This window comes from Rana temporaria, chromosome 3 (genome assembly GCF_905171775.1).
Source record: "Rana temporaria chromosome 3, aRanTem1.1, whole genome shotgun sequence".
In the NCBI taxonomy this organism is placed as follows: Eukaryota; Metazoa; Chordata; class Amphibia; order Anura; family Ranidae; genus Rana; species Rana temporaria.
Window position 1 is genome coordinate 13,542,539 of NC_053491.1, and position 144,179 is coordinate 13,686,717.

The following is a 144,179-nucleotide window of genomic DNA, read 5'->3' on the forward strand; positions in this document are numbered from 1 at the left end:
GATGGTTGTGATTTATTAATTTATATTGATATTTTTATCCTCTCGGGATTGACCATTATTATCACACTTGGTGATAATTATATATCACCCTGGTGGTCCTTATTTACAACAACATCACTCAAATCTATTGATTTGTGGTGGGTGTCATTGACTAGGAGTGATACAAAATTTCTGGCTCATTCGAACATTGGGCTTGTGACCATAGCCGGTTTCCGGATTTCATTTGCTTTATCGTTAGCCAATTACCTTGTTTATTAGCAAGCGCCATTGCCCTCCCCCATATTTTTTTCAATTCACAAAATACAAAGACTTCTGTGAATGGGCAGCAAAGGGGAGGGGCAGGCATAGCTGCTCTGTGTGCCTCTCTCTTCTCTCACAGCCTTGAGTGTCTAGAGCAGCCATTCTCAAGCAAAGAACCATGGAACCCTAAAATTCCTCCAGGGGTTACTAGAGTTGCGACCTCTCATCTGATGGTTCCTGCATAGTACCAGCGTCAGTGCCACTTGGAAGAGCCAGCTGCATGATACCAATGATCCTTCTAGCCATCTGTAAGAACGGCAATCAGACTATCATTGTAAAAGGGAGCACTCTTACCACCAATGAATGGGGAGTTCTCATTGACTACCAATGAACTAGTTTTAGCAGGGGTTCCTTGAGAAATGTTATTCATCGGCTTCTTTTGCATAAAAAGGACTAGAACAGTGATGGCGAACCTTAGCACCCCAGATGTTTTGGAACTACATTTCCCATGATGCTCCACTACACCGTAGAGTGCATGAGCATCATGGGAAATGTAGTTTCCAAAACATCTGGGGTGCCAAGGTTCGCCATCACTGGTCTAGAAAGTCTGGTCTAGAGTGCAGTTCTTGGCAGAGCAAGAAAACTTTCAGATATATAGAGATAAGCCCAGGAGATTACATGCAGCTCCTTGAACTGAACTCATAGCGTGCCTTCACGTTTTAACAAATAGGCTAAACTCATGGAATTCAGCTTGAAGCAACAACTTGCCATGAAGACCTTGAATTTTAAAGAGGATGTCCGCTGAAAAAAAAAAATATATTAAAAGCCAGCAGCTACAAATACTGCAGCTGCTGACTTTTAATATTAGGACACTTACCTGTCCTGGAGTCCCGCGCCGTCCGCAGCAGAGGACGAGCGATCGCTCGTCACTCTGCTGCCCCCCCCCCCCATCCTCGGTGAGGGAACCAGGAAGTGAAGCGCTCCGGCTTCACTGCCCGGTTCCCTATTGCGCAAGTTACGCTGCGCCTGCTGATTGGCTCCCTGCTGTGTACTGGGAGCCGAGTGTTCCCAGCACACAACGGGGGGGACGGGAGGTCACGTAATGCCTGCCTGAGACTGTGTGGCCGGAAATGGGTGCAAATACTTGTCTTTAGACCCCTGGTCTAGAGCAGCCATTCTCAAGCTATGCCCCTGCCCATTCACAGAAGCCTTTGGATTATGTGGAGACATTCAGAAAATACAAAGGCTTCTGTGAATGGGCAGAGGTAGGCAGAATGGGCAGAGGCAGGTCTCAGAGCTCCTGTGTGCCTCTCTCTTAGGCCTGCGTCTAGAGCAGCCATTCTCCAGCTATGCCCATCCCTCCGCCTGCCCTTTCACAGAAGCCTTTGTATTATGTGAACACATTCACTGATCAGAACCCTCCCCCCTCCGGTGTCACATGTGACACCTTTCAGGGGGGAGGGGGGTGAAAATACCTGTCTTTAGACAGGTATCTGCACCCCCCTCAGGTGTCAAATGTGACACCGGAGGGGGGGAGGGTTCCGATCAGCGGGAGTTCCACTTTAGGGTGGAGCTCCAGCCGTGAGCTCAGATAAAGAGTCAAATGCCTAAAATTAATAATAATGCATTATATCAGCTACTAAATGAACAGCAAAGAAAAAACACAAAAAAATAAGAAGTCACTAAGCCTGTTAGAATGTAGAAGCCACCTCCTCTCAAGTCTTCCTACATATCTTCTGGCTGAAGGCCACTACGTAGAAGAAGAAGAGCATGAACAGATCCACCTGAAGTAGTATGGTTCAACAGTATAAACACTTTATTACACATCACACCTGTTTTTTTTTTTCATGTAGTTTCTAGAGATCAAAACAGCGGATCTAGCAATGAGTGACATACAAGTGACATTATCTATTACTGGTCGAGAGTGGGGAGAAAAAAAAACAAACAAAAAAAGACAAAAAGAACAAAAAAAAAGAAGAAAGATCTGTTGAGTCACAAGGTATCAGGAGAGGATGCCTCCAGCAGGCAACATGCGTTTATTTTATATATTATACAGACTTTTCTGAGTGGAGACAGGAAGAGGGGAGGGGGGAGGGGACTAGGGCAGACCTGGAATCATTGTATTTGTAGAGAAGAAAGAAGAAGGGAAGAAGGCAGAGCACAGGAAAAAGAGAAGAGAGAAAAAAGCGTGAAAGAGGATTAGATCATTTCCTTATTACAGAAAGTCAAAAATCAGAAAAAAAATTTAAGACATGTAAAAATCCAGATGGAATAGTAAAATTAAAGTTCTTACACACATACACTCAAAACAAAAAATATATTAACAAAAAACAAAAAGAAAAAAAAAAAAATAGAATTCCAAAGAGTCCAGTGCAGGACGTGGGGGAATATACAGAGCCTGGCACCTCTAGAACTGGGGCACAGGGTATTGGGCCTGACCCCCCCTCCAGAGCTGGACAGGAAATGGAAGCCTGGCACTGTGCAGGCAGCGGCCGTTATATGTTCTGACAGCACTGCATCTTTGGTTTGTTTTCAGTGGTGGGTGGGACATGTATGGGGACAACGTTGTTACTTGGGGACATGTCGTTTTCACGTCTGTCAGACATCTGCTTTTGAGACACAATGCGGTAAATTTCTGAAAAACAAAAAAAAAGAGAAATTTGGTAAAATTCAGACACAATGAGGACCTGTCACTCTTCTCTGGTAATATTCATAACAATTCCCCATCCAATAATCGCACGATAGCAGAAAGGAGAGAGACACTTATACCAGGGTTTGACAAATTTGCTTGGAATCTAGGAGCCAGCTAAAAAAGTTAGGAGCCAGAAAACGCACCCCGTCCCGACGAGCTTGCGCGCAGAAGCGAACACATGCGTGAGCAGCGCACACATGTGAGGTATCGCCGTGATTGGTAGAGCGAGAGCAATAATTCTAGCCCTAGACCTTCTCTGTAACTCAAAACATGCAACCTGTAGAATTTTTTTTAACGTCGCCTATGGAGATTTTAAAGGGTAAAAGTTTGTCGCCATTCCACGAGCGGGCGCAATTTTGAAGGGTGACATGTTGGGTATTAATTTACTCGGTGTAATATTATCTTTCATAATATTAAAAAAAATGGGGATAACTTTACTGTTGTCTTATTTTTTAATTTAAAAAAGTGTAATTTTTCCCAAAAAAGTGCGCTAAGACCGCTGCGCAAATACGGCGTGACAGAAAGTATTGCAACGATCGCCATTTTATTCTCTAGGGTGTTAGGATAAAAAATATATATAATGTTTGGGGGTTCTAATTAGAGGGAAGAAGATGGCAGTGAAAATAGTGAAAAATGACATTAGAATTGCGGTTTAACTTGTAATACCAACGGCCACCACCAGATGGCGCCCGCTCACAAAAATGTTTTTTTATTTTTTTTGCCCACCTTCCAAGCCAAGTCGCCAGGACACTATTTCTAGTCGCCATGGCGACCGGGATTTGTCGACCCCTGCTTATACAGTGATCAGCCATAATATTATGACCATTGACCGGTAACGTGAATAACAATAATCATCTTATTGCAGTAGCATCTGAAAGTGGGTGGGATAAAAGGATTTTTGTACTCACCGTAAAATCCATTTCTCTGAGTTCATAGACGGACACAGCATCCTTTGACCTTAGGGTTATGTTCCTCCTACCAGGAGATTTTAGGCAGAATTCTTACAGCACCCAAGGTGTTAAAACTTTCCTTCATGCCGCTCCTCCCAGGGGGCGTGGCTCCCCCAGGCATAACCCACACCCTGCTTCAGCAGCTTCAGTTCGTAACAAGCAGTACAAACCAAGGAGGGGTGGGTGCTGTGTCCGTCTATGAACTCAGAGAAATGGATTTTACGGTGAGTACAAAAATCCTTTTTTCTCTTTCGTTCATAGACGGACACAGCATCCTTTGACCTTAGGGACGTCCCCAAGCAGTGTCAAAAAAACGAGGGGTGGGAAAAATAACACAGCAAACAACAGGTTACACCCCAAACAAAACCGGAGTTACTCAACGGAGGAACTCCAACCTTAAACTGCCGCCTGTAACACCCTGCGGCCGAATGAGGCATCAGAAGATGCACTCACATCCACCTTATAAAACTTTGAAAAAGTGTGGACCGACGACCAGGTCGCAGCCTTACACACCTGTAACACAGAGGCTTGGTGTCGGAAAGCCCAGGAGGCTCCAATCGCCCTGGTCGAATGCGCCGTGACCCGAAAGGGAGGCGCCCGCCCCTTCAGGGCGTAGGCCTGAAGCACAACCTGTCGGATCCACCTGGAAATGGTGGCCGACGAGACTGCCAGGCCCTTACTGGGACCGGACACAGACACGAACAGCGAGTCCGACTTCCGGAACGGAGCTGTCGCCGACAAGTAAACTCGAAGGGCCCGAACCACATCCAGAGAATGTAAAACGGCTTCCTTCGGGTTCTTCGGCTGAGGACATAATGATGGAACAACAATGTCCTCGTTAATGTGAAAGGCCGAAACGACCTTCGGAAGAAAAGAAGGTCGCGGGCGCAGCACCGCCTTATCCTGATGGATGACCAAGTAGGGGGCCTTGCAAGACAAGGCCGCCAGTTCAGACACTCGTCTGATAGAGGTAATAGCTACCAGAAAGACCACCTTCTGCGACAAAGTCAGCAAGGGGATCTCCCGAATGTCCTCAAAGGGGGCACGCTGAAGCGCCGAGAGGACCAAGTTCAAGTCCCAAGAAGGTAGCGGAGGGCGCACCGGGGGGGCCACATGCCGGACCCCCTGCACAAACGTGCGAACCAAAGAGTGCGCTGCCACGGGACGCTGAAAATAAACAGCCAGAGCAGAAATCTGACTCTTGATCGTGCTCAAGGCAAGAGCCTGGTCCACTCCCCGCTGTAGGAACAGCAGGATCCGGGACACCACGTAAGTACGGGGGTGCCACTTCATCTCCTCACACATAGAGATGTATGCTTTCCATGTACGATGATACATTTTTCGAGAAGTGGACTTCCGTGCACGTATCATGGTAGAGATTACCGGGCCCGACAGGCCCCGGTCCTTCAGTACCTGGTTCTCAACAGCCACGCCGTTAAAGCCAGTGACCGTAAAGCAGGATGGAAGATCGGGCCCTGAGACAGGAGATCTTCCCTCAGAGGCAGGCGCCAGGGGGCGTCTGCCACCAGACGTACCAGGTCCGCGTACCAAGAGCGACGCGGCCAATCTGGGGCGATCAGGATCGTTTGAATCCCTTCGGCTTCCACCCTGCGCAGCAGGCGGGGTAGGAGCCTTAGAGGAGGGAAGGCGTAAATCAGGTGATATTGACCCCAGGGAGCCACTAACGCGTCTGCCCACGGGTCCCTTGACCTGGCCACAAACCGTGGTACCTTCCGATTGAGACGGGACGCCAGAAGGTCCACGTCTGGAGTGCCCCATTTTTGACACAGGATCTGAAAAACCTCCGGGTGGAGAGACCACTCCCCTTGATCCAGAGTCGTGCGACTTAGGAAGTCGGCTTGCCAATTCAGAACTCCCGGAATGTATACCGCTGACAGGGCCGGAACGGACCTTTCGGCCCACCGAAGTATGTGAGCGACCTCCGTCGCCGCGGCCGAGCTCCTTGTGCCGCCCTGATGATTGACGTACGCCACGGCCGTGGCGTTGTCGGACTGGATCCTGACAGGACGGCCCTGCAGCTCCAGGGACCACCTGACAAAGCACAGCTTGATCGCTCGGAGCTCCAGGATATTGATCGGCAGGCGGGACTCCTCCTGAGTCCAACGCCCCTGGGCTGACTGGGTGCCCCAGACGCCCCCCCAGCCGAAGAGGCTGGCATCCGTCGTGACCACTGTCCAGCGGCACGGAAGAAAAGACTTCCCGGACCGAAGAACCGGAGACGTCAGCCACCATGCCAGGGAAGACTTGGCCAGATGGCTCAACCGAATCTGGCGATCCAGAGAAGATGGGACCCTGTCCCATCGTGACAGAATCTCCTTCTGTAGTACCCTGGTGTGGAATTGGGCATACGGAACCGCCTCGAAGGAGGCCACCATCAGACCCAGAACCCGCATGCAGAAGCGAAGAGACGACCACTTCTGGGTCGACAACTGTCTCACTGCAGATTGCAGGGTCCGCAGTTTTTCCGATGGGAGGAACACTTTTGCCTCCCCCGAATCCAAAACCAGCCCCAGGTATTTCAGCCTCTGGGACGGAACCAACACTGATTTTTTGAGATTCAGAAGCCAGCCGAACTCCTGCAGAGTCCGACACGTGATGGACACGTCCTCCTCTAATTCTGAGCTTGAAGAAGCTCTCAGGAGAAGGTCGTCCAGGTATCCCACGATAGCGATCCCTCGCTGCCTTAGCAAGGCCAGGATCGGGGCGAGCACCTTGGTGAACACCCGTGGTGCCGACGCCAGCCCGAACGGGAGGGCCACGAATTGATAGTGGTCCTCCCCGATCGCAAAACGCAGATACCTTTGGTGGCTTGTGCAAACGGGGACATGCAGGTATGCGTCCATGATGTCCAAGGACGCCATGAAGTCCCCCTGGTGGAGGGCCGCTATGATAGAACGGACCGACTCCATCCTGAATCGCTGCACCTTGACAAAGGAGTTGAGGGCCTTTAGGTCCAGGACAGGGCGAACCCCTCCCTTCTTGGGAACCACGAACAGATTGGAGTAGAACCCCCGAAACCGTTCCAGCGAGGGAACCGGCACAACCACCCCTCTGTCCAGAAGATCCTGGACAGCCCCGGACAGGGCTAGCCGACGATCCGGAGGAAGCTGGAGGTTGGATGGAAAAAATCTGTTTGGGGGACAAGAAAGGAACTCTATCTTGTACCCCGAGGCGACCACCTCGCAAACCCAACGGTCGGATAGAAGAGAATTCCACCGATCCACGAAGTCGTGAAGCCGTCCCCCCACCCGAGACCCGGGCGGGGGCAGACCTTCATGCGGAAGCAGGCTTGTCCGCAGGCTTGTTTGGTTTTTTGAACCAGGGGCGCTTACGCCCGGCAGCAAGGGCTTTTTCACCTTGCGGACCTGTTCCAGCCGCGCTGGCGCACGAAAAAACCGCTTAGGGGGTAGTAAAAGTAGGACCTTGCTTGCGGCAAGGTTCCCTACCCTTCCCCGACTGAGGGAGCAAGGTGCTCTTACCTCCAGTGGCATCCTTAATAATGTCATCCAGGGATGCCCCCAAAAGCCGTCCGCCCTTAAAGGGCAAATCCACCAAGGCCTTTTTTGAGGACTGGTCAGCCGACCAGCACTTCAGCCATATAAGGCGGCGCAGAACCACTGCGTAGACAGAAGCCCTGGAAAGCAAAGGAATCTAATCCATATCCGCCTCGCAGAGAAACTTCTGACCCTGAATCAACTGTTCAGCCAGGTCCCTAGAGGACTCGGAAGCCCCCTGGACCTCCAGGTCCTGCAGCAGGAGCTTCGCCCTTTCAGTCAGCGTCTGAGCTACCAGGGCTCCGGCCAGAGCCGGCCTTACCACCGAACCCACCACCGAGAACAGGGAGCGGGCCACGGCCTCCACTCTCCTATCAGCGGGGTCCTTGAAAGCAGGAGCCCCCTCCACAGGCAACGTAGTAGCCTTACTCAGTCTGGACACAGGAGGGTCCACCGACGGAGGAGTGACCCACTTTTTTAAAAAGTCCTTCTCCAGGGGGTAACGGGTAGCAAAGCTTTTAGGAACAGTAAAAGCCTTTTGCGGTGTATCCCATTCCTTATACAACAAATTGTCCAAATAAGGAACACAAGGGAATACCTTAGCGGTACGCGGTGGTTTGCGGAATCCAAAAGGGACTGACACCGCTGGTGTCTCCGCCACATCCTCTAAATGAAGAGTCTCACGTACCGCAGTAATAAGAGCTCCAACAAATTCCTTATCAGCAGACTCCGCAGCAGAGTCATCCTCGCTGTCCATGTGGGTTAAGCCCGCATCCTCTGACATGACAGAACCAGAAGCAGCAACAGCGTTATCAGATTCTGCGTCAGAGATATCCCCAGAAACAGCCTCCGGGGGGGGGGGGGGGGGGCTTTTTACCCCCCAACCGAGCACTGGCAGCTTCAAACCTGGTGAGAAAAGACTCCAGGACAGCCGACACCGATTCAACAGATGTGGCAGGGGGAGGGGCGCTTAGGGTTAATTCCGGCATTGTGAGGAATGAGGGGCCTGATTCAGGCTCCATATTGCAGCTGCCGTGTCACCCCCACTGCCAATGGCAGGAAAAAAGTCCCCCACAGGTCACCTCCCGGCCGCTAGAGCACAGTCTGGGGCCCCCTGAGACTCACCACCCCCCTGGTACAGCGCGGTCTGTGAAGGACAAGTGTGTGCTGAGGAGAAGCTGCAGCGCTGCGTCTGTCCCCTCAGATGATTCGCGGTCTTTTTTCCCCGCCGAAACGGCCACTAGAGGCCGAACTAGTGCTGAAAACGGCGCCGGCCACAAGAAAATGGCCGCCGAATAATACAAGCGCGGCTCCGGCAAAATGGCCGCCGTTGCGCAGTTTTAAAAAGACAGTGTACCCAAAAATGACAGTACACCAAAACAGTACACAGCACACACAAAAATGCCCAGAATGTCCACCACAGTCCCCTGCAGTGACACAGAACAGCCCCAGCCATACCCGAGTGAAAAAAATATGAGCCCCAGGGAAAAAAAAACCCTGCACAGCCGTCACCCAAAGGGGAAGGAGGGAGAGGAAAGCAGGGGAAAACCCTCAGTCGACCTCCCAAGGGAAAACATTCCAGCCAGACCACTTACCTGAGTAAGGGGCCACTACTTACCTGTCCTGCGACTACCCGGCTGGAGGTATCCCAGACAGAACCAACGTCCGCGAACGGCATGGCTGTCAGCCAGACACACTGTGACAAGGCCATAGAGACCGGTCATATGTGTGCCCTAGAACCGAAGTTCCCCGGCCGCCCCTGGAGCAATGGGGCCTGTCGTGGACGTCCCAAAGCGGAGCTGAGGGCCGGCACACGCTCGAAGGCCGAACCTGGGGGGACTACAAGGGTCGAGGACCCAGCCTGTCACCCAGTCGGCTGTTGATAGAAGAATCGCAGGATTCAAAATAAAAATAAAATAAAAAAGCGAGAAAAAACTCGCAAAATGCAAAAAAATTTTGCAAGAAAAAACTCCAGAGTCCAGGACTCCAGAGAGAGCCTGACTCTCCTGACGGTTAGGCAGAAACAAACTGAAGCTGCTGAAGCAGGGTGTGGGTTATGCCTGGGGGAGCCACGCCCCCTGGGAGGAGCGGCATGAAGGAAAGTTTTAACACCTTGGGTGCTGTAAGAATTCTGCCTAAAATCTCCTGGTAGGAGGAACATAACCCTAAGGTCAAAGGATGCTGTGTCCGTCTATGAACGAAAGAGAAATATTAACCGCTTGCCGACCAGCCGCCGCCATACATGTCTGCTCTCCTGCGCAAACCACCGTAGGTGTACCCCGGTCTTTGCACAGGCGATAGCGGGTGTGCCACGGGCGCATACCCGTAAACTCTATGTCCGCCGGTGACCAGCGATCGCGGTTTACAGAGGTAAAACGGGGAACTATTAGTGTAAACAAGGCAATTCCCCGTTCTGCCAGATAACACATCAGATCTTCTGTTACCAGTGATCTCTGTCATGTCCCTTGTAGCCCATCCCCCCTACAGTTAGAACACACCCAGTGAACACACATCCCTTTCCTGCCAGTGTAACTTTTACATTGATCAGTGCATTTTTATAGTGCCGATATAAATGTCACTGGTCCCTATTTGGGGTCAGATTTGTCCACCGCAATGTGTCAGTCCTGCTAAAAAGTAAAAAAAATAAAATTCTCTAAATCTATCCCATAGTTTGCAGACACAATAACTTTTGTGCAAACAAATCAATATACACCTATAGCGATTTTTTTATTTGGGATATGCATTATAGCAGAAAGTAAACAAAAATGTTTAAAATTTACATTTTTTTTTGTTTATAGCTCAAAAAATAAAACAGCAGAGGTGATCAAATACCACCAAAAGAAATCTCTATTTGTGGAGAAAAAAGGACGCCAATTTTGTTTGGGTACATGAGCAATAGCGACCTCCCCCCCGTCACTGGCGACAGCGGGAGCAATAGCGACCCCCCCTCCCCCATCGTCACTGGCGACCGTGGGAGCAATAGCGACCCCCCCCACCGTCACTGACGACCGCGGGAGCAATAGCGACCCTCCTCACCGTCACTGGCAACCGCGGGAGCAATAGCAACCCCCCCCACCGTCACTGGCGACCGCGGGAGCAATAGCGACCCCCCCCCACCGTCACTGGCGACCGTGGGAGCAATAGCGACCCCCCCCACCAGCGACCGCGGGAACAATAGCGATCCCCCCCCCCCACCGTCACTGGCAACCGCGGAAGCAATAGCGACCCCTCCCACCGTCACCGGCGACCGCGGGAACAATAGCGACCCCCCCACTGTCACTGGCGACCGCGGGAGCAATAGCAACCCCCCCCCACCGTCACTGGCGACCGCGGGAGCAATAGCGACCCCCCCCCACCGTCACTGGCGACCGCGGGAGCAATAGCGACCCCCACCGTCACTGGCGACCGCGGGAGCAATAGCGACCTCCCCCACCGTCACTGGCGACCGCGGGAGCAATAGCGACCTCCCCCACCGTCACTGGCAACCGCGGAAGCAATAGCGACCCCCCCCACCAGCGACCGCGGGAACAATAGCGATCCCCCCCCACCGTCACTGGCAACCGCGGAAGCAATAGCGACCCCTCCCACCGTCACCGGCGACCGCGGGAACAATAGCGACCCCCTTACCGTCACTGGCGACCGCGGGAGCAATAGCGACCCCCCCCACCGTCACTGGCGACCGCGGGAGCAATAGCAACCCCCCCCACCGTCACTGGCGACCGCGGGAGCACTAGCGACCCCCCCCCACCGTCACTGGCGACCGCGGGAGCAATAGCGACCCCCACCGTCACTGGCGACCGCGGGAGCAATAGCGACCTCCCCCACCGTCACTGGCGACCGCGGGAGCAATAGCGACCTCCCCCACCGTCACTGGCGTCCGCGGGAGGCAATAGTGACCACCCCCACTGGCGTCCGTGGGAGGCAATGGCGACCGCCCCCCCCCCCCTCCCGTCACTGTCATCCGTGGGAGGCAATGGCGCCCGCCACCCCCCCCCCCTCCCGTCACTGTCATGCGTGGGAGGCAATGGCGCCCCCATGTCACTGGCAGAAATACACGCCCTTCTGAAACATTTAGAATTATTCTCTGATGGGGCTCACAGTCTCTAGGGAAAGGGGAGAATCCAAGTTCACACAAAGCCACTAACTGCCTGAACTTCATTCCTGCCAAGATCCTTCAGAAAGATGAATGGTCGTTCGCACGTCAGAGGAGCAAAAGCAAAACAAATCTGACTGTATAAACACTTGCATACAGTTTAGTTTATAGTTAAACCGTTTTATAATACTGAAAGGAAAAAAAAACTTCTAGAGGACTACTTTAAAACAGCTTGATATCTGCCAGCCCTTAAAGGACATCTATAGAGGGATCGCTGCTGGCATATATGTGAAGTCAGCACTGTGTGTTCTCTTCTCCCTATCTTCTGACCTTGAGAATATCTGTGTCCTGAAAGCAATGTCGTATTCATCACCAAAGTACACACAGGATCTAAGAACAGGAAAAGGGAAGTGTACACAACAGCAAAAGACCTTTCCAAATAAGCCGGGGACACTAGAAATGTCAGGCTTGGTCCAACGTTTTTATAATCTTTACAATAACAGCCATTCGGCACGATTAAAAACACATATATATATATTTTTTTAAACATACAAGTAGCAGCAATTTAGGCTCCATCCACATATGTGCAACTTCGGACACTGAGATGGTAAAGTCTCATTTTTCTTTCTATAAAAATAACAAATATAATATACTTACCTGCTCTGTGTAGTGGATGTGCACAGAGCAGCCCAGATCCTCCTCTTCTGGTGATCCCGCCCCCCGCTCCTGTTCAGTGCCCGCCCCAGCCATATGGGGCACCCGAGCAAGTCCCACCCCCTCCCTCTCCTGATTGGCTGCCGCCGGTCAGCTATCCAATGGCTGGGTCGGGGACAAAGCTGGACGCGTTAGGGGGGCTACTGCACACAAGTTGTGCTTTATCTTCATGCATCGAATGCATGGAGAGAGAAAAAAAAAAAAAAAAAAAAAACACATTCTCCCTTTACAACCCCTTTAACCACTTGCTTACTGGGCACATATACCCCCCTCCTGCCCAGGTGAAATTTCAGCTTCCGGCACTGCGTCGCTTTAACCGACAATTGCGCGGTCGTGCGACGTGGCTCCCAAACAAAATTGACGTGCTTTTTTCTCCACAAATAAAGCTTTCTTTTGGTGGTATTTGATCACCTCTGCGTTTTTTTTTTTTCGCTATAAACAAAAAGCGACAATTTTGAAAAAGGTTTTAATATTTTTTACTTGTTGCTATAATAAATAGCCCAATTTAAAAAAAAAAAAAAAATGTTTCTCACTCTAAGCCGATACGTATTCTTCTACGCAATAAGCGACTGGTTTGCGCAAAAGTTATAGCGCCTACAAAATAGGGGACAGAATTATTATTTATTTATTTTACTAGTAATGGCGGCGATCTGAAATTTTTATTGGAACTGCGACATTATGGCGGACACATCGGACACTTTTGACACATTTTTGGCACCACATTTATACTGCTATAAATATGCACTAATTACTGTATAAATGTGGCATTGAAGAGGTTAACACTAGGGAGTGAGGAAGTGATTAAATGTCTACCCTGCATAGTGTTTCTAACTGTGGGGGGAGGGGACTGACTGGGGGAGGTGACCGATCTGTGTCCCTATGTACAAGAGACACAGATCAATCTCCTCTCCCTGACAGGACATGGATCTGTGCGTTTACACCCACAGATCCACGTCCTTGTCTCTGTAACCGCCGATCACATGTGCCCAGAGGACATCGCGGCCGCCAGGCACTCGCATCGGCATCTCAGTCATGTGGCGGGCGCTCACGCGCCCCCCAGTGGCCCGGAGGCCGTATGAAGACGGCGTCCCAGAGATTTAGAACCACACTGCGGCCGTATATATTCGTACGGCCGTCAGGAAGTGGTTAAAGCCGCAGCAACTTTAAAAAGGTTCATGCACTACTTTGGTTCCGACTTTCATGCAACTTGAGTGCCATTGACTGCAATGTAAACCCTCAAATGATGCATGAAAGTTGCACCTGAATGTTACATGCGACAGATGTTCACCATCATTGGTCAAAGCCGAAGTTGCATCCATCCAAAGTCGCATTAAAGTTAAACGACTTTAGAGTCATACAAGTGTGACTGGAGCCTTACACACCATTCACACTTGTACGACTCGTCATGCGATTTTTTGATGTCCAAAGCCGCATGACAAGTCACACCCCATGTTTTTCAAGGATAACCATTCATATATCTACAACTTAAAGCGGTCCTCCACCCTAAAGTGGAGTCCCGCTGATCGGAACCCTCCCCCCCTCCGGTGTCACATTTGACACCTTTCAGGGGGGAGGGGGGTGCAGACACCTGTCTAAAGACAGGTATTTGCACCCACTTCCGGCCACACGATACGGGCGAAAGACGGGCATTCCGTCACATCCCGTCTGTCCCCCGTTGTGTGCTGGGAACACTCGGCTCCCAGCACACAGCGTGTGAGCCAATCGGCGGGCGCAGCGCGACTCGCGCATGCGCCGTAGGGAACCGGGCAGTGAAGCCGCAGCGCTTCACTTCCTGGTTCCCTCAGCGTGGATGGCGGGGGGAGCAGCAGAGTGACGAGCGATCGCTCGTGCTCTGCTGCGATCGGCGCTGGACTCCAGGACAGGTAAGTGTCCTAATATTAAAAGTCAGCAGCTGCAGTATTTGTAGCTGCTGACTTTTAATATTTTGTTCCCATGGCACATCCGCTTTAAAGTCACAACGACTTTAAAGTAGTTCAGTCATGGGCCATAGTCTTCCATGTTAGCCGTCAAAAGTTGCATGAAAGTCGTACCTGAATGTTTTACATGCAACAGGGGGTCGGACTTTGCAGAGGGACACATCCAAGTCTCACCTCTCCCAAGTCGCGTCAAAGTTGCACAAATTCTGAGTCATACAAGTATATGGAGCCTACTCCCCTGCTCTGTAATGGTTTTGCACAGAGCAACGTCGATTCTCCTCTTCTCGGGTCCCTCACCGGCTCTCCTGTCTCTCCCCCCCCCCCCTGTACCCCCAATGCAATTTGCTTGCTCAGGGGGCATGTGTGTGGCTCACTCCATTGGCCGGCTCTGTGTGGAGGATGGAGAGATGCAGGATCTCTAGGAGTTTTTCAGTCAGTCATTCTTAATTACCGTATTTTCCGGCGTATAAGATGACTTTTTGCATCTAAAATCATGCCCCAAAAGTCGGGGGTCGTCTTATACGCTGGGTACCTTTCTGTCAGACAGCGGCCATCCATTATTCAAAAGCCGCGCCTCCTCCTCTGACTGTTCCGTGATAGGCGGAACACTAATTTTCCCAGCAGAGCCTCTGTTCAGTGTTCCGTCTATCACGGATGCCTTCTCAGCCTCGGCCGAGAGGACGTCTGTGATAGGCGGAACACTGAACAGAGGCTCTGCTGGGAAAATGACCAGTTACACTTACCGGTAGCTGGATTTCTACGATGTCTTACAGGACGGCACGCTGAGAGTAGACTGGCCACCTGACAGGAAACACAATCAAAAAAGAGGTTAAAAGGCCCCACCCTTCCCATGTGCCTCAGTTTGTAGATAAGTAACCGCTATTAGAACACGGTCCTAGGACCTAATAAAAAAATAACTCCGAATAGCAGTAAATAACAGGGAGGGAAGTAGGCCTGCCGTCCTGTAAGACATCGTAGAAATCCAGCTACCGGTAAGTGTAACTGGTCATTTCTCCCTCGTCTTCCAGGACGGCACGCTGAGAAAAAAGCAAGCAATCTTTGGGCCTACCTTAGGGCGGGACCACCGTCTGTAGGACCTTCCTACCAAATACCAGATCTTGCGGTGACAGCAGTTCGACTCTGTAATGTCTGACGAACGTATTCTGGCTTGACCAGGTCGCCGCTTTACATATTTGTTCTATGGAAGCTCCTGCTCTTTCTGCCCAGGAGGCTGCCAGTGATCGGGTGGAATGGGCCTTGATAACAGGAACTGGTCTACCCGCTAAGGTGTAGGATAAAGAAATAGCCTGCCTGATCCATCTGGATATAGAAGCTTTTGTTGCCTGCTGACCCTTTTTCTGACCAGAAAAATTAACCAAAAGATGAGGGGAATTCTTAAACTCACTTACCCTCTCTAAATAAATCAAAAGACAACGTCTTACGTCCAAGCAATGAAAAGTAGCCTCCTTCTCATTCTTGGGATCTGCGCAAAACGAAGGGAGGACTACCTCCTGGGATCTGTGGAACTTAGTTGCCACTTTGGGCAGGTACAGAGGATCCTGACTCAGTACCACCCTGTCTTCAAAAACCCGAAGAAAGGGTTCCTTAATGGAAAAAGCATGCATGTCTCCAACTCTTTTGGCAGACGTGATAGCCAACAAAAAAGTAAATTTAAAGGAAAGTAATTTAATTGGAATACTATCTATAGGTTCGAATGGTGCCTTAGATAGCTGATTCAAGACTAGGGAGAGGTCCCAAGGGGGAACTCTAGAGACTTTTATAGGGGAAAGTCTGTCCCTGGCTGTCAGAAACCTCCTAATAAGAGGATCCCCAGAAAGGCTCCTGTCCAAAAAATAGGACAAGGCCGTAACTTGGACTCTCAAGGTCTTAGTGGCTAAGCCTAGTTCCACCCCATCCTGGAGGAAATCCAGGATGACGGGGATGTCAGGGTAGGAGATCTGTTTCGCGGAGCACCAGCGCGAAAAGACCCCCCAGATTCTTGCATAGATGAGTCTGGTGACTTTCTTGCGACTAGCCAACAGGGTTCCTATCACCTTTTCCGAACAGCCTCTCTGCTGCAGGTTCCACCTCTCAAGAGCCATGCCGTCAGGCTGAAGAATTCTGGGTTCGGATGAGAGACCGGCCCCTGCCGCAGAAGACCCGCCCGGGGAGGGAGAGGAAGCGGGGGAGCTAGAGCCCAATGTTTCAGGGTGGGGAACCAGGACCTCTTGGGCCACCAAGGAGCGATTAAAATCAGGTTGGTGTCTGAGGCGTTCAATTTTTGCAGAACCCTTGGGATGAGATTCAAGGGAGGAAAGGCGTAGGCCAACCGGAATCTCCAGGGTTGAGCCAACGCATCCACCCCCAGTGAACCCTGCTCTCGGGAGAGGGAAAAGAACCTGCTCACCTTTTTGTTCCCCTTGCACGCAAAGAGGTCTACTTCTGGGCGACCGAGCTGTTGGCAAATCCAGCTGAAGGTCTCCGGGCATAATTCCCATTCCCCCTGAAGGATGGGCTGGCGGCTCAGAAAATCGGCCTCCAGATTGAGGGTTCCTCTTATATGGACCGCTAGAAGAGAGGGCACCCTCTGTTCTACCCAACTTAGGATCCTCAGGGAGAGGGCTAGGAGAGAGTGTGACCTGGTGCCCCCCTGCCGGTTGAGAAAGGCGATCGTAGTCGCGTTGTCGGAGAGGACTAGGACCTCTCGGCCCTGAATTCTCTCCTCGAAGGCTTCCAGAGCCTCCCCAACCGCCAATAACTCCCGGTAGTTGGAAGAAGCCCGCCTTTGCTGGGGATTCCAAGAACCCTGGGCTCGAAGTTCCTCCGTATGGGCTCCCCACCCCCAGCTGCTGGCATCTGTAGTGACTTTGATCGGGTTGACCTGACTCCACAGACGACCCTTTAAAAGGTTCTGGGGCAATAGCCACCATTGTAAGGTGTCTTTTACTGGAACCGGGATACTGACCCTGGTATCCAACGTCTCTTCCGTTCCCCCCCAAGATGAGAGAAGGAAGGCCTGCAGGGGCCTTGAGTGGAGTTGTGCCCAAGGAACTGCCGGGATGCACGAAGTCATCCGTCCCAACAACCTCATGATTTCTCTGAAAGAGGAATCTACAGCCGCCACTAGGGACCTGACCGCTGTCATAAGACCCTGTGCTTTGTCTTGGGATAAGACAAGCTTCCTTTCTAGGGAGTCTATAAGAAAACCTAGGTACATCTTCCTTTGTTCTGGAAGGAGAGAAGACTTCTCCCTGTTCACGATCCAACCAAGGGATTCCAGGGTGGTTATGACAGTGGCCAGGTCCAGAAGGAGCTGATCCCGACTCAGGTTGAAGAGTAAAAGGTCGTCCAAGTAAGGGACGAGGGAGATCCCCTTTAAATGTAGAAAAGCCATCACCTCTGCCAGGACCTTCGTAAACACCCTCGGACTGGAAGCCAGTCCGAAGGGGAGGGCCGAGAACTGCCAGTGCTGAACTCCTTGGGCAGAGGTGAGGGCGAATCTGAGGAATCTCTGGTGATCCGGACAAATAGGAACGTGAAGGTAAGCATCCCTCAAGTCTATTGTCACCATGAACACGCCTTCTAACAAGAGGCCCCTGAGACTGTACACATTCTCCATACGAAATTTTTTGTATTGAAGATGCACATTTAGGGGTCTGAGATTGATGATCAATCTGAATTTCCCGAGTGGTTTGGGAACGACAAAAATATGGGAGTATACTCCCTGGCCCTCTTGATTTGGAGGGACTGGGACTATGACTCCCTGTTCGGCCAGGCTGGCAACGTTCTGGGAAAGTCCAGCGGCTTTGCGAGGATCGCTTGGTAGGTGTGCGAGGAGAAAAATGGGGGGAGGAAACTGGCGGAATTCTAGCCTGTAACCTTCCCTGATGATCTGAAGGACGTGAGGACTCCTGGTTATCTCCTCCCAAGCGGGAAGGAACCTGGAGAGCCTGCCCCCTACCCTCTCGTCACTTGGGATCCTTTTCACCAGGCTTGGGGCTGGAAAAAAGGATCCCACTCTTTGGCTTATCCTTTCCAAACCCCCAGCGCCTGCCGGGTGCCGATTTCTTCCCTGGGGGGGGGTTTTTCCACTGGTTGGGACGAAAAAACTTCCCCCTATTTGCTCTAGGTTTGGAGGGAAATTTATTTCCTTTTTCAGAGGATCTCGCTAGGGCCTGATCTAATGCGGTGCCGAACAGGAGGGAACCCTCAAACGGAATCGCACACAAGCGTTTTTTTGACGCAAGGTCGCCCCTCCAAGTTTTCAGCCAGACAGCTCTCCTAGAAGCATTAATAAGTGCTCCAGTCTTGGCTGAAGCGCGAACCGTCTCAATAGCTGCGTCTGCCAAATAGGCTACCGCACTGCCGATCACCTGGAGGGACTCTTGAGTTTCTCTAGACTTGGAAGAACTTGCTAGATGATCTAACAGCCTGGAAGTCCAAGCGGCAGTGTTCCTTGCGACGCATGCTGAAGCTAACGCAGGACCCAAAGCGGCTGCATTGGCTTCCCAGGCTCTACGGAGGGAGGTATCAGCACGCCTATCCATGGCATCCCTTAAACTCCCTGCATCCTCAAAAGAGAGATCGGATTGTCTAGAGACCTGAGCTAAAGATGCGTCAAGACGAGGAACTTTAAAAAAGGTATCCTCCACCTCATCTTTAAAGGGGCAGCGGCGTTTCCAGGTCTTAAACTTGGGAAGTTTCTTTTCTGGCTCAGCCCATTCCCTCCGGATAATATCCTTGAGGGATTGATGCACTGGGATAGTCTTAGACTGAGGCTTAATTAAACCCAAATACATCCTGTCCTGGGCTGAAACCTGCTCTGCTGGATGTTGGATCTGCTCAGAGGCGTAAATGGCTGCGAGAAGACCCTCCATATCATCTGCGGAAAATATATATTTCCCAGACCTGGCATCCTCGTCCTCTTCCTCCGCCTGGCTTTCCACCAGGCCCTCTTCTTGAAGAGTGACCTCAGAATCCTCGGAGTCAGAGGAAGGAGCCTTCCTAGTTCGCTGGCGGGAACCCAGCCGCGCAGAAGTGGATCCCTCCTGAGACGAAGGACCAGGTACAGGGGGATCAGACTCCCTACTTTTCAAGGAAGATTTAAAATCCTTGAGAGTGGCGAGCATTTCTGACTGCACAGAGAGAAAATCCTTCATGATTTGCGAGGTCTCTTTCCCAGCTAGTTTAAGGATACACTTGGAGCAAAAGGGTTTGCTATAGTCTGTCGGGAGCTTATCATTACAATTCCCACATTTCTTAATTTTTTTAAGGGGTTTAGTAGATCTACTGGCTTCCCCCTGGGCAGAAGGGTCCTCTCCTAAAACATAATGTAAAATAGAAAGGCCCATTAGCAACATACTCTCACAGCTGAGGTTCTACAACAAGAGGGGGGGGGGCCCCCACCCCCGAACACAAGGAGGACTCACCCCGGGTGGACTCCTCAGCAGCCAGGTCTGTCAGACGGTCCTCCATGATGAGGGCGCCCGGCCCTTCTCTCTCCCCGGCTGCGTGTTGCTCTGCCTCTGCTGTGCTCTGCAGCGAAAATGTGGCATCCGTCGGTGGAGGCCGCCATCTTGTAGGGGCGGAGTGACGTCACGCCGTCGGACGGCGTGCGCGTCATCAATACGCGCCCAGCAAGTGACGGCGCCGCTCGGAGCGGCGCCCAGCCCAGCCGACACCACGCTGCAGAGGGGAAGTCTCCCTGTAAGGTAGGAGGGAAGACGGGGGGGGAGAGAGGTACGGCCGCCTCAGAGCACTAGGGAAGCCTTGCTAGCTAGGAGGCTCTGGCGTCCAGGGAGGCACTCTTCTTAGTTAGCACTTTCAGCCTCCCTAGACCATAAAGAAGGGATACCCCCCCGGGAAAGTGCAAGCACCTTGACCGGACCCAAAAGCACCCAGTACCTGTGGTCTAGACTCCGGGGGGAGGACCACCAGCCCCAGGCCTTAGGTCAGCTTGAAAATAAAAAACTGTTTCGCTGTAGGGGAAACACAATCAGAAACTGAGGCACATGGGAAGGGTGGGGCCTTTTAACCTCTTTTTTGATTGTGTTTCCTGTCAGGTGGCCAGTCTACTCTCAGCGTGCCGTCCTGGAAGACGAGGGAGAAATGAGTGTTCCGCCTATCACGGAACAGCCCGAGGAGGCGGTGCGGCTTTTGAATAATGGATGGACGCCGTCTGACTGACCGACTCTGAAAACAGGAGAAGGTAGGGAGATCATCGAGGCAGGGAATGGAATGGCCCAGTGAGGCATGCATAGATGGCCCCGTGAGGCATGCATAGATGGCCCCGTGAGGCATGCATAGATGGCCCCGTGAGGCATGCATAGATGGCCCCGTGAGGCATGCATAGATGGCCCCGTGAGGCATGCATAGATGGCACCGTGAGGCATGCATAGATGGCCCCGTGAGGCATGCATAGATGGCCCCGTGAGGCATGCATAGATGGCACCGTGAGGCATGCATAGATGGCACCGTGAGGCATGTATAGATGGCCCAGTGAGGCATGTATAGATGGCCCAGTGAGGCATGTATAGATGGCCCAGTGAGGGGTCATCTTATACAGTGAGTATATCCAAAAAACAACATTTTAGCTGGAAAATTAGGGGGTCGTCTTATACACCCAGTCGTCTTATACCCTGGCAAATACGGTAGATATGTAAATTGTCCAACACCTTTATTTTCTGATTCTGACATATCAAGGGCATTGTTTAACTTTGTTCAAAGCTGCACAGTTTGTTTTTATCTACAAGCTCCTTTTACTTGTACAAGTAGTTATTTATTTTTAGTAAAGGTCAACTATGCCTTTAAAGCGGAACTATACTCACCTTGAATGCAGCAATGCACTGTCCCCGGCACTCACAACCGGCTGCTGACATCTTCGAGGGGCCGGCTTCTGGTCTCGATCACCGGCCGCAGATCATCACTCCTGCGCATGCAACGCTGCATCTGTCCCCTGGTGTCTCTACACTGAAAACCGAGCGATTGACCGCCACCCATCTCTGGGTTCTCATAGCTCCCCAAGCAGAGAGCTGCTGCCTGTCAATCACAGCTCTCTGCTCCCTCACAGGAGCGCTGAGCTGGAGGCCGGCCCAGGCTCTCAGCAGGTCGCTAAAAGGCCAAGCCGGGTGTCAGTCCAGGGATCTGGGCTGATCCCGACTTAGTGGTCAAGATGATGCGGTGCCTGGGACTGGCTCTGTGATGTATTTAGAGAGCGGCCTTCATCTCATTCTCTGCTGAAACCGGGTCACAGGAGTGCAGAATGAACTGCGATCTAAAGGAGAAGTACAGCCAAACAAGCTTTCCTGTACTTCTCCTTCAATGCAGAAAGACAAAGCATGTCTCTTCTGCATTACAAATCCTGCCTGTCCGCTGTTTTCATTCCCAGCCTAAAGTTCCACTTTAAAGGGGCTGTGAAGGTACATGTTTTTACACCTTAATGCATTCTATGCATTAAGGTGAAAAAACATCCGAGCATTAGCGCCCCTCCCCATCTCCCCCGAGCCCTTATTTACTTACCTGCCCCCTCGAAAGTCCCACGCCGCGAGCATGCTGGCTTCTTGGCCGGGCTTATGGCTCATTCATTGGTTGATTGAAAGCAGCGCAGTCATTGGCTCACGCTGCTTGTCAATCACATCGAATGACGCAGGGCCGAGTGATACAGTGAGCGGCTATAGCCACCAGCTGTATCACGGGAGCATGCCCGCAAGAACTTACCACCATGCGAGGGAGCTTGCATGAAGGTGGATAGTTCCTGCGAGGGGGAGCCGAGACAGCCGCCGAGGGACCCCAGAAGACAGGGTTAGGGGCCACTCTGTGCAAATTGAGCTGCACAGTGGAGGCAAGTATAACATGTTTGTTATTGTACAAAAAAAAAAAATTCCTTTAGTGTTCCTTTAAGCAACAAAAGTGGGAGGTGCTGGCCAAAGCCAATTACGTTTTGGTTCTCCTTTTATGAAAAAGCAGATTGGATTCTATAGGCAACAACTTAAAGTTTAATAATTTAGCTTCTCAGAGTTGAACGCTGGCCATGTATGCATTGCTTTTTCATTTATGTGATCATTTATGACCATAATAAGGCTGTTAATAAAAATGGTGCTGTGAATATGAATACAATTGTTTTAACCACTTAACGACCGCCGCCTGTAGATATACGTCCACAGAATGGCACGGCTGGGCAGATGTACCAGTACGTCTAACCGGTCGCGGGACCGCGTGATCCGCGGACCCGATGGCCGCTGGGGTCTCTTTTATAGCACAAAAAATAAAAATCGCAGAGGCAATCAAATACCATCAAAAGAAAGCTCTATTTGTTGGAAGAAAAGGACGCAAATTTTGTTTCAGGACAACATTGCATGACCGCGCAATTACCAGTTAAAGCAGCGCTGCAGTGCCAAATTGTAAAAGCACCTCTGGGCATTTAGCTGCATATTGGTCCGGGGCTTAAGTGGTTAATAAAAAAAAAAAATCACATTGTTTTGCAGATTAAAAAGAATAAAGTGAATTTTTTTACTTTCCTGGAAAGCATCGCACCCGCTTTTTTATTATTATTATTCTTTAAAACAATTGTATTCAGTATTCATATTCACTGCACCATTTTTGCAGGACTCCTGCAACCATCTAAGTGTATCCGTCTGCCCTTACCTCCAGATACTTAGTGACAGGAAGAGAGAATGAACAGTGCCATGGTAGTTTATTGAAACTACAAGTTGAAATCCCCCAAAGGTTGTCAGGACTTGTAGTTTCCCTTTCACAGAACTCTGAATTCATGGCGCAGCCAGGTGGGCGGAGTTGCGAACAGCCATATCTTTTTTTAAATAGTGGGGGGCGTGCGCAAGAGGCGGCTGCTGCTGCTGCTGGAACATGTTCCACCCTAAATACGGAAAGTGCACCAAACCCCGCAGATAACAGGTCTATGGCTCAGTGCAGGTAACCCGCAGCCCATTAACCCCTGCAGAACAGATATGCCCATATATACACTGATTTTAGTAATAATCTTACCTTAATAACAGTCTTCCATTCAGGTATCGCCGGCTGTTCCAATCAGAGTGCATTTGATATCACTCCGCCTGTGACAGGAGCCGGCGTTATACAGGAAGCATCAGCTTATGCATCTCTGCAGCTGCTTGCTACCTCTAACACCAGCTATATTAACAGTACTGATGCTCTAGGATAGAGAGTCGGCAACCCGAGATCTGAGCGTGCCAACCCGCCATCCCAGAGCAGGAGGTCGCGGGTGACAGAGGGGGCCACTCCTGCTTTAATGCATATACATACTGATTTTTTGGTTGTGGGTTTAGTTACCCTTTAAGCTTCATGCGTATGTCGCGCACAAAATCACGCACCAGCTAGCCGCGTTTGGGGTGACCATTATTGGCGGGCGAGTGAACCGCACGTTTTTTTCACAGATGAATGGAGCCTAAAAGTGGAGACTGCCGTATTGTTTGCTAGGTCCAAAACCACCACCTTTTATTACTTGTATCCTATCCTGTGGTGCCATGCCAAACAAGCACCTAGAGCATAGCTGACAAGATCGATCGTAGCAGTGCTCATGCGTTTACCTGTCAGGATCGTTTGGAAAGCAGCCTCCACATTTGTAGAGTCCAGGGCTGAAGTCTCGATGAAGGACAAACCATTCTTTTCTGTACAAGAGAAAAATTGCAAGTCAGATTAGGTGAGAACATAAAAACAAATGCTTTAATATTACAAAGAAACAGGCATTCATAGCAGCAAAGCAACGCACAGTAATCAGCATTTTTAATATAGAGGAAAAGGCTGGGGGAAAAAAAAAAAACACACAAAACACATGTAGATGCGTTTTACATGCGTTTCTATGCAAGTCTATAGAACCAAAAATGGCATCTGCTGCGGGTAAAAAAAAAGTCCTTGACTCTTTCCAAAACGCGCACCAGTTGAAAAACTGCATAGATGTGAACGTGACCCATAGTAAATAGTGTTAAAATGGACTGTAGTGCGTTTCTGCAAATCTGAAGACGCACTGCAAAATGCGTAGGTGTGAACCAGGCCTAAGTAGATTTTAGATATAAATTGCCGTTTGACAACATAGTTTTGATATATCAACTGTTTATAGAGAAGAAAACACACACACACACACACACACACACACACACACACACACACACACACACACACACACACACACACACACACACACACACACACACACACACACACACACACACACACACACACACACACACACACACACACACACACACACACACACACACACACACACACTTGAAATTTAAGAACACAAAACAAAAAACAGGAGGAAGGGAAGCGACTGAAAATAAGAGAATGTCACGAACTGCGACACAAAATTGCTGCTTTTCCCCTTTTATCCAGTACTGACTCCGCATGCAAAGTTCTGCCACTAGAGGCAGTGTGGTAGAATTCTACCGAGCATTACCTGTATGACCAACCACTGCTCACGGTGGCCTTATACAGAGAGATTCCCCCCCCCCCCAAGTACAGAGACCGCACAAGAAAAACCGTATCTGTACTGTGTGAAAAAAAAAAGTTTGTACAATTCATTCAGTTTAAACCAGGGGTAGAAGATCCGGAAATGTGAAGTGCATGTCCAATTTAACCACTTGCCTACCGGGCCCTTTCACCCTCTTCCTACCCGCTCAGCGTTGTCACACTTTGAATGACAATTGCGTGGTCACTCACGTAATGTGGTATCCATATGAAATGTTTATCTTTTTTTTTCTCCACACAAATATTTTTTTTTGGCGGCACTGTTTTTTTTTTTAAACAACAAAGTTCTTGGTTTATGAGAAAAGTTTGTAAATAATTACTTTTTCTCCTTCACCGGTGTGCGCTGTGGCGCTGATGGGTACGGATAGGCTGCACTGATGAGGCACCAATATGCAGTACCGATAGGCAGCAATGATGGGTACCCATTGGTGTCAATTGCTGGGCACCGTTTGGGCTGCACTGATGATCAGCCCCCCGATAACCTGTACATGTCTCCCCTGCACGGAAATGATGATCGCCTCTCCTCTCTTCACACACGGTCAGTGCGAGGAGAGCCAATAAAAACGGTACTTCATGTGATCGGCGGTGATTGGACACAGCCGATCACATGGGTAAAGAGCTGCACCATCGGCTCTTTACCAAGATCAAGGTGGTGCCGTGTCCCTGTGGAGGGCACACGAGAGCAGCGACACTGGGGCTACGTCATACAATGTCACCCCAGAACGTGAGGCGGTTAAAGTGGTTGTAAAGGGTGAAGGTTTTTTACCTTCGTGTATTCTATAAAAAGCATATCAGAGGGTCTCGATATTCAGATCTCCTGAGGTGCTACAACCCATCTAAACTGGCTAGGAAAAGCATCAGTTTCACACTGAGAGCGCCGGTCGTCAGCGGTAAAGCGCTGCTCATTTTAGCGGCGCTTTGCTGCTAGCAGGGCCTTTTAACCCCAAAGGGGCTAAAAATTTGACTAGCCTCAAATTATTTTTTCAGCAGCAGCTACAAATACTGTAGCCGACGACTTTTAATAAGGGCACTTACCTGTCCAGGGAGTTGCGGGGCGCTTTGTGAATGGCCAGCATGTCTTTTGGGACACACACAGGTCCCAGAAGACAACGGGGGAGCTCACCGCAGAAGAGGACATGACGTCGTGGCCCGGTACTCGGTACTTCCAAAAAGGCAAGAAATTGTTTTTTTTAAATGAGGTGTTCTTCCGTTTAAGACCACCTCTCAAAAATGGGTGGAACTCCGCTTTAAAAGTTGAAGTCCAGCATATTCCTAACCAAGCTTAAAGCAAAGAAGTTCACCCCACCGCCCCCGCAGCCAGACCATTCACAGAGCACAGTAGGGAAACCGGTTGTGAAGCTACAATGTTTTACTACCAGTTTCCCTTGGACCCCTTTCACACTGAAGCGTTTTTACAGCGTTTTAGCGTTCAAAATAGCGCTATTAAAACGCTCCTAAAACGCTCTCCATGCATCTCAATGGACCCTTTCACACAGAGTCCAGCAAGCAGCATCTTTGGAGCAGCTTTTGAGCGCTGAAAAAAAACCGCTCCAAAAACGCCCCTCTCCATTGAAATGAATTGAAAGCGCTGTAAAACGCCTTGCCCTTTTACACTGAAAAAATGCCCCAAAACTTTAGGGTTTTAGCTGTGCTTTACCAGCACATTGGGATTGCAAATGAGGCTTTGCGCGAATAACGCCCCAGTGTGAAAGGGGCCTTAGGCAAGATGGCAGCTCCAGCACTCGATAGCCGTTTGAAAAATTGTCTTGGGTGAGGACGCTACTGGATTCCTGGACAGGCAAGTGCCCTAGTTTTTTTCTGAAGGCGTCTGGAGCTCCTCTCCAACTATTCTGACAGCGATCTGAGCCGGCTTCAGTGACAAGGGACCGCTAACAGCTTCATTGCCCGGATGTGACGTCACCCACATGCTTACTACGGGGCATCCGTTGTCAGCTGTCCCTCCTCTACACTGAGGCCTGGCAGCTAATTATGTGACTGGACCGCTCTAAGAATAGGCAAGTATACACATCTTCCTTTCACAGGGCAGATAGAATGGGGTTTAGAAGAGGAGTGGGATCAAATTTAAGCTTAGTTAGGAATAGGCTGGACTTCCACTTCAACTCCAGGTTTACTTCCACTTTAAAAAAGTGATATTAAAAAGGCTCCCTTTTTTTTTTTTTTTTTTAAATAACAAACATGTCATAATTGCCTCCACTGTGCAGCTTGTTTGGAAAGAGAGTGGCCCCGATCCCCATGTTCTGGGGTCCCGCGACGGCTCTTCCTCACAAGCGCTAACCTCCTCTGGGAAGCACTCTCCCAAGGGGGTTACCCTGCGGGCACGCTCCCATGTCATACACTCAGCGTCCATAGACGCTGAGTGTAGGATTCGCCCACTCTCCGTGCCCGCATCATTGAATTTTATGGCTGCGCTATCAATCAATCCAATGAAGAGCTGAGAACCCGTGGAGAGTGCGACGCGGGATCACACCCACAGAAATTCGAGGCTCTGGCAAGTAAAACCGTGGAGGGGGGGGGGGGGGGGGGGATAGGCGTTTTCTCACCTTAATGTATAAGATGCATTAAGGTGAAAGATCAAAAAGCTTTACAGCCACTTTAAATAATTAAAACTATTTACTTTATAACCAATTGCCACACCTGCTATCAGATCATTCACATTTCCTTGCACAACAAAAACCGAGTCGGACTGAATTCTGCTCAGCCATTCACAGGGAGCCTTATATTGTCATCAATACATACGAGGCTTTCTCTGATTGGATCAAAAGGAAGAAAGTGGGCAGAAAACATCACAAGCTCTACCTCAGCCAATCAGTGAAAGTCTTGTAAAAAAAAATACAAGGCGTTCCTGTCCTGGGAACAGTTGAGCAACTCTCCGCCCAACTCAGTTCTCACAGCCATGGGCGCTGTTCATGTAGACTTTGCATGGCATATTTTGGAAGAACGTAACTTCTATTAGTGATAACCTGAATTTAAACAATTCAGTCCAGTATAAAGTGAAGGACTATAGAATTCTAAACCTTGGCAAGGACACTAGTAAACGTTGTAGGGAAATTCAGATCAATGTATATAAATGTATAATACCTGCAAATGCTCGGGCCTCATCAGTCGGCACTGCTCTCAGGTGGCGCAAGTCACTCTTGTTGCCCACCAGCATGATGACGATGTTGTTGTCCGCATGGTCCCTCAACTCTTTCAGCCACCTTTCCACATTTTCGTAGGTAAGATGCTTGGCGATATCATACACCAGCAGAGCACCTACAGCTCCTCTGTAGTACCTGGAAGGAGAAGATACGCTGAGTCAGCTTATAAAGGAGTGAATCCAACGGGCGCTTTGCTTCTGAAATAGGCAGAACTGTGCAGAATTTGTCATTAAAGCGGTTCTCCACCCTAAAGTGGAGTCCCGCTGATCGGAACCCTCCCCCCCTCCGGTGTCACATTTGACACCTTTCAGGGGGGAGGGGGGTGCAGATACCTGTCTAAAGACAGGTATTTGCACCCACTTCCGGCCACACGCTACGGGCAAAAGACAGGTTTTTCTGACTTCCCGTCTGTCGCCCGTTGTGTGCTGGGAACACTCGGCTCCCAGCACACAGCGTGTGAGCCAATCGGCGGGCGCAGCTCGCGCCGTAGGGAACCGGGTAGTGAAGCCGGAGCGCTTCACTTCCTGGTTCCCTCACTGAGGATGGCGGGGGGAGCAGCAGAGAGACGAGCGATCGCTCGTCCTCTGCTGCGATCGGTGCTGGACTCCAGGATAGGTAAGTGTCCTAATATTAAAAGTCAGCAGCTGCAGTATTTGTAGCTGCTGGCTTTTAATATTTTTTTCCCCGTGGCACATCCGCTTTAAGGCTCCATTCACACTTGTACGACTCCAAAGTTGCACCGACTTTGGAGTGCAACTTTGATGCATCTTTGAATGGGTACAGCTTGGATACAACTTTGGCTTTGACCAGCGATAATGGACAACTATTGCATCGTCAGGTACAAACTTTCATGCAACTTTTGAGGGTTAACATTAAAGTCTATGGCCCTCAAGTTGCATGAAAGTCGGACCAAAGTGGCGCATGAACTACTCTGAAGTCGCTGCAAACTTTAAAGTTGCACATATATGGTTATCATTGGAAAACATGGGGAACGACCTGTCATGTGACTTTGGTGTCCAAGGCCCCTTTCACACTTGTGCGACTTGAGACTGCAAAGTCGCATGACAAGTCGTACCCCCATGATTTCCAATGAGTACCAATCATATGTGTGCGACTTCAAGTCGCACCGACTTCAAAGTATTCCCTGCACTACTTTGTTCCGACTTTGATGCGAGTAGAGGTCCATAGACCTCAAGTTTACACAGGCATTCCCCAAAATCGCAGCAAAGTTACAGTAGTGTGAAAGGGGCCTAAGAGTGCTTTTACACTCACAGCGCCCGGACGCGCTTTACTGACGTTTTTGCAGCTCTTTTCGGCTGCTAGAGGGGCGCTTTTAACCCCCGCTAGTGGCCGAAAAACGGATAAAGCGCTGCAAAGAAGCTGCTGGCAGAAATTTGTCAGTGCAGCGTCCCAGTGTGAAGGCACTCAGGCTTTCACACAGATTGCAGCTGAGGCTTTTTTCCACAGGCGCTATTTTTTGCACTAAAGCGCCTGAAAAAAACACCCCAGTGCGAAAGGGGCCTAAGGCTGCATTCACACTTCAGTGTTTTGTATCACAGATTTGCCGCCATTTGAAAACGCAACTGTGCAAATGGCAAATCGCGGGACTCGCATTTGAGATGCCACACATTTGACACTTACAAAAGACACTTGTGCTGCAATCGCGGGAAGCATGGCGCCCAAAAAAAGTTCAGGAGACGATTTTGGACGACAAGCGACCTGCACCACCAGTCCTGCGATTTGTCATGCGCATACCAACGATTTCAAATCGCGCGCAGAATCGCAGTACAATGGTCTGAATGATTGCATACAAATTGAAAGTATTTGGGTTTAACCTTATATTATATGGTTTTGGTAAAGCTAAAAGGAGAGAAAAAAAAAATGCTTATTCTTTATTTTCTTTTACGTCAGAAGCTACAAACACTGTAGCTGCTTACTTTTAAAAAACGGACACTTACCTGTCTTAGCACCTGTGATGTCGCCCCCCCCCCCCCCCCCCCAAGGCCAATCTCTCGATTGTGGCAGGTCCCGGCACCGTCATCCTCACTAAGGGCAACAGGCAGTGTAGCCTTGCGGCTTCACTGCCCATTTCCTACTGAGCATGCGCGAGTGGCGTGGCGCTTTATGAATGGGCGGCTGTTCTCTGGTATACACAAAGTTCCCAGAAGACAGCGCGCCACATTTCCCAGAAGACAACGCGGGGAGGACAAGAATGAAAACCAGCCGCGGACTAGGAAGAGGCAAATTAGGAAGATTTGGGGCAGCACAGTGGTGCAGCAAGTAGCACTTTCGCCTAGCAGCAAAAAAGGTCGCTGGTTTGAATCCCGACCACGACACCATCTGCCTGGAGTTTGCATGTTCTCCCTGTGCCTGTGTGGGTTTCCTCCGGGTACTCCGGTTTCCTCCCACACTCCAAAGACATGCTGGTAGGCAAATTGGATCTTATACATATATATACTGGGCCAATTTGGACATCTGTGTGTATGATTGTGTGTCCCAAGCGTGTCACGATCCTAAGGGGTAAAATGACCGCACCAGCCACGCAGACTCTGGCTGGAAAAAGCGCCCAGAAGCGATTCAGTTCGCATGAGTTGCGCTATACAAGTCATTCATTCATTCGCCTAGCAACCGCCATTTCTGGCAAGTAAATAACTATGTCATTTTTTTTTTTAGGGTAGACCTCTGCTTTAGAGCCCTTTCACACTGGAAACGCCTATAGCGGAGCGTTAAAATAGCGTCAAAACACCGCTATTTTACCGCGTTTTCAATTTATTTCAATGGAGAGGGGCGTTTTTTTTCAGCGCTCAAAAGATGCTGCTTGCAGGACTTTTCTCAACGCTCCTCCAGCGCAACGCCTCAGTGTGCAAGGGTCCATTGACATGCGTTTTTTATGAGTGTTTTAATAGCGCTATTTTTACCACGAAAACCAGTGTGAAAGGGCTCTTAACGCCGCAAATAAAAAAGGAAAAAAAATTATTGGATAAATAAAATATGCACAATACCACCCCATTTTCTTCCCACCCTTTCAGCCCCCCAACATAGTGACTCACGCGGAGGTGATTGCGCGGTATCTCTCCTGTCCAGCCGTGTCCCAAATCTGAGCTTTGATTGTTTTGCCGTCCACCTGGATGCTCCTTGTAGCAAATTCCACCCCGATGGTGCTTTTGCTCTCTAGGTTAAACTCGTTACGGGTAAAGCGAGAAAGGAGGTTACTTTTTCCAACTCCAGAATCACCGATCAGCACCACTGCAAAGAGAAAAAAAAAAAAAAAACAGCCTTGCGTTTAGTAAATCGCTCTGAAACATACACATGTCCATACAGGCGGCACTGCTACTATTACAACATAAGGAAACCTTGATTATTATGTTGGAAATCATCAAGTGGCAAGGAAAAAAAAAAAAAAAAAAAGGGGGCTCAGACAGACAATCACGTGACCACTAACTGGCTGTCAGTGATCACATGATTGCGAGTGTTGCAGAAAATACATACATTCACAACAAACACATTATAACCACTATAATTATCCACTTGAGGACCAGGCCTATTCTGACATTCATCTCCTCCTACATGTAAAAATTAGATTTTCTTTGTTAGAGAATTACTTGGAACTTCCGCTTTTGGCATGTAATTGTTTTTTGGGGGGGGGTTCTTTGTTTTGAAGGCGACTTCCTGTCCCACTTCCTCCTTCTGCCTAGAGGGCCGTCTAGGCGACACCTCCTCTCCCCCTAGGCGGACCCTCCCCTCTAGGCGATCTGGGACAGGTCCCAGAAGATCGCCTATCCACTCCGAGAGCGCAGCGGACTCGCGCATGTGCACCCGGCCGTGAAGCCACAAGCCGTCAGGGCCAGGTGCCCACAGTTGCAATGGAGGTGCCGAAGGGGGGGGGGGGGGGGAGAGAGCCGGCCTCCGTGCAGCCGCATCGCTGGACTGTGGGACAAGCAAGTGGCTGTTTATTAAATGTCAGCAGCTATGCTTTTTGTAGCGGCTGACTTTTAATAAACTAAAAAACAGCCTGGAACTTCCGCTTTAAATACAGAGCGTATTTTTTTTTCCTTCTTTTCTCTTATTGGGGGGGGGGGGGGGGGGAGAGGGGCAGGTTTTAGGTTGAAGAAGACATAGTAAAGGGGAGAGAGGGATACATAAAGTATAGAAATATCCGTTCAAATTACGTTGATGGATAGAATAAGGTATATGTTATATTTGGACGTGGTGATGTTTTTTTCTTTTTTTTGGAATATGTATTCTGTTCTGTATGCCTTTCACTTTTACAAAATAAAAAAATATTAAATACGAAAAAGAAAAAAAAAATACAGAGTGTGCAGAAATGTAAAAGGGTGACATGAGGCATCTTTAATATTTAAAAAAAAAAAATGGGTATTATATGGTGTTTGTGTGGATTATTCTTTAAATCAATGACATGACTAAAATCTGGGTTCCAGGACGGAGCTCATTTTCACTTCACCGTTATTTTAAGCAATGCTACTCAAAGTTCAAGATTAAATGTCATTATGTCATTCAATGTTACACAAAAGGTTTAAAAAAAAAAAAATCCAACATATTGTTGAAAAATAGAATTGGAATGGGCTGAGCGTACAGCTGCAGTTTACTGTAATCCTTCACCTGGGTGCACCAGTCTGACAGGTCTACCTCCCTCCCCCCCCCACACACACACTACAATCTGCTCATCATTTACAGAGGTGACGGCTGACGGAAGCCACAGCCTAGTTGAATGGACAATTTATTTCAAAAGAGAATGAGTGAGAAAAAGGTTATGCAAGATCATTCAAATGTGTTTAACCCGTTACTGATCACCGGCCTATTCATCCCCAGGAATGAATTACCCCCTTCCTGACCAGGCCATTTTTTGGGATTGGCACTTCGACGCTTTAACCGACAATTTGTACCCGAACAAAATTGATGTCCTCCCCCCCCCCCCACACACACAAATAGAGATTTCTTTTGGTGGTGTTTGATCATATATTGCAGCTTACCGATCAGATGTGCTGACCGCATTATTTTTATGTGTGTTGTATGTGTGTGTTGTTTGTGTGTATGTACACACACAATTTTTTTTTTATATATATATATACACACACACACACACACACACACACACAAACATACATACATCACAACACACACACACACACACACACACACACATACAAATATCCGAAAAAAAGAATTTGATGTTACATGAGGATAGTAGAAGAGATCAATGCCATTACCCTAATCAATGCTCCCACTACAGACTGCTGAGGTCAGAGGGCCACCCAGTTGGGCACCAGGGATTCAAAGTAACGAGATAAAACCCCATTCAAAAAAAAAAAAAGTATACACTTCACTTTTCCTTTCAGCCCCTCGGGATGAATGAGAGGAATCACAAGATTCCACATGGCAGCACGGATGGAGGAATCTCCTGCTGCTGACTATTGTTTTCCTGGTCGTCAGAATACCCAAAGAGTACCTGTCTGGGATTGGAGGCAGCCGCTAGGTTAGGCTTCATGTACACGAGACGTTCAACCTCTCCTGAATGATTTATCTTGACAGCTAGAAAATGGTGTCTAAAAATGGCCGATTAGCCGCGTTTACATGCCGTGTTGGCATCTAGAAGCATTTGGATTTTAGTTTATTTTTTTAAATGACCAAAACAAAAAGACAAGGATGTGAAACAGGAAGTGGTAATAAACCCAAAACCAAAAAAGGTCATTAATTGCAGCTTACCGATCAGATGTGGTGACCGCATTATATTTATTTTTTTAAAGGCCTTCTTCTCCCCCCGTTCTCACCTGGTGATCTGGTCATTAAGACACCATTCTTGATAAAGTTTTGTACAAACTTTATTTGAAGTGTACAAAAAAAAAACTAAAAGAACGGACACTTCATTCATGGCAATGCACAGTAGAGCGCTGCGTTGCTGTATATCGCTGTGCGATAAAATGACGCATTTCTGCATTTTAGCGCAGTTTAAGGTTGTAGTTTAGGTATGACATTTACAGCAGAACCAAATGTAATACTTACCTCTGTTTGAATGTTCCGACACCTACAAAGTACCTTGGCTGGCACCCGCATCTTTTCTCAAGGCTTCTTTTGGGTGACGGTCTTTGGCCGTCTGATTGGCTGGCATGGCCTGACCCGTCACTTCCACTTGTGCGCGATTCCTGACCAGCAGCGGACTCAGCCTCTCAGTGCACCGCTGGGAGCCTGAGACAGACACTCCTACCCTCCTCCACAACCTGGTGCTCTTGCAAGTGCTGGAGGGGCAGGAGCAGAGAGCTGGTGACTGACAGTTACTGGCTCTCTGCTCACTGAAGACCGAGAACGGAGTGATCAGCGTTTTTTGATCGCTTTGTTCTCTGTGTTGTAGGTGATGGGGGACCAAAGCTGCACCCACCTGTTCCAAGTGAGAATGCAAGTTTTTTTGCAAACGACAGTGATCTGGCCACGGGCTACACCTCATATACATACAAGTTTACATGCCCCAAAAAAGAAAAAAAGCCTTTGGATAAATCAGTCATTTTTTTTTGTAAATAACAAACATGTTATACTTGCCTGCTTTGTGCAGTGATTTTGCACAGAGCAGCCCTGATCCTCCTTTTCTGGGGTCCCCCCCTACTGGTGCTCCTGGCCTCCCTCCGCAGTTTGCTATGGGGGCACCTGAACAAGCTTGCCCCTGAGCCGTTCTGTGTTTCCATACACACACGGCGCATGGCTCGGCTCCCGCTCTCTCCTCATTGGTTCACTGGTTGTGATTGACAGTAGCGGGAGCCAAGGGCTCCTGCTGCCGTCTTAGCAAATGAGGGAGACACTCAGGAGGGGTGCTGCACATCACTGGATCAGGTAAGCATTATAGAATAGGCTGTAGCCGGGGTGCAGAGCAGAGTCCTGCTGTCTGTCAATAGACACAGCAGCAGGACGCGGGAGCGGGCCTGCACGGGTGCCCCAATGGAGAGTGGCTCTCCGACAGGCCATTTGAGAAGAGGAGGACCCAGGAGCGCCGCTGAGGGACCCCAGAAGAGGCGGATCGGGACCACTCTGCAAAACCAACTGCACAGAGAAGGCAAGTATTTAAGTGGACCTTGCCAAAAAATGCATAAAACACAGGGCGACTAAACACTGTGAATGCAACTGTTAAAGTGTACCAACGTCCCGATAGTATGAAAGTGGAAATTAATCTGGACGGGGGGGGGGGGGGGGGGGGGGGGGGACACGGATGTACCATACCCTCTCTGCTCCCTACCTTATCGTTACTCGCTGGACACCAAGATACTACCGCACTCTTCAAAGGATTATCCCCTTTTCTGTGCTGGGGTGGTGACTGTACAACCCCCTCCCCCCCCCTGCTATCCAGCGTACAAGTTATCAAACATTTGGAGTCATACTAGACTCTGGGACACGTTTAGGGACACCGGAGGGGATACCTGTTGCCTACCCTACACTACCGTCTTTCAACAAACCGTGCATTAGCCCAAGTTTTTTACCTCTATATACAACAGTGTTTTAAAGTACCTACCACATGCCCAAAAGGCTGGCTAGGTAACAGCGCAGTATATACCTTACTTTATTACTAACGGTCTGATCCACATATTTTTGCGGAGACCTGTTTAACCTACCTCTATGCTCCTGATGAAGCGTCCTGTACGCGAAACATGTCGAGAGTAAAAGCAAGATTTACCAGTCCGCATATCAAACTCAGTCTCAAGGATTAAAAGTTTGTATATACCCTCTGGTGCTATATGTTCTCATGTTCATGAGTATATGGGCATAAGTATAAGCTTTTATTTATTATTCTTTATAACATGTACTGCAGGGCTCGACAAGTCCCGGTCGCCATGGCGACTAGAAATCGGGTCCTGACTTGGCTTGAGCTGGCGCCATCTGGTGCTGAGCCGTTGGTATTGCAAGTTATTACCACCAGATGTGTAAGCTGGCGCCATCTGGTGCTGAGCCGTTGGTATTGCAAGTTATTACCACCAGATGTGTGAGCTGGCGCCATCTGGTGGTGGCCGTTGGTATTACAAGTTAAGCATTACAAGTTAAACAGCAATTCTAATGTCATTTTTCACCATTTTCATTGCCATCTTCTTCCCTCTAATTAGAACCCCCAAACATTATATATATTTTTTATCCTAACACCCTATAGAATAAAATGGCGATCATTGCAATACTTTCTGTCACGCCGTATTTGCGCAGCGGTCTTACAAGCGCACTTTTTTGGGAAAAAATTACACTTTTTTTAATAAAAAAATAAGACAACAGTAAAGTTATCCCCTTTTTTTAATATTATAAAAGATAATATTACGCCAAGTAAATTCATACCCAACATGTCACGCTTCAAAATTGCGTCCGCTCGTGGAATGCCGACAAACTTTTACCCTTTAAAATCTTCATAGACGACGTTTTAAAAAATCTACAGGTTGCATGTTTTGAGTTACAGAGGAGGTCTAGGGCTAGAATTATTGCTCTCGCTCTACCAATCGCGGCGATACCTCACATGTGTGGTTTGAACACCGTTTACATATGCGGGCGCTGCTCACGTATGTGTTCGCTTCTGCACGCAAGCTCGTCGGGACGGGGTGCGTTTTCTGGCTCCTAACTTTTTTAGCTGGCTCCTAGATTCCAAGCAAATTTGTCAAACCCTGATGTACTGAGATATTATGCTGATACTGTACTGTTTTTTCACTAAGTTATGTATACAGTTTTCCTTTTATATCCTTTTTATGAATAAATATTTATAGATTTTTTACATTTATTACTTGTACCGCCAAAAGTCCATTCTATTAGTCCAGAGAAGGCAAGTAGGACTTTCTTTTTTTAAAGGAACGTTTACATATCCTTTGAGAGCCGAGACTTTTGTGCACATCTCTGGATCCCGATGGGGCTCAGACGAGTATTGGAGGGGGCTGCCACACACATTGCATAAAAGTAAAACAATCTGGAGCCTTTACAGCCATTTTCATTTAAAAAAATGACCGACTGGGTCACTTTAAAGAGGAGTTCCACCCAAAAATGGAACTTCCTCTTATCCCACTCCTCTCCCCCTTACATGCCACATTTGGCATGTAATTTTTTTGGAGGGGGAGTGGGGGCTTCAGGAGAAGGGGACTTCCTGTCCCACTTCCTCCTTCCGCCGAGGGGCTGCAAAGGCGATACTTCATATCGCCTTTAGGTAGCCCCTCCCTGAAGGCGATCGCCTGGGACACGCGACAGGTCCCAGGCGATCGCCTGTCCAATCGAACAGCGCAGCGCAGGTCCCAGGCGATCGCCTGTCCAATCGAACAGCGCAGCGCCGGAGCCGCGCATGCGCAGTGCCGCTCGCGCATGCGCAGTGGGTGCCCGGCCGTAAAGCCGAAAGCTGTCACGGCCAGGTGCCCACAGTGACCATGAAGACGCTGGCCGGGGAGAGGAGCGGACCCCCGGCCGGCGCATCGCTGGAGCAGGTAAGTGTCAGTTTATTAAAAGCCAGCAGCTAAACTTTTTGTAGCTGCTGACTTTTAATAAACTTAAAGCGGGGGTTCACCCTTAGAGGGCACTTTTTCCCCTTAGATTCCTGCTCGTTTTGTCTAGGGGAATCGGCCATTTGTTTTAAAATATGAGCATTACTTACCCGTTTACGAGATGCATCTTCTCCGCCGCTTCCGGGTATGGGCTGCGGGAATGGGCGTTCCTATTTTGATTGACAGTCTTCCGAGAGGCTTCCGACGGTCGCATCCATCGCGTCACGATTTTCCGAAAGAAGCCGAACGTCGGTGCGCAGGCGCAGTATAGAGCCGCACCCACGTTCGGCGTCTTTCGGCTACGAGTGACGCGATGGATGCGACCGTCGGAAGCCTCTCGGAAGACTGTCAATCAAGAAGGAACGCCCGCTCCCGAAGACCCATACCCGGAAGCGACGGAAGAAGATGCATCTCGAAAACGGTAAGTACGGATCATATTTTAAAACAAATAGCCGATTCCCCTAGACCAAACTAGCAGGAATCTAAGGGGGAAAAAAAAAAAAAATTTAATAAATGGGTGAACTCCCGCTTTAAAAAATGGGTGGAAAACCCCTTTAAGCCTTCCGAAAGTCCACAAATATAAGAGATAAGCAGCTCTGCATATTTTAGGCTATCAGTGTAGATTTGGCCTGGAATTTTCATTCCAACGCCCCTCCCCCCAAATCAGAGAGTAAAGAACTACAACCCATATAGGTGAGCGGGTTCAGCACACTTCCAAAGCCAACGAATATTGTTCTCTGTACAGAGGACAGATTAAAGGTCAGAGACACGCAGCTACAATTACATTATGGCCAGGGAAGAACAAAGACTGAGCAGACATCAGAAGCTCGGGCAGGCCGGGACAAGCAGGTGAAGACATTCTACTTATGTGAACAAGTGTGGCCCTCAGGACAGGGGGGACGGGGGCTTGCCTTATATTGCCCACTTTTCATAAAGAGCAATAAAATAAGTTATCCTGCCGAGAGGGAGACATTCCAGCCACAGATGGGGCGGATGTGATGTTTGGAGAGCACAGAAGAGAGATTAGTGAGGTGTGCCGTGATCACCAGACATGGGAGAAGTTCAGAGAAGTGAGCCCTCATTCCACTGACATAACAACATTCCAAGGAAATCCTGTATTGCAAAGGCTGGAGCACCTTCTTTTCTTTCTAGAACAATCGTTGTACTTGCTGAAGGTCATTCGGTCTCGCGGTCGAGGTGCCAGGAAGGGTGACGCAATGCCGCTGTGTATCGGGGAACTTGGGTGATTTCAGGGCGTGTTGTGTGAATCACTGAAGTCACAATGAGATGACACCCACACGTGAACAAAACCTGCAGGGCGGCTACTGGGAGCCTTGGGCTCGCCCTACGTTTAAAAGGAAGAAGGTTGCATGCAAATACAGTCACATTACCATCTACACGTCGGCATACCATAAAATATGTCATAGGTTATATAGCAGACATAAAAAACGCGTTTTGTCACGTCATGTTGGTGCGGCTTTGGCAGCTCATGTCCTGACAAGCATAGCAATGCTGACATGTAACCAGGAACAAAAGATGAAATGCCGGTCATCATGACAAGCTTCCATTAGAACTCATTCTATTTACTCAATGGCAGTACAAAGCTGGACACTCCCTACAAACACCGATATCTGCAAGTAGATGGAAAATAAATGGATCCTTCCCCAGATAGAAAATAAATGGATCCTTCCCCCTACCAAACCAGCAGGTCCCTTTTGAACTCTTCACAAATCTACAATTACACCTGATGGGGAATCCTTACTGGAGATTAATCTTAGTTTTGCTCTATATTCAGAGGTGCCCAAACTTTTGAAGCACAAGGGCCACTTAAGCCACTTGGTAACCGGTCGCGGGCCAAATGAAGCGCAAAGGGTGGATGGCAGAGCCGTGTCCGCTCAGCATATGCAGAGTGGATACGGACACAACACACTATACTTTTTATTTTTTAAAGGATTGGAGCAGTGGCCTCCAAACTGGGGCACGATGTGGCCCTCTCCCACCGACACCAATAGGGCATAAGTCCTGTCCTTGACACCAACAATGGGGTACTATTCCTCCCCTGATATCAAAAATGTGATACATGGGGGGGGGGGGCGGTATCTGGGGCCCCCTTGTTAAAGGGAAGATTCCAAATTCTGATAAGCTCCCCTCACTAGCAGACCCCCACAATCACATCCCAGGGTTTTTGTGAAGAGGCCCTTGACCCCATCAACAGAGACGAGGTGCTTTGGGGTGGGAAGCGCAAGCCCCCCCCCCCCCATGTTGAGGGCATGTGGCCTGGTATGGTTCAGGAGGGGGGGGGGGGTAGTTAACACTCCCCCCTTTCCTGGCCTGCCAGACAGCATGCTTGGATAAGGGTCTATGGCAGTGGTTCTCAACCTGGGGGTCAAATAATGATTTGCCAGGGGTCACCGTATTCTGGACTGTTCCTGAAGCCCGCTCCACTCTCACAGCCTTTTTGTGGCCGCCCAACAGGGCTGTCCCTGGACTCCGCGTCCGCCGACTCAGCCTCTTCGCAGCCACCCACCCATTCAGTTCATGGCATGGCTTGGGGGCAGAGACTAGAGGTCAGCTGACTGGCAAGTAATGTGAAGTGGAAGGGGCTGGAGGAGACCCTAGCTCCTGATTTCGGCATAGGTGTCACTGCTACGAGACACCACAAAGTCGAAAACACAGTGAGTAGCACTACCTGCGATTAGAGTTGCCATTAAAAGTCCCCACTACATATCAGCAAATGACCTTGATCAAGAGCACCCAAGTTGGCTGATCGGAACTCCCCCAGCATTGCCACGCAACAAATAGAGAATACATGGAAGGGAGAGGAAAAGAAGGGGAGGAAGAAAGAAAGAAAGAAAGAAAGAAAGAAAGAAAGAAAGAAAGAAAGAAAGAAAGAAAGAAAGAAAGAAAGAAAGAAAGAAAGAAAGAAAGAAAGAAAGAAAGAAAGAAAGAAAGATCCTAAAATGTACCATAAGGGTTTTAATACTGTACAAGTAAAAGCGATTCAAGCAGTGCAAAATGTCCATGGGTTAGGGATGCAAAATTACTTGTCTTAACTTGGGTGCCGACAACCCACGATACGGAAATAATTTTATTGTTAGGGGTCCCCACAACTTGGGAAATTTTATCAAGGGGTCACGGCCCTAGAAAGGTTGAGAACTACTGGTCTATGGATTTTGGAGGGGACCCCACGCCGTTTTATTCTTTTTTTGTCAATGCTAGAAAAAAATTCTATTACCACTGGCCACAGTACGGCCCCCCTAAAACCTGAAGGACAGTAAACTGGCCCTTTGTTTAGAAAGTTTGGAGACCCCTGGATTGGAGGTAGGAGTAGGACACAAGTTGGTTTACATCTGCCACTCCTCAGAGGTGAATGGAGGGTCCAATTGGGTCGAACTGACCGCGTGAAAGGGGCCCAAGGCTGTTTTCGCACACTGCGGGTACAACGCAGTATACCTTTGGCTTTCCTGCACTTTGCAATAAACTTCTACTATATTCTGCAGGTTTGGTGCACTTTCAGAAAGCTCACAAAACTTGCAGTTATTAACAGAAGTCTATGGCTCAGTTCAGGTAATCCACGGGTGCAATGCTCTGCATCTCTGGATCAGATCTTCCCATATATACACTGATTTTAGTAATGAACTGACCTTTAATAACAGTATTCTATACTAGTCCCTTCCAGAGCAAGAGATCACATCAAAGGAGCTCCGTGGGCCAAATGTGGCCCCCGGGCCACTAGTTGGGCACCCCTGCTCTATATCATGGGTGGTCAACCTATGGTCCTCCAGCTGTTGTGGAACTACAAATCCCACAAGGCATTGCAAGGCTGACTGTAACAAGTATGACTTCCAAAAAATCAGAGGCATGATCGAACACGCAACAGCTGGAGGGCCACAGGTTGAACACCCATGATCTATGCCACAGGTGTCAAACTGGTGGCCCCTCCAGCTGTTGTGGAACTACAAATCCCATGAGGTATTGCAAAGCTCACAGTTACAAGCATGACTCCCAAAGGCAGAGGGCAACAGGTTGAGCACCCATGATGTAGAGCAGATATATACAATTTGCAGACCTCCAGCTGTTGCAAAACTACAAGTCCCATCATTCCTCGGCCTCTGGGTGTCATGCTTGTGGCTGTCAGAATCTTGCTATGCCTCATGGGACTTGTAGTTCTGCAACAGCTGGAGGTCCGCTAATTGTATATCCCTGATCTAGGTGATGTGGAAATGCATGGGCACAGATGCATGTTTTTGTGTGCGTTTCACAGAATCTCACAAAAGTGAGTACACCCCTTTTGTAAATATTTTCTTCTATCTTTTCATGTGACAACACTGAAGAAATTACACTTTGTATCTACAATGTTGTGTAGTGAGTGTACAGCTTGTATAACGGTGTAAATTTGCCGTCCCCTCAAAATAACAACACACAGCCAATAATGTCCAAACCGCTGGCAACCAAATTGAGTATACCCCCAAGTGAAAATGTCCAAATTGGGCCCAATTAGCCATTTTACCTCTCCGGTGTCATGTGGCTCGTTGGTGTTACAAGTGTTGTCACATGAAAATATATAATAAGATATTTACAAAAATGTGAGGGGGTGTACTCACTTTTGTGATATACTGTACATCAGGGCGCGACAAAATCCAGGCGCCAGGTCGCAATTGCGACGAGAAAGTGTGACCTAGCGCCCGCCGATAATTGAGGCCGCAGTTAACGGCAATCGTGCGGCAGGCCGCGGCCTTGTGAAGTGCCAAGCTTCCTTTTGTGACCTACGCCATCTGGTGGTGGCCATTGGCATTACAAGTAAAACCAGTTCTAATGTGTAATTTCTCACTGTTTTCACTGCCATCTTCTTCCCTCTAATTAGAACGCCGAAACATTATATATATTTTTTATTCTAACACCCTAGAGAATAAAATGGCGATCGTTGCAATACTTTGTCACGCCGTATTTGCGCAGCGGCCTTACAAGTGCACTTTTTTGAGTGGAAAAAATACACTTTTTTAAATTAAAAAATAAAACAGTAAAGTTAGCCTTTTTATTTTTATCTATTGTGAAAGATAATGTTACGCCGAGTAAATTGATACCCAACATGTCACACTTCAAAATTGCATCCACTCGTGGAATGCCTACAAACTTTTACCCTCTAAAATCTCCATAGGCGACGTTTAAAAAAATCTACAGGTTGCATGTTTTAAGTTACAGAGAAGGTCTATGGCTAGAATTATTGCTCTCGCTCCAACGATCGCAGCGATACCTCACATGTGCGGTTTAAATACCGTTTACATATGCCGGCGCTACTCACGTATGTGTTCGCTTCTGCGTGCAAGCTCGGCAGGACGGTCGCGTTTTTCTGGCTCCTAACTTCTTTAGCTGGCTCCTAGATTCCAAGCAAATTTGTCAAACCTTGTTGTACATGCATTGCATCGGGCAGACCAGTCAGCTGAACAGACTGACCAATGAAACTAGGAAGTCCTCACACGAACTAGGTTGGATCACTGCTAAAGGACCAGGCCTTTTCTGGCGTTTTGTGTTTACACGCAAAAATCTATTTTTTGCTAGAAAATTTTTAGGCTGCGGCTTCAGCCTAGTCCGTGACGGCTGGCCTCACGGCCCTTTCCCGGGATCGCGGCTGACTGACTTCTCCCCTGCACACCCCGGAGAGGCTATCAAGACAGGAGGGACGTTTGTAAGGGTCTGCACCAGATAATAGGAGGATTCTTCACGCCGGTCCTGGGATAAAAAAATCGAAAAAAGTCGATTTTTAAAAAATATGAATCGATTTCACCTACCAACTCGATTTTTAAATCCAATTGTTTATTATACAACGTATATTGTATAATGTCTTACGGTTTGCAAGTGAATACTGTATGTAGCTGAGGCTACAGCGCTGACCGCAGCCACATGCATTAGTGAAGGAAATAGTTTTGCTTGGGCCAAGTTGGCCAAACTATTAAAAGCGATAAAATGTTTGAGGATTGATTTTCGCGCCAAAGAGAAAAATGAGTGGAACATCAAAACTTGATATAATAAGTTACATAAAAAAAATATATAATGAAAAAGCTGCTCCCCTAAAAATATAAGAGGCCAATACCTCATTAGATTTAGTGAATGTGTAGTAGGTAGGGGGCGCTAATAAGAAAATTAGTCAAAGTGATAGCAATTACAAAAATGATTTTTGTAATTGCTATCACTTTGACTAATTTTCTTATTAGCGCCCCCTACCTACTACATATTAAAAGCGATAGCAAACTTGGAGCGATGCTTTAACCACTTCATTACTGGGCACTTAAACCCCCTTCGTGCCCAGACCAATTTTCAGCTTTCAGCGCTGACGCAATTTGAATGACAATTGCACGGTCATACAACACTGTACCCAAATTATATTTTTATCATTTTTTTCCCACAAATAGAGCTTTTTTTGGTGGTATTTGATCATCTCTGTGATTTATTTTTTTTGCGCTATAAAAACATAAAAAGACAGAAAATTTTGAAAAAAAAAAAAAAAAACCCCACAATATTTACTTTGTTATAATATCCTAATTTTTATTTTTATTTTTAAATAAAAAATTCCCTCGGTTTAGGCCGATACGTATTCTTCTACATATTTTTGTAAAAAAAATAATAAGCGTATATTGATTGGTTTGCGCAAAAGTTATAGCGCCTACAAAATAGGGGATAGATATTCGATTTTTTTTTTTTTTTTTTTTAATAGTAATGGCAGCGATCTGCGATTTTTTTGTCAGGCCTGCGATATTGCGGCGGACGTATCGGACACAATTTTGGGACCACATTCATACAGCGATCAGTGCTATAAAAATGCACTAATTACTGTATAAATGTGACTGGCAGCGAAGGGGTTAACACTAGGGGGTGAGGAAGGGGTTAAATGTATTCCCTGGGTGTGTTCCAACTGTGTGGGGGAGGGGGGTGACCGATCTGTGTCCCTATGTACAAGGGACACAGCTCAGTCTCCTCTCTCCCTGACAGGACGTGGAGCTCTGTGTTTACACACACAGAGCTCCACGTCCCTGCTGTCACCGACGATCGCGGGTACCTGGAAGGCATCGCGGCCGCTAGGCACGCGCATCGGCTCCCGAGCGATGCGCCGGGCACTTTGTTTCCCCGCTGCGCGCCCCCAGTGGTGCGCACGGGGAATGACAACAGGACGTCCAAAGACGTCCACTCGGCACTTGAGAGCCACGCTGTGGACATCTTTCGTCCATAGCGCGGATCCCAAATGGTTAATAAAGATGGATGTGATCGAACAGCATAGGTGGGAGACCTCCTGAGATTGTGCAGCAGGTTTGGGCTCATTTTGGTCAGCACCATGGTACCACCCATGACTAAAAATTATCATGCATTGTGCTTTGCTAAAACACTAGCAAGGTGATTAGGGTGCTGCCATTAAGAATGAATAGAACTGAGGCGTACCTACAATAAAAACACCAGATTTGTGAGTGTATTTGCTCTTTTACGCACATTCCCACACAGTGGAATGAGGACTTGTAGGACCCTCAACTCATCACGTGTTCCAAAAAGCAAAAAAAAAAAAAACTGTGCAAAAAGGCCACACAATCTATCAAAAGGTGGTACTATCTGGGGGATTCCAAGAAAAAAAAAAAAAAAAAAAAAAAGGAATTACACGGCAACTATAATTGTTGCTTTCCTGTAGATCCTCCATAAACGCATTCCACTGACATTCTACTAATAGCTGCACTTGTTAAGGTCAGTGCGTAGGCAAGCTTTAAATAATATAATTTCCATTTCATGTATTACTATCCTTCCCTTTAAGGCAAATTCTTGCCATTTAACTACAAAAGCGGAATGTGTGAAAAAAAAAAAAAACTCCAACCAAAAGTGTTTGTAAACCTCAGACATGAAATATGAACAAAGCATATCCCTCTATAGTGTGTACTTGACCACGCTAGTCATGAGAGCACAGAGTTCCCAGTTCTCTAGCTGTGCTGGGAACTCACCCTGCTCTTCAATGATCAGACTTGTGTTGGACCAGATCTGCATACAAACCAATCAGCTTCTACGTTTTACTGTCAAAGCTTAAAGGGGCTGTAAAGGTAAAAGTTTTTGTTACCTTAATGCATCCTATGCATTAAGGTAAAAAAACATCTGACAGCAACGCCCCCCCCCACCCCCCCCGAGCCCCCGTTTTACTTACCACACCGTTCAAAAGTCCCGGGCGCATGCTTGTCATCTTATTCGGTTCCCAGCCTGGCCGTTGATTGGCTAGCAGCATAGCCATTGGCTGGCGCTGCTGTCAATCACAGCGGATGATGCGGCGCGCCGGGGGCCGAGTGATAGTCAGCAGCTATGCCAGCCGCTGTATCACAGGAGCGCGCTCGCAAAAGCTTTCCACCATGTGAGGGAGCGCGCATGAACGTGGAAAGCTTTTGCGAGGAGGAGCCGAAACAGCCGCCGAGGGACCCCAGAAGACAGGGTTCGGGGGCCACTCCGTGCAAAACGAACTGCACAGCGGAGGCAAGTATAACATGTTTGTTATTTATTTATTTTTTATTCTGCCTTTAGTGTTCCTTTAATCACTTGGCGCCCAGTCCAAATCTGACACTTCGCGCCTACATGTAAAAATCATAATTTTTTTTGATAAAAAAATTACATAGAACCCCCAAACACTATATATGTTTTTTTTTTTTAGCAGAGACCCCAGAGAATACAATGGCGGTCATTGCAACTTTTTATCTTGCACGGTATTTGCGCAGCAATTTTTCAAACGTGTTTAAAAAAAAAAAAAAAAAAAAAAAAAAAGAAGAAGAGTTTCATGCTTTAAAAAAAAAAAAAACACAGTAAGGTTAGCCCAATTTTTTTTGCATAATGTGAAAGATGTTATGCAGAGAAAATAGATACCCAACATGTCACACTTCAAAATTGCACATGCTTGTGGAATGGCGCCAAACTTCGGTACTTAAAAATCCCCATAGGTAACGCTTTAATTTTTTTTTTACTGGTTACATGTTTTGAGTTACAGATGAGGGCTAGAATTATTGCTCTCACTTTAACGTTCGCTGTGACACCTCACCCGTGTGGTTTGAACACTGTTTTAATATGTGGGCGGGACTTAAGTATGCGTTTGCTTCTACGTACAGGGACGGGCACTTTAAAAAAAACATTTTTTTATTGTTAATTTTACATTTGTTTTAAAAAAAATATTATAATGCATAGGATGCATTAAGGTGAAAAACACGAACCTTTACAACCCCTTTAATCACAGTTGGGTTTTGCATTTTTTTTTTTTTTTTTTAGAAAAAAAAAAAAAAAAAAAAACTTTAGTAAATACAGCAAGTAATTTTTCTCGCTCACTGATGACGTGACACTACTGATGGGCAGCACTGACTGGCATCACTGCTGGGCACTGTTGGGGCTGCACCGATTACCTATGCAGATCTCCCCTGTGAGGAACGGCCACTAATCGGCTCTCCTGTGTCAGTGTGAGGAGAGGAATGCCGGATAACCGGCATGTGATTGGACACAGCTGATCACATGGGTAAAGAGCCTCGTCATCGGCTCTTTACCGAGATCAGAGATGCGCCGTGTCCCAGGGACAGAGCGCACCATCGATCACCGGGGTCAGAACGAGAGTCCCTGCCCACCTGTTATTTGTCAATATGGCGGGCAGGTGGTGGTTCAAGTGATTACTATAGGGTTTGACAAATTTGCTTGGAATTTAGGAGCCAGCTAAAAAAGTTAGGAGCCAGAAAACACGTGCCGAGCTCGTGCGCAGAAGCATACGTGAGCAGAGCCCGCATATGTAAACGGTATTCAAATCACACATGTGAGGTATCGCCGCGATTGGTAGAGCGAGAGCAATAATTCTAGCCCTAGACCTCTTCTAACTCAAAAACATGCAACCTGTAGGATTTTTTTAACCACTTAAAGACCTCAGGTGTTTTTCAGATTTGGTGTTTGCAAGACTAAAACAGTTTTTTCTGCTAGAAAATTACTTAAAACCCCCAAACATTATATATTTTTTTTTCTAACACCCTAGAGAATAAAATGGCGGTCATCGCAATACTTTTTGTCACACCGTATTTGCGCAGCAGTCTTACAAGCGCACTTTTTTTTGGAAAAAAATCACTTTTTTGAATTAAAAAATAAGACAACAATAAATTTGGCCCAATTTTTTTATATATTGTGAAAGATAATGTTACGCCGAGTAAAATGATACCCAACATGTCACGCTTTAAAATTGCGCCCGCTCGTGGCATGGCGTCAAACTTTTACCCTTAAAAATCTAGATAGGCGACGTTTAAAAAAATTCTATAAGTTGCATTTTTTGAGCTACACAGAGTAGCTCTAGGGCTATAATTATTGCTCTCGCTCTAACGATCGCGGCGATACCTCACTTGTGTGATTTGAACACCGTTTTCATATGCGGGCGCTACTCGCGTATGCGTTCGCTTCTGCGCGCGAGCTCGTCAGGACGGGGCGCTTTAAAAAAAATTTTTTGTTTGTTTTCTTATTTAATTTTATTGATTTTATTATTTTTTACACTAAAATATAAAAAAAAAAAAAAAATGATCACTTTTATTCCTATTACAAGGAATGTAAACATCCCTTGTAATAGAAAAAAGCATGACAGGTCCTCTTAAATATGAGATCTGGGGTCAAAAAGACCTCAGATCTCATATTTAGGCTTAAATGCAAAAAAAAAAAAAAAAAAAAAGGAAAATTTGTCATTTAAAAAAATGACAGAAAAAAAATTGTCTCTTTAAGAGGCTGGGCGGGACTGACGTTTTGACGTCACTTCCGCCCAGCAGAGCTATGGGGACGGGTGGGGGCCATCTTGCCCTCACTCAAGTCCTCACTCTCCAGGCGGCAGCATCGGATCTCCTCCGCCGCTACCGACGGCTCCGGTAAGCGGCGGAGGGCGCGGAAAAGCGGCGGGAGGGGGGGGGCCCCTTTCCCGCCACCGATAACGGCGATCTCGCGGCGAAATCCGCCGCGGAGACCGCCGTTATCGTTTACACGGCCGCCCGCTGAAAACATGGATATCTCAGTTGTGGCAGCAGCTGCTGCCGTTACTGAGATATCCATGTTTTAAAAGAGGACGTATATATACAGTGGGGGGTCCTTAAGTGGTTAAACGTCGCCTATGGAGGGGGGGAGAAGAAAATTTGTTCATTAGCTACAGCAGCTGACGCCATACAACACTTCAGGGTGATTGGATGAAATGTCCCACCTGTGGGTCTTCCCGCTGACCCTTCTAGCACTACATGACATAGTAGTGAAGTAGGGATGGAGGAAGCAGAATGGGTAACATTCTATCCAACACAGCGGGTAATTTTGGATGCAGCAACAGCTATAGTTCACAAAGAGCAAACAGCTAAAACACCACCCACTGGATCCATAATCCAGGCCTGATGCCGCTCGCGGCCTTTTCCCAGGATCGCGGCGAGCAGGATGTTTTAGACGAGGCCGCGGATCGCCGGTCCTAAGTTTTTAGGCGAGGCCGTGGCTTAGGCCTAGTCAGCCGCGGTCCTGGGGAAAAGGCGCTCTGCTGACTAGGCTGAAGCCGCAGCCTCGCCTAAAACATCCTGCCCGCAGCGATCATAGGAAAAGGCCGCGAGCCCATGTCCACCTTCCAAGCCCCCACATGCCAGGACGCTATTTCTAGTCGCCATGGCGACCGGGATTTGTCGAGGTGTGTGTGGAGATAGAGAGAGATACACACACACACACACATACATATTCTACTTAAAGCGGGGTTCCACCCGCAATTTTTTTTAAAGTCAGTAGCTACAAACACTGTAGTTGCTGACTTTTAATGAGGACACTTACCTGTCCTAGGATGCCTGCGATGACGAAACGCGTCAAGGGGTGTGGCATTATGACAGCCCTGGGCTGGTGAGAGGCGTCTCCTCTCCTTCGCCTCATTTGTATTTACATGTCTGAATGGTGTACAGACACCTAATCCCACTTTCTGAATCACCGGCGAGGAGATCTTTCATTCACTGGCTTTGAGTGGTGCTACAAGCCATACGGATCACACCAAATGAGTTATAAAAAGTTTATGCTTCGAGTGGCTTCTGTATATAAAGTTTTCACACATTCATGATATTCATCAGCTTTTTCCAAAGAATATGACTCAGGGCTCGTTCACACACCGCCCCACATGCTAAAACATGCGCACACCGGTGTACGTTGTGTAGTAACAAATCGCACCATTTACTTTCCTCTTTTTGTGTCAGTCACTGGCTCTTTGCTCTCTCTGCCTCCTTACACTCACTGGAGCCTTGGGCAGTGGGAGGTTGGGGGGATATTCGCAGCCGGCTCAGGCTCTCAGTCTGAGGCTGGGTGCCGATCCAGGCATATGAGCGGATCCCGACCATATGGTCACGTTATTTCCCCAGCCTGGACCGGCTCTGTGATGTCAGCTGACAGCATGCTTCAGCCTGATGAAAACTGGTCACAAGAGTGCAGAATGACCTGTGATCCACAGGAGAAGAAGTACAGCCAAATGAGTTTTCCTTGTACTACTGTATATACTCGAGTATAAGCCGACCCGAATATAAGCCGAGGCGCCTAATTTTACCACAAAAAAACTGGGAAAACGTATTGACTTGAAAATAAGCCTAGGGTGTCCAAGTGCATGCCTCACTGTGTCCATGCCTAGACTGACGTTTAACATTGGAGTCTATGGAAGGGGTGCCCAGCTTTGGAAACAAAAATAAAAAAAAAATGGTGCTCCCCGGCCGTAGGTCCCCCAGACAACAGACTTTGCACACTTGAAGAGGAAGAGTGGGGCTACATGTGTGCCAAGGTCCAGGGGACCTAAGACCAGCCAGTACCGGGTCCCCAAAGTCCAGGAGATCAAAATGCCTGAGGGGGGAATTTTCAGAACAAAAACAAAAAAATAAAAAAAGTGCTGAAAAGCTCAGCTTATACTTGAGTATATACACTTGCTCTACTCCTTCAAATAGTTTTCAGTTTGTTGTTTAGTTCTGTTTTAACTTTATTGAAGTGTCAGAAAGCGACACTCCATTTAAAGCGGAGTTCCACCCAAAAGTGGAACTTCCGCTTAATCCACTCCTCGCCCCCTTACATGCCACATTTGGCATGTCATTTTTTTTGGGGGGGGGGGGGGGGGGGAGTGGGGGCTTCAGCAGGAGTGGGACTTCCTGTCCCACTTCCTCCTTCTGCCGAGGGGCTGCTAAGGCGATACTTCATATGGCCTTTTGGCAGCCCCTCCCTGTAGGCGATCTCCTGGGACATGTGACAGGTCCCAGGCGATCGCCTGTCCAATCGGATGGCACAGCGCCACTCGCGCATGCACAGTGGATGCCCGGCCGCGAAGACGAAAGCTGTCACGGCCGGGGTGCCCACACTTAGAATGAAGACTCCGGCCGGAGGGGGGGGGGGGGGGGGGGAGCGGAGCCCCGGCCGGTGCATCGCTGGAACGTGGAGCAGGTGAGTGTGTTTATTAAAAGCCAGCAGCTACACTTTTTGTAGCTGCTGACTCTTAGCCCCCATTCACATTGTAACGCCGCGTATTTTGCCGCGGTTAGGTTACTTTTTTTTTTTTTCCCCACAAAGGATTGCCATTGATGTCTATGGCCGAACGCCAATGCCGCCTGAAAAGAAAAAGGGTCCGTGACTTGTTTTTAGGCGGCAGGCGTACGGCGTTTATGAGATGTGAACCATCTCATAGACATCAATAGCAATTCTCCCCTCCAGCGGCACGAGTGTCGGGCGTTTTGTCACACGGAGCAAATCCGTATTGATCCGCCCCGCGTGTGTCCGTCTGCTCAGCGGGGATCATCCATAAATCCCCGCTGATCTCTCGGCGGACAGGGCGGTCCCCGCACACTGTGCAGAGACAGCCCTGTCTTTCCTCCGCTTTCCCCTATGGGGAATCGGATGAATACGGACCGTGTGTCCGTATTCATCCGATCCGTTCCGCCAGACGGAAGAAAAATAGGGTTTTCTTCCGTCTGAAAAAGCGGATCTTTGCGGAGGCGGATGTTTGCGGACGTTAGCGGATGCTCAATCCGCTAACTTCTGCAATCCCATAGAAAATGGACCGTTTGTCCGCCCGTGTGAAAGGGCCCTAAATAAACATTAAAAATGACTGGAACACCCCTTTAAAGCGGGAGTTCACCCAATGATGTTTTTTTTTTCTCTTTTACCCTTAGATTGAGGCTCATTTAGTCTAGGGGAATCGGCTATTTGTTTTAAAATCCGAGCATTACTTACCGTTGTAGAGAGCGATCTTCTCCGCCACTTCCGGGTATGGGTCTTCGGGACTGGGCGTTCCTTCTTGATTGACAGTCTTCCGAAAGGCTTCAGACGGTCGCATCCATCGCGTCACGAGTAGCCGAAAGAAGCCGAACGTCGGTGCGCCTCTATACTGCGCACCGACGTTCGGCTACTTTCGGAAAATCGTGACGCGATGGATGCGACCGTCGGAAGCCTTTCGGAAGCCTGTCGGAAGCCTGTCAATCAAGAAGGAACGCCCAGTCCCGCAGCCCATACCCGGAAGTGGCGGAGAAGATCGCCCTCTACAACGGTAAGTAATGCTCGGATTTTAAAACAACTAGCCGATTCCCCTAGACTAAATGAGCATACATCTAAGGGTAAAAACAGCATTTTACCGGCGAACCTCTGCTTTAAGGTCTATGCACTACAGCGTGTTGTGCGGCCCAGGGAAGGCGATGTGCGGCCCAGGGAAGGCGATGTGCGGCCCAGGGAAGGCGATGTGCGGCCCAGGGAAGGCGATGTGCGGCCCAGGGAAGGCGATGTGCGGCCCAGGGAAGGCGATGTGCGGCCCAGGGAAGGCGATGTGCGGCCCAGGGAAGGCGATGTGCGGCCCAGGGAAGGCGATGTGCGGCCCAGGGAAGGCGATGTGCGGCATGTCAAAAAGCACACATGCTGCATGTATTTGCAGTGCACACCTCCGTACAGATATGATGCACATACAAAACAGTATTATTTGTGCCCTTGCATTGGCGTTGCGCCTGCGTTGATCTATGCAAATCAACGCAGCTCAAAGGCCATGGTATAAACAAGCAGGAAATCCACTCAAATGACAGGAGACAAAAACTGTCAAAATGTCCAGTAAAGGCAAAGTTCACCCTTCACCTTCCAGATACACAAACTCTGTGGGGACAACAGGCCCAGATCCCACCTTCCACGGGAAAGGCAAGCATGTGCAAAAACAGGAACGGGAACAAAGAACGAATATTTTCAGAGTAACCAGCCCTAACTTATTTTCTTCCAGCAAAGTTTATGTTTAACTATTCCTCTGCACCAAACCAAAGTCAACAGATGACAGAGAAGTTCTATGGAGAATACCTGAACAATAGGGATCATTGTGGCATAAATAATTGCCACCTTAATAGACCTATAGAAACAAATATTAAGTGAAGGCAGAAGACTATTAATGCCGACCCAACGCCGGCTCTTTGAAGGTTTTCTCTGATAAAGAACAAAAAAAAAAAAAAAAAAAAAAATGTTCAGGCCACCTTGGTTAACCACCCCCCACCTCACATACCCCACCCGACATTCTTGACTCCTGAGAGGTCACAGTGTGTTCTAACCGCTGACCCTGAACGCGGTACGCCGTCTCCCTTCACATCTATCAGATCAACCTCCCTGGAGGTGACAGGCCACACTTGCATAGAACTTGTATAAACTGCATAGGAGCTGATTTACTAAAACTGGAGAGTGCAAAACCTGGGACAGCTCTGCACAGAAACAACCAATCAGCTTCCAGGCCAACAATTATTTCAAAAAAGCTGAATTTAGACACCGACTACCATGCACATCATCTGCACCAGATTCTGCACTACAAAACGTGTTCCATAGGAAACCATGATAAATGGAATGGAATGCGAATCTGCAAAAAGCACTAAAAAAATGCCATAGGTGTGAATCAGGCCTTAACCACTTAACCCCCCGGACCGTTTTGCTGGTTAAAGACCAGAGCACTTTTTGCGATTCGGCACTGCGCCACTTTAACTGACAATTGCGCGGTCGTGCGACGTGACTCCCAAACAAAATTGGCGTCCTTTCCCCCCCCCCCCACAAATAGAGCTTTCTTTTTGTGGTATTTGATCACCTCTGCGGTTTTTAGTTTTTGCGCTATAAACAAAAATAGAGCGACAATTTTGAAAAAAAATATGAATATTTTTTACTTTTTGCTATAATAAATATCCCCCAAAAATATATAAAAAAAACTTTCCTCAGTTTAGGCCGATACGTATTCTTCGACTTTTTTTTTTTTTTTTTTTTTACGAAAAATAACGCAATAAGCGTTAATTGATTGGTTTGCGCAAACGTTATAGCGTCTACAAAAAAGGGCATAGTTATTATGGCATTTGTATTAATTTTTTTTACTAGTAACAGCGGCGATCAGCGATTTGTTACATTGACATTATGGCGGACACATCGGACACTTGACACATTTTTGGGATCATTGGCATTTTTATAGCGATCAGTGCTATAAAAATGCATTGGATTACTATAAAAATGCCACTGGCAGGAAAGGGGTTAACACTAGGGGGCGGGGAAGGGTGTGTTCTAACTGTAGAGGGAGTGGCCTCACTAGGAGAAATGACAGATCGCTGTTCATACATTGTATGAACAGACGGTCAGGCATTTCTCCCCGACAGGACCGGAAGCTGTGTGTTTATACACACAGCTCCCGGTTCTCGCTCTGTAACAAGCAATCATGGGTGCCCGGTGGCGATCGCGCCCGCCGGGCACGGGAGTCAGGGACGAGCAGGGGGCGCGCGCACAAGCCCATAGTGGCCGCTTAGAGAGCCGACGTAGAGCTACGGGCTCTCGCGCAGGGGAGCCGACCTGCCCCCATAGAACAGCGGCGGCAAGTAGTTGAACACAGACAGTACTAGGCCTCATTCACAATGGCGCTCCCGAGTTTAGCTTTACCAAATGCAGGCGAAATCATCTAGGAAGTGTAAACGACTTGCATGCTTTACAGAACCTTTACCTGCGACATCGGCGCCTGTCATTATTGTAAAATATCTCCTAAACCATGTAGGTTTAGGAGAGATTTGTTGCACCTACAGGTAAGCCTTAATCTAGGCTTACCTGTAGGTGCAAGTTGTGTGGTTGGGTTTACAACCACTTTAAAGAAAAGGTCTAGTGCTAGAATTATTGCTCTCGCTCTTACAATACCTCACGTGTGGTTTGAACACCGTTTTCATATGCGGAAGTGACTTTTGTCTTTGCGCGTGGGCACGGCGGGACGGATCGCTTAAAATTGTTATACTGTCCTTTAAAAAAAAAAAAAATAATACATTTGGGTCACTTTTATTCCCATTACAAGGAATGTAAACGTCCTTTGTAATAGAAAAAAGCATGACAGGTCCTCTTGAGGCCGGGTTCACACTATTGCGATTTGGATGTTGAATCCCTGCATCCAATACGCAATAGCAGGGGAATGTGAATGGCTCTCTATGGAGCTGGTTCACATATCTCCGATGCGGCTCTGGTGCAAATTTGCACAGGAGGCTTGTTCGTCTTTTGGGCGGTTTTAGGTCCGAATTTAGTCAAAAATTTGGGCTGAAATGGTGAACCAGGACACACTGGACCCCTGCTGGGAGCCGCATGGACATTAGGGTGGAACGTAGCCCTAAAGGGGGTTGTAAATGTAATTTTTTCCCCCTAAATAGCTTCCTTTACCTTAGTACAGTGGTCATCAACCCGGTCCTCAGGGCCCACTAACAAGCCAGGTTTGCAAGATAACTGAAATACATCACAGGTGATATCATTTTCTGCTCAGTGATTTAGTCTGCATCTCCCCAAGGTAATACATAAAACATGTCCTGTTAGTGGGCCCTGAGGACAGGGTTGATGACCACTGCCTTAGTGCAGTCCTCCTTCACTTACCTCATCCTTCCATTTTGCTTTTAAATGTCCTTATTTCTTCTGAGAAATCCTCACTTCCTGTTCTTCTGTCTGTAACTCCACACAGTAATGCAAGGCTTTCTCCCTGGTGTGGAGTGCCGTGCTCGCCCCCTCCCTTGGACTACGGGAGAGTCAGGACGCTCTCTACGTTGCAGATAGAGAAAGGAGCTGTGTGTTCGTGAGCGTCCTGACTCTCCTGTAGTCCAAGGGAGGGGGCGAGCACGACACTCCACACCAGGGAGAAAGCCTTGCATTACTGTGTGGAGTTACAGACAGAAGAACAGGAAGTGAGGATTTCTCAGAAGAAATAATGGCATTTAAAAGCAAAATGGAAGGATGAGGTAAGTGAAGGAGGACTGCACTAAGGTAAAGGAAGATATTTAGGGAAAAAATAAATTGTACCTTTACAACTCCTTTAATATGAGATCTGGGGTCAAAAATAACTCAGATCTCATATTTAAACTAAAATACAATAAAAAACAAAAAATAATTCTTTACATTTTTTTAAACAAATTCCCTTTTACGAGCATTGGTGGAAGTGACGTCGCTTCTGTCATCCAATGTTACGGAGCCGAGTGGGGGCCCATCATTCCCTCACTCGATATTCAAGCTTCACAGGGGAGAGGACCCGATCCTCTGTGCCGCTACCGAAGGCTCTGGTAAGTGGCGGAGACGGCTGGAGGGGCACCTCTTCCTTTCGCCAATAAAAGTCATCTTGCGGCGAATCCACCACAGAGACCACTTAGATCAAAGCAGACCGCCTGCCGCTTAAGGATACCGGCGGGGGGGGGGTCGGTGTTGGGGGTTATGCTGCCATAAAAACAGTATAGTACCAACGTATAATGACGGCGGCTAGTCAAGTGATAAAATGCTGTGACAGGTTGTACAGTGCACAGGGTAATGCTAGAGTGGTTGTAAGGTTCTTTTTTAGCTTAAAGGGGTGGTTCCCCCTAAAACACATTTCTAACAATAGATTCGTAAGACCCGTTACACTGCGGGTAGGCTGGCTTTTTTTTTTTTTTTTTTTTTTTTTTTAGTACATACCGAGATCTCGGCGTTTCGTCCCTTGTCAGTGGGCGTTCCCATTTGATTGACGTTCCTCGGACGGGCGCATACGTGACGTCACGACTTTCCGAAAGAAGCCGAACGTCGCTGCGCAGGTGCCGTATAGAGCCGACTCTATACGGCGCCTGCGCAATGACGTTCGGCTTCTGTCGGAAAGTCGTGACGTCACGTATGCGCCCGTCCGAGGAACGTCAATCAAATAGGAACGCCCACCGCCAAGGGACGAGACGCCGAGATCTCGGTATGTACGAAAAAAAAAAAAAAAAAAAAGCCAGCCTACCCGCAGTGTAACGGGTCTTACGAATCTATTGTTAGAAATGTGTTTTAGGGGGAACCACCCCTTTAACCACTTATAATGCCCAGCTGTGGGACCCGATCGCCGCTGGAGTCCCGCGATCGGTCCCCGGAGCTGAAGAACGGGGAGAGGTGTGTGTAAACACAGCTTCCCCGTTCTTCACTGTGGCGCCGTCATTGATCGAGTGTTCCCTTATATAGGGAAACAATCGATGACGTCACACCTACAGCCACACCCCCCTACAGTTAGAAACACAAATGAGGTCACACATAACCCCTTCAGCGCCCCCTAGTGGTTAACTCCCAAACTAATTGTCATTTTCACAGTAAACAATGCATTTTTAATGCATTTTTTGCTGTGAAAATGACAATGGTCCCAAAAATGTGTCAAAAGTGTCCGCCATAATGTTGCAGTCATGGAAAAAAAAAAAAAAAAAAAAAAAAACGCTGATGGCCGCCATTAGTAGAAAAAAAATAAAATAATAATAAAAATGCAATAAAACTACCGTATCCCCTATTTTGTAAACGCTATAAATTTTGCGCAAACCAACCGATAAACGCTTAAGATATTTTTTTACCAAAAATAGGTAGAAGAATACGTATCGGCCTAAAACTGAGGGAAAAAAAATGTTTTTATATATTTTTGGGGGGATATTTATTATAGCAAAAATAAAAAAATATTGCATTTTTTGCAAAATTGTCGCTCTATTTTTGTTTATAGCGCAAAAAATAAAAACCGCAGAGGTGATCAAATACCACCAAAAGAAAGCTCTATTTGTGGGAAAAAAAGGATGTCAATTTTGTTTGGGAGCCACGTTGCACGACCGCGCAATTGTCTGTTAAATCAACGCAGTGCCGAATCGCAAAACCTGACCGGGTCCTTTAGCTGCCTAAAGGTCCGGGTCTTAAGTGGTAAAGCATGGACTTCCACTTTAATGCATTCTCTGCATTACGGGGGAAAAAAAAAAAAAAAAAATGGTCCATAAAGATATGAATGAGCAAGTTTGGAGGAACTTGGCTGGCCTGCACAGAGTCCTGACAGGTGATATCATTTGCTGCTCAGTCATTACAGTATTTTAGTCTTCATCTCCCCAAGGTAATACATAAAACCTGGCCTGTTAGGGGGCTCTGACAGGGTTGACGACCACTGCCATAGAACACCTTTGGGATAAATTAGAGCGGAGACTGCGAGCCAGGACTTCCCGTCCAACATCAGTGCCTGACCTCACAAAAATGCGCTTCTGGAAGAATGCTCAAACCTTCCCATAGACACACTCCTAAACCTTGTGGACGGCCTTCCCAGAAGAGGTGAAGCTGTTATAGCTGCAAAGGGCGGGGCCAACTCAATATTGAACCCTACGGACTAAGACTGGGGTGCCATTAAAGTTCATGTGCGTGTAAAGGCCCGGTGTCCCAATACTTTTGGTAATAATGTGTACATGGGGTGTGACTTATGCGACTTTACATGTCCAAAGTCACACAAATGTGAACGGAGCCTAAAACCTAGAAGCCGATTGGCTACCATGCACCACTGGATTTTGCACTCTTCAGTTTAAGTAAATCAACCCCACAGGATTCTATTCTCTATAAACGCAGACCGCGCTGAAAACGCAGGTAAACCCTCGGTGTGAATGTCACGACTGAAAAATAATTTCCTGCATTTGTATACGTTCAGACATTTCCTCTGTGTATATAAACAAGTGACGGTGAGGCCTCACATTACACATCCAGAGCTCATAGTAAGAACACAAGAGCCGATTAGATCAGAAAGAAAAGGCGACAAAAGACGCGTCACATGACTGCAAAGGAGCAATCTTCAGCAGGACGGTGACAGTGAAATGTAAATAAACCGGGAAAGGAGGGGGGGAGGGGATTGCCCATGGTGAAGTTGTATACCGGCGGAGGTGATCTGCCAGTGAACGGGTTAATGGAGGGGAATGCGGAGGGACTGTAGTGTGTCCTGGATTTCCGGGAGATAATATACTGCATTCAGCAGAGGCCTACACCAGAGCCACCCCTCCTCCTCCTCCCCGACATCGCTGCATTGTATGGAGACATCAGATGACTGGAGACACAGCGCCGGGGTCAGGAATTCTACGGGGACATGCAGGTGTATCTTCAGTCTCCTTCATACCAGGCCCAACTCTATCCACCATGTCCGTCCAAACCCCGAGCTCTACACCGCCATGTCCGTCCGTCCAAACCCCGAGCTCTACACCGCCATGTCCGTCCGTCCAAACCCCGAGCTCTACACCGCCATGTCTGTCCATCCGTCCATCCAAACCCCGAGCTCTACACCGCCATGTCCGTCCGTCCAAACCCCGAGCTCTACACCGCCATGTCCGTCCGTCCAAACCCCGAGCTCTACACCGCCATGTCCGTCCGTCCAAACCCCGAGCTCTACACCGCCATGTCTGTCCATCCGTCCATCCAAACCCCGAGCTCTACACCGCCATGTCCGTCCGTCCAAACCCCGAGCTCTACACCGCCATGTCCGTCCGTCCAAACCCCGAGCTCTACACCGCCATGTCCGTCCGTCCAAACCCCGAGCTCTACACCGCCATGTCTGTCCATCCGTCCATCCAAACCCCGAGCTCTACACCGCCATGTCCGTCCGTCCAAACCCCGAGCTCTACACCGCCATGTCCGTCCGTCCAAACCCCGAGCTCTACACCGCCATGTCTGTCCATCCGTCCATCCAAACCCCGAGCTCTACACCGCCATGTCCATCCGACATACCTGAGCGCCACACCGCCATGTCCGTCCGTCCAAACCCCGAGCGCCACACCGCCATGTCCATCCGTCATACCCCGAGCGCCACACCGCCATGTCCGTCCGTCCAAACCCCGAGCTCTACACCGCCATGTCCGTCCGTCCAAACCCCGAGCTCTACACCGCCATGTCTGTCCATCCGTCCATCCAAACCCCGAGCTCTACACCGCCATGTCCATCCGACATACCTGAGCGCCACACCGCCATGTCCGTCCGTCCAAACCCCGAGCGCCACACCGCCATGTCCATCCGTCATACCCCGAGCGCCACACCGCCATGTCTGTCCGTCCAAACCCCGAGCTCTACACCGCCATGTCCGTCCGTCATACCCCGAGCGCCACACCGCCATGTCCGTCCGTCATACCCCGAGCGCCACACCGCCATGTCCGTCCGTCCATCCATACCCCAAGCTCTACATCGCCATGTCCGTCCAAACCCCGAGCTCTACACCGCCATGTCCGTCCGTCATACCCCGAGCGCCACACCGCCATGTCCGTCCGTCCATACCGAGCGCCACACCGCCATGTCCGTCCAAACCCCGAACTCTACACCGCCATGTCCATCCGTCATACCCTGAGCGCCACACCGCCATGTCCGTCCATCCGTCCAAACCCCGAGCACCACACCGCCATGTCTGTCCGTCCATCCATACCCCGAGCTCTACACCGCCATGTCTGTCCGTCCGTCCAAACCCCGAGCTCTACACCGCCATGTCCGTCCGTCATACCCTGATCGCCACACTGCCATGTCCCACCGTCATACCCCGAGCTCTACACTGCCATGTCTGTCCGTCCGTCCAAACCCCGAGCTCTACACCGCCACGTCCGTCCAAACCCCGAGCTCTACACCGCCATGTCCATCCAAACCCCGAGCTCTACACCGCCATGTCCGTCCGTCATACCCCGAGCGCCACACCGACATGTCCGTCCAAACCCAGAGCTCTACACAGCCATGTTCATCTGTCCAAACCCCGAGCGCCACACCGACATGTCCGTCCGTCATACCCCGAACTCTACACCGCCATGTCCGTCCGTCATACCCCGAGCTCTACACCGCCATGTCCGTCCGTCATACCCCGAGCTCTACACCGCCATGTCCGTCCGTCATACCCCGAGCTCTACACAGCCATGTTCATCTGTCCAAACCCCGAGCGCCACACCGACATGTCCGTCCGTCATACCCCGAACTCTACACCGCCATGTCCGTCCGTCATACCCCGAACTCTACACCGCCATGTCCGTCCGTCATACCCCGAGCTCTACACCGCCATGTCCGTCCGTCATACCCCGAGCTCTACACCGCCATGTCCATCTGTCCATACCCCGAGCTCTACAACGCCATGTCCATCCGTCCATCCAAACCCTGCGCTCTACACCGCCATATCCGTCCGTCCAAACCCCGCACTCTACACCTCCATATATTTGTCCGTCCAAACCCCGCGCTCTACACCGCCATGTCCGGCCGTCATACCCCGAACTCTACTCCGCCAAGTCACACCGTCATACCCCAAGCTCTACACCGCCATGTCCCACCGTCATACCCCGAGCTCTACACCGCCATGTCCGTCTGTCATACCCCGAGCGCCATCTACACCGCCATATCCGTCCATAGCCTGAGCTCTACACTGCGAGGGATGAGGTGCTTGTGGGGGGGGGGGGGGGTATGGTGGTGATCGGATGTACCCTGACAACCTCCTAACCTGCTGGCCAGACACTCCAATAAAATAAAAATTCTATTAAAAAAATCGTCTTTTCTCCCCCCTTTTGTTTTTACAGAAAGTCCACCCCGCCTCCCCATGCACAACACTTGCCTTAGGTGAATGACTGCGCACACTGTGCCTCTTGGGTTATGTACGTCACATACCCCAGAAGGCATAGCCTTTCATTGAAGAATATGAGGAGGGGGCGGGCCTACTTTCGCATTAAGAGAGGCCCACTCGCTGAACCCAGAAGAGCCGGCGGGCCTATGGTGGCATCATAGAGAGACCCGCTCGCTGAACCCGGAAGAGCCGGCGGGCCTATGGTGGCAGAGACAGGCCTGCTCGCTGAACCCGGAAAAGTCAGCGGGCCTATAGTTGCATCATAGAGAAGCCCGCTCGCTGAACCCGGAAGAACCGGCAGGCATATGGTGGCATCATAGAGAGACCCGCTCGCTGAACCCGGAAGAGCCGGCGGGGGCCTCTCGATGATGTCAGAGAAAACATGGCACCGTGGGACGGAAATGATCTCAGCAGGTCAACACTGGATCCTCTGGATGGGCGAGTACCTGAAATGTGCAGATACCACCATTAGGTAAGCAGGGCAAATGAATTATTTATTTATTTTTAAATGGGGAGGTCATAGGTACAAGTAGCAATTAGGGAAGGGGGAGAGGGGTGTGTATGGGACAGAGGTATTAAGGGGGGGGTGGGGTTCTAGGGTTTGATAGAACAGAGGTATGGTTAGAGGTACAATAGGGCTGCAACTAACGATTATTTTCATAATCGATTAGTTGGCCGATTATTGTTACGATTAATCGGATAATAGAGAGAGGGATAACAGAGGTATTAAAGAGGAAGGGGGGAGGAGGGGAGAGAACAGAGGTATTAAAAAAAAGGAGGGGGGGGGGAGAGGAGAGAACAGAGGTATTAAAGAGAAGGAGGGGGGGAGAGGAGAGAACAGAGGTATTAAAGAGAAGGGGGGGGAGAGGAGAGAACACAGAGGTATTAAAGAGAAGGAGGGGGGGAAGAGAACAGCGGTATTAAAGAGAAGGAGGGGGGGAAGAGAACAGAGGTATTAAAGAGAAGGAGGGGGGGAGAACAGAGGTATTAAAGAGGAAGGGGGGAGAGAGAGAACAGAGGTATTAAAGAGGAAGGGGGGAGGAGGGGAGAGAACAGAGGTATTAAAGAGGAAGGGGGGGAGAGAACAGAGGTATTAAAGAGAAGGAGGGGAGAGAACAGAGGTATTAAAGAGAAGGAGGGGGGGAGAGGAGAGAACAGAGGTATTAAAGAGAAGGGGGGGGGGGGGAGGAGAGAACAGAGGTATTAAAGAGAAGGAGGGGGGGAGAGGAGAGAACAGAGGTATTAAAGAGAAGGAGGGGGGAGAGGAGAGAACACAGAGGTATTAAAGAGAAGGAGGGGGGAGAGGAGAGAACACAGAGGTATTAAAGAGAAGGAGGGGGGAGAGGAGAGAACAGAGGTATTAAAGAGTAGGAGGGGGGGAAGAGAACAGAGGTATTGAGGGGGGGGGGGGGGGACGAGAGAGAACAGAGGTATTAAAGAGAAGGAGGGGGGGGGGGGAGAGGAGAGAACACAGGTATTAAAGAGAAGGAGGGGGGAGAGGAGAGAACACAGGTATTAAAGAGAAGGAGGGGGGAGAGGAGAGAACACAGGTATTAAAGAGAAGGAGGGGGGAGAGGAGAGAACAGAGGTATTGAGGAGGGGGGGGGGACGAGAGAGAACAGAGGTATTAAAGAGGAAGGGGGGGAGAGAGAACAGAGGTATTAAAGAGGAAGGGGGGGGAGAGAACGAACAAAGGTATTAAAGAGGAAGGGGGGGAGAGAGAACAGAGGTATTAAAGAGGAAGGGGGGGGGAGAGAACGAACAAAGGTATTAAAGAGAATGAGGGGGGGGGACAGGTATTAAAGAGAAGGGGGGGGAAGAGAACAGAGGTATTAAAGAGAAGGAGGGGGGGAAGAGAACAGAGGTATTGAGGAGGGGGGGGGGGACGAGAGAGAACAGAGGTATTAAAGAGGAAGGGGGGGGAGAGAACAGAGGTATTAAAGAGGAAGGGGGAGAGAGATAGAGAACAGAGGTATTAAAGAGGAAGGGGGGGGAGAGAACGAACAAAGGTATTAAAGAGAATGAGGGGGGGGGACAGGTATTAAAGAGAAGGGGGGGGAAGAGAACAGAGGTATTGAGGAGGGGGGGGGGGGACGAGAGAGAACAGAGGTATTAAAGAGGAAGGGGGGGGAGAGAACAGAGGTATTAAAGAGGAAGGGGGAGAGAGATAGAGAACAGAGGTATTAAAGAGGAAGGGGGGGGAGAGATAGAGAACAGAGGTATTAAAGAGGAAGGGGGGAGAGAGAACAGAGGTATTAAAGAGGAAGGGGGGAGAGAGAACAGAGGTATTAAAGAGGAGGGGGGGAGAGAGAACAGAGGTATTAAAGAGGAAGGGGGGAGAGAGAACAGAGGTATTAAAGAGGAGGGGGGGGAGAGAGAACAGAGGTATTAAAGAGGAGGGGGGGGGGGGAGAGAAAACAGAGGTATTAAAGAGGAGGGGGGGGGGGGGAGAGAGAACAGAGGTATTAAAGAGGAGGGGGGGGGAGAGAGAGAACAGAGGTATTAAAGAGGAGGGGGGGGGGGAGAGAGAGAACAGAGGTATTAAAGAGGAGGGGGGGAGAGAGAGAACAGAGGTATTAAAGAGAATGAGGGGGGGAGAGAGAGAGAACAGAGGTATTAAAGAGGAGGGGGGGGAGAGAGAGAACAGAGGTATTAAAGAGGAGGGGGGGGAGAGAGAACAGAGGTATTAAAGAGGAGGGGGGGGAGAGAGAACAGAGGTATTAAAGAGGAAGGGGGGAGAGAGATAGAGAACAGAGGTATTAAAGAGAATGAGGGGGAGAGAGAGAGAGAGAACAGAGGTATTAAAGAGGAGGATGGGTTTGCATAGGTCAGAAGTATGGAGGAGGGGGTGGACATAGGTACAAGGAAAAATTAAAAAGGGGTTGGGGGTTTGTATGGGGGCAGTGGTCAGAAGGAGAGGGGGGGGGCTTTGAGGTGGTTTTGGTGGGGAGTCCAGTGGTATGAGAGGGGGATTGGGGGGTATGAATGTTGGGGGTGGGGGGGGGGTGACACCTCCAGAAATAGAACACCCCCAAAGCTGAGTGTAGAAGTCACCAATCCCTGGATGGGGGTCTCCTATCTCGGACCCCCCCCCCCCACAAAAAAACAAAATGACACCGTGTACACCCATCACTACACTGTATATAGGGGAGTGGTATAAATATAAAATATGACATGAATGCCCCTATAGAATATATATATATATATATCCGGTATGAGGGGGGGTGGTAATATATATGGGGGGGGGAATACAGAGAAATATATGAGGGGGGGGTAAATTATATAGAGATATATATGAGGGGGGGGTAAATATATAGAGGTATGAGGGGGGGGGGGATAAATATAGGGAGATATATGAGGGGGGGGTAAATATAGAGATATATGAGGAGGGGGGGGATAAATATAGATATATGAGGAGGGGTGGTAAATATATAGAGATATGAGGGGGGTGGTAAATATAGGGAGATATATGAGGGGGGGGTAAATATAGAGAGATATATGAGAGGGGGGGCAGTGACAGGCCTCCCCGGAGACATGACAGGACGCGGCCTCCTCTCTCCCTCCTCCTCCTCGGTCTGTCCCCGGATCCCCGCCCGGCTCTCCTGTCACTGTAGGCCGCCCCGTCACCTCACATCCCCCCCGCTGATCCCGGTGTCTCCCGTCCGGTTTCCCCTCTCCCGGTCTCACCTTTGAACAGATAGTCGTACTCGTCGTCCCGGGTTCCCATGCTGGCGGTGGATGTAGTGCTCCGGATCCGCAGGCTCTCGGCAGCCAACCGACAAAATCTCCAGGAAGCCCGGCTATGACCGAACCCCTCCCTGAAACAGGAACAGCGCTTCCGCCCAAGTCCTCGGCTGCAACACTTCCGGGTTCAACGAAGCACGGCGCCGCCATCTTGGTACACCCCGCCCTTCCCCCGCTCCGCCACGGGACGTTTATTTTAGGCGCGCGTGTTATTTAATCGTCTTGTTTCGGGATAAGCCGTCGTTCTGGCCTCCCGCATAACGAAAACGGTTGTTTTCTGAGCTGCGGGTGTCATATTGGCGTGAGCGGCAAAATGGCGGCGTGTGGTGCAGGAGGAGGTGCAATATGGCGGGCGGAGTGACACTGCGGCAGCGCGAGAATTACCTCAGAAATACAGAAGCGCTCAGTCCCCGGACGCACTGAGGTTCCCTGTAAGGGAAATAAACACAGAAGCCGTGCAATAGGGCGTTTATTTACAACAAAAATGTGTATCAGAGACAATAAGAGGGTCTGTGGAGAGATTCTTCTATAGGGAAGTCTCCAGATGGTAAATTGAGGTTCCATGGTGTAATGGTTAGCACTCTGGACTCTGAATCCAGCGATCCGAGTTCAAATCTCGGTGGAACCTAAGGTATTGTTTAATTTTTTTTAATTGCATTTTCCTCCACTCCTTTTTATTTATTTTAACATATTCAATATTATTTTTCATGACGTTTTCCTCTTGTTCAAATTCTGTAGAATCACAGAGAACACCAAAAACAACATTTTAAATAAAGTTTACATTATAAAAAGTTATGCACACCTTTTTCCTTAAAGTGGAGGTTCACCCAAAAACTTCATTTTTAACATTAGATTAATGCTCATTTTGTCATTTTTTTAAATCGAAGCAGTACTTACCGTTTTAGAGATAGATCTTCTCCGCCGCTTCCGGGTATGGGCTGCGGGACTGGGCGTTCCTATTTGATTGACAGGCTTCCGACGGTCGCATACATCGCGTCCCGATTTTCCGAAAGTAGCCGAACGTCGGTGCGCAGGCGCCGTATAGAGCCGCACCGACGTTTGGCTTCTTTCGGCTACTCGTGACGCGATGTATGCGAACGTCGGAAGCCTGTCAATCAAATAGGAACACCCAGTCCCGAAGACCATACCCGGAAGCGGCGGAGAAGATCTATCTCTAAGGCTAGTTTTACACTGCTGCGAATTCAAAATCGCGGTAAAATCGATTTCGACCGCGATTTAAGAGACTTCTACACAGATGTCAATGTAAATCGCGGCCCGAAATCGCAAAAAGTAGTACAGGAACTACTTTTTGAAATCGCCGCATCGGCGTCGCACCGATTAGGACGGTGCCATTGCCGGCAAATGCCGCAGATTTCAGATGCGATTTGACATGTGAAATCGCATCTCAAATCGTACCCAGTGTGAACCTGGGCTCAAACGGTAAGTACTGCTTCGATTTAAAAAAAAACACCAGATTCCCCTTGACAAAATGAGCCTCCATCTAATGTTAAAAATAGTTTTTCGGGTGAACTCCCGCTTTAAGCCCCCTCCCCCCAACATGTTAGATATATTTAGACCCCTTTCACACTGAAATGTTTTCACAGCGTTTTAGCGTTAAAAATAGCGCTATTAAAACGCTCTCCATGCGTCTCAATGGACCCTTTCACACCGAGGCCTGCAAGCAGCATCTTTGGAGCAGCCTTTGGGCGCTGAAAAAAAAGGCTCCAAAAAACGCCCCTCTCCATTGAAATGAATTGAAAGCGCTGTAAAAACGCCTTACCCTTTCACACTGAGGCGTTGCACTGGCGGGGCGTTAAGAAACGTCCTGCAAGCAGCATCTTTGGAGCAGCTTTTGGGCGCTGAAAAAAACTCTCCAATAACGCCCCTCTACATTGAAATGAATTGAAAGCGCTGTAAAAACGCCTTACCCTTTCACACTGAGGCACTGCAAAAACGCCCTAAAACGTTAGGGTCTTAGCGGCGCTTTACCAGCACATTGGGATTGCAGATGAGGCTTCGCTCGAATAACGCTCGAAAAACACTAAAATAACGCTTGAAAAACGCCCCAGTGTAAAAGGGGCCTTAAATACATGTAACTTTAAGGCCCCTTTCACACTGGGGCGGGAGGTGCGGTGGCGGTAGAGCGCCGCTAAAAATAGCGGCACTATACCGTCGAGTTTTGCCGTGGGATTCGGCCGCTAGCGGCTGATAAAGGGTTAATACTGCCCGCAATGCCTCTCTGCAGAGGCGCATTGCGGGCGGTATTGCCGCGGTTTCCCATTGAGAAGGCTGAGCAGGAGTTTTTCAGGCGGTATAGCAGCGCTATTTTTAGCGCTGTACCGCCTGAAAAACTCCTCAGTGTGAAAGGGGTCTTACAGAGTTGAACAGTCCCGCCCAGGGGGCGGTCCCTCCGGTCATAACCCCTCACCCTGCAGCCAGAAGCTCAGTTCGTCAAAAACCAGTGCAAACTTAACCATTTAAGCCCCGGGCCATTTTGTTGATAAATGCCCAGGCCAGGTTTTGCGATTTGGCACTGCGTCGCTTTAACTGACAATTGCGCGGTCGTGCGACGTGGCTCCCAAACAAAATTGGCGTCCTTTTTTCCCCACAAATAGAGCTTTCTTTTGGTGGTATTTGATCACCTCTGCGGTTTTTATTTTTTGCGCTATAAACAAAAATAGAGCGACAATTTTGAAAAAAATTCAATATTTTTTACTTTTTGCTATAATAAATATCCCCCAAAAACATATATAAACATTTTTTTTCCTCAGTTTAGGCCGATACGTATTCTTCTACCTATTTTTGGTAAAAAAAATCACAATAAACGTTTATCGATTGGTTTGCGCAAAATTTATAGCATTTTACAAAATAGGGGATAGTTTTATTGCATTTTTATAAAAAAATAATTTTTTTTACTACTAATGGAGGCGATCAGCGATTTTTTTCGTGACTGCGACATTATGGCGGACACTTCGGACAATTTTGACACATTTTTGGGACCATTGTCATTTTCACAGCAAAAAATGCATTTAAATTGCATTGTTTATTGTGAAAATGACAGTTGCAGTTTGGGAGTTAACCACAGGGGGCGCTGTAGGAGTTAGGGTTCACCTAGTGTGTGTTTACAACTGTAGGGGGGTGTGGCTGTAGGTCTGACGTCATCGATTGTGTCCCCCTATAAAAGAGATCACACGATCGATGCAGCCGCCACAGTGAAGCACGGGGAAGCCGTGTTTACATACGGCTCTCCCCGTTCTTCAGCTCCGGGGGTTACCGACCGCCGCATGTACCGGGGGGGGGGTCCCGATCGGACCCCCGACCCGCGGAAAGGCGGAGACGTACATGTACGCCCATATGCCTGTACGTGCCATTCTGTGGACGTACATGTAAATGCGGCGGTCGGCAACCGGTTAAAAGGAGGGGTGAATGATGTGTCCGTCCATGACGACAGAGAAAGGGATTTTACGGTGAGTACAAAAAAATCCTATTTTCTCTTTTTGTCCATGGACGGACAAGTGGGACGTCCCCAAGCAGTGTCAAAAAAACGAGGGGTGGGAACAGCAATCAAAAACCTAACTTCACCCCAAACAAGCAGAGCTCCTCAATGGAGGAGGTGCAATCTCAAACAGCCACCTGCAAAACCTTGCGGCCAAATGAAGCATCCGAAGATGCATTCACATCAACCTTGTAAAATTTGGAAAAGGTGTGAACGGACGACCAAGTCGCTGCCTTACACACCTGTGAAACAGACGCTTGATGTCGGAAAGCCCAGGAGGCACCAATTGCCCTGGTCGAATACGCCGTGACAGGGAAGGGAGGCGCCCGCCCCTTAAGGGCGTAAGTCTGGATGACGGTCTGCCTGATCCACCGAGAAATGGTGGCCGGCGAGACCGCCAGGCCCTTCTGCGGACCAGATACTGCCACAAACAGTGAGTCCGACCTCCGGAACGGAGCCGTAGCAGACAGGTACACCCGCAGAGCGCGTACCACGTCCAAGGTATGTAGCGCAGCCTCTTTGGGATGAGACGGTCGAGGACACAAGGACGAAAGTGCAATGTCTTCATTCAGGTGAAAAGCTGAAACTACCTTCGGAAGAAAGGAAGGTTGCGGGCGCAACACCGCCTTATCCTTATGGAGGACCAAGTATGGTGTCTTGCAAGACAAGGCCGCCAACTCAGAAACACGTCTGACAGATGTAATGGCCACTAGAAAAGCCACCTTCTGAGTCAGCGTCAAGAGAGGAATTTCTCTGATGTTCTCAAAAGGAGGATCCTGAAGAGCCGAGAGCACCAGATTCAAATCCCACAGAGGAAGCGGTGGTCTAATCGCGGGAAGCACAAGTTGAACCCCCTGTACAAACATACCCACCAGAGAATGGGACGCCAAGGGTCGTTGAAAGAAAAAAGCCAAGGCTGAAATCTGTCCCTTAATGGTGCTTAAGGCAAGTTTCTGATCCACTCCACGCTGTAAAAACAGCAGGACCCTGGAAACCCGAATATGCCCTTGGATGCCACTCCATCTCCTCACACATAGAGATGTAGGCCTTCCAAGTGCAATGATAGATCTTCCGGGAGGAAGACTTCCGTGCCCTCAGCATGGTTGAAATGACCGAATCGGACAGACCTCGGTCCCTTAGTACCTGGCTTTCAATAGCCATGCCATTAAAGCCAGCAACCGTAAAGCAGGATGAATTATGGGACCTTGAGATAGAAGGTCCTCCCTCATTGGCAGCCGCCCTGGGGAAACCCTCCACCAGGCGCACGAGGTCGGCGTACCAGGGACCCCGGGGCCAATCTGGAGCGATGAGAATCACCGGGATCCCCTCGGTCTCCACTCTGCGGTGCAGACGAGAAAGCAACTTCAGTGGGGGAAGGCATAAATGAGCTGATATTGACCCCACGGGGCCACCAACGTGTCTGACGTCTCCGCCCAGGGATCTCTGGACCTGGCCACGAACCTCGACACATTGCAATTGAGTCGAGAAGCCAGGAGATCCACGTCCGGTGTGCCCCACCTTCGGCAATGGAGTTGAAACACCTCCGGATGTAACGACCATTCCACTTGGTCCAGCATCTTATGTAGTCCGCCTGACAGTTTTCTACACCAGGAATGTAAACGGCCAAAAGGGCTGGCGCGCTTCTTTCCGCCCACCTTAGGATCTGAGCGACCTCCGATGCCGCAGCCGAGCTCCTTGTTCCCCCTGATGGTTGACATAAGCCACCGCTGTGGCGTTGTCCTAATGGATCCTGACGGGACGCCCTTGAAGCCCCTGCGACCACTCGAGGAGACACAGCCTGATCGCCCGGAGTTCCAGGATGTTAATCGGCAGTAGGGACTTTTCCCGGGGTCCAGCGGCCCTGAGCCGACTGAACCCCCCCAGACACCCCCCCAACTGTTCAGGCTGGTGTCCGTCGTGATCACAGTCCAATGGAAGGGGAGGAACGACTTCCCGGACTGAAGAGCCGGGGATCTCAGCCACCATCTCAGAGAAGCCCTGACCAGGTGACTTACCTGAATCTGACAATCCAGAGACAATGGAGGTTTGTTCCATTTGGACAGGATCCAGACCAATGGCGTCTGCCTCATAAATACCCTCCCCCAGCATGCACAGCGAATTAGCCTACAGCACAGCCAAGCTGAGACAGAGACCCAAATTTAAGCAAATCAGCCTGGTCAGAGCTAACTAACTCTCTGACCCCCTCTAAATTTAGACTAGCACCGGTTCTTAGAAGTAACCAGTGGCTACAGGTACATCGGTCCCGAAGAGGAAGAGGTGCAGCCACCTTAACTGTGCTCACCAGTGCCGCCTGCCAGTGCACATCAGTGCCACCTATCAACGCCACTTGACTGCACTGGTTGCTTGAATCGCCGGCCGCCCGGAGCCTAGCAACCAGTGACGTCAGAGGGCCGCCCCAGCATTCAGAGCACGCCGCGGCCACCCCAGCATTCAGAACGCGCCACCTCCACGGCTGGAAAAGTAGCTTGGCTCCACCCACCTCTGCCATCTTCAGACTCAGACAGCTTGGCTCAGAGGGAGGGAAGCGAGCAGAGCACTTCTGAAAAGAGCTGCCTGACTAAGCCTCGGCCTCACCCTGTAAGTAATTTGCTGTGCCATTAAACGCAGCCACTGTGCCTATCAAATGCAGCCACTGTGCCATTAAACGCAGCCACTGTGCCCAACAAACACAGCCATTGTGCCTGTCAAATGCAGCCACTGTGCCAATTAAACGCAGCCACTGTGCCATCAAATACAGCCACTGTGCCCATCAAACTCAGCCACTGTGCCCATCTAACACATCCACTGTGCCCATCAAACACAGCTACTGTGCCATCAAACTCAGCCCCTGTGCCAATTAAATGCAACCACTGTGCCAATTAAACGCATCCACTGTGCCAATTAAACGTAGCCACTGTGCCATTAAACGCAGCCACTGTGACATCAAATGCAGCCACTGGGCCAAGTAAACGCAGCCACTGTGCCCATCACACATCAAACACAGCCACTGTGCCATCAAACGCAGCCACTGTGCCAATTAACCACTTAAGCCCCGGACCATTTTGCTGGTCAAAGACCAGGCCACTTTTTGCGATTCGGCGCTGCCTCGCTTTAACTGACAATTGCGCGGTCGTGCGACGTGGCTCCCAAACAAAATTGGTGTCCTTTTTTTCCCACAAATAGAGATTTCTTTTGGTGGTATTTGATCACCTCTGCGGTTTTTATTTTTTGCTCTATAAACAAAAATAGAGCGACAATTTTGAAAAAAAAACGATATTTTTTACTTTTTGCTATAATAAATACCCCCCAAAAAAATTTTTTTTGTTTTTCTCAGTTTAGGCCGATACGTATTCTTCTACATATTTTTGGTAAAAAAAAACACAGTAAGCGTATATAGATTGGTTTGCGCAAAAGTTATAGCGTCTACAAAATAGGGGATAGAATTATGCAATTTTTTCTTTTACTAGCAGCGATCTGCGATTTTTATCGTGACTGCGACTTTAGGGAGGCCACATCGGAAACTTTTGACACATTTTTGGGACCATTGTCAGTTTTACAGCGAACAGTGCTATAAAAATTCACTGATTACTGTGAAAATGACACTGGCAGTGAAGGGGTTAACTTGTGTCAAAATAATATACAATAGTGCATATATCACCGCGCTATCTAACTAAACATATAAATGGCAGCCAACACCACAGAATCAGATCAATTCTGCAAATAAACAAATTAAAACAGCAAAAAGTGTAGCGCTAAAAATATTGTGGGGAAAAATATAACAATGTAAAAAGTCATATAAACATAACACCAAGTGTTCAAAAGTTCATAACTGATGATAAGGTGCAATGATGATAAGGTGATAATTTATTTCTGCACCTTATCATCAGTTATGAACTTTTGAACACTTGGTGTTATGTTTATATGACTTTTTACATTGTTATATTTTTCCCACATATTTTTAGCGCTACACTTTTTGCTGTTTTCAGTGAAGGGGTTAACCACTAGCTGGCGCTGAAGGGGTTAAGTGTGCCTAGGGATGGGTTCTAACTGTAGGGTTGATGGGATATGTGTGACAAGACAGTGATCACAGCTTCCGATTACAGGGAGCTGTGATCATGATCAGTGTCCTGTCACTAGGAAGACTGGGTAAATGCATGTTTACATCAGCATCTCCCCGTTATTCCTCACCGTGACACGCGCCCGCGGTCGGAGTCATGGAGCTCCCGGCAGGCACGCCCACAATGCCGGCTTCTTAAAGGGGACGTATACATACGTCCTTCTGCCTGTCTGTGCCATGCTGTCGACATATATAGTCGTGCGATGGTCAGCAAGCAGTTAAACGCAGCCACTGTGCCCATCAAACGCAGCCACTGTGCCATCAAACACAGACACTGTGCTAAGTAAACGCAGCCACTGTGCCCATCACACACAGCCACTGTGCCCGTCAAACGCATTCACTGTGAGAATCAAACACAGCCACTGTGCCTATCAAACGCACCCACTGTGCTATTAAACACAGCCACTGTGCCATAGAAACATTTGTAACGGGGAGGAGTTAGTAAGATGACCATGTCCATGTGGGGGCGCAAGAAATTATTCTGCACCCAGGCGCCTGTGACCCTAGGATCGGCCCTGGCTGAGGGTAAAGGTGATGAACTGGCCAAGCATGTCTCCAGACCTAAACCCTATTGATCATCTGTGGGACGTTCTCAAACGGAAGGTGGAGGAGCGCAAGGTCTCCAACATCCACCAGCTCTGTGATGTCATCATGGAGGAGGGGAAGAGGACTCCAGTGGCAACCTGTGAAGCTCTGGTGAACGCCATGCCCAAGAGGGTTAAAGCGGAGTTTCACCCAAAATAATAACTATATCCGATCACATTCCTGACCCTACCAACATGTTTAATAACCATATTTTTTTTTCTGTTGTATTTACCGTAGTGCAGCTGTCTGCAGTGCGACTTCCGGATTTTCACTTCTGCGGGAGTAGGCGTTTCCTACTCTGGGAGTTCTCAGCAACGTCTCCTGGGAGCACAGTGTCATGCTTCCCAAGAGACATTGCTCTACGCCGTCCAGCGGAATTCCATCACAACGGGGCGTGAACTTTCAATGACGCTGCCCGTTGTGATGGCAACAAGAAAGTTTAAGGCGCTGCTCGCCGTAAACCACTGCGCAGGCGGGAGAGACAGCGGTGAATGCTGGGAGATGAGCATTCACCGCTTCCAGGAAATGATTGCTTGTGGGCTTCATAATGCCCACAAGCAAAATGGAAACTGCCAGGAACGTATAATAAAGGTTTTTCTTTGCCACGGAAAAACACAAGGGATATATGCGGACACAAAACGACTGAGTATAAGTTTGTCTTGTGAAACCCCATCGAATGCACAAAAAAAATAGGGTTGTCCCGATACCACTTTTTTAGGACCGAGTACAAGTACCGATATTTTTTTTCATGTACTCGCCGATACCGATTACCGATACATTTTTTTAATGCAGCCATGTCTCCCCCCAAATGCAGCCATGTGTATCCCCCAAATGCAGCTTTGTGTCTCCCAAATGCAGCTTTGTGTCTCCCAAATGCAGCTTTGTGTCTCCCAAATTCAGCTTGGTGTCCCCCAAATTCAGCTTTGTGTCTCCCCAAAATTCAGCTTTGTATCCCCCAAATGCAGCTTTGTATCCCCCACATGCAGCTTTGTGTCTCCTAAATGCAGCTTTGTGTCTCCCAAATGCAGCTTTGTGTCTCCCCCAAATGCAGCTTTGTGTCTCCCAAATTCAGCTTTGTGTCTCCCAAATGCAGCTTTGTGTCCCCCAAATGCAGCTTTGTGTCTCCCAAATGCAGCTTTTGTGTCTCCTAAATGCAGCTTTGTGTCTCCCAAATGCAGCTTTGTGTCTCCCAAATTCAGCTTTGTGTCTCCCCCAAATGCAGCTTTGTGTCTCCCAAATGCAGCTTTGTGTCTCCCCCAAAATGCAGCTTTGTGTCCCCCCCAAAATGCAGCTTTGTGTCTCCCCCAAAATGCAGCTTTGTGTCTCCCAAATGCAGCTTTGTGTCTCCCCCAAATGCAGCTTTGTGTCTCCCCCAAATGCAGCTTTGTGTCTCCCAAATGCAGCTTTGTGTCCCCCAAATTCAGCTTTGTGTCTCCCCAAAATTCAGCTTTGTATCCCCCAAATGCAGCTTTGTATCCCCCACATGCAGCTTTGTGTCTCCTAAATGCAGCTTTGTGTCTCCTAAATGCAGCTTTGTGTCTCCCAAATGCAGCTTTGTGTCTCCCAAATGCAGCTTTGTGTCTCCCCCAAATTCAGCTTTGTGTCTCCCCCAAATGCAGCTTTGTGTCTCCCAAATTCAGCTTTGTGTCTCCCCCAAATGCAGCTTTGTGTCTCCCAAATGCAGCTTTTGTGTCTCCTAAATGCAGCTTTGTGTCTCCCCCAAATGCAGCTTTGTGTCTCCCCCAAATGCAGCTTTGTGTCTCCCAAATTCAGCTTTGTGTCTCCCCCAAATGCAGCTTTGTGTCTCCCAAATGCAGCTTTGTGTCTCCCAAATGCAGCTTTGTGTCTCCCCAAAATGCAGCTTTGTGTCTCCCAAATGCAGCTTTGTGTCTCCCAAATGTAGCTTTGTGTCTCCCAAATTCAGCTTTGTGTCTCCCCCAAATGCAGCTTTGTGTCCCCCAAATTCAGCTTGGTGTCCCCCAAATTCAGCTTTGTGTCTCCCCAAAATTCAGCTTTGTATCCCCCAAATGCAGCTTTGTATCCCCCAAATGCAGCTTTGTGTCTCCTAAATGCAGCTTTGTGTCTCCCAAATGCAGCTTTGTGTCTCCCCCAAATGCAGCTTTGTGTCCCCCAAATTCAGCTTGGTGTCCCCCAAATTCAGCTTTGTGTCTCCCAAATGTAGCTTTGTGTCTCCCAAATTCAGCTTTGTGTCTCCCCCAAATGCAGCTTTGTGTCCCCCAAATTCAGCTTGGTGTCCCCCAAATTCAGCTTTGTGTCTCCCCAAAATTCAGCTTTGTATCCCCCAAATGCAGCTTTGTATCCCCCAAATGCAGCTTTGTGTCTCCTAAATGCAGCTTTGTGTCTCCCAAATGCAGCTTTGTGTCTCCCCCAAATGCAGCTTTGTGTCCCCCAAATTCAGCTTGGTGTCCCCCAAAATTCAGCTTTGTATCCCCCAAATGCAGCTTTGTGTCTCCTAAATGCAGCTTTGTGTCTCCCAAATGCAGCTTTGTGTCTCCCCCAAATGCAGCTTTGTGTCTCCCAAATTCAGCTTTGTGTCTCCCCCAAATGCAGCTTTGTGTCTCCCAAATTCAGCTTTGTGTCTCCCCCAAATGCAGCTTTGTGTCTCCCAAATTCAGCTTTGTCTGTGTCTCATCCCCCCTGCCGTCTAGTTGTTCGGCGCTCAGGGAACATAACAGCTTTCATTTGAATAGCTGTGTGTTCCCCGCCACGCGCCGTCATATATAGCCCCTCCCCCTTGTCCAGGCACTTTGATAGACAGATCACCCGTCCAATCCTGGGATGGGTGATCTGTCTATCAAAGTGCCCGGACAAGGGGGAGGGGCTATGACGACGCGCGGCGGGGAACACACAGCTATTCAAATGAAAGCTGTTATGTTCCCTGAGCGCCGAACAACTAGACGTGGCAGCGGCAGCAGCTTTCCTCCAGTGGATGTCATACATACCCGAGGACTGCTCTGCTCTCTGCCTCCTCTCCGCCTTCCGATCCCGCCTTCCGATCCCACCTTCTGATCCCGCCTTCCGATCCCGCCTCCTCTCCGCTTTCCTCTCTGCCCCCTCAGAGCCCATTCACATCTAGGCGACAAAACGCCCGACGCCGGACGCTTGTGCCGCCAGAGTGGAGAATTTCCATTGCTGTCTATGGAGATGGTTCACATCTCATAGACGCCGTACGCCTGTCGCCTGAAAAAAAGTCCCGGACCCTTTTTTTCAGGCGACATTGGCGTTCGGCCATTGACAGCAATGGGAAGGATTTGAAAAAAAAAAAAAAAAAAGATACACTATTCGCGGCAAAATACGCCATGTACGCGGTGTTGCTTGCAGCGGAGGTGTGAATGCAGCCTCAGTCTCCTCTCGGTCTCCTCTCCGACCGCTCCCCGTCCCCTATCCGCCCTCACTCAGGAGGAAAAAAAAGAAAGTATCGGGGGAAGCATCGGGAGCATTGTACTCGCGCAAATGCTCAGTATCGGTACCAATACTAGTATAGTTTCGGGACAACCCTAAAAAAAAAAGATTGGCCGCAGAACCTCCGATTTAAGGCTGTGCTGGAAAATAACGGTGACCACACAAAATATTGACACTTTGGGCCCAGTTTGGACATTTTCACTTAGGGGGTGTACTCGCTTTTGTTGCCAGCGGTTTAGACATTAATAGCTGTGTGTTGAGTTATTTTGAGGGGACAGAAAATGTTACTGTTATACAAGCTGTACACTCACTACACAACATTGTAGATACAAAGTGTAATTTCTTCAGTGTTGTCACATGAAAACATATAATAAAATATTTACAAAAATGGGAGGGGTGTACTAACTTTTGTGAGATACTGTACATCAAACACTATTGCAATAGCACTATATTTTGTGGCATTTATTTTGAGTATATATGATAGAGTTGGACTTGCTTGGCTTAATTTAGCTGTTGGTGTGGGAACGCATATAAGCGCTTGGCAGCTACCTACACTTGAGAATATATAATTGAATTGAATTCACCTGTGGTTTAAGCATACGTAGCGTGGTGGTATTTAACCCTTAGTTTGTTGGTAAAGATGAACTAACCCTTTGAGGCTGGGTTCACACTACTACACTACTTTCATCCTACTTTGCTCTGCTACATTGGTCCTACATCCATCCTACTTTCATGAACAGGATACTACTTTGGTCCGACTTCAATGATATTCAATGGGCCTGAAGTAGGATCAATGTAGGACCAAAAGTAGTACAGGGAGCATTTTCAAAGTCGGACCGACTTGTGTAGGACGCTACAAGACGCTCTCATAGGGAAACATTGAACACAGAGCAAAGTAGGATGAAAGTAGTGTAGTAGTGTGAACCCAGCCTAAGCAGTAGTAGATTGCATTTATTTTAACCCTGTAAGACACTGGCCCGGATTCAGCTAGATTTGCGCATTTATTACGGAGGCGCAGGGCAACGATTTTGCCCTGCGCCCCCGCAATTTTTTTGCGCTGCCCTCGATTCACGGAGCAGAAGCTCTGTAAATTGCGTGGGCGCGCCGGCAAAATGCCCGGCGCAAGCGCGCGCAATTTAAATGATCCCGTAGGGGGCGGGAATCATTTAAATTAGGCGCGTTCCCGCGCCGATCGTAGAGTGCATGCTCCGTCGGGAAACTTTCCCGACGTGCATTGCGGCAAATGACGTCGCAAGGACATCATTTGCTTCAAAGTGAACGTGAATGGCGTCCAGCGCCATTCACGAATCACTTACGCAAAGTACGTAAAATCCAAATTTCGCGACGCAGGAACGACGGTTATACGTAACATTGGCTGCCCCTGCTAATAGCAGGGGCAGCCTTACGCAAAAACCGCCGTACGGAAATGACGTAAATTGCGTACGCAGGGCTTGCGCAACGTTGTGAATCGGTGTTAGTATGCAATTTGCATACTATACGCTGAGCACAACGGGAACGCCACCTAGCGGGCATCGCAAGAATGCAGCCTAAGATATGCGGGCATAAGAGCCTTATGCCGCGCAGATCTTAGGCTGCAGTCGGCGTAACGAGGTTCCTGAATCAGGAGCACTCGTTACGCCGGGGCAAGTAAGCAATTGCGCTGTGTAACTTATGGTTACACAGGCGCAATTGCTTCTTGAATCCACCCCACTGGTTTAAAGCGGAGCTCCACCCGAAAGTGGAACTTCCGCACATTGGACACCTTTCAGTCCTCACTGCGAGGATTCTGCGGGTAGTGCGTCACTTCCCGCCCCCCGCCCGTTTGTGTTCTGGGAAACACTCGGCTCCCAGAACACAGCGGGGACCAGTGAGGACGGTGCTGCGCGACTCGCACATGCGCCGTAGGGAATCGGGCAGTGAAGCCCGGAGCGCTTCGCTTCCTGATTCCCTGACTGAGGATGGTGGTGGGGGCAGCAGATAGATGAGCGATCGCTCATCTTCTGCTGCAGACGTCGCTGGACTGGCGACGGGGATTGAGTCGCTTATTGCCGCCATTACTAGTAAAAAAAAAAAAATATGTCCCCGGTTTTCATTTAAAAAATCTGGTCACCTTACTCTGTGAGGACAGGAGTTCTGAGGCCCCGTACACACGTCCGAGGAACTCGACGTGCCAAACACATCGAGTTCCTCGTCGAGTTCAGTGTTGAAGCCGCCGAGGGTCTCGGCGGGCCGACTTTCCTCATTGAACAACGAGGAAATAGAGGACATGTTCTCTATTCGGCCCGACGAGTTCCTCGTCGGCTTCCTCGCTGAAAAGTGTACACACGGCCGAGTTTCTCGGCAGAATCCAGCTCCGACCGAGTTTCTGGCTGAATTCTGCCGAGAAACTCGTTCGTGTGTACGGGGCCTGAGACTTTCCCCTTGTAACTGTGGTCAAGGATGGCTGTCAACCAATAGTGATCCTTCTCCTCGGTGTCACAAATTTTTCGGGTCCTTTGGCAGGCTTTGAAGAATGAGGGACTGCAAAGTTTGCGGAGGTATGATGCCGCGTACACACGATCATTGTTCGGCATGAAGAAAACGTCGTTTTTCAAAAACGGCATTTAAAATGATGGTGTGTGGGCTTCACATCATTTTTCAGGTTCTGAAAAACGACAAAAAAGATATTCGAACATGCTGCATTTTTTAACGATGTTTTAAACTACCGGTATGTCGTTTTTCGGGTTGTAAAAAATGATCGTGTGTGGGCTAAAACGACGTAAAATACCCGCGCATGCTCAGAAGCAAGTTATGAGACGGGAGCGCTCGTTCTGGTAAAACTACCGTTCATAATGGAGTAAGCACATTCGTCACGCTGTAACAGACAAAAAAGCGCAAATCGTCTTTTACTAACACGGAATCAGCTAAAGCAGCCCAAAGGCGAATAGAACTTCCCCTTTATAGTGCCGTTGTACGTCACCGCGCTTTGCTAGATCATTTTTTAAAAACGATGGTGTGTGGGCAACAGTGGCGTATCTAGAGTATGGCAGCCATGGCAAGTGCCATGGGCGCCATAGGGAGGGGGCGGCAAAAAGCTACCCCCCGTACGAAAAAAAAACCACCCGTCCTCCTGTGGACGCCTCCCGCACTAATGTAGCTCCCGGCATCGCGGCCGGCCTGCTAAAGCCAGGCGCCGGCACTGCAATTGCTAATATTGCTACTTGTCCTGGGGAGGGGATTGACAGGTGCCCCCATGACGGCTGATGACTGGCCATTAATGGCACAGTGGCTGCATTTGATTGGGACAGTGGCTGCAATTGATTTTTTTTTTCAGTTTGCTTGCACCCCCCCCCCCCCCCCCCCCAAATTTTCAGCACCAGCCGCCAGTGGTCCCCAGTGTGCCTCTCTGTCCTCGTCGCACTGTGTCCCTCTCTGTCCCTGGTTATCTGAAAGGTTTCAAATGTTTTGACAGGGGCGCAGTTTCAGTGCTTGCCATAGGCGCAATTTTCACTAGATACACCTCTGGTGGGCAACGTCATTTTAATGATGAAGTTGGAAAAACTTTGTTTTTTGGACATGCTGAAAAATGATCGCATGTACGCGGCATGACTCTGTGAGGACAGGAGTTCTGAGACTTTCCCCTTGTAACTGTGGTCAAGGATGGCTGTCAACCATAGGCGTGCGCACAGGGTGTGCCAGGTGTGCCTGGGCACACCCTAATGACCCTGTGCTGGGCAGATTCCCCCTGCTACTTGGCTACAGAGAAAAGACCTGGGGAATCTTTGTCCTCAGTCCTTTTCTCTGTCTCAAAAGTGAGACATCAGGGGTCTGTTTAGACCCCTGATATTTCACCTAGGCCCCCATGGAGCTCCTAAAAAATAAATAAAACAATAATAATAATAATATTGTAATAAAACAGAATTAGGTAGATTCAGTAAGAGTTAGGCCGACTTATCAGTAGATAAGCCGACCTAACTCAGAATCTACGCCGACTTATGTTTAAGCGTATGCTCAAACAGAGATACGCTTAAACATATCTAAGATAAGACGGCTTGCGCCGTCCTATCCTAGGTTGCAATTTTTCGGATGGCCGCTAGGTGGCGCTTCCATTGCGGTAGGCGTAGAATATGTAAATGAGTTGATACGCCGATTCACGAACGTACGCCTGGCCGCCGCAGTCGATTTACGCCGTTTCCGTAAGGCATTAGCAGGCCTAAAGTTATTCCATCTATTAGGTGGAATAACAATGTTAAAGTATGGCCGCCGTTCCCGCCGCGAGATTCAAATTCTTTACGTCGTATGCGTAAGTCGTCCGCGAATCGGGATTTACGTCGTTTACGTCCACGTCGAAATCAATCGGCCCGTGCGGCGTACTTAGCCGTAATGCACACTGGGAAATGTAGGCGCCCGGCGCATGCGCAGTTAAAAGAAAATGTAAAAAACGTGAGGTCAAGCCTCATTACCATACAACACGCCCCCTCCAAGACATTTGAATTTGGCGCCCTTACGCCCGCCCGATTTAGGCTACGCCGCTGTATATTAGCAGGCAAGTACATTGAGAATCATGTACTTGCCTAGCTAACTTACGGCGGGGTAGCCTAAACACGCTAAGCTACGCCGCCGTAACTTTAGTCCTATCTACCTGAATCTACCTATTTGTTTTTTGGACATGCTGAAAAATTATCGCGTGTACGCGGCATGACTCTGTGAGGACAGGAGTTCTGAGACTTTCCCCTTGTAACTGTGGTCAAGGATGGCTGTCAACCATAGGCGTGCGCACAGGGTGTGCCTGGGCACACCCTAATGACCCTGTGCTGGGCAGATTCCCCCTGCTACTTGGCTACAGAGAAAAGACCTGGGGAATCTTTGTCCTCAGTCCTTTTCTCTGTCTCAAAAGTGAGACATCAGGGGTCTGTTTAGACCCCTGATATTTCACCTAGGCCCCCATGGAGCTCCTAAAAAATAAATAAAACAATAATAAAAATAATATTGTAATAAAACAGAATATATTTAAAAAAATATTAAAATTGTAAAAAAGTAATAATAATAAAATAATAGAAAAAATAAAATTACACCAGTCTCTGCCCTTTTGACATCGTCCACTGCTCTACCAACACTGTACATTGCCCTATTACTTTGGGGTGCACACCCTAATGCAATAGGCTGCGCACACCTATGCTGTCAACCAATAGTGATCCTTCTCCTCGGTGCCACAAATTTTCCGGGTCCCTTGGCGGGCTTTGAAAAATGAGGGAGCTAATGCACTACAAAGTTTGCGGAGGTATGAGAAGCAGAGTCCTTGGAGTCACTGAGGAGGATTACAGTATCTAAAACTGCCTCCTCTCAGCCACGTACTACTCCCAAGGGTTCTGGGCATGGAAAACCATCTCTTAAGATTTGACGTATGTTTTCCTCTGCTTTAATGCCTCCAGAGCTGCCCTAATCCTCCTCCTCCTCCTCCTCCTCTTGTGTATTCTGTGGCATCCTTGTGACAGTAATAGATGGTAACAGGTACTCTTTTGTGGAGGGATCGGAAATCTAAAAGACCCCAAATCCCTCCTTTGCACTTCAAAGTATTTTTATTTTTATTTTACCATAAAATCAGGCATTGTAGCGCGAGCTACAGTATGCCTGTCCCGAATTTTTTACCCCCGTACTCACCTTGTTCTCGTAGATTGAAGATACCGGGGAATGGGCGTGCCTATGGAGACGGAGGATGATTGACGGCCGGCTCTGGCGCGTCACGCTTCTCCGGAAATAGCCAAAATAGGCTTGGTCTTCACGACACGTGCGCATAGCCTGTGCGCAGGCGCCGTGAAGAGCCGAGACCTACTCCGGCTGTCTTCGGGGTGAGTGACGTGCCAGGGCCGGCCGTCAATCATCCTCCCTCTCCATAGGCACGCCCATTCCCCGCGGGAGCCGAAAAATACGATCTCCGATTACAAGGTGAGTCCGGGGTTAAAAAAATCGGGACAGGCATACTGTAGCTCGCGCTACAATGCCTGTCTCGATGGTAAAATGTGTCGGGGGGGGGGGGGTGAACTACCGCTTTAAATCGTCAAAAATAGGGTTGTCCCGATACCGATACCGAGTATTTGCGGGAGTACTTGTACTCCCGCAAATGCCCCCGATGCCTGAATAGAATACTTGCAACCCCCCCCCCCGCGCCGCCGCATACCGCAAAGCCGCCGCTGCCGCATTAATCAGCGTGCGGGGAACATTACAGGCAGCTTTCGTTTGAATAGCTGTATTCCCCCGCCGCACCGTGTATAGACACTCCCCCTTGCTCGGGATTGGACAGATCCGTCCAATCCCGAGCAGGGGGGGTGTCTATACACGGCGTGGCAAGGAATGGACAGCTATTCAAGCGAAAGTTTCCTGTAATGTTCCCCGCACGCTGATTAATGCGGCAGCGGCGGCATCATCATCTACTAGGTATGGGGGGACATGGCTGGATATATGTGGGGGGACATGGCTGGATATATGTGGGGGGACATGGCTGCATATGTGGGGGGACATGGCTGCAATATATGGGGGGGCATGGCTGCAATATATGGGGGGACATGGCTGGATATATGTGGGGGGACATGGCTGCAATATGTGGGGGGACATGGCTGCAATATGTGGGGGGACATGGCTGTAATATGTGGGGGGACATGGCTGCATATGTGGGGGGACATGGCTGGATATGTGGGGGACATGGCTGGATATATGTGGGGGGACATGACTGCATATATGGGGGACATGGCTGGATATATGTGGGGGGACATGGCTGGATATATGTGGGGGGACATGGCTGCATATATGGGGGACATGGCTGCATATGTGGGGGACATGGCTGGATATATGTGGGGGGACATGGCTGCAATAAGTGGGGGGACATGGTTGCAATATGTGGGGGGACACGGTTGCATTTGGGGACACATTTAAAAAAAAAAGTATCTGTATTCAGTATCGGCGAGTACATGAAAAAAAGTATCGGTACTTGTACTCAGTCCTAAAAAAGTGGTATCGGGACAACCCTAGTCAAAAACAGCGATTCTGAATACTATTATTTTTTTTTAAATCGCTGTCATTAGCAGCCTAGTAAACCAGAAGTGACATTGTGGTGTCTCTTCCGTGTTTACACGTAGGACACCGGACGTAAGCCGTTTCCGGCTTCCTTCCAGTCTCACTCTTGCCGGTGGAAATGCTGGATCGTACCAATTCACCAAAATAGTGACAAAAATTATTAAACACAAGAGACGGTTTTTGACAAATCCTTTATTAAAAAATAATAAAAATTGCGTCCCTCGATGTAAATCCATCAGCAATCATGTCGCCCGCCGGCCCCGAAGAATAGAAAAAATTTAATAAGCTGCCGCCTCCTGGGAGGCCTCCCGCCGAATGCCTCCTCTCAGCTTTGACATTTCCTATATAGGTAAGGGGCGGGCCACCTAGCTACGTCACTTGGTGGCCACGCCCCCACGCAACGTCACACGCTCAGCATGCACCAGTCCTTGACATCAGATGGGGCGGTGCCACCGTGTGACGTAGCTAGGTGGCCCACCCCTTACCTGTATAAGATATTTCAATAAGTGGTGGGTTGTGAGGCATAGTGGGTGCAAAGGTGGTAAAAGTCATTGGGCGCCAGACACTTCTCAGATTAAAAGAGTTTTTTTTTTGACAGTCCTTTTTATATTTTGTAGGGGAAAGAGGGTTAGGGCCAGGACACCCCTAAGTAGTTGCGATTTCAAACGGCAGACTTCAAAAGGAGGACAGCCGTACAGGGAAAGGCCCCCAGCAAGGTGCCACTTCTGCACGTGCTGGATTGCTGTCTCTTATGGCAACAGTACTTAAAGTGGTTGTACAGTGGTTGGGCACTTAAAGAGGACGTACAGGTACGTGCTTGTGCCCAGCCGTGCTTGTGCCCAGACGTCGGCAGGACCGCCTCCTGCCGACGTATATGTGCAGGAGGCGGTCCTTAAGTGGTTAGGCATAATTAAAATTGCTGCAAAATCAATCAATTTAACCACTTCCGGACCGCCGCATGTACATTTACGTCGGCAGAATGGCACGGACAGGCACATTGGCGTACCTGTACATCCCTGCCTAGATGTGGGTCGGGGGTCCGATCGGGACCCCCCCCCCCCCGGTACATGCGGCGGTTCCCGTGGCTTCAGGAGCGATCCGGGACGAGGGCGCGGCTATTCGTTTCTAGCCTCCCTCTCGCGGTCGCTCGCCGGAGCTGAAGAACGGGGAGAGCCGTATGTAAACACGGCTTCCCCGTGCTTCACTGTGGCGGCGGCATCGATCGAGTGATCCCTTTTATAGGGAGACTCGATCGATGACATCAGACCTACAGCCACACCCCCCTACAGTTGTAAACACACACTAGGTGAACCCTAACTCCTACAGCGCCCCCTGTGGTTAACTCCCAAACTGCAACTGTCATTTTCACAATAAACAATGCAATTTAAATGCATTTTTTGCTGTGAAAATGACAATGGTCCCAAAAATGTGTCAAAATTGTCCGAAGTGTCCGCCATAATGTCGCAGTCACGAAAAAAATCGCTGATCGCCCCCAATAGTAGTAAAACAAATTCAAATAATAAAACTATCCCCTATTTTGTAAACGCTATAAATTTTGCGCAGACCAATCGATAAACGCTTATTGCGATTTTTTTTACCAAAAATAGGTAGAAGAATACGTATCGGCCTAAACTGAGGAAAAAACAATGGGCCAGATCCACAAAAACCCGGCGCAACGTAACTTTTTCAATTTAGGTTACACGGCCGAAAAATTTCTACCTAAGTGCCCGATCCACAAAGCACTTACCTAAAAATTTCCGGCTGTGTAACTTAAATCCGGCCGGCGCAAGGCGTTCCTATTCAAATGGGGCGAGTCCCATTTAAATTAGGCGCGCTCCCGCGCCGGCCGTACTGCGCATGCTCACGACGTAATTTTCCCGACGTGCTTAGCGCGGTTTTACGTTGCGCCGGGTTTAGAGAATCGCGACGGGCGTAAAAAAAAAATACGAGTTGCGGCGGGAAAAAGACGGCGACGCGGGATAGAAGGGTCTACTTTTACAAGGCCTAAACAGTTTAGGCCTTGTAAAAGCAGCCCTAATTTTACGATTGCAAACTAATACTTACGGAGCAAAAACGAAGCTGAAAAGCTTCGTGGATCTCCGTAAGTGCTAATTTGCATACCCGAAGCTGCATTTCGATGAGAAATGCCCCCAGCGGCGGATGCGGTACTGCATCCTAAGATCCAACAGTGTGAGGCCCCGTACACACCATAGAATCCATCCGCAGATAAATCCCAGCAAATGGGTTTCAGCGGATAGATCCTATGGTGTGTACACTCCAGCGGATCTTTTTCCGCGGATATTTCTCCCCTGGGATGGATTCCAGCAGATCGGATATTCGCTGACATGCAGAACAAATCCATATGCTGGAATCCATCCCAACGGATGGATCCGCTGGTCTGTACAGACTCACCGAATCCATCCGTCCGAAGGGATCCCCCGCATGCGTCATGATTCAACGCATGCGTGGAATTCCTTATATGACAGAGTCGCGCACGTCGCCGCGTCATAATCGCCGCGACGGCGCGACATGTCATCGCCAGAGGATTTCGGCGCGGATTTCAATGCGATGGTGAGTACACTCCATCGCATTAAAATCTGCTGAAATCCTCGAGAGGATTTATCCGCGGAAACGTTCCGCTGGACCGTATCCGCGGATAAATACTCCCGTGTGTATGGGGCCTAAGTCCCTTACACATGTCGGATCTTCTCCCTATCTTTTGGGAACTGATTCTGTGGATCAGTTCCAAAGATAGAAACAGGGATACGACGGCGTAACAGTAGATACGCCGTCGTATCCCTTTTGTGGATCTGGCCCAATGTTTATATATATTTTTGGGGGATATTTATTATAGCAAAAAGTAAAAAATATTGCATTTTTTTCAAAATTGTCGCTCTATTTTTGTTTATAGCACAAAAAATGGGGGGAAAAAAGGACGCCAATTTTGTTTGGGAGCCACGTCGCACGACCGCGCAATTGTCTGTTAAAGCGACGCAGTGCCGAATTGTAAAAACGCCTTGGGTCATTTAGCAGCATATTGGTCCGGTCCTTAAGTGGTTAATTCACAGTGTTATTTTTGGCTTATATACAGTACGTAGCCTTTTGTATGCATTGGCTGTATGTTACATTTTTGGTCTATTTCCATTAACTTACAATATTTGAAGATGCATTACCATCAGATAAGTGTCTTATGATTCTATGTAGAGGAGATCTTTTAGTGAAGTCTTCCTTCTATCTCGATGTTTGGTGGTGGATCACACAAGGTGGTGGTCGGGGATGGACAAGATAGGAGGTAAGAAAACAGGATGTCCACTCAGCAGGATGTAGCCGAGCATGACTGAATATTCAGCACTGTCAGCACTTTGGCAAGGCTAGGCTGACCATCCCGGGCATAGCTTGTACTGTGACTCACATATTTACTGATGACGGTTGGATCGGTTTATCTGCTGGAGGATGAAATGTTGATGTGCACAAAACACGAGATATTTCATATTACTAATAATATTGGTATCTTAGGCATTTAACCCTTTCCCTGCCAGAGCCTTTTTTTCCCACACACGTTTAACTAGTTCAGCGTCAGAGGCATTTTTTTTTTTTGCACACATGTAAAAATCCAAAATGTTGGCAATAAAATTACTTAAATAGATATAAGTCTTGTTTTTGTTTAACCACTTAAGCCCTGTACACACAATCGGAATTTCCGATGGAAAAAGTCAGATGGTCTTTTTCCACGTGTGCAAGCTCCATCGCATGAATTCCATCAGAGTTTAGAAGGAGAACATATTGGGCTAGATTCAAGTAGCCCGCCGTAAGTTTGTGCGGGCGTAGCGTATGTTATTTACGCTACGCCGCTGCAACTTACACGGGCAAGTGCAGTATTCACAAAGCACTTGCTCCGTAAGTTGCGGCGGCGTAGCGTAAATGGGGCCGGCGTAAGCGCGCCTAATTCAAATGAGTATGAGGGGGGCGTGTTTTATGTAAATGGGTGGTGACCCGATGTGATTGACGTTTTTCCCGAGCGGCGCATGCGCCGTTCGTGGAATTTCCCAGTGTGCATTGCTCCAAAGTACGCCGCAAGGACGTCATTGGTTTCGACGGGAACGTAAATTACGTCCAGCCCTATTCGCGAACGACTTACGCAAACGACGTAAAAAATTCTAAATTCGACGCGGGAACGATGTCCATACTTAACATTGCGTACGCCTCATAATAGCAGGAGCAACCTAACGCCGAAAAAGCCTAACGTAAACGACATAAAAAAATAGCGCCGGGCGTACGTAAATTTGTGAATCAGCGTATCTAGGTCATTTGCATATTCTACGAAAACGGCGGAAGCGCCACCTAGCGGCCAGCGTAAATATGCACCCTAAGATACGACGGCGTAAGAGACTTACGCCAGTCGGATCTTAGGCTAATGTCGGCGTATCTTGCTTTCTGAATACAGAAAGAAGATATGACGGCACAGCTTTGAATTTACGCAGCGTATCTATAGATACGCCGACGTAAATCAATGCTGAATCTAGCCCGTTCTCTTTTACTCTGATGGAATTCCGTCGGAATTCCGATGTGAGTTTGGCCAGACAAAAGCCTGATCGTGTGTACAGGGCTTTGGGGAACAGGCCTATTTTTCAAACTTGTTGTTTACAAGTTAAAATCTTTTTTTTTTGCTAGTGTAGCACTACCCCTGAGGAGCTGCTGGTTTAGATTTTGGGTTTTGCACGTTACCTCTAAATTCGTTGCCCAGGGGAGGAAGTTTGTAGAAATCGCAATGACCACACAAGATGTAAAACCTTTAAAGGGGTGTTCCAGTCATTTTTAACGTTTATTAAAAGTCAGCAGCTACAAAAAGTGTAGCTGCTGGCTTTTAATAAACACACTCACCTGCTCCACGTTCCAGCGACGCGCCGGCCGGGGCCCCGCTCCTCTCCCCCCCTCTCCGGCCGGCGTCTTCATTCTAAGTGTGGGCACCCGGCCGTGACAGCTTTCGGCTTCACGGCCGGGTACCCACTGCGCATGCGCGAGCGGCGCTGCGCCATCCGATTGGACAGGCGATCGCCTGGGACCTGTCACGTGTCCCAGGCGATCACCTACAGGGAGGGGCTGCCAAAAGGCGATATGACATATTGCCTTAGCAGCCCCTCGGCAGAAGGAGGAAGTGGGACAGGAAGTCCCACTCCTCCTGAAGCCCCCACTCCCCCCCCCCCAAAAAAATGACATGCCAAATGTGGCATGTAAGGGGGCGAGGAGTGGATTAAGCGGAAGTTCCACTTTTGGGTGGAACTCCGCTTTAACTGTAGGCTTTATTTTTGTTGCATAAAACTTGTAAAGGAAGTAGAGAGTATAGAGCAGTGGTTCTCAACCTGGGGGTCGGGACCCCCTTGGGGGGTCGAATGATGATTTGTCAGGGGTCACCATATCCTGGGCTGTTCCTGAAGCCTGTGCTGCTCTCCCAGCCTTTTTGCAGCCACCCAAAAGGGCTGACCCTGGAGCCTGTGGCCACCCAGCTGGGCTGTTCCTGGAGCCCACAGCCACCCACTCAGCCTCTTCGCAGCATTCAGCTCACGGCATGGCTTGGGGGCAGAGACTAGAGGTCAGCTGACTGGTGAGGAATGTAAAGTGGGAGGGGCTGGTGGAGACCCTATCTCTTGATTTCGGCATAGGTGTCACTGCTACGAAACACCACAAAGTCAGAGACACAGTGAGTAACACTACTTAGAGTGATTAGAGTTGCCATTAAAAGTCCCCACTACAGTTCTCAGATCAGCAGGTGACCTTGATCAAGAGCATCTAAGTTGGCTGATCAGAACTCCCCCCAACATTGCCACTCATCCCATTCCCCCTCCACCAAGGAGTAAGAGAAGGAATAATGTAAGGGAGAGGAAACGAGGGGGAGCAACAAAGAAAAAGCGAGAGAAAGAATAAGAGAAAGAACAAGGACTATGGCTAGAGAGAGGGATGGGGGGAAAAAAACAAGAAATTATAATAGAGAGAGATAAAAGGGAAAGTAAGGAGAACAAAGAGAGAGGGGTACATCCTAAAATGTACCAGAAGGGGTTTTAATACTGTACAAGTGGAAGGGACTCAGGGAGTGCTAAATGTCCATGGGTTGGGGGGGCAAATTCCTTTTCTTGCCTTGGGTGCCGACAACCCACGCTACGAAAATAATTTTACTGTTAGGGGTCCCCACAACTTGGAAAATTTTATCAAGGGGTCACAGCACTAGAAAGGTTGAGAACCACTGTTCTAAGCAGTTGTCTAGAAAACTGAAAGTGAAAATAGTTGACGCTCACAAAGCTGGAGAAGGCTATAAGAAGATAGCAAAGCGTTTTCAGATGTCAATATCCTCTGTTCCTCGGAATGTAATTAAGAAATGGCAGTCATCAGGAACAGTGAAAGTTAAAGCAAGATCTGGAAGACCAAGAAAAATATCAGACAGAACAGCTCGCAGGATTGTGAGAAAAGCAATTCAAAACCCACGTTTGACTGCACGATACCTCCAGAAAGATCTGGAAGACACTGGAGTTGTGGTACACTATTCCACTATAAAGAGATACTTGTACAAATATGGTCTTCATGGAAGAGTCATCAGAAGAAAACCTCTTCTACGTCCTCACCACAAAAATCAGCATTTGAACTTTGCAAATGAACATATAGACAAGCCTGATGCATTTTGGAAACAAGTTCTGTGGACCGATGACGTTAAAATATAACTTTTTGTCCGGAACGAGAAAAGGTATGTTTGGAGAAACGTTAAGCATGGGGGTGGATCAATCATGCTTTGGGGTTGTATTGCAGCCAGTGGCACAGGGAACATTTCACGAGTAGAAGGAAAAATGGATTCAATAAAATCTCAGCCAATTTTGGATGGTAACTTGATGCCATCTGTGAAAAAGCTGAAGTTAAAGAGAGGACGGCTTCTACAAATGGATAATGATCCTAAACACACCTCAAAATCCACGGGGGATTACATCAAGAGGCGTAAACTGAAAATGTTGCCATGGCCTTCACAATCTCCTGACCTCAACATAATTGAGAATCTATGGATAGACCTTAAAAGAGCAGTGCGTGACAGACAGCCCAGAGATCTCAAAGAACTGGAAGACTTTTGTAAGGAAGAATGGGCAAAGATCCCTCAAACAAGAATTGAAAGACTCTTGGCTGGCTACAAAAAGCGTTTACAAGCTGTGATACTTGCCAAAGGGGCAAGTATCAATGTCCATGGACCTCCTCCCAGAATCACGCTACCGCGCGCCCCCTAGGGCACGCACATGGGAGTGTCTGTGACCGCATCACGGATCGCGGTAAATTGCCGCTGATAGCGACTGTTTACCATGTGATCGCTCCGTCCAATGACGGAGTGATCACATGTAAACAAACCAGCGTCATTTGATGATTTGAGGTTCCTCCCTCCTCTCTCTGTACTGATCGGTACAGTGTGAGAGGAGAGAGAGCGGGTGTCAGCAGCGCTGTGGGCTGGATCTGTGACTATTGCAGTCACAGATCCAGCCATCCATCCATGCCTGCAATACCCTGCGCAATACTCTGCAATACCCTGCGCAATACTCTGCAATACCCCCTGCGCAATACTCTGCAATACCCCCTTGCACAGTACTCTGCAATACCCCCTGCACAATACTCTGCAATACCACCTGCGCAATACTCTGCAATACCCCCTGCGCAATACTCTGCAATACCCCCGCACAATACTCTGCAATACCCCCGCACAATACTCTGCAATACCCCCTCTACAATACCCCCTGCGCAGTACTCTGCAATACCCCCTGCGCAATACTCTGCAATACCCCCTGCACAATACTCTGCAATACCCCCTGCGCAGTACTCTGCAATACCCCCTGCGCAATACTCTGCAATACCCCCACACAATACTCTGCAATACCCCCACACAATACTCTGCAATACCCCCCGCACAATACTCTGCAATACCCCCCACACAATACTCTGCAATACCCCCCCGCACAAAACTCTGCAATACCCCCTGCGCAGTACTCTGCAATACCCCCTGCACAATACTCTGCAATACCCCCACACAATACTCTGCAATACCCCCCGCACATTACTCTGCAATACCCCCTGCGCTAATACTCTGCAATACCCCCGCACAAAACTATGCAATACCCCCGCACAATACTCTGCAATACCCATACTCTGCAATACCCCCTGCGCAATACTCTGCAATACCCCCTGCGCAGTACTCTGCAATACCCCCTGCACAATACTCTGCGATAGCCCCTGCACAATACTCTGCAATACCCTGCGCAATACTCTGCAATACCCCCTGCGCTATTCTCTGCAATACCCCCTTGCACAGTACTCTGCAATACCCCCTGCACAATACTCTGCAATACCACCTGCGCAATACTCTGCAATACCCCCTGCGCAATACTCTGCAATACTCTGCAATACCCCCACACAATACTCTGCAATACCCATACTCTGCAATACCCCCTCTACAATACCCCCTGCGCAGTACTCTGCAATACCCCCTGCGCAATACTCTGCAATACCCCCGCACAATACTCTGCAATACCCCCTGCACAATACTCTGCAATACCCCCTGCGCAGTACTCTGCAATACCCCCTGCGCAATACTCTGCAATACCCCCGCGCAATACTCTGCAATACCCCCACGCAATACTCTGCAATACCCCCCGCACAATACTCTGCGATACCCCCGCACAAAACTCTGCAATACCCCCTGCGCTAATACTCTGCAATACCCCCGCACAAAACTCTGCAATACCCCCGCACAATACTCTGCAATACCCCCTGCGCAATACTCTGCAATACCCCCTGCGCAGTACTCTGCAATACCCCCTGCACAATACTCTGCAATAGCCCCTGCACAATACTCTGCAATACCCCCTGCTCAGTACTCTGCAATACCCCCTGCGCAATACTCTGCAATACCCCTTGCGCAATACTCTGCAATACCCCCGCACAATACTCTGCAATACCCCCACACAATACTCTGCAATACCCCCACACAATACTCTGCAATACCCATACTCTGCAATACCCCTTGCGCAAAACTCTGCAATACCCCCCGCACAATACTCTGCAATACCCCAATTTTCAGATATTGGCACCATAGCTTGTGGACGCTATAACTTTCACAAAGACCAAATAATATCCACCAATTTTTACTTATTTTTACCAAAAATATGTAGCAGTATAAATTTTGGCCAAAATTTATGAAGAAAAATTACAAATTTGATAAATTTTATAACAGAATTTTCAGTCTTTTTTCTTTTATAGCGCAAAAAATAAAAAACCCAACGGTGATTAAATACCACCAAAATAAAGCTCCATTTGTGGGAAAAAAAGGACAAAAATTTCATTTGGGTACAGTGTTGTATGACTGAGTAATTGTCATTCAAAGTGAGAGCACCGAAAGCTGAAAATTGGTCTGGTTATTAAGGGGGTTTAAGTGCCCAGTGGTCAAGTGGTCAAGCATCATTAAAATCACTGCTCCAGAAAAAACGACCGTTTTTAAAACTTTTTTTTCCATTGATACATGTTCCCTGGGGCAAGACCCGAGTTCTCAAACCCGTTTTCCGACAATAACTTGCATATTAGGCTTTAAAATGAGCACTTTTGAATGTGAACATTCGAGTCCCATAGACGTCAATGGGGTTCTAAATTAAGGTGACCAGATTTTTAAAATGAAATCCGGGGACATATTTTTTCTTTACTAGTAATGGCAACAATCAGCGACTCTCTGCCCGTCGCCGCCCCCCTCACAGCCTCTCAAGTCTTACTCTTCGGGCCCCGGCTACTACTGGATGGGGAGCGGAGGAAGATCACTCCGCCAGGGAAGGCAAGGAGATAGGCAGGTGGCTGGCCAGGATTTGAGCCAAGGCAGAAGAACATGCGAGCGAAGCTGAATGGGCATGCACCCCGAAACTGAAGAAATATTCCCTCCGCTCCGACCAGCACATGATCATCAGAAAGGGGCACAGATGATGGAAAAAAATACACCCCCCTATGCTAGTAGGCACGGCGGAGCGGGGGGTGTATTTCAATTTTTTTTATTTTAATTCTGCACTGATTGTCTTTGAAATTGCCCCTGCCCCCTATTAAATCCAATCTGGGGACATAACCAGGGACAGACTTGGTCCGGGGACAGAGTGCTCAATCCGGGGGCTGTCCTCTGAAACTGGGGGTGTCTGGTCACCCTATTCTAAATGTTCGCGCGAACGTTCGGTCCGTTCGAAGGTTCTGGTGCGAACCAAACGGGGGGGGGGGGGGGAGTTCGGCTCATCCCTATTCTAGACATAAACTCTCGTCGCCACTCTAGCCAGAGTGGGTAGTTTCCCCCTGGATAGGCCTCTCTCACTAGTCCTAGCAGCCAGGGCGTCACATAGAACCTTGGTACAGTCTCTGCCACTGACCTTCCCAACGGCGGAGACCTGATCGGTCCAGAATTCTTTCAATTTAGGATTAAGCACCCGGATCTCTTCTCAAAGTAATAACTTGTAGAATCAGGCAACTGACGGGCGATCACTGCTCAGCCTTTCAGTAGTGATATGTCCTCCAATGAAGTTCAGGCCTCCCCTGAGTGTACCAGCCTCGTGCTCGGTGCTCTCCAGGCAGGTACTTCATTCAACGGCTTCCTCCCTCTAGGACGGACAGCGTAGGACCTCTTTAGCAATGCAGACCCAGCCTGACTACTGTGCTTGCTCAGCAGGGTACGACTCCAGACTAACGTGGTCCCGGAGCCAGGAAACTCTGAACATGCACCCCCAGCCAGGAGAGCCACACACAGGGGTGGTGGGACGACTGCCCAGGGCGGACAGCGACGACCCAGAACTAGGGTGACCACATGTCCCGGATTGCCCGGACAGTCCCGCATTTTGCAGGTCTGTCCCGGGCACATTCATTCCAGGACAATACAGTGTCCCGGAATGAAACTGAAACAGCCACCCCCCCCGGCCAATCTTATGCCCCCAAAAAAGGCTGCCACATCACTGCTTTACTCACTGACAATACTTGTCCTGGCTGGGAATGCCTGGAGGAGCACAATCCCCGCCTACTGCTTATGATTGGAGAAATCATAAATCCCGCCTCTTGTGTCCAATCAGTGTGCTGTGATTTGTTACAGCACAAGCTGATTTTTGGGAAGGGAGGGTGTCCTTGAATGGTAGTTTGGAAATGTGGTCACCCTACTCAGAACCCGTGACGTCTGTCCATTAAATACCCCTCCCCAGCATGCACAGCGAGGCGATCAACCCTCACTGATTGGCCGCTGGAAAAGAATACCCAGAACACCTGGATCTGACTGCTGCCACCCTTGGCCTGGGGTGGAACTGACACCCCAGACAACAATAGTGGTCACCTGCAGTACAGCCACGGCTGGAACAGAGGTCTAAATTTCAAAACAAAATAGGCCAGAGGTTACTAATCCTCTGACTAACCCCTAAATTTAAAGCAGGGCCAGCGAAGAAAATAGCTGCCCGCTACACATATAATGTCATGCCCATGTGAATGAGGCCCAAAGTTGGCGTTATGACGTGGCTGTAGCATGGTTCTTCTAATGTTACGTTACAATACATACATTTCCAGTAACAATCGGCTTTCACAATCCATAGAATGAGCCAAGAGAGATGCAGAGTCATACTTGGCTACATTGTAGACATGAAGGGAAAAGTTGGCCTTGTTCCTGGGGAGAGAGGAAGTGTGTTGGAAGAGATAAGTGCGCTGAGACTATGGACGCCGTGACTCATTTCACAGAGAGGAACTGTGAAGATGTCCAAATTTTGCTTCCTCCAGCATTGTGACATCACAAACAAATTTCCCCTTACCTGTTTTTTTTTTCCCAGGCGTTACAAATGCTAGTGCAGCGATCTTGGGGAGAGGAGCAGAAGCTTGTTTTGTAGGATGGGTGGTATTGCCCGGAAACTTGCAGCTCAGATGATTGTTTAGTGTCAAATTCAAAACCAACTCATAGACAACCACCGGTCACTTTATTAGGCTGGATTCACACCTATGGCAGGTTTAGTGCTTTTTGCATTTTGCAGATTTGCACGACAGTCCATTTAACCACTTCCCGCCCGGTCAATGGACAATTGACGTCCGGGAAGTGGTTGTGAAATCCTGACTGGACGTCTATTGACTTACTGCAGGATTTCATGCTGGCGCACGCCGATCGGTGATGCAGAGTGTCAGTCTGACACCCTGCATCTCCGATCTTGGTAAAGACCCTCCGGCGGAGGCTCTTTACCACGTGATCAGCCGTGTCCAATCACGACTGATCACGATGTAAACAGGAAGAGCCGTTGATGGCTCTTCCTCACTCGCGTCTGACAGACGCGAGTAGGGGAGAGCCGATCGCTGGCTCTCCTGACAGGGGGGTTCACGCTGATTGTTTATCAGCGCAGCCCACCCCCCCTTGGATGCCCACACTGGACCACCAGGAAAGTCCACACTGGACCACCAGGAAAGGGCAGTAAAAAAAATAAAAGAGAATAGATGCCAATCAGTGCCCATGGGGCACTGACTGGCAACATGGGACAACATGGCACTGGCACTGAGATAAACAAGTGATGCCCAGCAATGCCATCAGTGCCACCCCTCAGTGTCCATCAGTGCCACCCCTCAGTGTCCATCAGTGCCACCCCTTAGTGCCCATCCATGCCCAGTGCCCACCTATCAGTGCCCATCTGTGCCACCCATAAGTACCCATCAGTGCCACCCATAAGTGTCGCCCATGAGTGCCCATCAGTGTCGCCTATGAGTGCCTAGTGCCGCCTATGAGTGCCCATCAGTGCCACCTATGAGTTTCCATCTGTGCCGCCTATGAGTGCCCATCAGTGCTGCATACCAGCGCCGCCTATCAGTGCCGCCTGTCAGTGTCCGACAGTGCCGCCTCACCAGTGCCCACCAGTGCCCCCTCATCGGTGCCCATCAGTGCCAACTCATCGGTGCCCATAATCGAAGTAGAAAACTTACTTATTCACCCCAAAAAAAACAGATTTTTATTTTTATTTTTTTCAAAATTGTGGGTCTTTTTTTTGTTGTTGCGCAAAAAAATAAAAATCGCAGAGGTGATCAAATATCACCAAAAGAAAGCTCTATTTGTTGGAACAAAATAATAAAAAAATTGTTTGGGTACAGTGTAGCATGACCGCGCAATTGTCATTCAAAGTGCGACAGCGCTAAAAGCTGAAAATTGGCCTGGGCAGGAAGGTGCGTAAGTGCCTGGTATGGAAGTGGTTAACACGTTCCCTAGCGATTCATTGAAAAATGACGTCCGTGGGAACCCTTCCTCCTTCAGAGTCAACGTCCTTGCCTTCCCGGGCGGCTAGGGGGCACACCAATCGGTCTCCTCCCCTTGTGAGTCCCCTCCCCCTACAGTTAGAACACACTTTAGGGAACATATTAACCCCTTCCTCACCCCCTAGTGTTAACTCCTTCCCTGCCAGTCACATTTACACAGTAATCAGTGCAGTTTTATAGCACTAATCGCTGTATAAATGTGAATGGTCCCAAAAATGTGTCAAAAGTGTCCGTTATGCCCGCCGCAATGTCACGGTCACAATAAAAATCACAATAAAAAATAAAAATTCCATTCCCTATTTTGTAGATGCTAGAACTTTTGCGCAAACCGATCAAATACACTTATTGCGATTTTTTTTTTACCAAAAATATGTAGAAGAATACGTATCGGTCTAAACTGAGGAAATGTTTTTTTTTATTTTTTTTATTATGATATTTATTAAAACTAAAAATGAAAAGATGTTGGGCCAGATTCAGACAGGAGATACGACGGCGTATCTCTGAGTCTGAGGCGTCGTATCTTGGCGCCTGATTCAAAGAATCAGATACGCCAGAATTTGTCTAAGATACGACCAGCGTAAGTCTCCTACGCCGTCGTATCTTAACTGCATATTTACGCTGGCCGCTACTACGCTAGGAGCGTGTAGAATATGTAAATCAGCTAGATACGCCTATTCACGAACGTACGCCCAGCCGTCGCAGTACAGATACGCCGTTTACATTAGGCTTTTTCCGGCGTAAAGTTACCCCTGCTATATGAGGCGCAGCCAATGTTAAGTATGGACGTCAGGCCAGTGTCAAATTCGTCGATTACGTCGTTCGCGAATAGGGCTGTGCGTCATTTACGTTCACGTCGAAAGCATTGGCTCTTTGCGGGTTAATTTGGAGCATGCGCACTGGGATACGTTCACGGATGGCACATGCGCCGTTCGTAAAAAGCGTCACTTACGCGGGTCACAATAAATTAACATAAAACATGCCCACATGTTCCATATTTGAATTAGGCGTGCTTACGCCGGCCTATTTACGCTACGCCGCCGCAACTTTGCTTTGTGAATACTGCACTTGCCTTTCAAAGTTGCGGAGGCGTAACGTAAATAGGATACGTTACGCCCGCACACAAATATGCGCTCCCTACCGGAATCTACCCCATTGTGGTTTTTTTCGAAATTGTCGCTCTTCTTTTGTTTATAGCGCAATAAATAAAAACCGCAGAGGTGATCAAATACCACCAAAAGAAATCTCTATTTGTGGGGAAAAAAAGGACATCAATTTTGTTTGGGAGCCACGTCACACGACCGCGCAATTGTCATTCAAAGTGCGACAGCGCTGAAAACTAAAAATTGGTCTGGGCAGGAAGGGGGTGAAAATGCCCTGTATGGAAGGGGTTAAAATGGTTTCCCATGGAACACGTTCTATAATGCATATCTGCAAAATGCATCAAAAAACGCATTAGTGTGAATCAAGTCTAAAAATGAATAGGTGTGAATCAGGCCTCACGTACACTTGTTCAGTTGCTTGGTAACACAAATTGCTAATCAGCCAATCACATGGCAGCAACTCATTTAGGCATTTACACGTGGCGAAGACGACTTGCTGAAGTTCAAGCCGAGCATCAGAATAGGGAAGAAAGGGGTTGTAAAGGTTTTTTTTTTTTTTTTTTTTTACCTTTATGCATCCTATGCATTAAAGGGTTTGTAAAGGAAAACATTTTTTTCCCTAAATTATCTTCCTTTACCTTAGTGCCGTCCTCCTTCACCTACCTCATCCTTCCATTTTGCTTTTAAATGTCCTTATTTCTTCTGAGAAATCCTCATTTCCTGTTCTTCTGTCTGTAACTCCACACAGTAATGCAAGGCTTTCTCCCTGGTGTGGAGTGTCGTGCTCGCCCCCTTCCTAGGACTACAGGAGAATCAGGACGCCTCTAACACACAGCTGCTTTCTCTATCTGCAACATAGAGAGCGCCCTGACTCTCCTGTAGTCCAAGGGAGGGGGCGAGCACGACACTCCACACCAGGGAGAAAGCCTCGCATTACTGTGTGGAGTTACAGACAGAAGAACAGGAAGTGAGGATTTCTCAGAAGAAATAAGGACATTTAAAAGCAAAATGGAAGGATGAGGTAAGTGAAGGAGGACTGCACTAAGGCAAAGGAAGATATTTAGGGAAATCTTTTTTTTCCTTTACAATCCCTTTAAGGTGAAAAAAATCTGCCAATGACGGCCCCCCGTTTTACTTACCTGAGCCCGTTCACCTGCTGCGCTCGTCCCCGACGTCTTCTTCTCCACTTAGTCTGGCCGTTGATTCGCTAGATTGGATGGATTGATAGCAGCGCAGCCATTGGCTCGCTATAGCCGCCGGCTGTATTATGGGAGCGTGTCTGCAAGAACTAACCCCCATGTGAGAGAGCTCCCATGAAGGGGGTTAGTTCTTGCGGGGAGGAGCCGAGACAGCCGCTGAGCGACCTCAGAAGACGAGGATTGGGGCCACTCTGTGCAAAACGAGCTGCACAGTGGAGGTAAGTGTAACATGTTTGTAATTTAGTTTTTTTTTTAAATGGGAAGCTTTAGTGTCCCTTTAAAGGGGTTTTCCACCCATTTTGTAAGTTTATTAAAAGTCAGCAGCTACAAAAAGTGTAGCTGCTGGCTTTTAATAAACCGACACTTACCTGCTCCACGGCTCCAGCGACGCGCCGGACGGGGCTCCGCTCCTCGCCCCCCCTCCCCGGCCGGCGTCTTCATGCTCAGTGTGGGCACCCGGCCGTGACAGCTTTCGGCTTCACGGCCGGGCACCCACTGCGCGGGCGGCACTGCGCATGCGCGAGCGGCGCGGCCCGGCGAGGCGCTGTCTGATTGGACAGGCGATCGCCGAGGACATGTCACGTGTCCTGGGCGATCGCCTACAGCGGCCCCTTCCTGTAGGTGATTAAGCTTAATCGCCTAGGCAATTAGGCTTAATCGTCTACCCGGAAGGAGGAAGTGGGACAGGAAGTCCCACTCCTCCTGAAGCCCCCACTCCCCCCCCCAAAAAATGACATGCCAAATGTGGCATGTAAGGGGGAGAGGAGTGGGTTAAGAGGAAGTTACAAATTTGGGTGGAACTCCTCTTTAAGTAACTTTGAACGTGGTATTGTTGTTGGTACCAGACGGGCTGGTCTGAGTATTTCAAAAACCTGTCCTGTAATACCGCTGTATGGAGCATGACCACCGTGCTGCAGCTCAGTTTCAGGGTCTTGGCAATCTTCTTATAGCCTCGGCCATCTTTATGCTTCAGAAGTCACCTAAGTAGTAAATAGAGTCCACCTGTGTGTCATTTAATCTCAGTATAAATACAGCTGTTCTGTGGAGCCCTCAGAGGTTTGTTAGAGAACCTTAGTGATCAAACAGCATCATGAAGGCCGAGGAACGCACCAGACAAGTCAGGGATAAAGTTGTAGAGAAGTATAAAGCAGGGTTGGGTTATAAAAAAATCTCCCAAGCTTTGAACATCTCACGAAGCTTCTGTTCAATCCATCATCCGAAAATGGAAAGAGTATGGCACAACTGCAAACCTACCAAGACATGGCCGTCCACCTAAACTGACCGGGCCGGGCAAGGAGAGCATTCATCAGAAAAGCAGCCAAGAGGCCCATGGTAACTCTGGAGGAGCTGCAGAGATCCACAGCTCAGGTGGGAGAATCTGTCCACAGGACAACTATTAGTTGTGTTCTCCACAAATCTGCCCTTTATGGAAGAGTGACAAGAAGAAAGACATTGGGGGAAAAAAAACATAAGAAGTCCAGTTTGCAGTTTGTGAGAAGCCATGTGGGGGAGGGGACACAGCAAACATGTGGAAGAAGGTGCTCCGGTCAGAGGAGACTAAAATTGAACTTTTTGGCCTAAAAGCAAAACGTCATGGGTGGCGAAAAACTAACACTGCACATCCCCCTGAGCACACCATCCCCACTGTGAAACATGGTGGTGGCAACAGCATCCCATGTGGTGGGGATGCTTTTCTTCAGCAGGGACTGCAAAAGACTTGAGACTGGGGCGGAGGTTCACCTTCCAGCAGGACAACGACCCTAAAGTACAGCCAGAGCTACAATGGAATGGTTTAGATCAGTGGTTCTCAACCCTGTCCTCAAGTACCCCCCAACAGGCCATGTTTTGGGAATTTCTCTTAGATAAAATAGCTGTCCAAACTGCCAAGCCATTGACTCTGATTTTAAGCACCTGTGCAAGATAAAGGAAAACCTGAAAACATGGCTTGTTGGCGGTACTTGAGGACAGGGTTGAGAACCACTGGTTTAGATCAAGGCATATTCATGTGTTAGAATGGCCCAGTCACAGTCCAGACCTAAATCCCATTGAGAATCTGTGACAAGACTTGAAAATTGCTGTTCACAGACGCTCTCCATCCAATCTGACAGAGCTTGAGATATTTTACAGAGAAGAAGAATGGGCAGAAATGTCCCTCTCTAGATGTGCAAAGCTGGTAGAGACACCCCCAAAAAGACTTGCAGCTGTAATTGCAGAGAAAGGCGGTTCTACAAAGTATTGACTCCGGGGGGCGCCATACCCCCCCACATTTTTGACGTATTTGTTTATAATAACTTTTGAAAACCGTTATAATTTTTTTTTTTTAATATAAGTTTTTATTGAGGTTTTAACCACTTAAGGACCCTTTCACGCGATATACGTCGGCAGAATGGCACGGCTGGGCACAATCACGTACCCGTACGTGATTCCTTAAGCCCAGCCGTGGGGTCGCGGGCGCGCCGCCGGCGGTTACGCTCGCGACCCGGTCCGAAGCTCCGTGACCGCGCCCACGGGACCCGATGGCCACCGGTGTCCCGCGATCGGTCACACTCGGCCACACTTGGCGGCGCTCAGAATCAGATTGATCCTGGCGCTTGCCTTTTTGCTCGGCCGCTCGGGGCTAATAATGCAGTCCTGCCATTGTGAGACTCGGGGCTTTACGGGGTCACATTCGGGGGCTTCCGCCACGACTAGCCACCCCCTCCCGACGCCCCTGCTCCTGGCAAGTAAATTTGTGAGGAGCATCCCTGCCTAAACTCCAGGGGCCGGATTCAGATACAATGGCGTATCTGTCCGGCCCGCGTAACGTATCTCCGATATGTTACGCCGCTCTAACTTTGGGCGCGAGTTCTTTATTCACAAAGAACTTGCGCCCCTTAGTTAGAGCGGCGTAGCGTATGTGTTTCGGCGTAAGCCGCGTAATTTAAATGGGGATGTAGGGGGCGTGTTTTATTTACATTTTGGTTGACCCCGCGTTTTTTACGTTTTACTTGAACGGCGCATGCGCCGTCCGTAAAATATCCCAGTGTGCATTGCTCTAAATGACGTCGCAAGGACGTCATTGGTTTCGACGTGAACGTAAATTACGTCCAGCCGTATTCGCGAACGACTTACGCAAACGACGTAAAATTTCAAAACTCGGCGCGGGAACGACGGCCATACTTAACATTAGCTACCCCTCATATAGCAGGGGTAACTATACGCCGGAAAAAGCCGAACGCAAACGACGTAAAAAAAAAGCGCCGGGCGGTCGTTCGTTTCTGAATCGGCGTAAATCCTCATTTGCATATCCGTCGCGTAAAAATACGGAAGCGCCACCTAGCGGCCAGCCGGGAATTGCAGCCTAAGATCCGACGGTGTAAGACACTTACACCTGTCGGATCTTAGGGATATCTATGCGTAACTGAATCTATGAATCAGGCGCATAGATACGACGGACGGAACTCAGAGATACGACGGCGTATCAGGAGATACGCCGTCGTATCTCTTTCTGAATCCGGCCCCAGGGTGCTACATCTAGAAAGTTTGGAGACCCCTGCTCTATCTATTAGTGATTTATGTTGCATGTTCCGTGTGTGTCTGTGTTTTTTTAATGGAGCTCATTTACAAGTTTCTAGTATTCAGAGAAGGAGCAGATCAGTCGGGGTTTTGGTTTGATTTGGTTTTCCGACAGAATTTTATTTAGTACAACTCCATCTGTCAGCAGAAAGCAAGCGCTTAATGGAAAATGTTTAATAGAGCATTATCAGCCATTAACATTTTTATGAATATCGCTGCCCTGGAAGTCAAAAGCAGCTTGTTGAAGATGAATGAACATATGGGAACCTCTCAGGTCTCCACTTTGCGAAATTTCAAGCAATATCAAAAAGTAGCTCCTGCCAATTACTTTAATGAATGCAGCGGAAGGTCCTTACAAGTACAGTTTAACCACTTCAGCCCCGGACCATTTCGCTGGCCAAAGACCTGAGCACTTTTTTGCGATTCGGTACTGCGCCGATTTAACTGACAATTGTGCGGTTGTGCGACGTGGCCCCCCGAAAAAGTTCTTTTTTTCCCACAAATAGAGCTTTCTTTTGGCAGTATTTTATCACCTCTGCGTTTTTTATTTTTTTGCGCTATAAACAAAATAAGAGCGACAATTTTGAAAAAAACAAAAGGCCCGGATTTAGATACAATTGTGTATGTATCGGCGGGCAAATTGTGTATGTCTCAGATACGTTACACCGCCGTAAATTAGGGCGCAAGTTCCGTATTCAGAAAGAACTTGCGCCCTAAGTTAAGGCGGCGTAGCGTATGTGGTCCGGCGTAAGCCCGCGTAATTCAAATTCTCCATGCAGTGGGCGTGTTGTATGGTAATGATGGCTGACCCCACGTAAATGATGTGTTTGGCTAACGGCGCATGCGCCGTCCGTGAACGTATCTCAGTGCGCATGTTCCAAATTAACCCGCAAAAAGCCAATGCTTTCGATGTGAACGTAAATTACGCCCAGCCCTATTCGCGAATGACTTACGCAAAGGACGTAATCTACGGAAAATTTGACGCTGGCCCGACGTCCAAACTTAACATAGGATACGCCTCATATAGCAGGGGTAACTTTACGCCGGAAAAAGCCTAACGTAAACGAAGTAAAAAAATGCGCCGAGCGGACGTACTTTTTTCTGAATCTGCGTACCTACCTAATTTGCATATTCCTCTGGTAAATCTACGGAAGCGCCACCTAGCGGCCAGCGTAAATATGCAGCCTAAGATACGACGGTGTAAGAGACTTACGCCGGTCGGATCTTAGGGAAATCTATGCGTAACTGATTCTAAGAATCAGTCGCAGAGATACGACCCTGCACACTCAGAGTTTTAAGACGGCGTATCCGGAGATACGCCGTCGTAACTCCTATCTGAATCCGGGCCAATATTTTTTGCTTTTTTCTATAATAAATATCCCAATTTTGAAAAAAATATTAAAATTCTCAGTTTATTCCGATACGTATTCTTCTACATATTTTTGGTAAAAAAAATTAAAAATTGTGATTGGTTTGCACAAAAGTTATAGCGGCTACAAAATAGGGGATAGAATTATGACATTTTTTTTTTATTTTTATTTTTTTACTGGCAGTGGCGGTTATCTGCGATTTTTGTCAGGACTGCGATTCTGTGGCGGACACATCGGACACTTTTGACACATTTTTGGGACCATTCACATTTATACAGCAAACAGTACTAAAAATATGCACTGATTACCTGCGGATAACTCCGCTCCCTCCCCCTTTTATCTGCTTTGGCCCCTGGGCCTCTTGGCTCAGGCATATCGCACTGCCCCCCGCCCCGGCTGGGGTGACGGTGGTAATTCGTGAATAGTTCCTTTAATAGTATGTTTTCTACTATGTGCTTTATGTATACCTGTGTTTTCGTATCCCCTGCGTGGGAATTTGTCGATTTGTCTAAAATACTTTAATAAAAAATATTGTACCAGAAAAATATGCACTGATTACTGTATAAATGTGACTGGCAGGGAAGTTGTTAACACTAGGGGGTGAGGAAGGGGTTAAATGTATTCCCTGGGAGTGATTCTTACTGTGGGGGGAGGGGACTGACTGGGGGAGGTGACCAATCTGTGTCCCTATATACAAGGGACATAGCATCGGTCTCCTCTCCCTGACAGGACATGGATCTCCTTATACTTGCATAGATCATCGATTTGGCAGCTTGTGCAGGAGCTGAGCGATCACATAACAGCCTATGTGGAGCAGAGCTGTAGTAAACAGGAGAAGTATGTAATCTGATTGTACAATCTGCTTTAGATTTACCATCAACTACATATTGCCTGATTTGATACAGAGCGGTTGTATAGATAGGTGTCTCCTCCTGTTATACAGTTTTGGTAACTTTAAGACCCCTTTCACACTGGGGCATTTTTCAGGCGCTTAAGCGTTAGAAAAAGCGCATGTAAAGCGCCTGAAAGAAGCCTCATCTGCAATCCCAATGTGAAAACCCGGGTGCTTTCACACTGAGGCGCTGTGCTAGCAGGGCGTCAAAAAAAGTCCTGCAAGCAGCTTCTTTGCAGCGATTTAGGAGCGTTGAATACACCGCTCTTAAAGCCCCCGTCTACTGCCCTACTAACACCATCCACTGATTTGCTGACCAGTGGCGGCTGGTGCTAACTTTTTTTGGGGGGGTGGCACCCCTGCGGCTTCTGTCTCCTCCCTCCTCCTCGGCGGCCAATTGGAACGCTTCTCCTTTCGGCCAATTGGGAAACGGGTCTCAGACCCACTTCCTGATTGGCCGGGAGGAGAATCAGTGTGAAAATAATAAATATTAATTCGCTATTGTCATACAACTGGGTGGGCTCAGGGCAGTGCCGGCCCAAGACATTGTGCTGCCTGGGACCAAGAATGAAATGCTGCCCCCCCCCCCCCCCAGAAAAAAAATCACGCCAACCAAAAGGCCCCCACATTCATGATTTTATATCATGATAACTAAAGGGGACCCGTCATGGCTCTATACATGTATAGGAGTATAAAGAGGACCTGTCATTACTCTTTACATGTAAAGGAATATCAAGAGGACCTGTCATGGCTCTATACATGTATATAGGACTATAAAGAGTACTTGACATGGCTGTATACATGTATAAAGGAGTATAACGAGGGCCTGTCATGGCTCTATAGATGTATAAAGAGAACCTGTCATGGCTCTATACATGTATAAAGAAGTATAAAGAGGACCTGTCATGGCTCTATACATGTATAAAGGAGTATAAAGAGGACCTGTCATGGCTCTATACATGTATATAGAGGACCTGTCGAGACTCTTTACATGTAAAGGAATATAAAGAGGACCTGCCATGGCTCTATAAATGTATATAGGAGTATAAAGAGGAATTGTCATGGCTCTATACATGTATAAAGAAGTATAAAGAGGACCTGTCATGGCTCTATAGATGTATAAAGAGGGCCTGTCATGGCTCTATAAATGTATATAGGAGTATAAAGAGGACCTGTCATGGCTCTATAAATGTATATAGGAGTATAAAGAGGACCTGTCATGGCTCTATACATGTATAAAGGAGTATAACGAGGGCCTGTCATGGCTCTATACATGTATAAAGGAGTATAACGAGGGCCTGTCATGGCTCTATAGATGTATAAAGAGGGCCTGTCATGGCTCTATACATGCATATAGGCATATTAAAGGACCTGCCATGGCTCTATACATGTATCCAGGAGTATAAAGGGACCTGTGAATTGCCGGCGGCCACAATGTCTTTTGCGCAAACTAATCAATGTATGCTAATTGTGTTTTTTTTTTTGGTACCAAAAATATGTAGAAGAATACATATTGGCCTAAACTGAAGAAAATAGTTTATTTTTCTAAATTTTGGGGATATTTATTATAGCAAAAAGTTTAAAAATATATATATATGTATAGCACAAAAAATATGCTGCCCCCCTAAAAGTGCTGCCTGGTACCCATGGTACCACCCGGTCCCATCATAGGGCCGGCCCTGGCTCAGGGCGCGGTGCTCTGTGCCCCAAGCCCACTGTTTTCTGAAGCCTATTAGAGCTTCAGGCTCTAATCACGTGCTTAAAAAAAAAAAGAAAAACTCCTTTGGAATCCATGCGTACGGTGCCCTGCATGTAAATTAGGGGGCCAGACGCATGAGTGGTGGGGCGGCGCCCCTGCGCCCCTTAAGGATGGGCCACCACTGCTACTGACACCATCTACTGCCCTACTGACACCGTCCTCTGCTCTACAGACACCATCCTCTTTCCTACTGACACCGTCCTCTGCTCTACAGACACCATCCTCTTTCCTACTGACACCGTCCTCTGCTCTACAGACACCATCCTCTTTCCTACTGACACCGTCCTCTGCTCTACAGACACCATCCTCTTTCCTACTGACACCGTCCTCTGCTCTACAGACACCATCCTCTTTCCTACTGACACCGTCCTCTGCTCTACTGACACCATCCTCTTTCCTACTGACACCGTCCTCTGCTCTACAGACACCGTCCTCTGCTCTACTGACACCGTCCACTCCTCTACTGACACCGTCCTCTGCTCTACAGACACCATCCTCTTTCCTACTGACACCGTCCTCTGCTCTACAGACACCATCCTCTTTCCTACTGACACCGTCCTCTGCTCTACAGACACCATCCTCTTTCCTACTGACACCGTCCTCTGCTCTACAGACACCATCCTCTTTCCTACTGACACCGTCCTCTGCTCTACAGACACCATCCTCTTTCCTACTGACACCGTCCTCTGCTCTACAGACACCATCCTCTTTCCTACTGACACCGTCCTCTGCTCTACTGACACCATCCTCTTTCCTACTGACACCGTCCTCTGCTCTACAGACACCGTCCTCTGCTCTACTGACACCATCCTCTTTCCTACTGACACCGTCCTCTGCTCTACAGACACCATCCTCTTTCCTACTGACACCGGTCACTGCTCTACAGACACCATCCTCTTTCCTACTGACACCGTCCTCTGCTCTACAGACACCATCCTCTTTCCTACTGACCCCGTCCACTGCTCTACAGACACCATCCTCTTTCCTACTGACCCCGTCCACTGCTCTACAGACACCATCCTCTTTCCTACTGACACCGTCCTCTGCTCTACAGACACCATCCTCTTTCCTACTGACCCCGTCCACTGCTCTACTGACACCATCCTCTTTCCTACTGACACCGTCCTCTGCTCTACTGACACCATCCTCTTTCCTACTGACACCGTCCTCTGCTCTACAGACACCGTCCTCTTTCCTACTGACACCGTCCTCTGCTCTACAGACACCATCCTCTTTCCTACTGACACCGTCCTCTGCTCTACAGACACCATCCTCTTTCCTACTGACACCGTCCTCTGCTCTACAGACACCATCCTCTTTCCTACTGACACCGTCCTCTGCTCTACAGACACCATCCTCTTTCCTACTGACACCGTCCTCTGCTCTACAGACACCATCCTCTTTCCTACTGACACCGTCCTCTGCTCTACTGACACCATCCTCTTTCCTACTGACACCGTCCTCTGCTCTACAGACACCGTCCTCTGCTCTACTGACACCATCCTCTTTCCTACTGACACCGTCCTCTGCTCTACTGACACCATCCTCTTTCCTACTGACACCGTCCTCTGCTCTACAGACACCGTCCTCTTTCCTACTGACACCGTCCTCTGCTCTACAGACACCATCCTCTTTCCTACTGACACCGTCCACTGCTCTACTTACTGACACTGTCAACTTTTAAGGTAGGCTAAAATTATATTTTTAGGGTGACATTTATTTATTATAAGTTTTTCTTACTATTTAGTTAGGCCTTGCTAGTTACTTTCTTTAGAAAAAAAAGGGTGTTGAACCCCGATGATCTTTGATCTCTTTCATGTTTTTCATTTAGATCTCCACCTCTCAAAGCTTGCCAACCCCTGGGTTAGATGTAGACATGCGCGGTTTGTTTTGTTCCGAATTTATATTTGGACACATTTTTCATTATTCAGAGATTCAGATATATCAATAATAACAAATTTTACCGAATGCTCCAAAAAACGTAACGAAATTCGGACTGAAGTTCAAATCAAATTTTACATTGAATTGGCCGCGGGACTCACGGACACGATCGCCGCTGGAGTCCCGCGATCGGACCCCGGAGCTGAAGAACGGGGAGAGGTGTGTGTAAACACAGCTTCCCCGTTCTTCACTGTGATCGATCGTGTGTTCCCTTATATAGGGAATCACAATCGATGACGTCACACCTACAGTCACACCCCCCTACAGTTACAAACACAGGTGAGGTCATACATAACCCCAGCAGCGCCCCCTTGTGGTTAACTCCCAAACTGCAATTGTCATTTTCACAGTAAACAATGCATTTTAAATGCATTTTTTGCTGTGAAAATGACAATGGTCCCAAAAATGTGTCAAAATTGTCCGAAGTGTCCGCCATAATGTCGCAGTCACGAAAAAAATCACTGATCGCCGCCATTAGTAGTAAAAAAAAAAATTATAAAAATGCAATAAAACGATCCCCTATTTTGTAAACACTATAAACTTTGCGCAAACCAATCGATAAGCGCTTATTGCGATTTTTTTTTTTACCAAAATTAGGTAGAAGAATACGTATCGGCCTAAACTGAGGAAAAAAAATGTTTTTTAGATATTTTTGGGGGATATTTATTATAGCAAAAAGTAAAAAATATTGAATTTTTTTCAAAATTGTCGCTCTATTTTTGTTTATAGCGCAAAAAATAAAAACCGCAGAGGTGATCAAATACCACCAAAAGAAAGCTCTATTTGTGGGGAAAAAAAGGACGCCAATTTTGTTTGGGAGCCACGTCGCACGACCGCGCAATTGTCAGTTAAAGCGACGCAGTGCCGAATCGCAAAAACTGTCCGGGTCCTTTAGCTGCCTAAAGGTCCGGGTCTTAAGTGGTTAAAGAGTCATTGTAATCATTTGATGAAGATTTTTCTTTTGTTTGTTCACTGTGCTGCATTCGAATCGAAAACAATATAACATTTTCGTTTTCGACAGATTGGAAAATCAATCGATTTGAACATTTCGAATCTAAAAAAAATCGGTAAATACGAAGAACATTTGAAAATTTCTAGTACAAATTCCAAATATGAATTCCAGAAACGAATTGAAAAAATGTGACTAAACAAAATAACTAGATTAACGAAACTAAACGCCATGCACCTAGCACGTCTAGTTAGATGCTTTGGGCCAGATCCACAGAGCGAGTACGCCGGCGTAGCTACTGATACGCCGGCGTACTTTCAAATTACCCGCGTCGTATCGTTGTTTTGAATCCTCAAACCAAGATAAGACGGCATCTGGGTTAGATCCGACAGGTGTACGGCTTCGTACGCCTTCGGATCTAAGATGCAATTCTTCGGCGTCCGCTGGGTGGCTTTCACGTCGTTTTCCGCGTCGTTTATGCAAATTAGCTATTTCCGACGATCCACGAACGTACGAGCGGCTGTCGCATTTTTTTACGGCATCTCTAGTCGGCTTTTTCCGGCGTATAGTTAAAGCTGGTATTTCGTTGCGTATAGTTAGATGCCATGTTAAGTATGGCCGTCATTCCCGCTTTTATTTTGAATTTTTTTTTTGTTTGCGTAAGTCGTCCGTGAATCGGGATGGACGTAATTCACGTCTATGTTAAAAAAAAATGACGTCCTTGCGACGTCATTTAGCGCAATGCACGTCGGGAAATTTAGGGACGGCGCATGCGCAGTTCATTCGGCGTGGGGACGCGATTCATTTAAATGAAACACGCCCCCTAATCGCCGATTTGAATTCCGCGCCGTTACGCCACTTGAGATACACTACGCCGCTGTAACTTATGGCGCAAATTCTTTATGGATTCGATTTAGAGCCAGGTAAGGTACGGCGGCGTAGCGTATCTCGCATACGATGCGCCGGGGCAGATCTTTGTGGATCTGCCCCTTTGTCTATCAGCTAGGACAGATGAAGTAGTATAGGCTAGCTGTAATATAGAACATCCATATTTTTGATCTTCGTTTAATTTTTCATTCCACACTTTTAATATTTTTATTGCTGTATTTGTTATTTAGCTACAGCTTCTTACACGTGTTCTTGGCACAAGGATCCCTGTGCCAAAAGTATTAGTGGTGGACTCCTGGCATGGAAAACAAATTATTTGAAGAATTTATTTCAGTAATTAGTTTGATACAGTAGCAATTAAATCTTTCCACATTCCCCCTCGCTGCTTTTACTTTTTGTCTTGGTTTTAATCTTTTTGGGGCTGTTTCTTTGTTATTTTTTATTTTTTTTTGCCAAGGTCGGCTTCTTGTATTTCTTTCGAGAATTAAAATATTTTTTGCAGCTGTCTTACTGGGTCCTAATTGATGATTCTTTCTTCTATAGTTTTTTTTTTGATCTTTATTATATTATATTATTATAGTATTAAAAGCTAATGGCTGTATCTTTCTCCATTGTTCATGATTATTAAAAGCTTTCCATTACCTCGTTTTTTGCGAAAGTATTTTCAAGAAGACTTTTCAGCGCTGCCATTTTCGAGAAGGCAAACAGTGTACTTGTATACTTATTCCTTCCTGGATAACACTCAACATCATGTTTTCAGGTTCATATTCTCAGACACAAATAGCTGCAGTGACAATGGATCTCTTAATGGTTAGTATATAGTCGGGTTGAAAAAAGACACAAGTTCATCTAATTCAAAATAAATAAGCAGAATAAATAGAAAACCTCCATTAGCAGAACCTTTTGATTCAGAGAAAGGCAAAAAGCTCCTCCAATAAATGAAAATCCAATTTGTATCACAGGGAAAAAAAGTCCTGGTCCCCTAGATATTCCATGGATCAACAATCCCTGGCGTCCTTACCTATAAATGTTAATATCCAATTATATTTTGTGCATTATATTTTGTGCATTTTAGCAGTGCATTCAGCTCTTTTTTGAGTTGTCCAGAAGTAGTTTCTTCAAGGGAGTCTATACCACATTTTCACAGCTCTAAGGCCTAGTACACACGAGAGGATTTATCCGCGGATTTGGATCCGATGGAGTGTACTCACCATAGAATCGAAATCCGCTCCGAAATCCACTCGCGATGACGTGTCGCGCCGTCGCCGCGATGATGACGCGGCGACGAGCGCGACGCTGTCATATAAGGAATTCCACGCTTGCGTCGAATCATTACGACGCATGCGGGGGATCCCTTCGGACGGATTGATCCGGTGAGTCTGTACAGACCAGCAGATCAATCCGTTGGGATGGATTCAAGCGGATAGATTTGAAAGCATGTCTTCAAATTTTTATCCGCTTGAAATCCATCCCAGGGGATAAAAATCTGCGGAAACAGATCCGCTGGATTGTACACACCATAGAATCTATCCGCTGAAACCCATTCGCTGGGATTTTTCAGCGGATGGATTCTATCGTGTGTACGGGGCCTCACTGTGAAGAAGACCTTCCATATGTGAAGGTTAAGGCCTAGATTCACATAGGGCGGCTTTACGTTGTGCGGGCGTAGCGTATCTTATTTACGCTACGCCGCCACTACTTAGAGAGGCAAGTGCTGTATTCACAAAGCACTTGCGTCCTAAGTTACGGCGGTGTAGCGTAAATCGGCCAGCGTAAGCTCGCGTGATTCAAAGTAGGCAGGTCGTAGGCGTGTAGTATTTAAATTAAGCGTGACCCCATGTAGATGCATGGCCGAACGAACGGCGCATGCTCAGTATCACGTCGTATTTACGCCCAAAGATACGCCGGCTCAATGCCTGTGACGTGAACGTAACCTACGCACAGCCCCATTCACGTACGACTTACGTAAACGATGTAAAAAGATACGCTTGTTCCGACGTCCATACCTTGCATGGGCTGCGCCACCTAGAGACCTGCTTTATTTTTACGCCGGTGTATGTCTTACGTAAATGGCGTAACTAATTGTGACGGACGTACGTACGTTCGTGGATCGGCGTATCTTTGCATATTCGACGCGGAAAACAACGGAAGCGCCACCTAGCGGCCAGCGTAAATATGCACCCTAAGATACGACGGCGTAGGAGACTTACGCCGCTCGTATCTTAGCCAAATTTAAGCGTATCTGGTTTCCAGAATACGCTTAAATATACGACGGCGCAGATTCGGACTTACGACGGCGTATCTACTGATACGCCGACGTAAGTCTCTGAGAATCTGGCCCTAAATCTCTTTTCCTCTAGACATAAAGAGTCCCCCTTGTACTCTGTAATGACTTGAAAATGAATAACTGTACACCAATTTTACTATATGGATTCCCCCATTGGTGATTATATCCCCCCTTATGTATTTATACATGGAGATCATATCCCTCCTTATGTATTTATATATGGTGATCATCCCTCACCCTTATGTATTTATACATGGTGATCATTTCCCTCCCTTATGTAATTTTATATAGTGATCATATCCACCCCTTATGTATTTATACATGCTAATCTTATCCCCTCTTTATGTATTTATACATGGAGATCATATCCCCCCCCCTTATGTATTTATATATGGTGATCATATCCCCCCTTATGTATTAATACATGGAGATCATATCCCCTCCTATGTATTTATGCAATTGTTACTCATCATCAGACACACAGGCTCCCTAGCACACGGGGCCTGGTTGCAATCGTGACCCCTGTAGTTACACCCCTGAGTGGGGGGATACGGATAAACAAGGAAAACTGAAGATGCAGGGAACAGATGGGAAGGGGGAATCAGGACTAGGATCAGGTACAAGGGGAGGAGAAAAGAAGCAGCAAGGTTCAAGATGCAGAGCAGAAGCTAGGCTCAGGATAGATGGCAAGCAGTTTTTGGCAGTAAAGCAAAACACTGAAGTGAAGTGTAATAGTAGAGGAGGGACTGAATACCCTCCCAGCAACCAGCATCATGTGGAGACTGATCACTGCAATCTGCTGGCTGTTGGGAGGCACCTGCTGGTGGACACTGGAACTACAACCTTCCACTCTGGGAGCAAAGTGCCAACAGCAGACGATCCATGTCCTGGCAAGTATTGGGTATCAGGTTAGCCCCCCAGTGTCCAGCAATTGTTAAAGTGATACTAAACCTAGGACCATGCATTCACTATATCTTTGAATCCCCTCTCTGTGATCAGTACCAATCACTGACTCTGTTCATTCAGAAAAGGAAAGGGCCAGTAAATTACATATTTACCAGCCCCTTCCCCGCTCTCCATCCTGACACATCCCCCACAGCCAGCGGAGGAGAGGGGCCGCTTTAGGGGAGACAAGGGAGGGGCCAGGGGGGGGCACACAGGAGTCAGGAGAGCACACAGGGACAACAGCAGAACCTGGATAGGAGGGGCAGCAGGGAAGCAGCATATAGAGAAACCTATGCCCTTAATTTTCTCCCTGCAGCCGCTAAATGCCTGCAGGAGGGAAAAAAATAGAAGTAGGCTTTCAGCGGTTGCAGGGGGTAAATGGAGAGGGTTGGTTTCTCTATATGCCACCTTCACCACCCCTCCTATCCAGGTGTACAGGGGAGCAGCACAGGCTCTCTAGCACACGGGCTGGGTTGCAATTGTGACCCCTGTAGTTATGCCCCTGATTAAAGGCATGTTGGGAGATGGATCCTTAGGGCCTTTTACATACAAAAATGTATGTTTGTGTCATTTCATCATTGCAGCTGGTGTTTTTTTTTTTTTATTAAGCACTTAACCCCCGGACCATATTGCTGGTCAAAGACCAGAGCACTTTTTGCGATTCGGCACTGCGTCGCTTTAACTGACAATTACGTGGTCGTGCGACGTGGCTCCCAAACAAAATTGGCGTCCTTTTTTCCCCACAAATAGAGCTTTCTTTTGGTGGTATCTGATCACCTCTGCGTTTTTTAGTTTTTGCGCTATAAACAAAAATAGAGCGTCAATTTAAAAAAAAATGAATATTTTTTACTTTTTGCTATAATAAATATCCCCCAAAAACATTTTTTTTCCTCAGTTTAGGCCGATACGTATTCTTCTACATTTTTTTCGTAAAAAAAAAAAAATCGCAATTAGCGTTTATTGATTGGTTTGCGCAAAAGTTATAGCGTTTACAAAATAGGGGGTTATTTTATGGCATTTTTATTATTTTTTTTTTTTTTACTAGTAATGGCGGCGATCAGCGATTTTTTTTTTCAGTACTGCGACATTATGACGGACACTTCGGACACTTTTGACACATTTTTGGGACCATTGGCATTTTTATAGCGATCAGTGCTATAAAAATGCATTGGATTACTATAAAAATGCCACTGGCAGTGAAGGGGTTAACACTAGGGGGCGGGGAAGGGGTTAAGTATGTTCCCTGGGTGTGTTCTAACTGTAGGGGGGGTGGGACTGACAAGGGGAAATTACTGATCTTCTGTTCATACATTGTATGAACAGAAGATCAGCATTTCTCTCCCTGACAGGACCGGGAGCTGTGTGTTTACACACACAGCTCCCGGTCCTCGCTCTGTAACGAGCGATCGCGTGTACCCGGCGGCGATCGCGCCCGCCGGGCACGTGCACAGGAGTCGGGGGCGCGCGCGCCCCTAGTGGCCACTTCGAGAGCCGACATAGAGCTACAGGTTCTGGCGCAGGGGAGCCGACCTGCCGCCGTAGAACTGCGGTGGCTGGTCGGCAAGCAGTTAAATTTTGATTTCAATAATTTTGCTATTTGAGTTTTAGAGACGTAACAAACATTTACAGAAACCATAAGGACAGTAAAGTATCCCATATGTTAGAAAGAAAAATATAGTCAAGCGACGGAGGAATGAGTTTCCACAGAGACTTACAAAATTATAACTGAACACAACTGTCATAATGAATCCTTTCCCAAAAGAGAGATTACCGTCATATCACCATATTAGATAGAACGATGTAATAATTCAAAATCAGGAAAGGATACGATAAAGGAAAACACAGACACAAAAAACAACCAAAGAGGACAGGACATAATATACAGGTTGAAAAAGGAAGTCATGAAGCGCCAGCATAATATGTTTGGTAAGAACAACGTTTATTGGACCCAAAGTTGCCAGATATTTATGAACTTATCTCTCCTGGTAGGGAATATTTTTTCATAAGTATATTGTAATCGGACAAGTTTAATTGTTTGAAAGGTATTGTCAGGAATCGGCAGCAGGGATAGCCAAATCTCTGTAGCTATACTAGGAAACCAAGACCAGACTATTTATAGAAAAGTAAATGTATTTATTTATTTATTTTATTTATTATAATAGTAAAACTAAAGACGAGCAAACAGGAAATAAAGTACATGGGAACCAAAACCATATAAATAAAGGGCCAGATTCAGGTACATTTGCGGCGGCGTATCGTATCCCGTTTACGTTACGCCGCCGCAAGTTTCCAGCGTAAGTGCTTGATTCACAAAGCACTTGCGTGTAAACTTTCGGCGGCGTATCGTAAAGCCGTCCGGCGCAAGCCCGCCTAATTCAAATGGGGCATGTACCATTTAAATTAGGCGCGTTCCCGCGCCGAACGTTCTGCGCATGCTCTGTTTGGAAATTTCCCGCCGTGCTTTGCGCAAAATTACGGCGCCCCAACGTGTTTTTTGAACGGCGACGTGCGTAACGTACTTTCATATTTCCCGACGTCTTACGCAAAAAAAAAAAAGTTAAATTTGACGCGGGAACGACGACCATACTTTAACATGGATGGTGTAATTTTACACCATCTAAATAGCACACTTAACTTTACGACGGGAAAAAGCGACGTAAAAGAATGCGATGAACGCGCGTACTTTCGTGGATCGCCATAAACAGCTAATTTGCATACCCGACGCTGGAAAACGACGCAAACTCCACCCAGCGGCGGCCGAAGTATTGCATCCTAAGATCCGAAGGCGTACGAAGCCGTACGCCTGTCGGATCTTAGCCAAATGTCGTCGTATCTTGTTTGTGAATTACAAATTAAGATACGACGCGGCAAATTTGAAAGTACGCCGGAGTATCAGCAGATACTCCGGCGTACTTATTCTGTGAATCTGGCCCAAAATGCCTAACTAGCAACCTAAGTAGCAGTAAGCCTAACTAACTAACTACAGTATATACAATATGTACACAAATGGGGAACATAGATAGATAAACAGGGAAAACTGAAGATGCAGGGAACAGATGGGAAGGGGGAACCAGGACTGGCATCAGGTACGAGGGGAACAGAAAAGAGGCAGCAGGATTTAGGATGCGGGCGAGGATCTAGGCTCAGGATAAGTGGCAAGTAGTATCTGGCAGCAAAGCAAAACTGTAATAGTAGAGGAGGGACTGAATACTCTCCCAGCAGCCAGAATCATGTGGAGACTGATTACTGGAACCTACTGGCTGCTAGGAGACACCTGCTGGTGGACACTGAAACTACATTCTCCCACTCTGGGAAGCACAGTGCCACCAGCAGGCAATCCATGCCCTGACAGGTATTAGGTAGTAGTTGTTAAACTCTCTGTGAAAACTTATGAATAACTGTTATCCTTAAAGAATAGAAAAAAGTCTTGCTACCCAAAATTAGAATAACTTAACCAGGAAAGAGGGACATCAATCTTCCTGTTACCTCGGATAATACAAGATCTGATTTTAAATTAATTTCGCTTGTCATTATGTGTCATAGGGAGGGAGGTGGAGACAACGTGATGGTCATATGATCTCCAGACTTCACAGGAGGAAAACTCTTGATCTCCTCTGCTGACACTTCCAACAATGTCTCCTCTCTACTGTGAGGCCCCGTACACACGGCCGAGAAACTCGACGGGCAAAACACATTGTTTTGCTTGTCGAGTTCCTTGTTCGGCTGTCAGAAAACTCGTCGAGCCAAATGTTCCCATTGCCCAACGAGGAAATAGAGAACATGCTCTCTTTTTGGCTCGACGAGTTTCCCGAGGGGTTTCTCAGCGAAAAGTGTACACACGACCAGTTTTCTCGGCAGAATACGTCTCCCATCGAGTTTCTTGCTGAATTCTGCCGAGAAAACCGGTCGTGTGTACAGGGCCTGAGAGGTGATTCGGGAGGAAGTAGAGAGGAGACATTGTCGGAAGTGGCAGCAGAGGAGGTCTAGAGTTTTTCTCCTGTGAAGTCTGGAGATTATATGACCATCACGTTGTCTCCACCTCCCTACCTGATAGAATAGAGAAATAAAAAGAAGATTCTAGAAGTCACCAGAGATCATCGAGGAGAGTTTTCTGGACCCTTACCAAGTGTGACAAGTGTTTGGTGGAAGTTCAGCTGGAGCGGTGGAGGATCAGTTTTTGAATAAAGGCGCATTATATCCATAGTTGTGATGAGTGCAACCCCAAAAGGGGAGATTTCCTCACGTGGTGAAGCGTTGGGTGGATGGTGTTCTGTCTAAGATCAATCACTACACAAGTTACAACTGATCTCCTACGTATCATTATCTTCCCTATATGAACTGTATATGGCAGCTTGTCAGGTTGCATTATCTGACAAGAGCGCTGCTACAATATTTCAGAGGACTCTTTTTATTGGGAGTGTTTTTAATATTGTCTTTCACATTATCAAACATTATTGTTAGTATTTTACAGGATTTATATAGTGCCAAAAAATGGAGACAGTACAGCCGTGACCCAAACTTTCGAGAATGACACAAATATTAATTTTCACAAAGTCTGCTGCCTCAGTTTGTATGATGGTAATTTGCATATACTCCAGAATGTTTTGAAGAGTATCAGATGAATTGCAATTAATTGCAAAGTCCCTCTTTGCCATAAAAATGAACTTAATCCTATGAAAAACATTTCCATTTGTGAAGAAGGCTTCAGGGCGCCCATGAAAGTCCAGCAAGCTTTTGGTACCTGACACCAGATGTTCTCTATGCTATCTATCCCTCCAGCTTGGATAGGTGTTGGCGCTGTCAGGGAGCCAAGGGGACCCTATATCACATCTACTGGACCTGCCCCAAGATAGTGCTTTTTTGGAGAGAAACACAGCTTTTATTGTCCCGCCCAGGGGTTGACAAATTTGCTTGGAATCTAGGAGCCAGCTAAAAAAGTTAGGAGCCAGAAAACGCACCCTGTCCCGACGAACTTGCGCGCAGAAGCGAACACATACGTGAGCAGCGACCGCATATGTAAACGGTGTTCAAACCACACATGTGAGGTATCGCCGCGATTGGTAGAGCGAGAGCAATAATTCTAGCTCTAGACCTCCTCTGTAACTCAAAACATGCAACCTGTAGAGTTTTTTAAACGTCGCCTATGGAGATTTTAAAGGGTAAAAGTTTGACGCCATTCCACGAGCGGACGTAATTTTGAAGCGTGACATGTTGGGTATCAATTTACTCGGCGTAACATTATCTTTCATATTTTGTAAAAAAATGGGGATAACTTTACTGTTGTCTTATTTTTTTATTAAAAAAAGTGTAATTTTTTCCCCAAAAAAGTGCGCTTGCAAGACCGCTGCGCAAATACGGCGTGACAGAAAGTATTGCAACGATCGCCATTTTATTCTCTAGGGTGATAGGATAAAAAATATATATATAATGTTTGGGGGCTCTAATTAGAGGGAAGAAGATGGCAGTGAAAATAGTGAAAAATTACATTAGAATTGCTGTTTAACTTGTAATGCTTAACTTGTAATACCAACGGCCACCACCAGATGGCGCCAGCTTACACATCTGGTGGTAATAACTTGTAATACCAACGGCTCACCACCAGATGGCGCCAGCTCACAAAAAAAAATTATTTTCCCCCCTTCCAAGCCAAGTCGCCAGGACCCTATTTCTAGTCGCCATGGCGACCTGGCGCCCGGGATTTGTCGAGCCCTGGTCCCGCCTTTTGGGAGTACTGGTTCCCAGGACCCCTAAATCATTCTTCTTAGGAGTCTTACCCCTGCAGATTCCCAAATGTTCCATAAAATTGCTTAGACATGTCCTGACGGCTGCGAGATGCCTGGTTGCTGTCCATTGGAAACGACAATCCCCACCCTCCCAGGCAGATCTGTATACTAAAATAAAAGATATAGTGCCGATGGAAAAAATGACAGCCAGATTGCAGGATAGTCTGGAAATGCATGACAAGTTCTGGGAGGAGTGGCACCGGCGAGAGGATCCGCCCTGAGCTGATGGTCGAGCTTCCCTATATTCCCCCCTCCTAACTTAACCCCCCATCTTAATCTTTTCTGGAGTTGATGGAGAAAGTAAAATATCAGTTGTTTTGTGGAGGGAGGATAGGCTTCAAAGAAGAGGTGAGTTCACAGGAATAACCTAAAGGCGAACAGAGTAGAAGTTAGCCAGACTAGAACCTTCAGGGCCCTGGTGTAAGAAACCATGAAGGCCCCACCTGACCGACAGGGCCCTTCCCTCTGGTTTTTGGGCCCTTCCGTCCAAGCCCATGGACCTTCATTTCAATGGGTGCCTTCTTAATTAATGCGACTCAAGTCACAACGACAAAAAAATGAAATCCCAGTGGATAGGAGAGGTTCTGGAGAAGTCCTAGGCCCCGTACACACGAGAGGATCTATCCGCTGGAATTTATCCGCGGATCACTTTCAGCGGATAGACCTGCTGGTGTGTACAACCCAGCGGATATTTATCCGCGGATATTTTTCTGGCCGATGGTTTTCCAGCGGATCAAAATTTCTTAGCATGCTAAGAAATCGATCTGCTGGATTCCAGCGGATTGATCCGATGGTCTGTACAGACTCACCGGATCAATCCGTCCAATTCCCTCCCTCGCATGCGTCGTAATGATTCGACGCATGCGTGGAAGTGCTTATATTACAGCGTCGCGCATGTCGCCGCGTCATCATCGCGGCGACGGCGCAACACGTCACCTCGGAGGGAATTCCGCGCGGATTTTGATCTGATGGTTAGTACGGATTTTGATCTGAGGATTTATCCGCGGAAACGGTCCTCTGGACTGTTTCCGCGGATAAATCCTCTCGTGTGTACTAGGCCCTAGAGGGGAGCATGGGAGGAAATGATGAGAGAGCTAGAGAGCAGGAGGTCGTGGGAGGAGCAAAGAGGATCGGTTTGGTTGATATTTCACAGACAAGGTTGGTGATGTAGTTCAGGGCAGAGTTGTGAATGTCTTTGTATGTTGTTGTTGGTATCTTAAATTTTATTCACTGGGAAATTGGAAGTCAGTGGAGGGATTGGCAGAGAGGGATGGTGGACACTGAGCAGTTAGATGGATGACTCTTGTAGCAATGTTCATAATAGATTGAAGGGGGGACAGTCTACGTAGAGGTAGGCCTATGAGGAAGGAGTTGCAATAGTTAAGCCAAGAGATAGCAATGGAGTCAGTTAATAGATTTGTTAATTTCATTGGTTAAGAAAGGGCGAATATTAGAAATGGCATGAAGTGAAGGCAGCAATATTTGGAGAGTGATTGGATTTGGGGATGAAAGGACAAGTCAGAGTCCAGGATTACACCTAGCACCCTGGCCAGAGGCAAGGGACAAATAGTTTTATTATTGATCCTGATGGAAAAGTCAGGAGTGAGTGCATGGGTTTGGGGAAATAGAAAGATTTGGGTTGAGGAAGTGGTGTCTATTAGAGGTCGACCGATATGGGTTTTTCTCTGGCCGATACCGATGCCGATATTTCAAAATCGGGGCGGCCGATGGCCGATATTTTAGGCCGATTTTTGCGGCCGATATTTTAGGCCGATTTTTTTTTTCTTTCCCATTATTTTAGAAAACCTAGGTTGGGGAGGAGGTTATTGTTTAGGGTGGAAAGGTGGAGTGCAGCCTATCAGTGTCCATCAGTGCCCACCAATGCAGCTCACCAGTGTAGCCTATCAGTGTCCATCAGTGCCACCTCATTAGTGTCCACCAGTTCAGCCTGTCAGTGCAACCTCATCAGTGCCTACCAGTTCAGCCCATTAGTGTCCATCAGTACCACCTCATTAGTGCCCACCAGTGCAGCCCATCAGTGCCACCTCATAATTATTAAAAAAGAAAAAAAAATACAATCTTAGTCATTTTAAGGAGGGGGGTACAGAGAGGTGGTTGTGGAGGAGGGAGGTACAGAGAGGTGGTTGTGGAGGAGGGAGGTACAGAGAGGTGGTTGTGGCGGAGGGAGGTACAGAGGTGGCTGTAAAGCTACCTCTCTGTACCCCCTCCTCTACAGCCACCTCTCTGTACCCGCCTCCTCCACAGCCACCTCTCTCTGTACCCGCCTCCTCCACAGCCATGTGTTGTGGAGAGGGATGGGTGGGGATGCATTGTGCCCCTTAACTTAAAATAAGGGTCACGCTGATGGGCACATTTTATGTTAAGGGGCACTCTGATGGGCACAACAAAACGTGCTCCTTAACATAAAATTTGCCCATCAGAGTGCCCCTTAACATGCAATATGCCCATCAGCGAACACATTAAAAATATACCCATCAGAGTGCCCCTTGACATAAAATTTGCCCATCACAGTGTCCCTTAATAACATAAAATGTGCCCATGAGCACATTTATTGTTATTAAGGGACACTCTGATGGGCAAATTTTATGTTAAGGGGCACTCTGATGGGTATATTTTTAATGTGTATGCTGATGGGCATATTTTATGTTAAGGGGCAATCTGATGGGCACAACAAAATGTGTCCATCAGTGTGCCTCTTAAAACAATATGCTCATCAGTGCGCACATTAAAAATATACCCATCAGAGTGCCCCTTAACATAAAAAAGTGCCCATCAGCGTGACCTTGCCCAGCAGTGTTAGTGTTGACAAAAAATAAATGCCCATAGTGATCTACATCAATGAACGAATATGCCACATACCTAGCTCGAATGCAGGGGATGCTGCAAAATAAGAAGCCGGGAAGGAGTAGCAGGGGGCGGGGTGCGCACTGGGCGTCACGCCTCTACTCGCAACGGAGAGCCAGTAGAAGACCCGGGAACCAGGAGCAGCAGGGGGTGGGGCACGCAAGGGTGACGTGAGAGACAGGCGTGGCCCCCTACTCGCAATGTGAGCACGGAGTGGACCGCGAGCTGCGGGGGAAGGACCGTGACGTCACGCCCCTACTCGCCGCCGTACGTAGACTTCCAGGACCTGCGGTGAGTAGCAGAGGCCAATGCGGATGGAGGATTCATGGCGGGGGCGGGGGCACTGGTGACTGGTCAGTACATGACTGGAAGGCAAGGGACCTCAAGGCCTGGATATTGTAGCGGCGAATCGGCCGATTTTTTCACGATAATCGGCCGATGCCGATTTCACAAAAACGGCCAAATATCGGCCGATATATCGGCCGACCGATATATCGGTCGACCTCTAGTGTCTATACTCTTTACTGATATGTCAGTAAGTAAGTTAGTAAAGCGAGGCTAAAGGAATGAGGTACGGAGTAGAAAAAATATATATGGGTTTCATCAGCATAGTAATGGCATTGGAAGCCGTGAGAAGTTATCAAGTGACCAATGGAGGAGGTGTAGATTGACAATAGGAGGGGTCTGAGCAGTGGTGGAACTACCAAGGTCGCAAAGGTTGCACTTACGACTAGGCCCAGGCATTCCACCACCATGGGGGGCCCCGCTGCAAATCGTATGGCTCAGTTCACACTGCTACTACCCCAAAGTCTAGCTACTTGCTTGCGATTTCCTTGTGACTTCCTTGCATCATTGAAGTAAAATCCTGCAATACTATTGTAGCGCTCACCCCCGAAGGAGCCGCTGAATTATCGGGTCTTCTGTCTCACCTCTGTGACACACCACAACCAATGAATTCACAGCACACCAGCACACCTTGTGAAGTTTTATAACAGATTTAATGACTGTGGGATAGAGCAAAAGCCCTTAATGTCTCCCCACTCTAATATAATACAACTAATAACAGAATGAGATAATACTTTTAGATTGAATGCGATGAACAGTAATATATCTATATGCTTAGCAGTATCGACCCCACCCTAAACTACTGGCCAGTAGTACTGTCCTAGGCTAGCCAACGTTGGGGCCCTGGATGTATGACAAATGTAGGAAATACACTTGTTGCAATGGCCAAAGGCCGCTCACCACTTCCAGTGTCTCTTTGGGAAAGGAGGATGATTGTCTGCGGAAGCGAGTGTCCCTCTCTCCTCAGACCGACGTCTGTGAAATGGATGCAGTCTTTTAAAGCCTCCGGCAGGACATCTCAGATCGTCTAGGGGCTGTCTGGGGAATCTGGCAATAACCTCCGTCAGCTCCCCTCACTCAGTTGGGCAGGCTGGGTTACGCCGGTGGCTGGATCGGCCCTGCGACCAGGCCTCAGTTCGATCGCTCAAAACACAGTCTCTCCCTGTTTCAGTAGACGAACATCAGTCTCTCCAAGCACTACTGCATAGAGCCTGTGTCTCAGTGGCAAACACACAGCTCTGACACAAGCCGTCTTAAATCACCCTGCAATGCAGATCTGTATTCCCTGGATCACTGTTCCAGACTCCCTCTCCTCACTACTTCCTCCTGACTCCCCTCTCTCCCGGAACTTCCTGACACAGCCTCCTGGGAAATGCAGTTCTCCAAATCTGTGCTCTCTGGCTCCACCTGCTGCAATATATATATATCTACATCCTCTTAAATGGCTGAAAATCACAACAGGGCTACATTCTCCCCCTACTTAAAGTCTTTGGGGTCCCCCCCAAAGGGTAAACTGTATTTGTAAGTTCTACAGACAATATATACAGTATGAAAGGCACATATAAAGTTTATACTAGACCATCTGAATACCTTTACTGTGCATAGATAGATGCAGTCTATGACAACGTCTAGCAAGTGGAGGGGGCAGAGGAACACTCCACCAAGGTGTGCTGATGGTCGGGATTGGACACAAGTCCTTTGATACCTCTGTGGTTAGGGTGGACACTTTGGGTGATCTGCGTACAGTAGTGATAGCTTCCTCTGTGCTGTTCCCTGGTGAGTCATAAGTGAGTCTCTGAGGAGGTCGCACCAGTCATTTGGACCTTGATTCTAAAAACCCGGATGGGCCTTCATCTGCTGAGTCCTCTTCTACTTGCTGTGTTAACTGAGGGAATTCAGTTTCCTTTTCAACTGGCTGAACAGGGGCATCTTCTAGCACTGAGGTTTCCGGCAAGAGACTTCCCACTTGAGAGGGTACAGAATTATCCTCGTTTGCTTGAGGCACAAATTCAGGGGCATCTGGTCTCAAATTGCTCAAATCCGGCTCAGGAGTCATAATAGTTGGATGAACATCCATAGGTTCAGATGGCCACATCCAACTCGGACACACATCTTCCTCATCGCTGTCTTCCTCACTTTCTCTTGTAGAAGGTGGCTGTTGGGACCGAGTAACAGGTGCTTGACGGGAAGTGGATGGAATGGGTGAAGGAGACTCATCTCTATCTGGTACCCGCACAGCTTCACTCAGAGGTAGGAGATGATTCCGATGCCAATTCTTCAGTGGCCCGGTCTTTCCCTCTGGTCGAATCTGGTACACTGGCAGGCCAGGCAATTGTTTACAGATGATGTAGATCTGAGAACTCCATCTATCAGCTAGTTTGTGCCTGGCCGAAGCACCCAAATTTCTTAATAGAACTCGATCACCTGGCTGTAAATCCTGTACCCGAACCCTCAAGTCATAGTTCCGTTTGTTTCTTTGTTCTCTACTCCCGGATGTCAAACGGGCCTTCTCAAATGCAGAAGCCAGGTTTCTCCTCAGTCTATCCACATAACCCTGGTGAGAGGCAATAGACGTCTGGTCAAGGGAGAGGCCAAAAGCTAAATCTACTGGTAATCGGGCTTCTCTTCCAAACATGAGGCGGTACGGTGAGTATCCTGTAACATTACTTTCTGTGCTATTGTAAGCATGCACAATGGTAGAGATATGCCGACTCCCGTGCTGTTTTTCCCTGATCGACAGTGTTCCCAACATATTGAGTAGAGTCCGATTGAATCTCTCCGGTTGTGCATCACCCTGGGGGTGATAGGGGGAGGTTCTTGACTTCTGAATCCCCAATAGATCCAAGAGCTGCCTGATGAGTCGACTTTCAAAGTCTCTGCCTTGATCAGAATGGATCCTCTGAGGTAGACCATAATGAACAAAGAACTTTTCTACTAGGACTTTGGCTACAGTAGGAGCACGTTGATCTTTGGTTGGAAAATCTTGAGCATAACGGGTAAAGTGGTCTGTCACCACTAGGATATTTCCCTGTCCACTAGTGTCAGGCTCTAAGCACAGGAAGTCAACACACACCAGGTCCATAGGCCCTTGACTCTGCAGATGGCTCATTGGAGCAGTCCTAGAAGGTAAAGTTTTCCTCTGGATACATCTTAGACAGGAATGGCAGTAGCTTTCAACTTCGGATCTCATGCAGGGCCAATAGAATCTGTCTCGGACCAGTTTAAAAGTTCTCTCTGCTCCTAAGTGACCATGGTCATCATGCAAAGCTTTCAGCACATTTTCTCTATGCTTCTCTGGGAGGAACAACTGCTGCTTTTCTTCTAAGTCATCCGAGGGGCCCCTTCGGTAGACCACCCCGTCTAGCAGTTTCAACCGTTCCCACTCTTTGTGGACCAGACGAGCCTCTTTTGGTGAATCAGTTAGTAGGAGCCCTCTTTGACCCGCTTTCATTGCTCTCAGAGTTAACCCGATCAAAGGATCTTCAGCCTGATCTACTCTCAGGTCCTTCTTCGTGAAAGTAGGCAGGCCCTCACTCCTCAGCTGTGTAGGGTTACAATACATTTTAGGGACACCGGCAGCCATGACTCCTATGGCCTCTGCTCCAATCATTCCTTTGGTTTGGCACTCCACCCCTTGGCATAGGGCTTGAACTCCATCTGGAGTCAAATGAGTCCACTCTGTTTCTGGGACCCCTGTGCTATAGGGTCTCCTGAATAAGGCATCCGCGTCTTGGTTATTGACCCCAGGGCGATATTTGAGGCTGAAGCGGAATCCTGACAGGGCAGCCAACCACCGGTGCCCAGTGGCATCCAGTTTGGCCGTAGTGAGAATGTAAGTGAGTGGGTTGTTGTCAGTTCTGACCACGAAATTGGCCCCGCACAGGTAGTCTTTTAGTTTGTCCACCACTGTCCACTTCAAGGCCAGGAACTCCAACATGTGAGTGGGGTAATTCTTCTCAGAAGGGGTGAGACCCCGACTCACATATGCCACTGGTCTCAGGAGGCCATCATATTCCTGGTATAGTACTCCTCCTAGCCCTTCTCTGCTAGCATCCACATGTAGTTCATAAGGCTTGGCAGGATCAGCGTAGGCAAGGACAGGAGCCTGTGTTAGACTTCCTTTCAATTGGAGGAAAGCTCTTTCACATTGGTCGGTCCATTCCTCCTGGATTGATTCACGAGGCTTCCTAGTTCCGTGGGCTGATGAACCCGGCTCAAAGGGCATTGATTCATCTTCTGCTCCTTCCATTCTTAGAAGCGTGTTCAGAGGCTGAGCTATCTTGGCAAACCCCTCTACGAACCTCCTATAGTATGAGCAGAATCCTAGGAAGGACCGGAGTTCAGTAATATTACGAGGTCTCGGCCATGAAGCCACAGCTTCCAACTTCTTAGGATCAGTTGATATGCCTTCTGCTGAAACAACATGTCCCAGGTACGTGACTGAAGGCAGACAGAACTGACACTTCTCTAAGGAAAGTTTCAATCCTTCTTCATGCAGCCGCTTCAAGACCTTTTCCAACCGCTGCTCATGTTCTTCCAGTGTTCTTCCGAAGACTATTAGGTCATCCAGATACACTAGTACCTCGATCAGGTGCATGTCTCCCACCGTCTTTTCCATTAGTTGTTGTAAAGTTACTGGGGCTCCTGTGAGGCCTTGGGGCATTCTATTAAACTCAAAGAATCCCAGTGGACAGATGAAAGCAGTCTTCTCTTTATCTTCAGGATGCATGGGTATCTGGTGATATCCACTTCGCAGGTCAAGTACACTAAACCACTTTGCTCCGGACAGACACTGTAAGGCATCTTCTATTCGAGGATTAGTGTATTGGTCGGGAATGGTTCTTTGGTTGAGTGTGCGGTAGTCTATGCACAAACGGATGGAACCGTTTTTCTTGCGAACTACCACGATGGGTGAGGCATAAGGACTCCTGGATTCTTGGATTATCCTGGTCCTTTTCAATTCAGCCAGCTGTTCCCTTAGGTCATCTAGATCTCCCAATGGGACTCGCCGTGACCTTTCTCGAAAGGGCTTGTCATCTTGGAGGCGAACGCGGTGCTGAGTGCTCCTAGCACACCCCACATCAAACTCATCCTTGGAGAATAAATCTTGCCACTTGAGGAGCTGAGACTGAATTCGCTTCTTCCACTCAGGCGAGATAGGGGCATCTTTAGGATAGAATCGTTCAGCTGGGATCTCTCTGTCTACTCCCTCTATCAATTCAGTGGGTGAGAGGGGTGTGGCAGTGGCCACTTGTCCAATCGGCATCCGTGCCTTGAAGGTCACTGGGGAGTCTGACACATTGCATACACTTACAGAGACTCTCCCACGGGCCCGCTGTAGAGCTCTGGTGCATATTATCTCAGGCACCAATTCCACTCCAGATCTCTTCATATTTCTGGGATCAGTTTCCAGGACCACATAGGGGCCTGGTTGTGACCAATTCAACTTGACTGAGGCCCGGAAACTAGTCATTTCTCCTGGCTGTAAGACCTTCTCTGCTCTTTCTAATCTCCAAAGCCGTCCCACTTCTGCAGGGGCCCTCTGTTCTTGAATAATCCGCTGGTAGATTGGCCGCAACATCGGGTTCATCTCCTCTGAAGTAGAACTCTCTTCCGTCACTAATGGAGTTATAAGGCGTCTCACCAAGTCAGTATTTGTTCCCACAATCATAGAGCTTCGATTAGCTCCTGGTGGGCGGGGACATACAATGGCTAAGGCGTCACAGACCCCTGGTTGTCCAACAGTTGCCGAACTGAACTCCAGCTTCATATGGAAGCTTCTGAGTCCCAATACCCCAGATTTCGAGATCCTCTAACTCCATCAGGGGTAGATGCTTCAAATGCTTCTGGTAGAAGTCCCGGTAAATCAGTGTTACTTGAGCACCTGAATCGAGGAGAGCCTTCGTGTAAACCCCTTCTACTTGAACTGGGATAATGGGTGAAGGGCCTATCAACTGGTCAGGGAACTTCTTCGGAGTAGTAGAAGGCATAGACCCAGTCGGCTGCACTCTAGCCCTCTTCCTCGCTTGTGGTGGTTGTTTTCTTCCCCCTTCCGGGTGTTTAGGTTGTGGGTGTGCCTTGCCTTCCTCTGACACAGGACCAGACGCCAGGGGAGGGGATCTTTTTGTCGTAGCAGGTGAGGCTCTGGGTAAAGACTTGGGCCTCTTATTGGTATCCTGGGAATCAGAGCAGTCTTCAGTAGTTGGGCACCCAGTTTGCTCCCTCACTGGGGCCCTCTGTAGTTTCCCGCCGGTCGATAACTTCCTCTTGAATTCAATGGGCTTGGACAGGTATTTCGGTAATGACCCACTCCTCCGCAATTATAGCAGATATTTGACGGTTTCTTGATAGGCACCACCTGAGTAGTAGATTCAGGAACTGGTTCTGAAGTGACTTTTTCAAGGGGCGACTTGACACCTGCAGACAATAGGGTTAGCATTTGCGTCAGCTGGGAAACTTGAGCCTTTAATTGCTCCACTTCTGAATTCCCATTCGACACATTGAGCGTTCGAACCTCAGCAGGAAATGAAAATCCTGAGCCCTTCTTTTTCTCCTCTAGGATAGCCTCTTCCTCCCTTACCATCTTAATGAGATCAGAGTATCGCAAAGAGGTACCCCCTTGTAAGGTCTTCAACTGGATCCAGATAGGATCGGAACTCAGAGCGCCTCTCAGGATCGGTTTCATTCTAACTTGATCCATATGCCTGGCTTTTATTCCTTTCTTTAGTACAATCTGGTATAGCATTTTGTTTAGTCGTCGAATATACTCGGAAAGCTGCTCATTTTCCCGTTGAAACATGTGTTCAAATAGGAAGATTAGATCTGTAGCTTTCTCTGTGCGCCCAAACTCATCTTGTAGCATGCGAAGATAGTCATATGCTGTACAAGACTCCTGACTGAATTTCAAATTTCGGATGGCTTCTGCTGCAACGCCTTTCAGACTTTCAGTAATGCGTTGTTTCTTTTGAGCCTCTGGAACATCCCATTCTTCCAGTGCTTGCATAGCCTGTTCCATCCAGGTTTCATACTCTTCTTCTCCAGGAGGTACAGGCTGCACTCCAGAAAAAATTCTCAACTTCCTGTAGCCATAGTTCACAGATGGCGAGGACATTTTTCTAACGCTCTCTACCAGTTTTCCTATGTCCATGAAGAAGGAAGCTGGGGGGTAGTTAGTGGTTGGTAGAGAAGTGGTAGTTACTTCCACTGTGTCTGACATGGTCTGGCTTGGTCCCTCCAGACAACTTGCTGAGGTGAGTAGAGGGAATAACCGTGCTTTAACTTCTCCGGCTAGCTGGATGCTATCACCCTGGAAGCAGGTTGGGACTCCTTTCTTCCATTCTAGTAGGGCATAGGTATGGGAGACTTTTTGATCTATTTTCGTGTCTATTACAAACACTTTCTGGTCAAGTGCTAGTGTAGTTACTGCCTGACGGATCTGTTCCTCTGTCCATTTGTCAGCAGGAATGTCCATTACTATACTCAGCCCTAATTGGCCATTTTGTTCTTTGCACCACTCTGCTGCGGTGTTTGGATCCATTGCTGGCTCGTTTGTGCGGTTATCACTTTGCGAGAGGTATCAGAAGAAATCCCGGACGAGCACCCCACGTGTAGCGCTCACCCCCGAAGGAGCCGCTGAATTATCGGGTCTTCTGTCTCACCTCTGTGACACACCACAAACAATGAATCCACAGCACACCAGCACACCTTGTGAAGTTTTATAACAGATTTAATGACTGTGGGATAGAGCAAAAGCCCTTAATGTCTCCCCACTCTAATATAATACAACTAATAACAGAATGAGATAATACTTTTAGATTGAATGCGATGAACAGTAATATATCTATATACTTAGCAGTATCGACCCCACCCTAAACTACTGGCCAGTAGTACTGTCCTAGGCTAGCCAACGTTGGGGCCCTGGATGTATGACAGATGTAGGAAATACACTTGTTGCAATGGCCAAAGGCCGCTCACCACTTCCAGTGTCTCTTTGGGAAAGGAGGATGATTGTCTGCGGAAGCGAGTGTCCCTCTCTCCTCAGACCGACGTCTGTGAAATGGATGCAGTCTTTTAAAGCCTCCGGCAGGACATCTCAGATCGTCTAGGGGCTGTCTGGGGAATCTGGCAATAACCTCCGTCAGCTCCCCTCACTCAGTTGGGCAGGCTGGGTTACTCCGGTGGCTGGATCGGCCCTGCGACCAGGCCTCAGTTCGATCGCTCAAAACACAGTCTCTCCCTGTTTCAGTAGACGAACATCAGTCTCTCCAAGCACTACTGCATAGAGCCTGTATCTCAGTGGCAAACACACAGCTCTGACACAAGCCATCTTAAATCACCCTGCAATGCAGATCTGTATTCCCTGGATCACTGTTCCAGACTCCCTGTCCTCACTACTTCCTCCTGACTCCCCTCTCTCCCGGAAAAACTTCCTGTCTCACAGCCTCCTGGGAAATGCAGTTCTCCAAATCTGTGCTCTCTGGCTCCACCTGCTGCAATATATATATATATATCTTCATCCTCTTAAATGGCTGAAAATCACAACAGGGCTACACTATACACTCTGCTGAACTTATATAACTTATATAACTATTGCATATATGTATTCATTGTACATATATTTATTAACTAATATATCAGAGTATGCTAGGCCTAATGATATAATAAGGTATACAGAACTAATGAGATAATGCTAGTTATGAAGACAGATGCATTTGCTTAGTAAACTAGTTACATTTATTTCCTTTAAAATAGGAATATCATATGCTAACAGATATCTATAAAGTCTATAACAATAATAATAATAATAATAATAATAATAATAATGAAATATACTTATACCCTCCTCTAAGTAAACCCTCACTGGCTGTGTTCAGATGGAAAAAGAGATCTCTCTGAGTCAAACTGTTCTATTTAAAGACCCTTAATCGTACCTCATTCAAACTTCCCCCCCATTGGCAGCCCATTTGCCTTTGGACCAATCGTTGCGTTCCCAGGACCCTCGTCCTTATTACTGACTGTCCTGTCATACTTGGCCTCTGGGGGCAGTATTGCCCATATCATCTCCAACAGCTTGCTGGCCTTTGATCATTGCCAATTATGTTGGCAGTTGCACTTCCCTTTGTCTGTGGAGGGGCTAATCAAAGGATCTCACAGACAGCTTGGAGCCTTTAGTATCATGTAAATATAGTGGTTTAACAGGCTGAATTCCAACCTGTGGGGGGGGGGGCACCCTGTCCTCCAGGACACTGCCAGCCTCAGCATTGGGAATTAATATACAGATATGTACAAAATCCAGAAATTATATTAATTCCTGTTGCCTTCCAACATATGTCACTTTGCGGCTAAAGGACGCACATCATCCTTCTCCCAACACGGCTCCTATTGAACAGTCCATAAATGTCTTAAAGCGTGTCACTTCTCAACCTGTGTTTCCATACCAGTACCTATGGAACAGTCTTTAACTGTCTTTCAACATGTGCTTCAGAAACAGCTCCTATGGAATAGCCCATACTAGTTTTACCGTGTTGCGCCTCTCAACATAGGCTTCAGAACCAGCTCCCATGGAACAGTCCATAATGGTCCTAACGAGCTGTGCTTCCCAACAATCTTGCTTGAAATTTCCTTGAGACTTGCTAGAAACTTTTGTAATTTAACATTGCAGTGGCACTCAAATCGCACCAAAGTTGCAGAAAAGTAGTGCAGGAATATATTTTTTTTGTCGCTGTGACTTGAGTCGCATTAATTAAGAAGGCACCTATTAAAATGAAGGTTCACAGGCTTGGATGGAAGGGCCCTAAGACCAGAGGGAAGAGCCGTGTCGGTCAGGTGGGGGCGTGGGGTCTTCATGGTTTCTTGCACCAGGAACCTGAAGGTTCTAGTTATGCCTCTGCATCTATGAACAGGGCCTTGCGGGATAGCATTGTTAATGAAGGATGAAGGAATGCTTTAATAGGTAGAAGGAGAACCAGGAAAGAGTCATGGAGGCCAAGAAAGTGGAGTTTTTTGAAGTGGCGTGGGTGGTCATCTGTATCAAAGGCAACATAAAGGTCTAATAGTATGAGTGAAGAGGTTATAGTCAGTAAGGTAGGGGCTCAGGAAATTTTAAACTAGACGTTCTAGAAATTTGCAGGTAAAGCAAGGGATACGGGTCAAGTCAAGTTAAATACTTCATAAAGTTATCTTCTGAGACATCTTCCAGAATTCCACAGAGCTTGTAAGAGTCCAGAGCTTACTACGCATGCACCAATGGCACGTTGCAGCAAGAGGAAATCCGTGCCAACTGAGCATGCGCCAAACCCACACCTGCGCAGAAAACCTAATGGAAAAAGGCAGGAAAATGCCCAGGAGGCACACTGGAAGTGACCTCAACCTGATGGAAAAAGGCAGGAAAATATACAGGAGGCACACAGGAAGTGACCTCAGCCTGATGGAATAAAGGCGGGAAAATGTCCGGGAGGTGCACAGGAAGTAACCTCAAACTTCCCTATATAAGCCCAGCCCAGACACTGCCAAATTGCTGGATTATCTTCGGTCCCCCTTCTTCCTGTGCTAGTGTGTGATTTGTCTGAACATGTTGTGACCTGGAAATCTATTTGACTGCTCTTGATTGCTGCTTGCCATTGACCTCGGATTTGTACCTTGACCATTCTACTTCTTTGTCCCTTTTGTACTCAGCTGCCAGATTGGAACCGACCCCGGCTTAGATCTCGACCATGCTTCTTCTAATTAACCCTTCTGTACTTCGTTGCCAGAGCTGACTTGACCTTGGCTTGGATCTCGGACTAAGGCTTGCACAGTGCTCAGCACCCCTGGCACCCGTGCCACTCAGTGTCCAACAAGACTCTGTCTCCATCTCCAGAGGCTTCAATGACCCAAGGTGCAAGGGAGGCCTCCCCACTACTTCGATCTCACCTCAGGTACGTGGCCCTCGTGACAGAGCTTGAGGTCATAGATGGTTCTCTGAGAGCCCAGAACCATTGTGAGGGAGAGTATAAAGCTACCGATTTCCTTTCCCATTTTGATAAGGAGTGGTTTTAGTAAAGGTCAGTTTGTCTTCTTGGGGATTGTGGAACACAAAGATCCTCTTTGACCTTGGTTTAGTAGCACTATAGAACTGCCAAGCTACTCTATGAGTCCAACCTTGTATTGCGTAATGCCGCGTACACACGGTCAGAAGGTTTTGGAGGTTGTGTGAGGTTGTGTGAGGTTTTGGTCGAAAATTTCGACCATGTGTGGACTTTTGCTGTAGGAATTTCCACCAGCAAAAGATTGAGAGCAGGTTCTCAATATTTGCAACGGGAAAAATTCCGATCGTCTGTAGCAATTCCGACGCGCAAAATTCCGACGCATGCTCGGAAACAATTCAACGCATGCTCAAAAGCATTGAGCTTAATTTTCTCGGCTCGTTGTAGTGTTGTACGTCACCGCGTTCTTGACGGTCGAAAGTTCAGAGAACTTTTGTGTGACCGTGTGTATGCAAGCCAAGCTTGAGCGGAATTCCGTCAGAAAAAAACATTGGTTTTCCTGACGGGATTCCTGGCAAGCTTTTCATGCAAAGCCGTCCATACAGACGGCCATTCAAAAGAACCGCCGTTCTTTTGAATGACAAGAACGCGGTGACGTCATCGACTACGACGAGCCGGCGCTCGTCACATTCCATGCCTTCGCCGCCATCTTGCTACACCCCACACTATGCCTTGTATGCTACCATGCGTGCTTCGAAGGCTTATCGAGCATGCGCGGGTTTACCTTCCGACAGGTAAGCATACAGACGACCGGAAACCCCGACGAGAAAATAGAGAGAAGGGTTCTCTATTTTCCCGTCGGGATTCCCGGCTGTTTTCCTGACGGGAAAACTGCTAGGGAGCATACCAGGGCCACCATCAGTGGGATACAGGCATAACACTTGTAAGGGGCCCGATGGTCCCCAGGGGCCCGGCTGACCCCCCTCCCGTTTTTTTTATTTTTTTATTTTTTTTGCATTACACCTGTAAGGGGCCCGATGGTCCCCAGGGCCCCTTAGAGGCCCGTATGGCCCCCCTCCTGTTTTTTTTTTTGCATTACACCTGTAAGGGGCCCAATTTTTTTTAAAAAAAAATTACAATACACCTGTAAGGGGCCAGATGATATCTCGCGTCAGGAGAGAAGAGATTACACTTGTTTTTTTTCGTCAGCGCCCCCTCCGGATCTCTTCTCCTCTGGTTCTCTGCTCCAGGGGGGGACCTGCCTAAAGCTGTGTAAGGGGCCCCAAAATTTGTGATGGCTGCCATGGAGCATACACACGGCCGGGATTCCTGGCCAAATTTTCTCCTGGCAGTTTTCCTGCCGGGAAAACTGGTTGTGTATACGAGACTGATGCCGCGTACACACAACCATTTTTCATGACAGGAAACATTAAATTTTTTTAATTGGTCGTGAAAAACGGTCGTGTGTAGGCTCCAGAGCATTTTTCTCAACAAGAAAAATGCCTGTTATAAATTTAGAACCTGCTCTATTTATTCTCGTTGTTTTTCACGTCGTGAAAAACGGTCGTGTGTATGCTTTAGGCTAGGTTCACACTGCTGCAAATTTTATTGCGAATTTGAGCCGTTGCAATTTCTCAAATTCGCAAGCCATTAAAATAACATTGTTTTCCATTAGTGCCGTTCACATCAGTGAGGTGTGAATCTAAGCTGTGGGAAAATCCTGTGCGAGTTTGATCAGTGTGCCTTGCGAATTCAGCTCTATAGACTGGTATTCCCTGAAAACGCAGTCGCGAAATTGCTATTTTGAATTCGCAGCAGTGTGAACCCAGCTTTAACGAGGAGGAAAAAAACGCTCATGCTCAGAAGCAAGTCATGAGACGGGGGAAATTGGCAAAAGCAGCCCAAAAGGTGGCGCCATTCGAATGGAACTTTCCCTTTAGGCTAGGTTCACACTGCTGCGAATTCTATTGAGAATTTGAGCCGTTGCAATTTCTCAAATTCGCAAGTCATTTTAATGACATAGTTTACCACCTAACAACGCCCCTTTTTGCGATTCGGCACTGCGTTGCTTTAACTGACAATTTCGCGGTCGTGCGACGTGGCTCCCAAACAAAATTGGCGTCCTTTTTTTCCCACAAATAGAGCTTTCTTTTGGTGGTATTTGATCACCTCTGTGGTTTTTATTTTTTTGCGCTATAAACAAAAATAGAGCGACAATTTTGAAAAAAATGCAATATTTTTTACTTGTTGCTATTATAAATATCCCCCAAAAATATATAAAAAAAAAATTTTTCCTCAGTTTAGGCCGATACGTATTCTTCTACCTATTTTTGGTAAAAAAAAATCGCAATAAGCGTTTATCGATTGGTTTGCGCAAAATATATAGCGCTTACAAAATAGGGGATAGTTTTATTGCATTTTTATAAATTTTTTTTTTTTTTACTACTAATAGCGGCGATCAGCGATTTTTTTCGTGACTGCGACATTATGGCGGACACATCGGACACTTTTGACACATTTTTGGGACCATTGTCATTTTCACAGCAAAAAATGCATTTAAAATGCATTGTTTATTGTGAAAATTACAGTTGCAGTTTGGGAGTTAACCACAGGGGGCACTGATGGGGTTACGTGTGACCTCATATGTGTTTACAGCTGTAGGGGGGTGTGGATGTAGGTGTGACATCATTGATCGTGTTTCCCTATATAAGGGAACACACGATCGATGACGGCGCCACAGTGAAGAACGGGGAAGCTGTGTTTACACACGGCTCTCCCCGTTCTTCAGCTCCGGGGAGCGATCGCGGGACTCCAGCGGCGATCGGGTCCGAGAGTCCCGCGGCCGCGGTCACGGAGCTTCGGACCGGGTCGCGGGTGCGCGCCCGCGACCCAGGGCTGGGCATTATACAATCACGTACAGGCACGTAATTGTGCCCAGCCGTGCCATTCTGCCGACGTATATCGGCGTTAGGCGGTCCTTAAGTGGTTAATCTGCCTTGAATTCCACTGAATATTTCATCATACGGATCCTTTTTGACTCATTGAGGAAATATTTCCAGTGAACATCTCAAATAAAGATACAACGCAACATTTCTGGTTTAGTTGGCAGTTAAAAATAAAAAAAATAGGTTCTCCTATGAATTTGTTTATCTCACATGCAGTCAGTTTCTATTTTTTGAATGATCTACACAGGCTTATCTGGGGTTGTTTTTTTTAATAGAATTAAAGGGGTTGTAAAGGTTTGTTTTTAATTTTCTAAATGTGTTCATTTAAGCTAGTGCATTGTTGGTTCACTTACTTTTTCCTTCCATTTCCCTTCTAAATGTTTTTTTTCTTTGTCTGAATTCCTCATTTCCTGTTCCTCCTCAGTAAGCTGTTCTGCCTGACTAACCCCCAGCCAGATGATGGTGTGAAGTTTACTGAGGAGGAACAGGAAGTGAGAAATTCAGACTAAGAAAAAAAACATTTAGAAGGGAAATGGAAGGAAAAGGTAAGTGAACCAACAATGCACTAGCTTAACCACTTAAGACCCGGAACATTATGCAGGTAAAGGACCAGGCCAGTTTTAGCGATTCGGCACTGCGTCGCTTTAACTGACAATTGCGCGGTCGTGCGACGTGGCTCCCAAACAAACTTGGCGTCCTTTTTTTCCCACAAATAGAGATTTCTTTTGGTGGTATTTGATCACCTCTGCGGTTTGAATTTTTTTCGCTGTACAAAAATAGAGCGACAATTTTGAAAAAAAATCAGTGGCCCGGATTCAGATAGAGAAACGCCGTTGTATCTCTGAGTTGTGCCGGTCGGATCTATGCGGCTGATTCATAGAATCAGGTTACGCATAGATCTCCCTAAGATCCGACAGGTGTAAGTGACTTACACCGTCGGATCTTAGGCTGCAATTCCAGGCCGGCCGCTAGGTGGCGTTTCGTTTTTTACACGCGACGAATATGCAAATGAGGATTTCCGCCGATTCAGAAACGTACGTCGCTTTTTTTTTACGTCGCTTGCGTTCGGCTTTTTCCGGCGTATGGTTACCCCTGCTATGTCAAGTATGACCGTCGTTTCCGCGCTGAGTTTTGAATTTTTACGTCGTTTGCGTACGTCGATTCAGAAAAGAGCTGGACGCAAGTTACGTTCACGCCGAAACCAATGACGTCCTAGCGACGTCATTTGGAGCAATGCACGCTGGGAAAATTCGTGGACGGCGCATGCGCTGTTCGATCGGTGCGGGGACACGCCTGATTTAAATTGTAGATGCCCCCTAGCCACGGAATTTGAATTCCGCCGGGGGATTTACGATACGCCGCCGCAAGTTTTGAGGTAAGTGCTTTCTGAATTAAGCACTTGCCTCAAAAACTTGCGCCGGCGGATCGTAAATCAGATAGGTTACGCGGATCTAAAGATACGCTAACCTATCTTAATCCGGCCCCATATTTTTAACTTTTTGCTATAATAAATATCCCCCAAAAAATCTATAAATTATTTTTTTCCCTCAGTTTAGGCCGATACGTATTCTTCTACATATTTTTGGTAAAAAAAAAATCGCAATAAGCGTTTATTGATTGATTTGAGCAAAACTTATAGCGTTTACAAAATAGGGGATAGTTTTATGGCATTTTTATTAATAATTTTTTTTTTTTACTAGTAATGGCGGCGATCAGCGATTTTTTTTCGTGCCTGCGACATTATGGCGGACACTTCGGACAATTTTGACACATTTTTGGGACCATTGTCATTTTCACAGCAAAAAGTGCTATAAAAATGTACTGATTACTGTGAAAATGACAATGGCAGTGAAGGGGGTTAACCACTAGGTGGCGCTAAGGGGTTAAGTGTGCCCTAAGGGAGTGATTCTCACTGTAGGGGGGTGTGGCTGTAGGCGTGACGTCACTGATCGTCGTTCCCTATATCGGGGAACAGACGATCAGTGTCACTGCCACAGAGAAGAACGTTCTTCAGCTCCTGTGACCAATTGCGGGACACCGGCGGCGATCGGGTCCCGCGGGCGCGGTTACGGAGCTTAGGACCCGGTCACATGCGCGCGCGACCCACGGCTGGGCTCTTAAAGGACAGGTACGTGAATGTGCCCAGCTGTGCCATTCTGCCAACGTATATAGTCGGTAGGGGGTCCTTAAATGGTTAAAGGAACCTATTTAGAAAATAAAAAACAAACCTTTACAACCCCTTTAATTTAATCCTGGCTTCATATTTATGTGTTTGCATTTTCTAGGGTTTCTTGGGACAGGTGTATTATCATAGGTTGAATTTTACTGCCATTCACATGATGAACAGTTTTATGCGCCTATAAAAATGTTCAAAGAATCAAGAAATGAAGAAATGAAAAAATATGTCAACATACTACACAGATGAGAATATTAATGACAACCTGTGTTAAAAGGCCTACAGCTTTTGATGGAAGTGATCACAATCGTCAGAACAGGTCGACCAATATAAGCCCCCGTCGTCCCCCCCACCCCATCATGTGGGAAGGAAAGGTATTTGTGCCTTAGGTCAGTTCTAATAAAGTACACTATATTACCAAAAGTATTGGGACACCTGCCTTTACACGTGTAGCGCTCACCCCTGAAGGACTTGCTGGTTGATTTGGGATGGGCTTATTAAGTTACCAAGTTCTTCTGTCTAGGGGTGATACTTGTGAGTGTGGATGAGAGAACAAGCCGGTAGCGTGAGTTTCCAATGCTTTATTCCAAAGCCAACATGGCCAACATCAACATGACACACAGTAGAGGAAAAGGTTGATGAGAAGGAAGAACTTATAGTATCAGGCCTTGGATATCAAAAGCATAGAGAGCAAGCCTGCTCTCGGCACAGATAATTCAACACGCCGCCACCTTCGCCAGGGTGGGTAAGTGCCCTTTGGACAGGCAATTAACTCGGGCCTGGCAGCCAAAGGGTCACCCGCAATAATCAGATCACTGGGAGGAAACAATGCCTCTGCCACAGGCGTAGTAATTTATTTTAGTATAATCGGGACCCAGCCAGGCGAACTTACCCAATCACACAAACAGGGCCCGGCAACGGGAACATCAGGCACCCCGCACGGGACAACATGTCCCAGGTTGGAGGAGAGGTGAGTCAACAAAAATCACACAGCGAACTCACCAGCTCCTCAAGGCAGGCACAGGTTGTACTCACAAGGCGCACCCCGCCGAGCAGGACACTTTTTCCTTCTTTTCTTCGAAGAGGCCCAAAATCCCCCAAAGCCCTGCTGTTCAGGGAACCGCGGCTCAAAGAGATGGTCAGGCAGGTCGTCACCATCGACTGTGGAATCACCCGACCAGAACTCTGGGTCGGATGAGAACTCCGCTCCAGCGGGGATATAGGCCAACGAGGCAGCAGCTGAGTTGGGTCGGAAAGACCTCCGTAATGCCACCCAATCGATGGGCCGGGAAGGCCTTTCTCCGGTGGGCACACATTGAATGGAAGCCGCGCCGACCGAGACAGCCCCGTGGGTGGTCCCAGCCCGTATGCATGCCGCGCGGGCCACGCGATCACTCAATTCCTTCATCCCGTCACGGGCTTACCTTTTGGGGGTAAGAGATCAAGGTAGCCGGCAGCGAAACTTTAGTGGACGGGACGGCGGTACTTCCGACATCCGGGGCCTCTGGCTCCGCGTTCTCCTGGAAGGGAAAAACTTCCCGCCACGGGGCTCCCACCTCTGCGGCGACCTCTCCCGAGCTACGATCCACCCAGTACTCCTTCGGGGGATCCACGGGCGGTACTCCATCGAACAGGTAAGTCCTGCACCTCCGGCATCGGATGAAAGGCAGAAGGCGGACAGCCAGCTCCTTACACTCATGGCAAGCTAGGCCCAGCATCTCCGTCCCCACGTGGGACAGCAACACAAACTGTCCTTTGGTGGACAGGTGAATGCCCGTATTGGTCACCGGCGCCCCAGTTAGGGTAGGCACAGAGGGCTCTCTCGACATCTCCAGCGGTAATCCATCACGTTCAAAGGAAATGGCGGTACTGCTGCTCTGGCGCGAAAATGGGCGCGGGATCACACTGTACGTCTCACGCAGGGGAGGGCGGCTCCTCCCACTTGGAGGAACTTGTCCAGGCACGTTGCAGGCGCGTGCTCCACCGCACGGGCGCCCAAGTTCAGTGGCGTGCGAGAGGTTTTACGTACACTACACCGGACACTTTCTTGCCCTTTTAATAAAGAACCACACACTCTCTCTGGTTGCCAATGGTAACAGCCGATATACCGGACGAGCCCCCACGTGTAGCGCTCACCCCCGAAGGAGCCGCTGGTTGATTTGGGATTGGCGTATTAAGTTAACAAGTTTTTCTGTCTAGGGGTGATACTTGTGAGTGTGGATGAAAGAACAAGTGTCCAGCAGGTAGCGTGAGTTTTTAATGCTTTATTTCTCGGCCAACAAGGCCAACATCAACAGGACACACAGTAGAGAAAAAGGTTGATGAGTAGGAAGAACTTGTAGCATCAGGCCTTGGATATCAAAAGCATAGAGAGCAAGCCTGCTCTCGGCACAGATAATTCAACACATCGCCACCCTCGCTAGGGTGGGTAAGTGCCCTTTGGACAGGCAATTAACTCGGACCTGGCAGCCAAAGGGTCACTCGCAATAATCAGATCACTGGGAGGAAACAATGCCTCTGCCACAGGTGTAGTACATTTTTTTTTGTATAATCGGAGTATAAGGATAGCGAATCCTCCAAGTAAGTCTTATTCTGTAGGATCACCTACTGACAGCAAATATAAGGTACCTGTCATGTAGCATGGTGATCGGATCCCCGGTGGTATAAATACATAAGGGGGGGGTGATCTCCATATATAAATACATAAGGGAGGATATGATCTCCATGTATAAATACATACGGGGGGATATGATCTCCATGTATAAATACATAAGGGGGGATATGATCACCATGTATAAATACATAAGGGAGGATATGATCTCCATGTATAAATACATACGGGGGGATATGATCTCCATGTATAAATACATAAGGGGGGATATGATCACCATGTATAAATACATAAGGGAGGATATGATCACCATGTATAAATACATAAGGGGGGATATGATCTCCATGTATAAATACATAAGGGGGGGATATGATCTCCATGTATAAATACATAAGGGGGGGATATGATCTCCATGTATAAATACATAAAGGGGGGGGGGTGATCTCCATGTATAAATACATAAGGGGGGATATGATCTCCATGTATAAATACATAAGGGGGGATATGATCACCATGTATAAATACATAAGGGGGGATATGATCTCCATGTATAAATACATAAGGGGGATATGATCTCCATGTATAAATACATAAGGGGGGGATATGATCTCCATGTATAAATACATAAGGGGGGTGATCTCCATGTATAAATACATAAGGGGGGATATGATCACCATGTATAAATACATAAGGGGGGGGGGATATGATCTCCATGTATAAATACATAGAAGGGGGGATATATAAGGGGGGATATGATCTCCATGTATAAATACATAAGGGGGGATATGATCTCCATGTATAAATACATAAGGGGGGGATATGATCTCCATGTATAAATACATAAGGGGGGATATGATCTCCATGTATAAATACATAAGGGGGGATATGGATACTAACATTTATAGGTAATAATAGCGGGGTAGTAGATCCAGGGAAATATCCAATAGCCTCCTGGAGGATAAGGGAGGATTTCTTTCACACTGGAACACATTGGACTAGGCTTTATTGTTTTGTTAATTTTTTTGCCTTCCTCCGGATCAGCAGTGGGTATAGAATTTTGTATATGGAGGTTTTATATGAATTTTTTATTTCTAATGGTTGAACTAGATGGGCATGTGTTTTTTTTTTCTGGCTGATATGTAACAATGTAACAAACATCTGTGGTCACACAGTCACGTGAAAAGTCCTGCATGTAGCAGTACACTTGCATATGTAAGACATGAAATATGTATAACTTGTCTTTTCTATATTTGGCCACTAGATGTCCTTCCAGGTGCATTTTTTAGCAGTTTTTGAAGCTGAAACCTCTCTACAGTATTGCTTCCATCCACTAGCCGGTAATAATGTGTTCTGTGTCATTATTATAGATATTAGTCAGCCACATAAGAACTATTTTCTGCTGTCATTACTGAAAAAAAGATGGTTGTTCTGCCAAATAATGAGCATTATAATTTAGTGAATTTAGTTAATCAGAATAGAAAATGAGTGCAAAAGCAACCAGGTTTTACCATTAAATATACACTAGGGTTGTCCAGATACCGATACTAGTATCGGTATCGGGACCGATACCGAGTATTTGCGGGAGTACTCGTACTTGCGCAAATGCTCCCGATACCTAAATAGAATACTTTTTTTGTATTTATCAACATGTTCTATGAAAATTCTTTGAGTTTTTTACTACTGCGTGACAAGCAAATAAAACATTTTTATTCATTTTTACTCATTTTTATTCTTTTATAATGTCTTGAGTTAGAGTTCTTCATAATTCTAAAGAAAATATCCTTAGTCTGTATTGTGGTTTGAAAACTGTCACATGACATTTAAAAAAAGTATCGGTATTCGGTATCGGCGACTACATGAAAAAAAGTATCGGTACTTGTACTCGGTCCTAAAAAAGTGGTATCGGGACAACCCTAATATACACTATGGGCCAGATCCACAGCCCCGCAGCGCAACGTAATTTAACTGATTTAAGTTACACTGCCGCAAATTTCCTAAGTTAGGTATCGATCCACAACACACTTACCTGGAAATTTGCGGCGGTGTAACTCAAATCCGTCCGGACGTACTGCGCATGCTTGTGACACTAATTTCCCGACGTGCTTTGCGCGACGTGACGTCATTTTTTGATCGGGCGGCGCGTGGCGTATTTCCGTATTCCCGTACGGCTTACGCAATCGACGTAAAATTTTAAAATTCGACGCGGGAAAGACAGCCATACTTTACACAGCAGTACGCCTGCTGTGTAAAAGTAGGGCTGGTTTACAAAAGTGTAACTAAGCGACAGGAAAATAACGTAGTGGCGACGTAGCGAACGCGAAAAAGCTTTGAGGATCGACGTAACTCCTCATTAGCATACCCGACGCGTAATTTCGACGATGAATGCCCCCAGCGGCGGTCGCGGTACTGCATCTTAAGATCCGGCAGTGTAAAACTATTACACCTGCCGGATCTTCTGTCTATCTCTTGGAAACTGATTCTGTGGATCAGTTCCAAAGATAGAAACAGGGATACGACGGCGTATCCCTTTTGAGGATCTGGCCCAATATTACCAAAAGTATTGGGACGTCCGCCTTTACACACACATGAACTTTAACATCCCAGTCTTAGTCCGTAGGGTTCAATATTGAGTTGGCTCCGCCCTTTGCAGCTATAACAGGTTCACCTCTTCTGGGAAGGCCGTCCACAAGGTTTAGGAGTGTGTCTATGGGAATGTTTGACCATTCTTCCAGAAGCACATTTGTGGG

At 47.8% G+C, this 144,179-nt stretch overlaps 1 protein-coding gene, 1 long non-coding RNA gene and 1 other non-coding gene across 3 annotated transcripts; 1 reads left to right on the forward strand and 2 right to left on the reverse strand.

Moving 5' to 3' along the window:
* Positions 1 to 2,033: 2,033 nt before the first annotated feature.
* Positions 2,034 to 64,988, reverse strand: RAB11A (RAB11A, member RAS oncogene family). The gene is made up of 5 exons (XM_040342268.1): positions 64,835 to 64,988; positions 30,853 to 31,048; positions 27,744 to 27,937; positions 23,702 to 23,782; positions 2,034 to 2,875 (listed from the first exon to the last, which is right to left on the reverse strand). The coding sequence occupies exons 1-5, from the start codon at positions 64,872 to 64,874 to the stop codon at positions 2,736 to 2,738; spliced, it is 651 nt and encodes a 216-aa protein (XP_040198202.1). The 5' UTR covers positions 64,875 to 64,988; the 3' UTR covers positions 2,034 to 2,735.
* Positions 42,875 to 43,604, reverse strand: LOC120931114. The gene is made up of 2 exons (XR_005747825.1): positions 43,529 to 43,604; positions 42,875 to 43,246 (listed from the first exon to the last, which is right to left on the reverse strand). It is a non-coding gene; the product is annotated as an uncharacterized LOC120931114 (long non-coding RNA).
* Positions 64,989 to 65,447: 459 nt separating the features above from the next.
* Positions 65,448 to 65,519, forward strand: TRNAQ-CUG. The gene has a single exon. It is a non-coding gene; the product is annotated as a tRNA-Gln (tRNA).
* Positions 65,520 to 144,179: the final 78,660 nt, after the last annotated feature.

What these genes read in the sequence shown, in the direction of transcription:
- RAB11A (XM_040342268.1), bottom strand. Translation starts at nt 64,874, where the DNA reads ATGGGAACCCGGGACGACGAGTACGACTATCTGTTCAAAG. An exon ending in GTACGACTATCTGTTCAAAG is followed by an intron (nt 31,049 to 64,834) that starts GTGAGACCGGGA and finishes TTCTCTTTGCAG; the next exon opens with TGGTGCTGATCGGTGATTCT. An exon ending in TACCGCGCAATCACCTCCGC is followed by an intron (nt 27,938 to 30,852) that starts GTGAGTCACTAT and finishes TTCTCCTTCCAG; the next exon opens with GTACTACAGAGGAGCTGTAG.